The sequence below is a fragment of the Mirounga leonina genome, unplaced genomic scaffold, assembly GCF_011800145.1.
Source record: "Mirounga leonina isolate KUSES-001 unplaced genomic scaffold, KU_Mleo_1.0 Mir_173, whole genome shotgun sequence".
Lineage (NCBI taxonomy): Eukaryota > Metazoa > Chordata > Mammalia > Carnivora > Phocidae > Mirounga > Mirounga leonina.
Window position 1 is genome coordinate 156,709 of NW_023270447.1, and position 134,689 is coordinate 291,397.

At 41.4% G+C, this 134,689-nt stretch overlaps 1 protein-coding gene and 2 long non-coding RNA genes across 7 annotated transcripts; 2 read left to right on the forward strand and 1 right to left on the reverse strand.

The window, feature by feature from the left end:
- Positions 1-35,431: 35,431 nt before the first annotated feature.
- LOC118018986 lies at positions 35,432-53,294 on the reverse strand. 2 transcript variants are annotated; one of them, XR_004681531.1, is made up of 4 exons: positions 52,159-53,294; positions 37,789-37,894; positions 37,020-37,240; positions 35,432-36,040 (listed from the first exon to the last, which is right to left on the reverse strand). It is a non-coding gene; the product is annotated as an uncharacterized LOC118018986 (long non-coding RNA). The 2 variants fall into 2 exon arrangements; XR_004681530.1 differs by lacking the exon at positions 35,432-36,040 and having other exon boundaries at positions 36,050-37,240.
- On the forward strand, positions 35,908-54,380 carry LOC118018985. 4 transcript variants are annotated; one of them, XR_004681529.1, is made up of 6 exons: positions 35,908-35,995; positions 43,290-43,369; positions 45,377-45,442; positions 52,164-52,264; positions 53,292-53,386; positions 54,294-54,380. It is a non-coding gene; the product is annotated as an uncharacterized LOC118018985 (long non-coding RNA). The 4 variants fall into 4 exon arrangements; XR_004681526.1 differs by lacking the exon at positions 35,908-35,995 and adding an exon at positions 42,985-43,200; XR_004681528.1 differs by lacking the exons at positions 35,908-35,995; positions 45,377-45,442 and adding an exon at positions 42,985-43,200.
- Positions 54,381-63,698: 9,318 nt separating this feature from the next.
- Positions 63,699-112,744, forward strand: SLC16A1 (solute carrier family 16 member 1). The gene is made up of 5 exons (XM_035017740.1): positions 63,699-63,864; positions 93,406-93,666; positions 99,819-99,962; positions 105,833-106,699; positions 109,059-112,744. The coding sequence occupies exons 2-5, from the start codon at positions 93,450-93,452 to the stop codon at positions 109,328-109,330; spliced, it is 1,500 nt and encodes a 499-aa protein (XP_034873631.1). The 5' UTR covers positions 63,699-63,864; positions 93,406-93,449; the 3' UTR covers positions 109,331-112,744.
- Positions 112,745-134,689: the final 21,945 nt, after the last annotated feature.

Here is a 134,689-nt window from a genome sequence, read left to right on the forward strand (position 1 = left end):
AGGGTTCTGGGATCAAGCCCCACATCGGGCTCCTGGCTCGGCAGGGAGTCCGCTTCTCCCTCTCCCTCTGCTTCTCCCACTGCTCATGCTCTCTCTCTATATATATCTCTGTGTCTCAAACGAATAAATAAAATCTTTTAAAAAAAAAAGATACAGGGGCAAAAATGTTTGAGGACTCTAGCTACAGTCAGTGCCATTTCCGGAGGGGGACCTCACAGGGCTGTGACTCAGAATCACTTCGAGACTCCTTCAGGGCAGGGTCAGACCAGTCTTCCCCTTCAGCAACTTCCACCCCGGTTCCCAGCAACCAATACCAGTTAGTCACCTTCCAGTCACATTGCCTCTGGCAGTTGCAGACTTAGTCACGTACACCAATCCCTGCACAGCCGTGGGCAAGGTACTTAACCCCTCCGTGCCTCAGTTGTCTAAGTTACAGAATGGCAGTAATAATATTTACTGCTTCTTCTATTTCCACTTCTTTATCTACTGCTACCACTACCTTGAATTTACGTACATTACCTTGAGAACTGTTTGGCAATGGAAGGCATTGTTGTTTAGCTGAATACTCCACAGAAGAGGAAGAATGAGAAACTGAGAGGTCAGGCCAGATGTCAAAGGTCATTTGACAGGTCAGTTGCCAAGGACTAGAACCCTGGAATGCTAGCAGTTAGCCTCCAGACCTCTGCTTTCTGGCGGTGACTCAATGTTTGTCAAAGAATCTAGAGGCATGGTTCATAACGTCTTTTCCCACCACGGGCCTTGAGAACAGTCCATTCTTTGACGGGTTTGTGTTAACCACTGTCCAAGGAACATCTGTAGCCAGAATAGGGGGCCTAGGCTGTACACGAAAGTCTTTTATCTCCTTGTCCTCAGGCTGGATTCCCCCAATCACAGAAGTGTAGGTACCCGCCAAAATCTCCTATCACTTCTCATTTGTTCATTAAATCATAAAAGTTAAGAATCTGATAACTGGAAGGGACTGTAGAAATCGGATTGTCCCTGCTCTGAGGCCCAAACCTCTGCCATCGGTCACTCTGCAACAGGGTTTCAGGGAAGCATTTCCATCTGTCTCCCCCGCGCTGCCGACCTTGCCACCTTGAAGCAGAGCCAGGTGATTGGAGTTGGTGGGTCATGGGAGGCCCTGCTGACTACACTGAGCAGTGATTCTCCAATGTTTAAAGCTCAGGATCTCCTCTGACTAAAACTAATAATAATAAAGTCTTATGCCTTCTTTTAATGTAAATTGAAACAATGTTTGAGATTAAAATATATGTTTTTAATTTATACTGATCTGCCTCCTTGGGAAGATTTGGGCTCTTGCAGAGAAACATTCCACCCCTTTAGCCACACCCCCCAGACCCCACATTCCAACACACGCTTCTTGGCTCCAAGAGTGTGTAGGCAGACCACCAAAGAGGAAGAGAAAGAGGTGTGAACCAGACACCCAGCAGTGATTAGGCCCAGCACCTGTGCACAGAGGTGGGCGAACCGGGATGAGGTCGGGAGGAGGCGCACAGGGGAGTTATACATAACCGGGGGAGAAGGGTAGGGGTGGGGCTGGAGGGAACGGCTCCGGAAAATGCCAATGCTCTTCCCAACCAATAAAATAAAGGCAACAGACAGTTCGGAGACTTAAGGCCGGGAAGGAAGGCGGGGAAGAGCCAAGCTGCACAATTCTCTGAAGGATTTCTATTTGGTACCTTTCCGGAGCTCTGCGTCAGCTTCTCCTGACTGCAGCTGACCTCCTGTTTAGTGCTATCCCAATTGATCTCTCTTTAATTCTTGCCAGCCCCTCTTTTCCCTCTATTTTTGATGGGTCTGCTGCAGTCCTGCCAAATTCACACACACTAAGATTAGAAGGGCCTCATTTATCATCCAACCCAATTCTTTCCAAATGTTTGACCTTGACAACAGAGTAAGAAGTACATTTTATACCCTGACCTAGTACCCACAGGCACAAAGTATAACCAGACCAAGTTTCAGGAAACCATCCTTACCTTACCACAACCGGTCAACGGTTTCAATTAGAAAATGCCAGGTGCAACCCGATAAACTGATAACACGACCTACCAATGGCTCACAACTCATTTTTAAACACAGACTCATTTTACAGATGAACAAATTAAAATGAAAGACAAGGCCCCGGGTCACCACCAGCATCAAAACCAGGGCTAGAACTCTCAACTTCTCCTGCATGGAGCTAGATTCCACTCGGAACAAAATCTTTGTTTGGAACAGGATAATTTTTAAAATATACTATTTTGGCACATCAACATCTTGCCTGTTTTCGTGTGGGCTCTCTGCCAATCTCAGTTATTTGATGCCAGACCAATGACACCTAGCAAATGGAGAAACTTGGGTGAATTAGGAACCCAAAATGCATTTGCTTATTTTTTTTTTAATTTTTTATGCTCAAGGACCTCTACTGCTGCTTCCTGCTAGTAACTGAGGTAGACTGGTCCTCTCATCAGGCAGAGCTGGGTAGGTGGTGGTGGGGGGGAGAAGTGGAGTAGGGGGAGTGAGGAGGGGTATGGATGGGATTTCCTTGACCTTCCTTCCTCCCTTCCTCTCTCTATTCCTTCTTTCCTTCCTTCCTTCCATGAGCAAACTGATAGTATTAAATACTTATTATATACCAGATCTTGTGCTACTTTCTATAGATGGGGTAATAAAAAAAAAAAAATCTCCTAAGAAACATACTCTGGCAAAGCAATCAACTTGTAAGCAGTCCATTACAATGTTACACAGAAGTTAGGCTTTATGAGAAGGAAGTTTAAGCCTGTATTTAACCCAGACCAATGAAGAAAGAAGTGATAAGAAAGGCTTCCCTGAGGAGAGGATGGCTGAGCTGACTCCCACCAGTTGAAGAAGGGAAGGAGGTCTCAGGCAGAGAGACCCTGCCGGAAACGGGGTGGTCTTGCTGTTTCATAACATTCATGTGTGGGGCTCCTAATTTTAGGGAAATCTGCTAAACATACACTGATTTTCAACTCCTGTCTCTGAATACACCTGAACTGGAGAAAGATAGGACAACCCCTGTCTTCCCAAACCAGTTTCCGAAGGGACAGACCTCACGTGGAGTAGAGAAGAGAGATGGTACACACCTACCTTGCTCATTCTTTGCCTTTTGAAAATGGTTACAATGGTGGTACGTGGTTTTAAGTTACACTTTCTGAAATTATTTGAACCCAGAAATCCAACAAGAATATCCACTGACTCTGTGAATGTTGTCACTACTCAGGATGCTTAAAAAAAATTAAAAACCAGCCCCTTCCCAACCCCCCCACTCCATAGCCTGGCTTAAGAGGCACTTAGAGTAGTACTAGACAGACAACCTCCTCCCCTCGCCTTCCTCCCTACAGTCCCTGGAAAGATTGGAGAGATAAGGCCATTTGTCAGGGGACAAAACAAAACAGGAAAGTCAGGAAGAAGCTAAGGAGCTAAAACCAGACCCTCGAAATATCAAGCCTCCAACCCAGCAGATCTTGGAAGGAGGACTCTACATACAGGAATAAACAAAAATTATGTCTCAAGATCTAACTTGAAATAATGCCACTTAGTATGTCCTCGGTGATCTTCATGTGGAAAATAATTATTTCTCAGCCTACAACCAATCCAGACGGATTGCATGCTGTCCTTAGAAAAGCTGCATGAAAAATTCTGACAATTTGGCGGCTTCCTCAGCATTCTGTCTTCCTGAGGATCAGCAAATTAGTTAAGGTCTTGCTCTTCTGTTTGGCTGGACATTCGTCTACTAAAAATATCTGAGGTCTTTCTAGTTTATTTCAACTACTACTTCTTAGTGATAATAGACTTGAAATTTATAAGAAAGTCTGAATTATGCAAGTTGTCTGATTCTGAAACCTCTTAAATCAGTACAAAATGGTAGTTCTCAAGACTTTCTTTTGAAGATTTTATTTATTTAACAGAGAGAGACACAGAGAGAGAGGGAACACAAGCAGGGGGAGTGGGAGAGGGAGAAGCAGGCTTCCCATGGATCAGGGAGCCTGGTGCGGGGCTCGATCCCAGGACCCCTGGATCATGACCTGAGCCAAAGGCAGACGCTTAACGACTGAGCCACCCAGGTGCCCCTGGTAGTTCTCAAGATTTTTACTAACTGGCCTTTATTCAATGCCTATTAATACCAGGACTTTACTTACTTACTTACTTACTTACTTACTTATTTATTTAAAGATTTTATTTATTTGAGAGAGGGTGAGCGAGCGAGAGAGAGAGAGAGCATAAGCGGAGAAGGGCAGAGGGAGAAGCAGACTCCATGATGAGCAGGGAGCCTGACATGGGGCTCAATCCCGAGACTCCAGGATCATGACCTGAGCTGAAGGCAGCTGCTTACCGGCTGAGCCACCCACACGCCCCTAACAGGGTTTTTAAAAAATATTTTATTTATTTATTTGAGAGAGAGGGAGCATGCACATGCAGGGGGAGGGGCAGAGGGAGAGGGAGAAACAGATTCCCCACTGCGCAGGGAGTCCGAAGAGGGGCTTCATCCCAGGACCCCAGGATCATGACCTGAGCTGAAGGCAGACGATTAACCAACTAAGCCACCCAGGCACCCCAATACCAGGATTTTTTGAAAACATATCTTATCTCATATACAACAATCCTAAAAAGTAATTATTTTATTCCATGAGATTCAGAAGTTAGGCAAGGTGGTGAGAAAAAGTCCAAATGTGCCTCTCTTCAGAATCCATGATCTTTCCATGGATGCCTTCCCAAATGAACCAAGGCTGGCTCTAATTTAGTTAATTAGCTACAAGCTATGCATCCTTAAGGCAGGAGAATCACCAGAAAGGTGCTCTGATCCTCTCTCTCTCTCACCTTCCCTCTCTCACCATCCCTTCTTCTCTCCCTCATTCCTCAGGTGCTCTGCTCTCTTCCCTTACCATCAAACAGAGCTCTCTAAAATGCATTCTAGGGCACCTGGGTGGCTCAGTTGGTTAAGCGACTGCCTTTGGCTCAGGTCGTGATCCTGGGGTCCCGGGATCGAGTCCCACGTCGGGCTCCCTGCTCAGCGGGGAGTCTGCTTCTCCCTCTGACCCTCCCCCTCTCATGCTCTCTGTCTCTCATTCTCTCTCTCACAAATAAATAAAATCTTAAAAAAAAATAAAATAAAATGCATTCTACCATAGAAGGTCAGAGCAGGGTTTCCCAACAGGGGTCCAGGCCAAAATTTTACTCCCTAACCCCACCCCCATTACCCTGAAGGCTCCAAAGGGGTCTGAGAACTGTTCTCTCCATTTCAGAGGCTAATAGAAATTGTCAATTCTTTTTAGGCTACTCAGATTCCTTTGTTTTAATCTGGTGTCCCGTCAACTCAGTGTAATAGGCCTGATGGTCTTATGGGAAATGGAATTAATCAATAAAGGATATTTATCTGGCAGGTTAAAATCTTTCAAAGCACTGAAATCTACCCCCTGAGAGCTATGTAACAGTGAAAGGTTAAGTCTTTGCAATGTAATCTCCACTAACAAAGTCTTAATCCAAAGGGATCAACTCCTCAGTAAACATTCAAGTAACAGGGCCATTGTGTTGGAGGAGAAGGGTATAGATCGCAATGTTGAAGAAATGCTGACCTGGGTATCTAGGTCCATAATGCAGAAGGACCAATAGACCACAGTGGTTAAAGTAATGGAATTTTTTTTTTTTTAATTCTTATTTTCTCTTATTAAGTAGTCTCCACATCCCAGCCCCCAATGCAGGGCTGGAATTCATGACCCTGAGATCAAGACCTGAGCTGAGATCAAGAGTCAAATGCTTAACCAACTGAGCCCCCCAGGCGCCCCTAAGATTAATGGACAGCAGAGAGACACCGTTCAAATCCTGCCTCTGTCCCTTGTTAGGACTTAATGACCAAACTATTGAACTCTGTGCATCAGTTTTCTCATCTGTGAAATAATGGTAACCATCCCACAGGCTTGCCAACTGGATGTCATGGAGTGATGCGTTTGAAGTGCAGGATGCCTGACGCTGTAATTACTGCTCAACGAATGTGGTCTTTAGATTTTTTCAAAGGACCATAATCCAAATTGGTCTTTCGCCAGGACACAGGACATCCCCTCCTCCCCCATCTGCCTACCATTTCCTTTTTCACCCCTGAACTAGTTGGATGTTTTGGGGAAACAGAGGGAAAGTGCAGTCTGGGTTTGAAGGCCAAGCAGCAATCTTTTGGCCCTGAGTGAGGGCTCCCGTGGACAAGAGTGTAGAGGGCATCAGGTTGCTGGTGCAGAGAGGAGCATGAAGAACAGAACAAAGGCCCCGTTTGCAGGAAGCTCACGCTCTCATGGGGAGCCAAGAGTCAGCTTGGAAAAGAGAGAGACCCACCAAAACCAGATTTGGCTAAGTCTAACTGTTGAATGTGTAAGTGCTTAGGAGGAAAGTCCTTCCTGTAGCAGCATTTGACTCAGATTCAGGGCGGGTGACGGGTCCAGGAGCAAGGAGCTCCTGGCAGTGCTCCGCCCTCGCCCCACTGGAGCACGCCCTCCCCTTATCCCTCCAAGCTGCCCCATCCCCCCTACCAGCTGCCACGGTAATTGCCCTGAAGTGCTACTCCAATCTTGTCACTCCTCTACAAAAGTCTGTGACACCTATGGGATTAAGCACAGACTTTGTAGCCTCTCCAGTGTGAACCCAACTTATTGTCCGTGCTCCCTGTCATGTACCAGACTGCATACTCATTGTCCCCTGAGCTCATCCTGAGCTCTGGTTCCTCTGTGACTTCCTTTCTTCTTCTCCTTTTCCTTCTCCTTATTCTTATTCCTTTTTTTTTTTTTTTTTTAGGACTTTACGTAATCTCTACACCCAACGTGGGGCTCGAACTTACAACCCCTAAGATCAAGAGTAGAATGCTCCATCGACTCAGCCAGACAGGCGCGGCCCCTTCCTTTATTCTTTATTCTCTCTCAGGAATGTCCTCTTGTTCCCTCCCATCTCAAATGCCACCCCTCCCTTAGCAGCTTCCCCTAAACCCTCTCCCAATTCCCCCAGCATTCCCTCCTCTGAAACTGGGGCATGCAAGGTTCTTTGTAAATTTGGTTTTCTACCAGCTATCAGATTGTTAACTCCTTAAGGGTAGGTACAGTGTCTGACTGGGTGGTTCCCTGTGCCAGTACTTAGTAAGTACTCAAGAAGCAACTGCTGAATTGAATCAGAGCTGAATAACCCTTTTTTCCCACTTCAAGACCCTCTTCATATTTATTCCCCTAACGACCCTCCTCCAAGTGAAACAGAATTGAGTCTTCCTATTTTACTGAGCAGGAAACTGAGGCCTGGAGAGTAAACATAATTAGTACAGAGGGGGTTGGAGGTGAAAGTGCGACAGAGGCCAATATGGAAACTTCCACAGCAAAGCAAATCCAGTGGTGATTCTGCTTGTCATTCTGTTTAGTCTCTCTTGTCTCAAGGCTATGGTGACAGCCTGGAATGGATTAAACCCTGAGTAGCAACTGTTGGTCTCTAGGCCTGGGGTGAAGTAATAAGTCTCTTTAACTCTGTCCTCAGAATTTTAAAAAGTGAAAAGAGAGAGGGAAAGAAATTTTGCCCCGAGAGAAATGTACTGCAACATAAAATACACAGCTTTAAAAAATTCAATGTTTTTCTTCTCTGAAGATACCCCGGGACAGCCTGTCTCTGCTGTTTTTCATCATATAAATTGCTTTGCTTGAAAGGCAAGTGGGGGTAAATATAGCAGCAGTATCTCTGATGTAACATTCTCTGACCTGGCCTGGACATGTCCTTGACATTGTCCTTTAGAAAGGAAAGAGAGGAGAGAAAGCATGCCCTTGCTACTGTGTGTAAGAGAAACTCCGATTCCCAGCCATTATCAGGGGACAGGAGACTGATGAGTATAAAGGATAAAAATAAAGAAGCGAAGGATGCTAGTGATTTGTCAGGTTTCCTGTGTCTGGCTGTCTGGCAGGCACGCCAGGGCCAGAGCCAGTCAGAGTATTTACCAAGGTGGAGGTGGCCAGACGCCCTGCACTGGAAACCACACGCCGTTCGACTTCCAGGCCTGCCCGTTGCGTTTTGAAAAGGGTCCTGCCTAAAATATTTTGTAGGTTACCGAATCCCACTTTCTCCTCTTTCCAGGCTCTTTTTCCTTAAGGCAACAACTGAAGGATAGCAATAATGAAACTTTAATTTGAAAGTGGGCAGAATACACAGCAAAATGATCATTGGGGTTCCCTCTGGTGAGAGGTCAGGGCGGCTAGAGGCTGGGAGGAGGGCAGTGGGAATGACCGCAGGGCTCTTGACTCTGTATTGTGGGGCTCTTTCACAGTGAGAATGATTTAAGGAATTGCATGTGTAATTTTTTTTTTTTTAACTTAGGGAAGGAAGGAAATAATGGATTGAGAAACAGCTCACCTGTGATTTCTATGTGAAACTTGATTTAAGCATATTATGGGCTCTCAATTCCCTCCAAGTAAAGCATCTGTTGGGTAGGGTAATTGCGATTTTCCTACTTCCAGTGTCTGGGATAACGTCTCAACTCTTCCTTTTTTTAAATGTTGCATCCCTCATGTAAAATTCAAATTCTGTGCCACACATCAATATGTAATTTATGTATGTATAAACTATTTGTAGTGATTTTAAATGTATATACACTTCCATCTATCCATTTCTGTCTATAGACTACCTACTTCCTTGTTTTCTGAATAAGATAGAAATGAGAGAACCTTCTGATGATACCACCCCGCCTTCTGAAGACCACTAGTCAAATTAAGACAGCACCGCTGTCCCATGAGTTCATGTATATACATTAATGTATGCTAATGTATGCAAGATCCCTCCCACAGTGCCCGGCAAGTGCTAGCTACTCTATCAGACGGGGGAAGCCTTCTCTCCTCCCCGTTGTCCACTGAAGAGGACCCAGTGACACGGAAGAATCTCAATGTGTAAGCATCTGGTCTAGGAAAGTTAGAGCTATCAAGAGTTAGATATGATTTCACCAATTTTCCTCACCTCTAGACAGGGAAACTGAGGCCCAGGGAGAATTGCTTGTTTAATAAAGATTACAAATCCACTGCGTGGCAGGGCCAAGTGTCTTAATGACTTTTGTAGACTTCCACTTGTACCTCTGGCTCAGGTCCAAACTAGTTAAAATGACAAGATTGCCAACTTTTAGCTTAACTGTCTTCTCTCTTCCCTTCTCTTAGTGTGTCTGGTTTAGAACTTTAAAAATATATATATTTATTTATTTGAGAGAGAGAGAGTGAGCGAGAGCACAAGCGGGGGGAGGGGCGGAGGGAGAGGGAGGAGCAGACTCCCCACTGAGCAGGGAGCCCATAGGATGTTGGGGGGGCGGGGGACTTGATTTGGGACTCTATCCCAGCATGCTGGGATCATGACCTGAGCTAAAGGCAGACACTTACCTGACTGAGCCACGCAGACGCCCCTGGTTTAGAACTTTCATTTTACACCTACCTAGCTGTGCCTGTAGGAGTAAAACCTCAGAGGAGATAGAAATGCAATAAAATCTTTAATAATCAAGTACTGGGCTGAAGGCATTCTGACTTCTCCCAGAGCACAGTATACATAGTGAACAGCAGGTGTGGTTTATTATTACTATTATTAGCATCCTTAACATCATCACCCCTATCAGCCTGCCTTCTGTGTATGGATAGGTTTTTAATAGTGCACTTTAAGGGGCACCTGGCTGGCTCAGTCAGTAGAGCGTGTGACTCTTGGTCTCAGGGCCATGAGTTGGAGCCCCACGTCGGACGTAGAGATGACTTTTATTAAAAAACAACAACAACAAAAATCCCTTCCAAAGCCTGGGCAGTTTGTCATCCAGAGGCAATGCGCTAGCACCCAGATGGGTCCACGATGCTGAGCCTCCTTCTGCAGATGATGGAAAGGACTTCCTGAAGGTAGTCCCCAGCCCCCAGCCTGTTGCCTGGGGCGTGCTCCTGAAAAAGTTTACCTAACTTCCACCTAGAAAAACAGAGCTCTCCTCTGGAATTCAAGCATAGTTTAGAGAGGTCAGAGAAATTCACAGCCTGGGGCCCTGTGTCTGTCTGCCTGATGTAAAAACAACCACATACTCTGCTTTCTGCTTTGCAGTTTAAAAAGCCCTATGAGAGGCAAGAGATCTGAATAACACGCTGGGGATCTGAATTAAAACAAAAAAAATTTTTTTTTTTTTAAAGCAGAGAGGGGGCGCCTGGATGGCTCAGTTGGGTAAGTGTCTGCCTTCGGCTCAGGTCATGATCTCAGGGTCCTGGGATGGAGTCCTACATGGGGCTCCCTGCTCAGCGGGGAGTCTGCTTCTCCCTCTACCCCTCCACCTCCCCCCTGCTTGCATCCTGTCTCTCACTCTCTCAAATAAATCAAATCTTTAAAAATAATAATAATCACTTAAAAAACAGAGAGAAGGAAGTGAAGATGAAGAAAAAGATACTAATATGGTTCCAGAGACCCTGTGTCCTAGACGCCAGCCACCTCGCATCTCTTACCTCACTTTTACAACCTCCCTTACTCCCAAAAGTAAGATTTGTCCCCATTTCAGAGACACTAAAGCTCACAGGCCAGGCAGCGTGTCCAGGGGCACAAAGCAACAAAGTGGCAGAACCAGAAGTTGAACCCACCCGCTTTGACCCCTGATCTAGTGGGCGCACCGTCCACAGCCCCACATGAGGAAACCAAATCCCAGAACATTTTATGTACCCTGTAGAAGGTCACATAGCTAGTAAATAGCAGGGCTGGCATCTGACTGTAACTCTGATCTCAAACTTGAGCTAGATAGTCTGTGTTTAACACGACGTTTTGTTTGCTGATGGGAAACAAAAAGTGGGGTGGAAGAAAATGAGATGTCACATACGAATTGACCTGTTTAGATTAGATTAGATAACCCGGGCTGGGGGTGTGGTTCGCAGGGAGAGGTACTTAAACTAAAAGATCATACGATGAAGTCACAAATGAGAGGAACAAGTAGGTTGTGAAACGGAGCAAATCCAGGAGTCTATACTGACCAGAGGGAACAAAGCCTTCAATTTTCCTTCTCAGCCTTAATCAAGTCTTTAAAACAACTTAATATTTTTTTTAATAAAATGATACATGTTCACAATAAAAAATTCAAAAGATACTAAAGATATAATGTGAGAAGTCACTTACTCTCCCTCCTTTGCCCTCCCAGACAGCCTGACCAGCACAGGGTATCCAGAGACCTTGATTCAGCCTCATCACAGAGGGTTCTGGGTATTAGAAGAGAGTGCTGTTCACACGGTGTGATAACAAGTGTGGAAAGATCCGACGCCTTGTCCAAAATATATCTCCACTAGCCTGGTACCACCTTCCCCTTCAAACTAGCAGGAAATTCCCCCCAGTGAGTGTTAATCCTCCCACTAAAGCAAAGATGGGGCTATATTACTTCCAGAACTACACAGGGAAAAGGAAATGGTCAAACTCAGTGCTTTCGCCTAACGGTCTTTCTGTTCATCAGCCTAATAATTATTTTCTCTGGTTATTTTGTTCTCCCCACTCTCATCCTCAAAACACACACTCATCTGGGGAAGCCCTGAGGGGCCCTCACTAAGGCAAATCTAATTTTAGGATTTTAAATGTGATACATTTTCCTAACAGCCCCACATTTTCTAGAAGAGCCAGCTTGACACAAACTAGATTTTGCTTACGGGTGAAATGTGAGGAATATATAAATCAAATGGCTTCCTCCCCTTCCTAATGCCCTGCCACTGACCTCTCAAGAGCATAATTTATGAAGACCCTTACCCTCTGCTCCCTTTTTCTTCCTCTTGCTTTGTTTCAATTTTTATTTGAATTCTAGTTAGTTGACATATAGTGTAATAGTTCGAGGAATAGAATTTAGTGATTCATCAGTTATGTACAGCACTCAAGGCTCATCTCAAGTGCCCTCCTTAATACCCATCACCCACTTAGCCCAGCCCCACCCACCTCTCTCCGTCAACCCTCAGTTTGTTCTCTATTGTTAAGAGTCTTCCCCTTTTTCGGGCTCCTGGGTGGCTCAGTTGGTTAAGCGACTGCCTTCGGCTCAGGTCATGATCCTGGAGTCCCGGGATCGAGTCCCGCATCGGGCTCCCTGCTCGGCAGGGGGTCTGCTTCTCCCTCTGACCCTCCTCCCTCTCATGCTCTCTGTCTCTCATTCTCTCTCTCTCTCAAATAAATAAATAAATAAAATCTTTAAAAACAAAAGAGTCTTCCCCTTTTTCAGAGTAAAATAACAAGAAAGGTGAAGAAGCCCTCTATCGATTTTCCACTGTTAATCAGGTCTTCCTCAGGCTTGCAATTCAAACAGCTAAGGACACAGAGCTTACACCTGTTTTGCCTGTGTCTTTCCAACTCCGAACAAAGCCTTTGCCCAACTTTGCTGCTAAAGGTTCTGTCCTTCTTTGTCAAACTCCTTTAACGAATTATCTGCACTCACAGTTATCTTTGGCTCTTAACTTCCAATAATTTGGTTTTGGTTTCTCTTGAAAATGTAATTAGGGGGCATTATCTACTCCTGAATAGGGGGTTCCAAATGCCCCTTCTCAGTCTTTACTGACATCCAGAGTCTCCTATTTAATTTGTTACTGCAAATCACACCCTAAGGGATGGTTCTTTTTTTGTTTGTTTAATAAATGTTTATTTTTTATTTATTTTTTAAAAGATTTTATTCATTTATTTGACAGAGAGGGAGAGAGAAAGCACAAGCAAGGGGAGCAGGAGAGGGAGAAGCAGGATCCCCACTGAGCAAGGATCCTGGGATAATGACCTGAGCCAATGGCAGATGCTCAACTGACTAAGCCACCCAGGCATCCCATGTTTAATAAATTTTTTAAAATTTTAATTACATGACCAGTATAACAACATTAATACAGTTCTACATAATAGGCAAAAAAAGTCACCCACAATGCCACTACCCTAAAAAAGATAAACATTTTTTTAAAAGTTATGTTTATAGGGCACCTGGCTCAATACATTATAGTTCATCTTGTGGAATGTTCTGCAACATTTGAAAACGATGAGATAAATCTATACATATGAAAAAACTCCCACAGTATCTATAAAGTAAAAATAGCATGATGTGTAACAATATATATAATGCAATACTATTTGTGTATTTTTGTAGATATTTCATGCTGGGATATGTATGCAAATTTTCTGGAAGGACATACAAGACCCACTCAACAGTGGCTGCCTGTAGACTCTAGAAAAAGGGAAGGACTGATAAGAGGACTTCACTTTTCTATTTATACTTTTCTGGATTGGTTGACTTGTTTACCACATAATTTAAAAAATACTGCCATCTAAAACAAAAGTTATTTTTGTGCACCATCAGTTTTCTGGAAATAAATAAAACAATTAAATGTCTACATATGTAACATATGAAGCTCATTAATTATGTAATTAACATTGAAAAGAAGTTTATTACATTAGAAAAGTATCTGAGGGTTAAAGAGAGAGAAAGAGACAAAACAAGAAACACACTCTTGGGAGCCTGGCTGGCTCAGTCAGTGACTCTTGATCTTGGGGTTGTGGGTTTGAGCCTCACGCTGGGTGTGGAGGTTATTCAAATATAAAATCTTAAAAAAAAAAAAAAGGAAAGAAAGAAACAGACTCTTAACTATAGACAACGAACTGATGGTTACCAGAGGGGAGGAGAATAAGGGATGGGTGAAATAGGTTATGGGGATTAAGGAGGGCCCTCCTCAGGGTAAGCACTGGGTGATGTATGGAAGTGTTAAATCACGATATTGTACACCTGAAACTAAGATAACACTGTATATTAACAAAGAAAAAAAAAAAGAACAGTATTTGAAGGTTAAATTTTATTTTATTCTATACAAATTCACAAGATTGTATGATAATTTTTGAGAAGTGATAACCAAACACATATTAAACATTACTTGCTCATAGCTTAATAATTTCAAAAAAAAATTATACAAAATTCTATAAACATTCTTACAGTGAATTTTGATTTTTTTTTAAAGATTTTTATTTATTTATTTGAAAGAGTGAGCGAGAGAGTACATGAGAAGGGGCAGAGGGAGAGGAAGAGGGAGAAGCAGGCTCCCGTGGGGCTCGATCCCAGGACCCTGGGATCAAAACCTGAGCTGAAGGCAGACGCTTAACCAACTGAGCCACCCAGGCGCCCTGAATTTTGATATTTGATTTCGAATGCGAATGTATATTTTAATACATATTTAGAATACTACAAAGGATCTCCAAAGGTAGCAATGCCTAGAGCACAAGAGGCTCTTAAACTGGACCTGGGCAGCATAACACTCCAAACTATGTAAAGAATCAGTCCACATTGAATTCTACCTTCACTACTGCCTTCCCTCCTTACCTTAGCTTTGGAACCCACAGCCATCCTTTAAGGAGGGTAGGGGACATTGCTTCTAGAAAGCAATAGCATATCTGCTGGTAAACCAGGGAAGGCCTGCTTTTCTTTCCATCTTCTTTAAGAAAGATACCTTTCTTAAAAGGTGAATTTTATGGTATCTGAATTATATCCCATTGAAAAAAAGAAAAGAGAGGGACACCTGGGTGGCTCCACTGGTTAAGTGTCTGCCTTCAGCTCAGGGCATGGTCCGGGGTTGTGGGATAGAGCCCCGTGTTGGGCTCCCTGCTCAGCGGGGAGCCTGCTTCTCCCTCTGCCTGCTGCTCCCCCTGCTTGTGCTCTCTCTCTCTTTCTCTGTCAAATAAATAAATAAAATCTTAAAAAAAAAAAAAAAAGAGATAATTTTCATGCCGGAAGGGGAAGAACAAACAGGTAAGAAATTTGAAGTTCCACTGAGGTGAGATAATATGAGTTATTCTGCCACTTTTAACAGAGCAAGATTCCTAGTCCCAAATACTGAAAGATGGCGAAAGAAATTGTCAGTGTGATGACAAACCACAAATGAAAACTTAAAAATTATTTTGACAGTGGGAGAAGTGTCAGAAGGTGAGATGTACTGATTTTCAAGTGTGAATAAGGCCTTCTTTTTTTTTTTTTAAGATTTTATTTATTTATTTGACAGAGAGAGACATAGTGAGAGCAGGAACACAAGCAGGGGGAGTAGGAGAGGGAGAAGCAGGCCTCCCGCGGAGCAGGGAGCCCGATATGGGACTTGATCCCAGGACCCTGGGATCATGACCCGAGCCGAAGGCAGACGCTTAACGACTGAGCCACCCAGGCGCCCCAAGGCCTTCTTTTAAAGATAAAAGATTGGTGAAACCTGCTTAGTATAAAGTAGTTGCCTATCTAGAGAGTAAGACTGGGGAATAAAGCAGGGTTATTACTTTATTTTCATTATAACTATTTGGTACTATTTTAAAATTACCTCCGTATAATATAGTAACTAATCGTTACTCAAAAAAGTGTTTTTGGGGGGCGCCTGGGTGGCTCAGTCATTAAGGGTCTGCTTTGGCTCAGGTCATGATCCCAGCGTCCTGGGATAGAGCCCCGCATCGGGCTCCCTGCTCTGCAGGAAACCTGCTTCTCCCTCTCCCACTCCCCCTGCTTGTGTTCCCTCTCTTGCTGTGTCTCTGTCAAATAAATAATTAAAATCTTTAAAAAAAGGTGGTTTTTTTGCTGTGTGTAGAAAAAAATGAGATCCTAAAAACCATAGTCTGAAAATCTTCAGTGATCCTTGGGAGATTTGGTATGGATTACTAAAAGACGTTTTAAGAGCACTTAAAGGAATTGGGGCACCTGGGTGGTGCAGTTGGTCAAGCGTCCAACTCTTGGTTTTGGCTCAGATCATGATATCAGGGGCATAAGATCAAGCCCTCATTGGGCTCTGTGCTCAGCGCAGAGTCTGCTTGAGATTCTATCTCCCTCTCCCTTTGCCCCTCCACCCCGACCCCCCGCTCACGCTCTCTCTCTAAAATAAAGAAATCTTAAAAAAAAAACAAAAACACCAAGCACTTAAAGGAATTGACTCTAGGCACCAACATGGATCCACTAAGGGCAAGTTCATTCATTGAACAAATATTTATTGTGCACCTCCTTGGTCCTAGCTACCGTGCAAGGCACTCAGGATGAAGCAGAAAACAAAACAGGTATGTTCCTGCCCCTTGTGGAACTCTACTGAGGAAGACAAATAATGACAAAAATTACAGCATAATTACAACTTGTGATAAGTGCTAGAAAAGAAGACAAAGGGATTTGTGTGAGTGCCTAATCAGAGGAACTAGCCTCACGGCAGGAGGGGGCAATGCTAGAGAAATCCTCTGTGTGGAGGCGCATGTAGTCAGAGCCCTGAAGGATGACTAGGGTGTAGATGCGCAGAGTGGAGGGAGTGCTACAGAGACAATCCAAAAACCACATGTGAAAAATGCATGAGGCAGCAATAAACTTGGCACGCTAGAGGGACGGAGAAAAAGCTGACATGGTTGGAAAAGTAAACAGGTGAGTACAAGAGTGAGACTATCCAGGAAACTAGGGGCCATACCACACAGGCTAGTTCCTTTTTTTTTTTTTTTTTAAGATTTTATTTATTTATTTGATAGAGAGAGAGCACAAGCAGGGGGAGCGGCACAGGCAGAGGGAGAAGCAGACTCCCCACTGCGCAGGGTGCCCGAAGTGGAGCTCGATCCCAGGACCCTGGGATCATGACCTGAGCCGGAGGCAGACGCTTAACCGACTGAGCCACCCAGGCATCCGCCCTTTTTTTTTACGTTTTTATTCATTTAAGTAATCTCTACACCCAACGTGGGGCTCGAACTCACAACCCCGACATCAAGAGTCACACACTCTTCCAACTGAGCCAGCCAGGAGCCCTGTAGCTATTTCCTCACTCGAAATGATGGCTGGACAGGTAGGTTAAAGAAATACAAAGACACACTAAATTTATTTCTAGCAAGACATTTGATCAAAGCGCTTGGGAAGAACCACGGTTATCAGTTTTATAACCAGTTTTATATCAGTTTTATGTTCCGTCCCAAATCCACCCACTTCTCCCCTACCTTCTGCTCTCCCCTAGATGAGGTCACCGTCATCTCTTTTCCCGGGCCACTGTTTTCACTTTTACCTCCCATAATCCAATCTCTGTACAGCAGCTGGAGTGATCTAAGAACTAGATCAGGCCATTTGAAGTCTTTGCTTAAAATCCTTCAGTGGCTCCCCATTTGTAACAGGTTGGGTTCTCCACAGATGTGGAGACCAAGTTTGGGATCTGAGATGTTTATCAGGGTTGCACACCTTTGAAAGAAAAGGTGAGGAAGCAGGACTGGGCGGAGGAAGAAATCAGTGATACCGGCCCAATAAAGCTTGGGCCAACCCATCAGGGAGCTCTGAACTGAGTACTGTTGGTCAGAATTGTCCGGTGCCAGATCAAAAGGAGCGAGCATTTACATCCCCGCTCACTCGGTCACAGATGTGGTCTGCTCTAAGCGGCGCATGTCCTCAGACAGCAAGGCTCTCTACAGCTAAGGCCGTCCCTGAGACAGCTGTCGGCTTCAGGCTGTCTGCTGACTACACTCTTCATTTCTGGGGACATCGAGCACTTCCTTAAAGGGATATCCGGGGGTTGTATCTTATTATCTGTCTCCTCATTGCATTTAGACATGTAGGACTTCGAAACCCGTAATGATCTGGCTCCTGTCTACCTCTCCTCTGCTTGCTTCCATTCACAATTGGCTCTAGGTATACTGGCCTTCCTGTTTCTTGAAGCTTATCCCCTCTGCAGGGCCTTTGTACTTGCTTATGTCCTTGCCTGGCTGTTGTTACTCCCTGACTTCACGCAGCTAGCTCCTTCTCGAGTTGTCTGCCTCCCTTCAGCACTTCCTATCGTGTTGTCCTGTTTCACTTTCCTAATGCACTTAGCTAAAATTATCTAAATTATTTGCTTTTTGTTTACATTTGTCTCATCAGCTAAAATGTAAATTCCATGAAGGTGTGGATCTGATCTCTCTGGTTCACTGTTTCGTCCCCAGTTAGTACCTAGAACATAGTATACCTTCAGTAAATTTTGTTATTCACTAAATGACACTAATGATAGCTACCGTGTTAGCTAATTGAACAACTTGCCCAAATACTATTTATTAGTGTATTAAGGTTAACCTGAAGGGAGATCTCTAATTGTCTGACACAAATCTGCCTGGTCCTGTCAAATGGGTAAATGTCAATGATTTGTGTAGACAAAAATGGTGTGATCACTGGGGCGCCTGGGTGGCACCTGGGTTGGTTAAGCATCACCCTCAGCCCAGGTCATGATCTCAGGGTCCTGGGATCAAGTCCCGCATCTGGCTCCCTGCTCAGGAGGGAGCCTGCCTCTCCCTCTATCAGTCGTGCTCTCTCTCTCACTCGCTCTCTCTCTCACTCACTCTCTCTCTCAAATAAATAAATAAAATCTAAATAAATAAATAAATAAATAGTGTGATCATCCAACATCCAAATTTCTGGTGATACAAAGCTGGGAGTATTGGTGGCTAATATATTGGATGACAGGTTTCAGATTCAAAAGGACCTGGAAGTCCATCAAAAACAGAATGGGTAATTAATTGTAGTATATTATTCCTACAATGAACTATTGTGTAGCAATGAAAATGAGTGAACCACTGATACCTGCTACATGGAGAAAGCTCACTAAGGTAGTGCTGAGGGAAAGAAATCAGACACACACGAAAGTGTGTGTACTACATGATTCTCTTTCTACATATTTCAAAACCAGGCAAAACTATTCTGTGGTTCTCTTGAGGAAGCAGGAAGAGAGCAATCAGTGATTAGGAGGGGGCATGAGGAAGGCTTTTGAGGCGTTGCTAACGTCTATTTCATGACCCTAAATGGTGGTTATATGGATGTGTTTATTTTGCAATGATTCGTTGATCTGTGCACTTACGAGTTTGTCCACATTTTTATATGTACATTGTACATCAATTTTATTTTTTTTAATTTATTTTATTTGAGAGAGAGAGAGAAAGAAAGAGAGAGCACGAGCAGGGGGGAGGGGCAGAGGGAGAAGCAGACTCCCCGCTGAGCAGGGAGCCAGACAGACGACTCAATCCCAGGACCCTGGGATCATGACCTGAGCCGAAGGCAGACACTTAACCAACTGCCACCCAGGCGCCCTGTACATCAATTTTATTTTTTTTTATTATTTATTATTATTTTTAAAGATTTTATTTATTTGACAGAGAGAGACACAGCGAGAGAGGGAACACAAGCAGGGGGAGTGGGAGAGGGAGAAGCAAGCTCTCCGCTGAGCAGGGAGCCCGATGTGGGGCTCGATCCCAGGACCCTGGGATCATGACCTGAGCCGAAGGCAGACACTTAACGACTGAGCCACTCAGGCGCCCCTGTACATCAATTTTAAAGTTAAGAGTAAAAAAGACCTGGCAGGTATATTTAATTAAAAGCTCAGTGTGGGGGCGCCTGGGTGGCTCAGTTGTTAAGCGTCTGCCTTCGGCTCAGGTCATGATCCCAGGGTCCTGGGATCGAGCCCCACATCGGGCTCCCTGCTCAGCTGGGAGTCTGCTTCTCCCTCTCTCTCTCCCCCTGCTTGTGTTCCCTCTTTCGCTGTGTCTCTCTCTGTCAAATAAACTAAAAAAAAAAAAAAAAAAAAAAAAGCTCAGTGTGTACTTCCTGATTTTAAATGGAAGAGGTTTTTGGGTTTTTTTTAAAGATTGTATTGAGAGATTGTATTTACTTGAGAGCAAGAGCGGGGGAGGGGGCAAGGGAGAGGGAGAAGGGAGCAGGGAGCCTGACTCCGGGTTCGACCCCAGGACCCCGGGATCACGACCCGAGCCAAAGGCAGATGTTTAACAACTGAGCCACCCAGACGCCCCTGGAGACAAATGTTAACTAGGTTGATAAAATGGTTATGGGGCACCTGGGTGACTTAGTCGTTAAGCGTCTGCCTTCGGCTCAGGTCATGATTCCAGGGTCCTGGGATCGAGCCCTGCATTGGGCTCCCTGCTCGGTGGGAAGCCTGCTTCTCCCTCTCCCACTCCCCCTGCTTGTGTTCCCTCTCTTGCTGTGTCTCTGTCTGTCAAATAAATAAATAAAATCTTTTTTAAAAAATGGTTATGGAGGGGTAAGAGCTGTTGGGGTAACAAAGGAGGATGGGCAGAGAGGGAGTCAAGGTGGAAAAATAAAATAAGAGCCAAAGGATTTTTTAACACTCCTATAGGAGTCATATAACATGTAAAAAAATCAAATGAAGTCTTAGGAACATTAATAGATTGTACTGTGTCCAAATCAAAGGATGTAGTAATTACAGTGTTCAGATCAAACCTAGCATATTGTATCAATTTCTGGACACCACACTAAAAACAAATATCTCTCAAAAAAATTGTTTTTCTTGTTATAAGAGGAGTGGTCAAGAATTAGGCAAACCTGGGTTCCAATTTCTTTTCAGTCACTTACCTTCTGACCATGGCAAATTATTTAATCCCTCTATGCCTTAGTTTCTTCATCTGTACAATGGGGACAATTATAGTTCCTATCTCTCAGGGTTACTGCAGGATAATTACATATGCATTCCAGGACTGTCATAGAATAAGCCCAATAAAAATAATTAATGTTGTCAGTTATTAAAGTAAATATTTATTGTGAAAATTAGAATTTACATACAAGCAAGAAATTTTTAAAATAACCACAATCAGACCTTCCCGAGTTAACTACTATTAACTTTTGGATGTTTATCCATCACTCAGCGTGATCTGAAAAAATCATTATGAGTGATGATACTTAGGAAAAATTAGCAGCCACCCGATGTGTGAAGGGTTGGCATATGGAGGAAGGGTAGACATATTCTGTGGAAGTCGCAAAGAACCACAGCAAGCAGCAAGAATTATGATGAGAGCTGTCCAGCAATGAAATGGGCTGCCCAACACCATGGGGAGCTCCTCTTCATAATAAATAACCGAGTCGTGGCTGGTGACCATTTGCCAGAAAAATTATGGAAGAAATGCTGGCGTTGGAAGACAGGTCAAGCAAAATGACTTCTAAAACTCTTCCTAACTCTAATATATGATCAAGAAATGCTTGCTGGAGGAATACACATATTAGATTCACAGCCCTCATAAAACAATTTGTGTGGTTCTTACCATAATACTGGTGATAAGTACAGTTAAGTTAAAGTGAATAGGAAATTCCTAGCATAGGTCAGGCAGGGGAACTCTCATACAACACTGAGGACGTGCAATTCCACCAATTAATCACATTCAAATGGAGACAGAAATCAAAGGAGGGGCAGGCCTGGAGTCACATCTTATCTTCAGGTACTATTTGTCTGCTTTCTTAATATTCAGGGTCTCTTCCTGGGAACAGTTTCTGACCTGGCAAAATTTCATAGTAATTACTCAGGGAAAAGGAAACAACAAACAAAAAATACATTAATGTGGGTGGGTAAAAAAAAAAATATTTAAGAACGTGGTGTTGGTGGGAGAGAAGACTAAAGGTCTATGTAAGACCCACCCAAGTGCTTTTGATGTTTGAGCAATTATTATCTTATTATTTTTCCTGCTATAGATGCAGCTGCGATTTATGTAACAGGATGTTTAAAAAGATTAAAGAGAAGCTGTAGTAGGGTTCTGAGATGATAAGAGTCTCTGGAATATGTATTTGTGGACGTTTAGAATATAAGTTCCTGTACATTCTTAGAATAAACCATCTATTTGTTTTTCTTTTTTTTTTTAAAGAAACAAGTAAAATTTGTATTTCAAGATGGCTGCTTCCTGCCCATGAGTGATATAGAAATAATAGAGCAAAGAGAGCAAACAAATAATAAAGCAAAGAGAGGTTGGTGGTGGTTCAGTCTGTGCTGTTTCTTAATCAGCTTTGACTTTTAGGTCCAAAATATTTTATCCCGATATTAAGGTAAGTGTTTGGAATTTGTTTGGATTAAACCTGGTCATCAGTAAATAGATTATTCTACTGCTCAAGGAGGAGAGTTGCATGGAATTTGTGACTGCAATAACTCAATGTGAATATGAAAGTTAAAGAAAGAAATAATTTGGGCGCCTGGGTGGCTCAGTGGTTAAGCGTCTGCCTTCAGCTCAGGTCGTGATCCCAGGGTCCTGGGATCGAGCCCCACAACTGGCTTCCTCCTCAGTGGGGAGTCTGCTTCTCCCTCTACCCCTCCCCCCTGCTCGTGCTCTCTCTCTCTCTCTCTCTAATACATAAATAAAATCTTAAAAAAAAAAAGAAAGAATTTTTGGCAGAGGAGCTTGTTGTGTTGAAGTTGAGGTAAGTTAAATTGATTGGGTTGGAAGAGTGTTCTGTAGGTGTCTCAGACATAGAGAATGACTCACCGGTACTCAAGACTATCTGCCATTTGGGCTGATACCTTATCTTACATCGTAAATTGGCACCAGGCACCAAGTAAAAAGGGCTTTGAGGCATATTCTCAGAATTTCTGATTAGTCATGCAAATAATGCTTCTTAATTTCAATTCTTTCTCCTAGCAACCTAGGCCAAACATGTGCGCGCTTGTGTACTCTCTGCATTTATTTATAATTTTTTCTAAACCTTTTTCTGTTTAAGAATAAGTTGTAGGGGCGCCTGGGTGGCTCAGTCGGTTAAGCGGCTGCCTTCGGCTCAGGTCATGATCACAGGGTCCTGGGATCGAGCCCCGCATCGGGCTCCCTGCTCAGGGGAGTCTGCTTCTCCCTCTCTCTGCTGCTCCCCCTGCTTGTGCTCTCTTGCTCTGTCAAATAAATAAAATCTTAAAAAAAAAAAAAGAAAAATAGTCCCTAATATAGTACAGTGAGGAAGCTGACCGGAATACTGACATTCTTCAAATATTTTGTTAATTTTGATTTAGAAAAAAAAAATTTGATTTAGAAAATGATGCCTTCAGGGCACGTGGGTGGCTCAGATGGTTAACTGGCTGCCTTCGGCTCAGGTCATGATCCTGGGGTCCTGGGACCGAGTCCGGCATCGGGCTCCCTGCTCAGCAGGGAGCCTGCTTCTCCCTTTCCCTCTGCCTGCCGCTCTGCCTACTTGTGCGCTCTCTCTGTCAAATAAAGAAATAAAAAAAAAGAAGAAGAAGAAGAAGTTGTAGACATGATGCCCTTCCCCCCTAAGTACTTCCGTGTGTATTTCCAAACAATAAGGGCATTCTCTTGCACAATCCCTGTATAATTATGCAAATTAAGAAGTCAGTATTGATTCAATAAAACTATCTAATCTACAGGCCTCATTCAAACTTTGCTCAATTGTCTTAGCAATGCCCATTAGAGCAAAAGAAAATTCCAGATCATACATTGTTGTCAAGATCTACATTCAGCTGTCAAGTATCTTCAGTCTCCTTTAATCTAGACTAGATCTTCCATACTCTGTTTTTCATGACCTTGACATATTTGAAGAGTTATAGGCAAGCTGTTTGTAGAGTGTTTCTCAACTTGGGCTGTCTGATGTTTCCTCATGATTGGATTCAGGTTATGCATTCTTAGCAGAAATACCACAGAAGTGACGTTGTGATCTTCTTAGTACATAATAGTAGTTGATTTGTTCCATTACTATTGAAGTTACCTTTAATGACTTGGTTACGTTTTCTCCACTTTAAAATTACTGCTTTCCCCTTCATCATTAACAAGCGCCTTGTGGGGAGATACTTTGACACTATGTACATATCCTGTCCCTCATCAAACGTTACCCACTAGTTTTAGCATGCATTGATGATTCTTGCTTGACTCAATTATTACTACGATGATTGCCAAATGGTGACTTCATAATTCTTTCATTCCTTTTATATTTTTTAGTTGGTATTCTACTGTAAGGAAAAACACACCTTTCTCCATGATTTGCTTGTCTGTTCATTTATACCAGTAGGGACTCACAGAGTCCTATTTTATTCAATGGGTTCTAATCTGTTATTGACACTCTTTATTATGATACTCAAATTGTCCCGGATACAGCTAGTGGGAATCCCTTCAAACTGTCCTTTTGAAATGTCCCTAAAATTCCTTGAGCTTCCTAACTTTATCATACAGTAAGATGGTCCAGGTTTTCCTAGTATTCTCCTAGCACCAGTCTTGAAATCAGCCACTTTTCTAAGCTCTGATTCCACGAGTGGAGAAGAGTATTTAGAAAGACTTGGATTCTAGGTGTGCTAATGGGTACTAGTGTGTCATTGCTGGCGGGTCCTCTCGGAAGACAACCTCCCCAACCCCCAACACACACACACACACACACACACTTAGAAACAATGTGCTCAGTCCGGCACTGCAGGATTCATCCCAGCCTTCCCCCTTCCCATACATTTATAGCTCCCTTCTCCGACAGTGAGAAATCTGTGGAACCACAGTCTTAACTACTACGTTTAACCACTCCTACAGGTACTCTTTCCTTTCCACTTCACTTCAGTGCAATCTCCTGTCATCCTTTTTTTTTTTTTAAGATCTATTTATTTATTTATTTGACAGAGACAGACACAGCGAGAGCAGGAACGCGAGCAGGGGGAGGGGGAGAGGGAGAAGCAGGCTTCCCGCGGAGCAGGGAGCCCGATGCGGGGCTCGATCCCAGGACCCCGGGACCACGACCTGAGCCGAAGGCAGACGCTTAACGACTGAGCCACCCAGGCGCCCTCCTGTCATCCTTAAGCCACACTGTACACACCCTGATGCTAGAGCCAAAGCACCGAAGTATGGATGTCTTTACAACGTCACCAATGCTCCCCGAAGGGTGATGTTGCCCCTGCTTCTTTGGGGGCCCTAATGTTGACCATTTCAGCTTCTTAACGCTTCCAATAGAAATCCCACCCGGAAAAAGCACTCTTTACCCCATTTTTTCTCCACACAGTGACACGGTCAACCTGGAAGGGCTGTTTTAAGGTCCCGATGACTCAGAGATTTTATGGAAATGACTCTTTTGGGTTTTATAGGCCCTTTGTTTTAGTTTCCTTTTAAACATGAATCTGGTCTCTGCCCAGAATCACTCCTCTCTTGTGGTTTACCCTGTCCCGCGGTCTTCTCTTCCATTAGAATGAGCTCTTTAACTCTTCACATATATGGAACCTTGACAGCCAGGTCCTCCAGACATGCCTGAATACAAGAATGTGTCAGCTAAAGTTCTCAAAACACCCCCATCATATTTGTTATGCTCTTAAAATGACTGGCATAATAGTCTAATTCAGAAACTCTCTTGAAGACTGACCATACCACGGAAGCAGTGCAGAAATCAAAGGACTGCCATCCCATCTCGAGGATCTTATCCAAGGAAAAGAACTCCCTCATGATTCTCCTGGCTGGTGAAGACAGAAGGAAGCCTGGAGAGCTTTCAGCTTGAAGACTGCCCTGGGCCACGCTTGATCACAATGACACTATTGTCCAGAAGTCCTCTTAAAACACCATCATCAGGATGTGGACGTTAAACTGTTTTTCTAACAGTGCTAAAGACACCTAATCTATCATCCCCTGATTTCTCTTGTTTCCAACTACATGTCTCTGGAGGAGGACCGCCCAGGTTAGCGAAGTGTCTGTGGCAACGAGACTGAAAGATACTAACTAGTTCGAGCGTAGAGTAAGCCCAAGAGTTAATGACCTTGATGTCGTCATACCTTTCCCTATCTATTGAGCTAACTAGTCACAGACTGGTTCCATTTGACCATTTTATTACTAAGTCGGTATTTAACAACATGCAATTACTTTACTTGAGTTGAGATAAAAACTCCTGATTACATGAATGAGATAATTCCAAATTAAAGTCAGAGTCTATTAAATCTTCAGCATTACAGACATTAACAATAGGGATTCTATTGTGGTTACTGAAATTGTTTCTTTTATAGATCTGGCTTCCTCTCTACGATTAACTGTGAAAAGTCTGTTCTGCCAGTCTTCCGTTTGTTTTATGGGTTTCTGATGTGGCTGTTTTCTATGTGTGTCCATGGGACAGGTGGGTTTAGGATTCTCCTACTCTGCCATCTTTCCAGAAGTCTTGTTTCCTTTACTAGAATGTAAGCTTCATGAGGGCAGGGAGCTTTGTTTTCTTCATTGCTCTATTCCCAGCGCAATTGTGTCTGAATCATAGCAGGAGCTCAGTACATGTTTGTTCAACACATGAAAATGTATGGTGGCACAACAAGAGGAAATGAAAAAGTATTAAACTAAATCCTGAAGGAATTATTGCTGAGTTATCAGTATTCCAAACAATATCTGAGAATGCCAAGGAAGAACTTGGAAAATAGCTACTATTAATGTGGCCCAAAGAATCAAACCTTCCCTCTATCTCTAGTAGCTCAAAGGCTGGGGGGCGGGGGGGGAGGCGGCGGGAAGAGAAGTCTGCTCAGGACTTACCTAGATCCTTAAAGGAACATTCAAAAACTTCACATGGTTTGGGAATGGCTTAGGGAGTGGCCTATTATAACTTGAAGGTCCAAGGGGCAAGGTTTAAAAGCGGAAGCGGGAGAGAGGAGATATGTTTACATATTATAGGGTAATTAGGAAAATGTGTATCTCCTTGTGGGTTTAGATGCAGGGATCTCAAACTCAAACATTTTCGAAGGCCAGGCCAGTATATAAATGGGTGATGCAGTTGGATGTAAATAATAGTGAAGAGTAGAGATTGGGGGAAAATGGGAACTGCTTCCCCATTCTAAAGACATTAAAAGTCATTTAAAGACCATAAAAAAACCAACAATAGGCAGATCAGATATGTCTTCAGGAAGAATTTGCTTTGCAGGCAGTTTGAGAGCTTTAGGTTTTATATTGTCTCTGTGATTTAACATTTGCCCTTGAAAGGTGTGCATGCATTTGTGTTCCAACAGTTACTGGTTAGGCAATATTAAGAATAAAGAGGCGTATTTGCTACTCACAGCACAGAGGAGACAAACAGGGATTAAAGCGGGAGGTCTAATATGCCCATCTGGACTCTTCTGTAGGGCTGTGGCACCTAGGAACCACGACTGGTCAATCTGTGGGAATTGTCTAAAGTATCTGGGTTGTTTTGACTGGATAACAGACTTGAAGAATGAACTACTGGGACAGGTCCTGGGATGACACCAACACCATGGGTAATGACTAGAGCTTACCAAAGATATGCAGGCAGCCAAAGAGCAGAGGTTAGGAAATGGCAGGGCTCTCAGACTTGAAGGTAGGGTAGAAAGATTATAGATTGGGTTATCTACAAGGCAATCTCCTGGCAAAGGTGTAATATTTTTTTCACTTTCCCGGGATGATGGTAAAGGTTAGTTAGGGGCGCCTGGGTGGCTCAGTCGGTTAAGCATGCAATTCTTTTTTTTTTTTTTTTTTTTTAAAGATTTTATTTATTTGACAGAGAGAGACAGCGAGAGCAGGAACACAAGCAGGGGGAGTGGGAAAGGGAGAAGCAGGCCTCCCGCCGAGCAGGGAACCTGATGTGGGACTTGATCCCGGGACCCCAGGATCATGACCTGAGCCAAAGGCAGACGCTTAATGACTGAGCCACCCAGGCGCCCAAGCATGCAATTCTTGATTTTGGCTTGGGTCATAATCTTGGGGTTGTAGGATCAAGCCCCACATCAAGCCCTGAGTTGGGCTCTGCAGTCAGTGGGGAGTCTGCTTGAGATTCTCTCTCTCTGTTTCCTTCTGCCCCTCCCCCATTCTTTATCTCTCTCTCTCTCTCAAATAAAGAAATAAATCTTAAAAAAATAAAGGTTACTTAGCTGAACTACCCTTGATACTCTAAAACCAGGAATGTACAAAAAATATATAACTTGATCCATTAGTATCACTAATCTCATTTTGTTTTCCAGCCTCAGACTTTCTCTTACAGTGGGGGAGAGGTCAGGGCACTTAATTTTGCTGGCCTCCCTTCTGCACTCTTTTGTGGGTTCACTAGGCTAAAACCAGAGTGACATGAGAAATTCGAGAGTAGAATATGGACTTCGCTCTTAAAGCAGCAGGGCTGTTTGGCCCGGAGTCTAAGTTTCTAATTAATGATATTAAGTGGAAATCTTGATGGGATTATCAGGAAGGCAGTTTAAATAGAGCTCCTACCTATCAAATGCACTGTGAGTTGGGTGATTACAGCAGATTTCACATTCAGTTTAAATTTTTTTTTCTCTTTCCACACTGTGATTTCCTTAAGTTATTCCAACCATTTCCTAAGTCTAATAGGCCTACACTACCTTGTGTGATGGAGGTGTGGAGGATAAAGGGATGAAAGAGTAAACAGAAGCGTGCCCTGCCTCACATTTACTCGTATGCTGCACCCATCACAGGGAACAACATCCTATAAGAGAACTGTATCCAGGAGTTTGGGGCATTGATCTGCAGTTACGTGAGTGGTGGTCCATGATGGAGCAAATAGCTGGTGAGGAGCAAATGATGCTTTGGGTACCTGGGAAGAGCATGTAATTCCCAAATTAGGAGGAGGACACTCAGAAGGGACATGAACCAACACTCCTCTCCTTTCTCTACTTACACTAGAGTATGGAGGTCAGGATAATTCAAGCAGTAATTGTGTTATGCCCTGTTCTTTCAGTGTGCATTAAAATCATACAGGGGATATGACTTGTTATTACCTTGGTAAGATGTCATAGACGGTAGAAGATAAGAGATAACTATTTGTATTTCAACAGCTTTCCCTCAGTCTAAAACATGTGAAAATTAATAAAAAGAAACCTCACTAAAGTGGACTTGGGAGTCTAGAATGGGAGGCTGGAAGGGGGAGCCCTACATTACTTAGAGGAAGAATTGTCGATTACAGGCCCCAAAAGAAGAATCAACAGGAAAGAATCATCAATTACAGGTTCCAACAGGAAAGGACATGCATTGTATCTCATTCAAGAAATTGAGTACCCCAGCAACCCAGCCAATGAGAAAACATCATCACCCTGCACTCTTGCTTTCTTTCAGTGGGCTGTCATTCAAAACAACCCCTTCCAACCTCTTTTTTCTCCATAAAATAAGATTCCTCTCCTTTGTTTGTTGAACTTTCCTATGGTTTTGTCATAGCTTCCGTGCCTCGAATCGCAATTCTCCATTATTCCCAAATAAACCCATTTTGCTGGTAAAATAACTGACAATTTTAGTCTTAAGGTGAACGAACAGCTTTCCATATCATTATTTTTAACAGAGCTAAAACCAGGAATGTACAAAAAATAAATAACTTGATCAATTAGTATCACTAATCTCATTTTGTTTTCCAACCTCAGACTTTCTCTTACAGTGGGGGAGAGGTCAGGGCACTTAATTTTGCTGGCCTCCCTTCTGCAGTCTTTTGTGGGATTATTTAGCCACAGCTAAAATAATCATATTTTACAAACTGAAAATTTTCTTAACTTCATAATCTGAGGAGTAAAGGACTTCTGAGAGAAGATACATAAAATCTTGCCCTGAAAATTTAGGACATACACTTGCCACACCTGGAACAAACAGGCAAATGCCTGGACATGTAATTACCTTAATATTCTTGAAAGAGTAATTATTTTTGGCCTTTTCTCACTTAGAACTTCATTAATTAAGGATTAAGTTCATTTTTCTATCTCTTAAAGGTTAAAAGGGGGGAGGCGCGGAATGGGGAGGAAGGGAGTTAAAATAGCCATTCACTCAATAAATCCAGTTCCAGGAAAAAAAAAAAAAAGGTAAGCCTTAAATCAAGGGAAGGGCTAGGCTGGCTACTTTTTCATTTCTGGGTGGTTTTTAGAAGCAGTTTGAGAATCTACAGTGGGATCGACACAGAGCCGTGGGAGTGAGAGAGTTTCTGCTCTTTTTTTCCTCTTGCTTTTTTAATCATTAAAAATTCTCCAAGAGGTTATTTGCCAAGACCAACCCTGCTGAAAGTTGTTGCCAGATTTTCCTAGACCTAAATGCCCAACTGCTGAACATAGTATTTTCTGACTCTCCAAATATCAAAAATGAACATGCAAAATATTCTGAGAGGTGAAGCAAATCGCATCCACGCTCTCAAAAGAGGCCAGCAAAGGTGAACAAAGACCTCTGCTCTCAGGCTGACGGCAATATTCCACTCTCAAATGTTTCTATTGTTTCAACCTAGTGAACTTTTACCTACAAAAGTCTTTCTTTGAACAGTCTGATCAAAAACAAGGTCTTTAATTTTTTTTGTTGTTTGTTTACTTACAGCCAAACCTTTAGACAGAAGGCCAACTCCCAGTGGTCAGTTTCAAACAGGTTAACTTTGGCCTCCCGCAAGAGATTTTTTAAGATTCCACAATCTTCTGACAGATATGTGAATGATGCCAGTGTGCTTGACTTTATCTACTCTTCCGAAGCGTTTCCTCCCTCCTAGGGCACACCTGAAGGGGAGTGGTATGGATTTAAGAGAACAACTTTAATGGGTAATCTCAGTCCAGTCCTGTAAGGAGGAGTGCAGTTGATTAAGTGATGACCCACAGATCTGTGTTGGCATGGTTAAATCTGCAGGTAGAAGGAGGAGAGAGAGGATAGGGAATGTCAGTGCAGCCATATTAAGTGTGCCTCCATGTTCTTGTTTTCAACCCTTCTCCTTGTGAATCTCCCACGCATGTTTATCTACTGCTTTTTCATACGGGATCAAGGGTGGAGTTACCAGGGAAAAGCAATTACAGACTAAAAAGTCTCATTCTTGTGCTTTAGGAATGTTACCCTCTGGGACGCCTGGGTGGCTCATTTGGTTAAGCGTCTGCCTTCGGCCCAGGTCATGATCCCAGGGTCCTGGGATCGAGCCCCACATCAGGCTCCCTGCTCGGCGGGAAGCCTGCTTCTCCCTCTCCCGCTCCCCCTGCTTGTGTTCCCTCTCTCGCTGTGTCTCTCTCTGTCAAATAAATAAATAAAATCTTCAAAAAAAAAAAAAGAAAATCATTTAAACTTCAAACTGCTGGTTAAGTAAGCAGATTAACTGACTGATTTTTGCAATGCCACACTTACAGGTAGGTAACGTTTCCAAAACTCTCAAGTATTTGGAATACAGTCCAGGGACTAGATATCAGTGAGTAAATAGCCATCAAAGAGTACATGCATTTTGTTCCTTCAGAAGTATAAGTGCCCTCACACAGTCATTCAATTGTGTATAAAATAAAGAGATCAGGTACACAAACCAGAGATTCTGATAGCAGACAGCAGAGTCCATTCAGATAATCTAGAAGACAGAGCAACTTGCTACAGCTGTTTAGTCCAGAAAATAACTCTGGGGTTATTAACAACGATGATAAAATGGCTACCATTTACTGAGTGCTTACTATGGTCTACTGGGCACTATTCTAGGTAGTAGGTAACTATTATCCCCAATTTACAGGTGAGAAAACTGAGACATGGATTAAATAACTTGATGTGCTACAGTGGACAGAGGCAAGTTCAAAGCCACCTCTGTCAAACTTCAAAACTTAAGTCGGACCTATTTTGCTTTACTGCTCTATATTCCAATCCCAACTCTTCCCTAATATATTTTCAAACAAAGACATCTACATTCCATATTGTCTGATAAACAGCACAGGGAACTATGTAATATATTTTCAGACATTTAAAATCCAATACATACAAATTTCTTGGTATTTAAAGAGTAAACTTTAAATATCTGGAAAATTTGGGGCACCTGGATGGCTCAGTTGGTTAAGCATCTACCTTTGGCTCAGGTCATGACCCCAGGGTCAAGGGATTGAGCCCCAAGTCGGGCTCCCTGCTCCGCAGGGAGTCTGCTTCTCCCTCTGCCCCTCCCCCCACTCGTTCTCTCAATCTCTCTCTCTCTCAAATAAATAAATAAAATCTTTTTAAAAAATTGGGGCGCCTGGGTGGCTCAGTTGTTAAGCGTCTGCTTTCGGCTCAGGTCGTGGTCTCAGGGTCCTGGGATGGAAGCCCCGCATCGGGCTCCCTGCTCGGCAGGAAGCCTGCTTCTCCCTCTCCCACTCCCCCGGCCTGTGTTCCCTCTCTCATTGTGTCTCTCTTTGTCAAATAAATAAATAAAATTTTTTAAAAATCTTTAAAAAAAATAAATAAATACCTGGAAAATTTATTTATATGGAAAATAAATGACAATGCTTTCATTAATTCATGTGTTGATTCAATGAAGGCTTGATTGTGTATATTCTATGTGTGTTTCATCATGACTTAAAGGACATTCTTTAACTCAAACTTCTTCAGCTCTGCAGTGATGAATTTGCTGTGGTTTGCATGGGACTTTTTATAGTTTTAGCAATCTAACTCCCACACTCCAAGAAACCCCTCAGTCCTGGGAAAATCAGGACAGTTGGTGGCTCTAGCTTCACAAAACATAAGGGTGCTTTAAAGTTGCTTTTGGATGATGGTGCTGATTATAAATAGGATCTTTATCCTTTTAGAGAGGCTTAAGTCCTTTCTTAGGGAGAAAGAACTAGTTCACTTTCTGTTTCTACAGGAGCACCTCAAGCGATGGGGAAACTTTTTCCCGAAACCTCATTTCATTTTTAGTTTTTTGTCAAAATTTTATACACTTCTTTTGCATTTTGAACTAAAAATCTATCTCAGTGAAGCTTCCACCCACTTTTCTTATCCCATCAATTGCTGCCATATGAGATGAACTGAATCTTTTCCCCGTATGATTGCACTTTAAATATTTAAAGGACTCTTTCATGGCCCCAATATTTTCATCTTCAAACAACACATCTCCTAACCATTCAACATTTCTCAGATTCTTTTACCATGATTACTCTCTTCTGAATGCAGCTCAGTTTGGTCAGATTCAAACTGTAGCTTCTTAAGTTGGAGCTTTTAGAAATCCAATTAGCAGAGTAGAGTGGATATATCACTTCCTTTGTCTAGAATCTATGCTTCCTTTAATTCAGCTAAATATCTTAGTATTTTTCTTGGCAGTCACTAGCTTAGATTAAGTTCATATCTACTAAAACTTCCAAGCATTTTTTTTTAAGTTTTTATTTATTTATTTTAATGGTCTCTACACCCACCATGGGGCTTGAACTCACAATTCAAGAGTCGCATGCTGTTCTGACTGAGTCAGACAGGTGCTCCCCAAGCATTTTTCTGACATACTTCTTCTAGGCTATATTGTTTATATTCTGTACATGCAGTTATTTTTTTCTAGCTTGAAGTACAGGATCTTACATTTAACTCTGTTAAATTTTCAATCGCCCTCCTTTTAAAAAAATCACTCATTCTCAACTTTGTTTGATGAGCATATTTTCATGTCAATGATAGAACTGTTAAAAAGACAAGGCCGGGCGCCTGGGTGGCTCAGTTGGTTAAGCGACTGCCTTCGGCTCAGGTCATGATCCTGGAGTCCCGAGATCGAGTCCTGCATCGGGCTCCCTGCTCAGCAGGGAGTCTGCTTCTCCCTCTGACCTTCCTCCCTCTCATGCTCTCTGTCTCTCATTCTCTCTCTCTCAAATAAATAAATAAAATCTTAAAAAATAAATAAATAAATAATAAAAATAAAAAGACAAGGCCTTCGCTGGCAAACTTTCTTTATTTTGTATTAATCTGCTAACTAGTTACAATAATTTAGCCCATTTGTAGCTAACCTAATTTACAAATAACAATACATATTTTCTTACTTCATTCCATACAAAACCAATGTGATAGGAAAGTGAAGTCAGCCGTGATAGAAAATGCTTTGTGACAGAAAGGTATTTGCTACTTCTGTGGAATTGATTTCTTAGCCACATCTTTAGGCTAAAGATAGCATGTCCCACTGTAATTCTCCACTTTGCTTACTGGGCTTGGCACTGAGTAAGTTTTGGTTATTAAGGAAGATCAAATCTTCTCTTAAAGAACAAAGATTTGGGGCATCTGGGTGGCTCCATCAGTCAAGCATCTGACTCTTGATTTCGGCTCAGGTCATGATCTCACAATTGAGCCATGCACTGGGCTCTGTGCTGGGCATGGAGCCTGCTTAAGATTCTCTCTCTCCCTCTCCCTCAGTGCCCCTCGCCTCTAAAAAAAAAAAAAAAAAAAAAGAACAAAGATTTGTCCGGATGAGTTCAAGAGAGGAGTCCTGAATAGGCTTAGGAATAAATACACAGTCTTCCAAATTTATTCCTTTGAAGGAGACAATACTTTTTGGAAGCTCAAGTTTTGCTGTGTTTGTTAAACCATCAGAGTAGTCATATACATTAGGTTTGGCCTGGATCTACCACTTGCCAACTGTTTTATTTTGGGCAAATATATTAATGTTTAGCACAGTGCCTAGCATCTAGTGAGAGCTCTAGAGAGAAGAGTAACTACTATTTATTAAGCAACATTTTATGTTAGGTATTACATAAGGGCCTAGTATACATAAAGTGCTTAACATGCTGTCTCATTGTCTCCTAACAATTCCATCAAGTAGACACTTCTGTAATGCCCAAATCACAGATGAGAAAATTGAGGCACAGAAAGATTATGCAGTTTGCTTAAGTTAGAAGTGAAAGAAAGGATATACACCAAGTCTATTTGACTCCAGACCAGGATCCCAAACATAATTCTATCCTGCCAGTCCCTGAATATAGACAAAACCCTGATAACTTTGGCAGTTTGAGTAGTAAAGATATTGATCACTGGCTAGTCAAGGCGTTTCCAGGAACCACAAAAGGTCCTCCATGGTATGGTCTTATCTTTCATCAGAGTGAGGTTCTGGTCCTTAGCCCTAAAGGCTTAGAAATCCAATCTGTTAACACACAGATCGCAAATTCTTCTCCCAAAGCACTCACGCTCCCAGAGCCTGGTATTCAAATCCAGAACACCAGTGTATTCATAATGAAAATCATGAATATAAACAGAAAGAAATATAATAGCTAAGGGCTAAAACATTCATACCCTGGGGTGCCTGGCTGGCTCAGTCAATAGAGCATGCAACTCTTGATCTTAGGGTAGTGAGTTGAAGCCCCGCGTTAGGATTACTTAAAACATAAAAAATAAAATTAAATAAATAAATAAAAACATTCTTGTCCTGTGACCAACTCTTGGAAATCTGATTCTAAGAGCAGGTTGCTTACGGAACGTGGAACTAGAAATAAGGATGTCTATTTCATGCGTGAATGTTTGATAGAACAAAATCCATCCAACTCCAAAGCAGCAATTTACCTGCTTCCAAAACCGAACTGACCAGTGTAACCTCTCACCTAAAAACACTTGGATAAACACCATCAGGATTTGCCTCATAGATCCTCTTTCTTCCTAAGTTTTCAGGGTCGACCCGTGCTGACTCTATGTTCTTTCTTGAACTGAGGTTAATCTTTTTTTCAGGTTACAGAATACTTCTTTTTTACTAAGATTCTGAACAGCTATACTTAGATGCATTATGCATTGATTTGCAGGTTTAAATCTAACAGGGCAGCTGGACTTCCAGGTTCTTCGGGGGAAGTCTGCTCTCTGAGGCCACAAAGGACTCAGAGCAGCAATAAGAGACAAACCCCTCTGATGGAAGCTGCCTTCTCCTCTATGAACCTTTTGCTGGGGGCGCCTGGGTGGCTCAGTTGTTAAGCGTCTGCCCTCGGCTTGGGTCATGATCCCAGGGTCCTGGGATCGAGCCCCACATCAGACTCCCTGCTCAGCGGGAAGCCTGCTTCTCCCTCTCCCACTTCCTCTGCTTGTGTTCCCTCTCTCACTGTCTCTGTCAAATAAATAAATAAAATCTTAAAAAAAATAAAAAATATTAAGAAAAAAAAAAAGAAACTTTTGCTGGTTGGCTCTCCAGCTTCAGAAACAGACTGTTGCTAGCAATTTTCACCCACCTACTACAATCTGAAAGGTAACAAACACTGTTTCTGTAGCTACTGAAGGAGACAGGCTGGTTGAAGATTTACATGGCTCTGTTGACTGCCTGGCTATGCCAGCTCTGGGGGAAATCAGTGTACAGGGTGTGAAATGATTTTTTTCTTGGCTCTTTGCTGTAGGTCCAGGCAGCTACGGCAACAGCGGCAGTTGCTCCTCTCGTGCAGAGCCTTCCAGAATGCCTGGGAGTCTCCTGCTGATAACAATATGGAATGGCTGGAACCAAAGAGGTTGGAAGCCCTAGCAGCTACAGCAGCCGAGATTTAAAGCAGGGCAGTTACCCCAGAACCTTTGGGCTCAGGGTACCTTCAGAACCTGCAGGCAAGGAATGGATGCTTCATTGTGTACACTTGCCATGCGACAGCCATGCACAGCAGATCATAAGGAAAGAACAGTGTGGACAACCTCCTCTCGTCTCCTTCTGCAGGTGAGGCGTTTCCGTATTTTCAGACACAAAGCAAAGACAGAGCACCTGGGGGCGGGGGGGGGGGGGGGGAGGAAGGGATTTTCCCAGCATTACTAGGAAGGTACGAGAACTGAAGTCCTTGGCCTTCAGGGCCTACCATTGCCAGTTCCCTTCTACAGGATGGAAAGAATCTCAGGGAGCCCCAGAGTTCCTAGTGCCTGGACACATGACTCCACAGCCTCTCCCTGAAAAGATCTCTAGATGAGGCTGGGAGAGAGGGGGAGGGCTGATCAGGGAAGTCAAGATACAGTTACTAATTCTCTTCACTGAAGGCCAACCGGGAGGCTAGACAATCAAGTCCACTTACTCAAGATACCATGATTTCTTACCATATGCCACCTCTCCCCAACATTCATACATTAAAATGAAGTTCCCATCAGTGTTTAGGGGTTAACTGAGTAGCAAGACTTGGCCCCTTTATGACTCCAGATTCTTGCAACTTTGTTTTCTGAACACTCCTTTCTTGTCTTAATTGGCCCTACCCATTGAGGTAGATTCCACATCTTTCTCCTGTATCTTTGGATTGGCTAAAGCCTCTGACCCTTCCACTGCAGAGTCTAAAAGCAGGGAGATGGCCAAAATAGGCAGTCAGGGAAGAACGCAGGCATTCCTATTGCATCTGCTCAGTCTCTCAGCAATCCTCATGTCAGGGAATCTCTCAAGTTTACAGGCTGGGGCCACAGAGAGTCTCCCCTTCCTCACTCACTGTGTAACGCATGGAGCAAGGTCTCTCAGACGCTATCTGCCGAGTAGTGAAAGTCAGAGATGCTGTTGTTGAATGTGGGTGTTTTCCAGCAGCTCTGTTCTGCATGTAATTCCTCAGAGCTGCTCCCTGGCTCTGCGTTAGCTGGGTTCTCGATGACTCCCAGCATGACTCCCTACCCTTTCTCTTGTTGTCACTGGCTGTCGGGGGAATTGCTGTTCATGGCTTCCACAGGTAACTCCTATTATAATTGTTGTTGTTGTTGTGATTTTTAATACTTACAGAGCTGGCACACACAGCTGAACGACTTCCACAAAGCCAGGCAACAGGTTACCACTTTAGCAAGTCTTGCTCCACTGATCGATTCAAAGGCATCTGTTGAACATTGGCAAGTGCAATGTACCACCTGATGATGTGCAGGGGAGCAAAGATGAATGAGAGAAGGGATTCTCTCCTCAAAAAAGGCCACATTATAACGGAGACATAGGTGCACACAGAAATCACTGTAAAAAAAAGGTCACTGTTACACTCTCCACACCTGGAAAAGTTAAAGGTGAGAATTTTCACCTACCAGGCCACTAGCCATATGCCTATTGATCAGCTGGGGTAGTCTGAGTCTGTTTTGGCCTCAGAAGCCAATGCCAAGATGAACTTTACAGTTGGGCACCATAAAGCAAATATTTTGTAACGCTCTATGGGTATGTAACAGGAGCTCAGTGTGTTAACACTTTCCTTTAAAGGGATCTCTTTTAATTTAATGAAGTGGGTTGACCGTCATTCATTTCCCTTTAATAGCAAGAGAAATAGAAGTTGAACTTCTCTTTCCTGTTCCTCAGGGCAACTAACAAGAGAACAAACAGGGTTCAGTACCAGGAATAAAGTTGACTCATACTCTTAGGCTTTCTCTCCTTTTAGAACACATTGATTGAAGACTTGGAATGGGATAACATTCATTCGCATAGAGAAACAGATGAGGTCGCCAAAGAAGAGAGGGTAGAGAGGGAACAGGGAAAATGAGGTGAAGGAATAGGGACAGTGGCTGTTGCACTACCTTTGACAAAGTCTCTTCATCTCAGAAGAAAAGACTGTTGCAGGAAGATTATATTCTAGGCAGCATGATGAGGATGAGTAGAAATCATATATCGTGGCCCACCATCCTAAGAGAAGAGAGTAAGTCTGTGGCAACATGAATAAATACATTTTTGTGGCCTAGTACCAGCCCAAGGTCCCCAGGTCTACAAAACTTAAAAACAAACCAACAAGAGTAGGGGAACTCGGCTGGTTCAGTCAGTACAGCATGTGACCTGATCTGAGGGTCATGAGTTTGAGTCCCATGTTGGGCACAGAGTTTATGTAGGAAAAAAAAAAACAAAAAGAGTCTAGGCTCTAACATACAGAATTAGTAGCAGAGAGGAGGTGAAGCTTTCCCAAGGCAGGAATCTCAAGGGTGCCACTGAGCAACCTCAGGTCAAGAGGTAAGAACCTAAAACCCAGGAGGTGGCCCACAGTATACAAAAGATTTGTAGGGGACAGAGCTGCCTGGGTGGCTCAGTTGGTTAAGTGTCTCTTTATTTTGGCTCAGGTCATGATCTCAAGGTTGTGAGATGGAGCTATGCATCAGGCTCCATGAGCCTGCTTAAGATTCTCTCTCCCTCTGCCTCTCCCACCCCCCACCCCCATGCTCTCTTTCTCTCTCTCTCAAAAAAAAAAAAAAAAGATTTGTAGGGGATAAGGACACCATATCTTTTCCATAAATTGAACTTCAAAACAGTGACACAAAAGGAAACAGGACATGAGGACTTCCTACACTGGGTTCTTGGCTTTCTAGATAGAAGGGGTAGAAATCATACCTCATCTTGCAGTGAATTCTTAGCTATTTTTTTTTCCTGCATCATTGCCTTTGCTATCCCTCCCACTGCTTATTACTGTCACATAGCCTTTACCTGGTATTTAAATGTTCATGTTTGTTTTTATATAGACTATAAACTACTTGAGGGCACTGATCATATCTTTATACCTTCGATGACAACTAGCTCAGTATCTGTTCTCAGTAGGTCATTAAGAAATGTTGTTTGATTTGATGTTATAGGAGAATTAGGGTCAACAGCTGCAAGGGCTGGCAATCCATAGGTTTCTGGCCAAGAATTTCCATGAGGCAAGGCAACATTTGGCAATTACAAGGGCATTCCAGTGAAGTGGAGTGTCAGATTTTGCAATACTTCTGCAAATAAGATAGATTTTCTGGAGTGGCTGGGTTCGTGGAAAAACATGGGCTGAATGGCAAAAAATAATCTGGGTTCTCACCTTTATAGCAATCATTATAGCAAGATATAATCTCCATTAGATTCAAATAGGAAGGGATGACATTAATAAGTTTTCTTAGCACTACATAGCATTATGCTAGGTATTGTACATGAAGAATATTTTTTTAATGCTATTACTGATCTCACACTTAAAATCCTCAGGGGAATTCATGTACATACCCAAACTAGTCAGAGAACAATATGAGTGTTACAGATTAAACATTATAGCATTGCTGTTGGAGAAGGTGTCCTAAAAAAGGTAGTCTTGAGATGGGTCTTGGAAGTCCCCTAATTTTTGTTGGTTTTTGCTCCTTTGTGGCTTCACAAAGCTCTCTATCCTGTGGACATCTGAAACATAAAAAAGTTTATTGCTTAACCACCCTCCTCCATCCCCCGCTACCAACTCTACCTTATCCCCACCTATTAGTATTCCAAGATAGCATTTCATATAGCTGGTGTAATAATGTGTTTCGTTCATATCCTCTATCTAGCCTTTGAGCTTGATAATCTATAACCCTAACCTCTAGATTAAGCTTTGCTCCAATTCAAGCATCCCAATTCTTCTTGCTAGAAGAACATGAAGAGAATGGGTCATTAGTTCAAAGAGTCAGTCTCAAAGGTAATTGGGCTTTGGGGCGGTTTCTGCCTTTTATCTCTATTCCTCAGTACTAGAATTCTTGCTGGTAACTTTCCCTCCCCAAAATAGAGTTACAGCCCCCCAAACTATCTCCTTGTCACTGGGGCATCTGTTTTCTACGACCATGTTTTTTGGATGCACTGTCACCTGAATCTGTATAAATTGCCTAGTGCCTGTTTAAATCCACATCCTGGATCTCAGATTCATTTTGGACTTTTTACCATTGATTAAAAACTTTCTGCATGGTCCTCGGGGGCTAGTTTTGACACCAGAGTCACAGAGAAGATAGTACACTGGTAGCCCAGGGGTCTCTTATTTCAAATATTCCTGGGCTACAAGGCAAGAATAAGTGAGAGGCTACAGCTCTGTAATGGGCTCTTGGTCACCAACTTAGTTTATGATCCAAACAATAGCCTGAGAAGATTTCTGCTTTAAAGTATGAGGCAATGAAAAGGGTATTTTATTAATACAGCATAAAATGGATTAGATAGCAAGGTGACCATCAAGACACCATATGCCTTAACATCTACATCAGATGGAATGAGATAATGTATGCAAAGCACCCAGCACAGTCCCTGGCACTCCCTCCCTTGCATGTGGATTTCTGTTTACAATGTGCTTTTGTTTATATTAAATCTCCCCTAAAACCTTGTGAATTAGTTACTGCCCCCAGAGCAGTACCTTGACCGTAAAAGTGGCACATCTGAAAAATTGCACGGCTGAGAGTCAGACTCAGGTCTTCAGACCCCAAAGCTAGTTCTGTTTGCCCTGCACCCCAGACTCTTCTTACTGCGTTGTGCTAGACTGAAGATTGTGAAGGCCTGGATCAGAGTGCTAACAATGAGATGGAGATCAAAGAATGACCTGTGAGCTCCTGCATAGCTGATATCAGACATATAGATATGATATAAAGATATATCTTTATTTGTAAAAAGAAATAAAAACAAGTCCAATACTTTTTTTTTCCCCCAAGATTTTATTTATTTATTTGACAGAGAGAGACACAGTGAGAGAGGGAACACAAGCACGGGGGGGTGGGAGAGGGAGAAGCAGGCTTCCCGCGGAGCAGGGAGCCCGATGCGGGGCTCGATCCCAGGACCCTGGGATCATGACCTGAGCCGAAGGCAGACGCTTAACGACTGAGCCACCCAGGCGTCCCTCCAATACTTTATTTTACCTATTCCAAGATACATATATTTTCACTTCTTAACATCTCTGAAATTGAAGCAATTGACATTTTTCAGCTGTTTCCACTGCTTAATACTTGTGATGTCATTGCTGTTCTCTGCTTACCTACAAACTTGGTTGCTACTCCTGGTTGAATGACTGGACAACTGAAATGCAAGGACATTTCAGTCAGCCAATCACTTAAGCAACATTTGCACAAGACATATGAATCCTAAGTGTTGTCTGAAAACCTTCCATTGACACCTTTCCATGAGAACAAGAAAGTGTCGACATAAAAATTTGTAGAATCGATGTCAGAAGGTTGGAAGAAAATCTTAGGAAAAAAATGAAGCCCTGCCTCGGCACTGCTGCATGGCCACTGATTTTATGTTAATTTTATTTTATTTATGTATTTATGTATGTATTTATTTAGAGCATGAGCGGGGGCAGGGCAGAGGGAGAGAATCTCAAGCAGACTCTGCGCTGAGCGCAGAGCCCCCCCCCCCCCGGGGCCAAATCTCACCACCCTGAGATCATGACCTGAGCCGGAACCAAGAGTCAGACACTTAACTGACTGAGCCACTCAAATGCCCCTGCCACTGCTTTTGATGGCACAGAGGGTAATACTGTATCGAGAAACACAGTTCATCAGTTTTTCAGAGTTGAAAAGTGATTCAGAAGACAGACTGAATATGAAGACATTTTGGACTACCTTAACTGAATCGTTTCCCTTTCATGCAAAGCTTTTATATATGATAAAAAAGAAAAGCAATGTTTAAATAAACCAAAATTGGGGCACCCGGGTGGCTCAGTTGTTAAGCGTCTGCCTTCGGCTCAGGTCATGATCCCAGGGTCCTGGGATCGAGCCCCGCATCGGGCTCCCTGCTCAGTGGGAAGCCTGCTTCTCCCTCTCCCACTCCCCCTGCTTGTGTTCTCTCTTTCATTGTGTCTCTGTCAAATAAATAAATAAAATCTAAAAAAAAAAAAATCAGTGTGGATTATTGCTTCTTGAAAATTCAAATAGTTATCCCCTTTAATCTATGCTTTTCAAATAGTATTTGTACTGTTAGAGATAAGCTGCAGTGTGCCAAGAGATAAATCTGTGGTCACATAACATGGCACTCACTTAAGGAGTGGTTATCAATTTCACTTGAAAACTTGGATAAAAAAATACTGTTTTTATATTAGAGCACCAAACGATGACATGGAGAATGTAATCACACTAATTTCTAAGATAAAATTCAAAGACTTCAAAGAAATTTCATACTTAAGGGCTCCTGGGGACATGTTCAGTTTTTTCTGCCCTTATAGAGAAAAATTTAAGAAGCATTGCCGGGGCGCCTGGGTGGCTCAGTCGTTGGGCGTCTGCCTTCGGCTCAGGTCATGATCCCAGGGTCCTGGGATCGAGCCCCGCATCGGGCTCCCTGCTCCGCGGGAAGCCTGCTTCTCCCTCTCCCACTCCCCCTGCTTGTGTTCCTGCTCTCGCTGTCTCTCTGTCAAATAAATAAACAAAATCTTAAAAAAATAAATAAATAAATAAATAAAGCAAAATAAGCCCTTTAATGAGGGCTGAGTGATAGGAAAGTATTATGCCATAGATTAACTTGTACCCTTATTTTCTTTCTCAGTGGAATATAAAATAATGGTGTACCCTACAATCTGTGGTGTCTTAGATTCAATGAGAATGGTCATATTATATTTGTATAAGCGCTTCATGGTTTATATATTAACTCATTTTCATCATCATAATAACCTTATAATATCAGGAGCAGAATATTAGCCCCAGTTTTATCTATGGGAAAAATAAGGCAGATGAAATAAGCTACTCAAACAGCTATAGAATCAGGATAAGGATTCATCCTAATTCAGTCCTCTAGAATAAGCCTAAACTCCATTTTTCCCCTCTAAAATTACAAGGCTGATCTCCATCTTAGTGCTACCGTTATAAAAAAAAAAAAAAAAAAAAAGCAGCTTTGATGAGAATGGACACAGTAGTTCAGGATAAACACTGAATATGTCTCCCTTTTGGCAAGGAAAGTGAATTGTCAGGGTTTTAACAATAATAAATCACTATTACAAACAGCCTACAAATATAAAAGATGTTAAACAAATAATACATGTTGTATTACTCAGGATGCGTTAATGCTGGCTGTCCCAGAGGTCAAACCCTGAATCCTTAGTAGCTTAACTAACAAAAGTTTCTATCTCACGCATGTCACATATCTAGCACAGGGTGACAGGTGGTGAAGGTCGTGTGTCGTTCCACCCCTTCACTCAGTAGCCAACAGGACTCAGGTTCTCCCATCTTATAGCTGTACCATGTGCAATATGTAACCTGCAAGCTTGCTGTGACAGGGTAAAAAGGGTTAGGGGAGGCTTACCAGCTTATAACTTGTTCAGTCTGAAAGTGGTGCCTGCAAATGATACAAGTCACTTCTTTTACAGGCCATTAGCCAGAAGTAATCACAGGACCCCAACCTACCTGAAGGGAGGCTGGGAAATGCAGAGCAGCAATGGAATATTTGGTGAGTACTGTCCATACCACAGTAGTCCTATAATTATTTCCTTGAGGGCAAGAATCTGTTTTATGTACTGATACCCCCTAATATCTAGAATCGTGTCTGGCTTACAGTGTTCACTAACAATTACTGAACAAATAAATCAGTGAATTAATAAATGGCATCTGAAGCTGTTTTTCCTCATTTCCACTATGAATCTGAAAGGTTTTCAAAAAGAATTAAAGTATTCAAGTTCAGGTTAACATTTCAGAAACACCTAGTGTTGACAAGACAACGTTTTGATAAGAATTTATTTGAAGTTGGCAAACTCATTCTCAAATGTAATTACAAATTACATGAAACCTTTTCTATGGGAGCTTAGTGATTCTTTAAATTGACTAAAATATAAGGAAATACAACACTCGACTCTAAAAGCCAGTTTGGATGGTTGGTTTCATTTTAAAAAATGAACACAGACTGCAATCTTCCTAGAAATGATCGCTTAGGGAGTTGGGAACAATTTGCCATGATGATAAGAACTTAGATTGTGGTGATATGAGAAGGCAAGCAGCAGTCAGGCATGGGGAAAGCATAATAAGTAGTCGTCCTTTTGGCTCTAATTCAACACCTGTTCTTAACATTACCTGCATGATAGGAGGGCACAGAAAGTTCAATATTTGGTTTTCACAAAGGAATTTCAAAGTGATTATAAGATGTAATTCATCATTTATTCAACAAATGTTTATTAAGCACCAAATATGTGCACACACAATGCTTGGTGCTGGAGATTCAGGTGCAAAAGACAGAGTCCTACCCCAGTGGAACTTAGAGTCTAATAGGGAAGCTAGACACTGAACTATATAATAAGCATGACATAGGTTGTGAAAGGGGAAGTAACAGGTACTATGGACTGAACGGGGAAACTTCTTGGTTTTCAGCAGTAAGAAAGTAGGGTCAGGGAAGATCTCAAGAAACTGATGTTTGGGGGCGCCTGAGTGGCTCAGTCGGTTGAACGTCTGCCTTCGGCTCGGGTCATGATCCCGGGGTCCTGGGATCGAACCCCACATCGGGCTCCCTGCTCCGCGGGGAGCCTGCTTCTCCCTCTCCCTCTGCCTGCCACTCCCCCTGCTTGTGCTCTCTATCAAATAAATAAAATCTTTAAAAATAAATAATTTAAAAAAGAAACTGATGTTTGAATTTAAATGCTGGGGATAAGGAGGATTTGGCATGGAAAAGCAAGGGAAAGAATTCCAGATGGAGGGAATAGCTTGTCTTCACAACCCCACTAGGAAATCTCAATAGGATTACATGCTTAATCATATAGGTGGAGAAGTGGTAGAAGAAAGTGACTTGTTCAAAGGATGATGTTTAACAAATAGCTTAATTTGGACCCTAAGCCATATTCTTTTCTTTACAGAGCATGGCACACAATTGTCTAAGGCAGATTCTTTCCTGACCCAAACATAGCTGAGCCCACTCCCATAGCCCATCAGGTACATCAATCAGCCATGAACCAGACTGATGTAACAGATATAAATTTTCAGCCTGTTTCACAGCACGCAGGATAAGAACTAGAGTGCCCTAAATGGCTTTCACGCAGGAAGAGGGTGGGGTGTAGTGGCAGAGGGGGAAGCTTCCTCAGTGAGAGCCAAGCGCTAAAAGCAGCTGCGTGTGACATTTCCATCAACAGCCCTCCCTCCCTCGTTGTGTATGAGACACAAATCAGATGTTCTGGTTTATGATTTCAGCTTCAGAGTACATACCCTTCGAGGTCCAAGCTCATGTATCTCTTCCTGGCATGATGCCTGCTCATTAACTGGACTCGAAAGTTCATCTGAGATGGATAACCAAAGGCTGAGAATATTGAGATCCCTTTCTCCTACTCTTAAGGAGGCCTGGAATCTCATGGTGCCCAGCCTCTCTACTTGCTAGAGAGTGACAAAGCACAGGCTACCAAAAAGATTCTGTCCAGATGCCAGGACCATATCAGAACACAAGGTCACTTATAGCTGCCTCTTCTCCCGCTTATATCAGCCCAGAGGACAATCCATTCTCCTTCCTTTGGAGGACACAGTAAAGGCTAACTCCTGGAAGTACCAGGTAAGTGCCACTTTATCCATTAGGTAGATCAGAACTTAGGAGAGCTAATCAGTCTCTGTCTTTCATTTTGTGTTTACCTCCCCAGGTAAAATGAGGTAGAAAAATCTGTTATTTACAGGAAAGCTCTTATAGGTCTTTGATTCTTTGATTCAAGAGCACAGATCCTGAAGTGACTGAGATGTCAGCAAATGGTATGTTTGCATACCAATTAATCTCCAAAAATTTAAAAGTTCCTGATATTCTGATCATTTAAAAATGTATTACTTTAGGGCGCCTGGGTGGCTCAGTCGTTAAGCGTCTGCCTTCGGCTCAGGTCATGATCCCAGGGTGCTGGGATCGAGTCCCACATCGGGCTCCCTGCTCGGCAGGAAGCCTGCTTCTCCCTCTCCCACTCCCCCTGCTTGTGTTCCTGCTCTCGCTATCTCTCTCTCTGTCAAATAAATAAATAAAAATCTAAAAAAAAAAAAAAGTTTACTTTAGAGATTTCTGTTAAGTGTTGGTGTTGAAATCTGTTACTTATTCTAAAAATGCTGGGTCATATAATCTCTCAGATTACTTTCCCAAATATCTCATGCAACTAGGAAAACCACTGTAAAATAAATGTCAGAGGGTTTTCTTTTTAAAGAACAAAATTACAATAATGCAATATATGTTAAGAAAAAAAAAAAGAAGAAGGTAGCGGGAGGGGAAGAATGAAGCGGGGGAAATCGGAGGGGTGGACGAACCATGAGAGACGATGGACTCTGAAAAACAAACTGAGGGTTCTAGAGGGGAGGGGGGTGGGAGGATGGGTTAGCCTGGTGGTGGGTATTGAGGAGGGCACATTCTGCATGGAGCACTGGGTGTTATGCACAAACAATGAATCATGGAACACTTCATCTAGAACTAATGATGTAATGTATGGGGATTAACATAAGAATTAAAAAAATTCAAAAAAAAAATAAATAAAATAAAGAACAAAATTACAATAATAACAATAATTTGTTCTAATCTAAATGACAGCAGTCTCTGAGCACTGCGGCTGCTTGTTTTATCACTGGGTGGCCACATTTACATGACTTTTTGTCAGAAATCTTTTCATAACCAGACATTAGGCCCAATTTGGGGTGATTTGAAAGACAGGTTGGCTTGGGAAGAAGCATGCTAAAGTTAGTAGTGAGGTTTTATCAGGGTTCCTTAGTCCACATTATTCCTCAACTGCCAAGTACAAATCTGAAGTAATAATAAACAATTTCTTACTTTAGGGCAAAGTAACTCCTGGGAAATTCATTCATTTAGTCTATATTCAAAGAAAATCTATATTCATTGTACTGAATCAGACTTGATTGCTGCCTTATAATATGTAATTTAGTGGGAGACTATTATACACTAGACTGTATGCTCCAAGGTCAGGTTTGGGGTCTGTTTCAAGTACCACTTTATACCCAAGTATAGCAGTGTCTGTCTCATGATAGGTACTCAATAAATATTGGTTGGATGTATAAATGTATGAACAGATATGTACATGATGTTCCTTTTCGAATATGTGTGTACTACATTCTTTGACAAACACATTGTTTGTTGATTACAGTTGCATAAACATTTCAGTATCAGCCATTGATAACTCAGATTTTAGTAGGTCCTGTGGAAACAGTTGATTTTTACTTTTTTTTTTTTAAAGATTTTATTTATTTATTTGAGAGAGAGAGAATGAGAGAGAGCATGAGAGGGAAGAGGGTCAGAGGGAGAAGCAGACTCCCCGCCGAGCAGGGAGCCCGACGTGGGACTCGATCCCGGGACTCCAGGACCATGACCTGAGCCGAAGGCAGTCGCTTAACCAACTGAGCCACTCAGGCGCCCTTTAATTTTTACTTCTTGTAATCAGTCTGTGGCCTTGAGGTTAATAACACTGGCTGGGAGAAAGGAAGAATGTAAGAAAGAGGGATATTTAAGTCACCATCCTGAAGTTGTATTTAGAGGTTTTACTTCAAATGGGCTATTCTGAAGACAAGTACAAAGTATGTGTGTATTCTTTTTTTCTTGGCAAATGCTAATTCAAAAATAGGAAGCAAAGCTATGTTACCACGTTATTTGAGATATCCTTTATCCTAAATTTTTTTCTCCTTATCCTAAAGTTTTTCCGTTTCTTTTTTCAAACTTTTAGTTGCCAATTATGGCATTATAATACATAAATAGAAAGGAAGAAAGATATGATAAGGATCTTAGGAATAAGAAAATCCAAGTATTATTTGGATTCTAAACACTGTCTTTGTGGCCTTGGTTACGTTTGGACTTAACTTTTTCATCTGTAAAATAGAGGGAGTTGAGTTAAATTATTTCTAAAACATCCTCCAGTTTGAATTTTCTGTGATTTCATCTGACAAGCAAACTCTCCCCTTTGCCATCCTTGTTGTATACGGAATGCTCAATTTTTTCCAGTTTTTTTTTTAAATCACTTACCACAGATGCTTAAAATAAAAAGCTCTCTATATAGAATGCCTGCCCTTTTTTTCCTCCAAGTAGTCATGGCACCACTTAAAAATTATAAAATATATCTAAATAAAGCTATAAAGAAAATAAATACCACTCTACAACCCCACTATTGAGTTATAATCTTCTATTACTTCAGTGCCCATATTTTTATGCATATTTATTTAAAAAATAAAATTGTGATCACATTGTACTTAGTGTTTTGAAACCTGAATTCTTTACCTAATAATACACCATAAAGATTTCCTCACATTCTTTTTTTTTTTTTTTTAAAGATTTTATTTATTTATTCATGAGAGACAGAGAGAGAGAGAAGCAGAGGGAGAAGCAGGCTCCCAAGGAGCAGGGAGCCCGATGTGGGACTCGATCCCAGGACTCCGGGATCATGACCTGAGCCGAAGGCAGACGCCCGTCTGAGCCACCCAGGCGCCCCTCCTCACATTCTTCTAAAGCATAATACTTTTTCATGCTGCATTTGCAATCCACTATTAAATACTACAATTTAACTCATCTATTGTTAGACATCTAGGTTATTTATAATCTGTGTGATAAATAATATTGTAGTGAACAAATTTTTACAAGGGTAAGTGGTTATTTCCTAAGAACAATTTTTTATAACTAGAGATATTCCTCCTAGTAATTTATGCGTGCTCCAGATACCCTGGAGGTTATAAAACAGGTTTTATAATTTACAGAAAAACCCTTGAGGTCGTAGGCTTTACAATTCAATATCCATATCTGATTGTCAATATCCATATTTGATTATTACTGAATATTTTTGTTTTGGTCATTTGCATTTCTTTTTTTTTTTTTGGTTGTCTACTCCATTTCTTTGTTCATTTTTCTACTTGTTCACTTTTTTTTTTTGAAGACACCTCAAATTCCTCATTATTTTTTATGTTGCCCTGCAGATTCAGGGAGATTCAAAGTTGTTTTTGTTTCTGTTTTTTTTTAAGATTTTATTCATTTATTTGACAGAAAGAGACACAGCGAGAGAGGGAACACAAGCAGGGGGAGTGGGAGAGGGAGAAGCAGGCTCCCAGCAGAGCAGGGAGCCCGATGTGAGAGGCTCGATCCCAGGACCCTGGGATCATGACCTGAGCCGAAGCCAGATGCCCAACGACCGAGCCACCCAGGCGCCCCTCAAAGTTGTTTTTGGAGATAATAATCGCCCTAATTATGGTCCCAGACCAAAACTTCAATTCATATCTTTTTTTTTTTTTTTTTACCGTTTTCCTCTGGCCTATGCACAAATCACTTTATGATTTCATTTTGCTTTTTAAATCTCAAGCCTATCAGTCATTTTAGGGCTCTATTCTGGAGCACCTTTTCCAACAACATTTTAATAATGAAGTATTTTGAATAAAATACTAAGACTTCATTAATTTTATGCATTGAACATTAATAAATCTTAAACACTGGTAGGCCAATATTGGATAAACTGGCAGAAAGTTAGTGCATTGCAGGTATTTTATTTTATTTTATTTATTTTAAAGATTTTATTTATTTATTTGACAGAGAGAGACACAGCGAGAGAGGGAACACAAGCAGGGGGAGTGGGAGAGGGAGAAGCAGGCTCCCGGCCGTGCAGGGAGCCCAATGCGGGGCTCGATCCCAGGACCCTGGGATCATGACCTGAGCCAAAGGCAGATGCTTACTGACTGAGCCACCCAGGCGACCCTGCAGGTATTTGATTTTAAATGTACAACATATTACAAAATATGTATCAAAATTATGGCAGCAAAAGATTTAAATTCAGGTATGTACTTATAATTCATCACATTCTGTGGGGGGACTAGCTAGGTAAATAAACAGGCAAACACCTTGGAAGTGGCTACCTTCACCAGAACTTTAAAAAAAAAACACAAAACAGTAGCCTTCAGTGACCTTAACAAATGTGGTGCTCTTTAAAGCCTTTAGAAGAAATACTAAGCTAGAGACACTGGAAAGACACAGAAACCCCTTGCTGGGCTCTGACTTACTGGCTGAGCAGGTTATTGTTGATAGCTGATCATTCAAAAGAACAAATTATAACTCACTGCCCATGTACAGAATAACAAAGCACATCTTCACATAACTTACTGTCCCTTTACCTTTTTCTGAGCCTGTTATCTATTCTTTTCTCAATATATATCATTCTTTTTAAATTTCTGTTTTGGGTTGTTTCATGTGTATAACTGTTTTTAGAATTTGTTTTTTTAGAAAAGACAAAGCTTTGTGATAACTTTTTGATTTGTTATAAACACTGTCCTTATTGACTTTAAGGATATCACTTTAAGGTCTTTTCTGGGGCACCCTGTTTTTTAACAATTTAATATTGAAATGTCTTGGTTATGATACTGAAATTTTTTTTTTTTTTTTTAAGATTTTATTTATTTATTCATGAGCGAGAGAGAGGCAGAGGGAGAAGCAGGCTCCCAAGAAGCAGAGAGCCTGATGCGGGACTCGATCCCAAGACCCTGGGATCATGACCTGAGCTGAAGGCAGACGCTTAACCATCTGAGCCACACAGGCGCCCTATGATACTGAAATTAATCTAATGTACCAAAAGAACAATAACGCTTAGAACCTGTTAAGTGAAAAAAGAGGGACAGGAAAAAAAAAAAAAAAGAAAAAAGAGGGACAGAATAGTATATGCCGTATACCATTACATATTTAAAAAGTGTGTATTTTTATATATGTAGAATATATGCAGGATACAAAATAACAAAATGTTACTATTAATATTGGCTTACTCTGAGGAGGTGTGATGAATGACTGGGTAACAGGGGTGCAAGATTTCCTTTTCACTGTATATTCCTTGAACCTTAAAAATTTTGTTCCATGTACAGGAATTAACAATTTAAAAATAGAATTTAGTTATCAAAATCTTATTACATATAGTAGGCAGTCATAAACATGGAATGAAAGAATAAATGAATTAAGTAAAATGAATCAATGTCTTAAACTTACACTAAAGCCTTGTGGTGTTATGTGCCCAGACTGCAGCAAACTTTAAGGCTGTAAATGGTCAATATCTGTAAATCTTCAGAAATGGCAGAATTGTGACATTGCCAAGAAAAGAGCTTTGGTTGATAGAACAGCATTTTTATAAGTGGTTCTAGGCTAGTCCTTTAAAAATTCCTAAGTAATAAAGCCAGATTATCCTCCATCCCCCAAATCTGTGAAAGAATTACCACTCATTGGCAAAAACACCTCTTATGGTCTAGAAGAAAATGCAGTAACTCTATTTTTAATAAGTCAGGTCCCAAGCTTGTCTAGTGGCAGTTTTATCAACCTTTCACTCACTGCTTAACAGTGAAATTTCATAATTGCATGAGACTAAATGGCTATTTATTTATTTTGGAGGGGGGAGAAGGGGAAGATAGAGAGGGAGAATCTTAAGCAGGCTCCACGCCCAGTACAGAGCCTGACACAGGGGCCGATCGCATGACCCCCAAGACCATGACCTGAGCCAAAAATCAAGAGTTGGAGGCTTAACAGACTGAGCCACCCAGGTACCCTTACTAAATGGCTTTTTATTTTTATTTATTTATTTATTTATTTATTTATTTATTTATTTATTTATTAGAGAGAGAGGGGGAGAGAGAAAGAGCAGGGGGAGGGAGAAGCAGACTCCCCACTTAGCAGGGAGCCCAAAGTGGGCCTAGATCCCAGGACACTGGGATCATGATCTGAGCCAAAGGCAGATGGTCAGCCAACTGAGCCACCCAGGTGCCCCTAAATGGCTTTTAAAAACAGAAATTTTGGGGGGGAAAAAACTATTGTTACTTTGTTATATTTCTAAATGGAACAATCCATTACTCTTTATTACAAGGAAGTTTCATATACAGATGGTCCCCAACTTAGGATGGTTCGACTTACACTTTTTTGACTTTACATGGTGTAAAAGCGATACATTCAGTAGAAACAATACTTTGAATTTTGATCTTTTCCACGACTAGTGATATGTATGCAGTATGATCCTCTCTCATGATGCTGTGCAGGGACAGTGAGCTGCAGCTTCATCAGCCATGTGATCACGAGGGTAAACAACCCCTACACTTAAAATCATTCTGTACCTGCAGTCATTCTATTTCTCACTTTCAGTATTCAATTAACTGCATGAGATATGCAACATTTTATTATAAAATAGACTTGTGCTAGATGATTTTGTCCAACTGTAGGCTAAGATAAGCGTTCTGAGCCCGTTTAAGGTAGGTTAGAGGTATTAAATGCATTTTTTATTTACAATATTTTCAACTTACAATAGGTTTATTGGCATGTAACCTCATCATAAGTCCAGGAAGATCTGTATCTCCCTACATTTGCTGAGGAAGCTGGTCCTGATATTTTTCTGAAAAATAATAAAAGGTAGGAAAGACTTCAAATGAATTATGTTTATTGTATCTCTTAACTTCAGTGAAGGTAATCAAGAGTTTACACTAAGTACAAAGTTACTTTGGCTTTGTTTATTGCCTTATGTGCTAAGATAAGCAGACCAGCAACCTACTGTGTATTTAGGTCAAACCTTACGGACAAGCATGGATCTAAAAAGTGACAGTTTCTTGGAATCAAAATGAAAACGGGATGACAGTGGAATTCTAGCTATTCTTGTTGGGGAGATGAAGGCTGAATTGTGGAATTCACTATAGCACACAGATTCTTAAAGAGTTTTGCCAAAAAAATAAAGACAACTGGATAAAAGTGGTTTTACATTGAGCAACTCTATGTAAAATGCTTACAACAGTGTCTGGCACCACAGATTGGCTTTGTAAATGTTAACTGCTATTTATCATCATCATTATTATAATGACACTTACCACTTCAAAATAGTCAAAAGGTTTTATTAGCCATGCTGCACCTTTATATAAAGCAATCTGTAGGATACCAAGAGAAGAAACAGTCCCTGTTTGTAAGAAGTTTATAGTGATACATTTTGAAGGAATAGGAAGTTAAATTGTTAAAGAAAAAAATGTTTAGTTTCTTTGAGACAGCATCTTTTGCTAGTTTAGCTGGAGTCCTGCATCAAAGGCTGAGAAAAGTTCATAGCTCCTTCTTTCCCAAACAAGTTAAAAACAGAGATCACTAATATTTGAAATAAACAGAAACAAATTACAGTAGTAATTTATTGCTTTTCAACAATTCCAGTGTCATAAAATCTATCTAAACCAAACTCCATATAGGTCTTGAATACAAGAATCAAAATTCTCAGGGAAGTAAGGCACTTAAAGTGGGAGTCTATAATCTTTTTTTTTTTTTCCCCCTGACAAGGGTAGAATGCCGAGAGGAAAAGGCCAGGAGGAAAACTGCCTAGAGACCTGGGTACATGGAACTGTCCTTAGTCTTCACGTATGTATACTTCCATTTTTGAACACCTTTATTTTTGAATACCTTCCAGTCTATGAAAAGAAAGGGGAAGAAAAAAACAAAAAAGAAAAGAAAAGGAAGAAGAATAAAAGGAACTGTACTACAGCTGTACTGGATAATCGAAAGGTAGGAAATGTTCTTCAGTGAGTTAAAACTGTCTTGCAATCTCTCTGAAAAGGAGCAGGCAAAAATCTTTTTGAAAAGAAAGCCTTAATTTCTAGTAGAGACTGTCCTGGAAAGGTTAACTTCCCAAATTGACAGGAAGGCGCACCAAACCCTAACACATAATTTAAACTTCCCTCCGACATATAGTAGAAAATCTATCCTTGAGGCATTAGGCCTTTCTTATTTACCTTAAAATATACCCTGTCCCTCACACACCCCAGCTTTCTCTTCTCAGGTGGAAATTAAGGAGAAATTTAATTTGCTTTGCTAACCTGAGGAGAAGTTTTCTACATGGAGAATGTATAAATTAGATCACAACATGTTTATACAGCTATCCGATACTGTTAAGATAATTCCTGAATTCTGCAGCTTTTGTGTTAATAGTGGACAATACATGAGGGCTTTGGAATACTTGAATTTTAAAATATAAAGACTGCATACATGTTTGCCTGAGGTCCTTAATACTTGAGAGGATCCACTAAGAGCCCTTCCCACAGATTGGTAAGACTTATGAATATGTTTAAAAAAATTAAAAGAGATCTAGGTCTTCCAGAGGAGATAGAGCAAGACATGGAGTTCAATTCTCAAACCAATGCTTTTCCCAAAATAATCATGTACCCTCATAAAGGAAATAGGAAATGAAACATTACATTCAATTTGGATGAGGAGGTGGCCTTCCTAAGCAATTTATTCAAGTATAAACAATAATTATGTAGAAAGAATCTGGTTATAAATATAATTATGAAACCTTATTAATTCACATTAATCAGTGGGGAATATAAATTGCATTATGAAGAGGTTTGAATTATATAATAGAATTACTAAAACTACTCCCTTGTTAGTCTATCTGCCTCTCTTTCATCTCCAGGTTGTCCTGTACACAGCTTACTAGGTAGAAAGAAGAAGTGTTTTCTATGAAGAAGAAACAGTATGTACAAAGGCTGAATGGTCAGGGTTAGGAATTTGAAACAACCCCGCATATTCTGCCTCTTTATTATCCTCCTCATCACTATCCTTCCCTATGACCTGAGGATTTTGAACAAAATAAAATGAAAATAGCCTAGCCTTTAGCACAGGCTGAGTTAAGCAGGCCTAGGTTTAAATCTCAGCTTTAAAGGACTTATAAGCTAAAAATAGCTTAGCGACATATCTGTAAGTTTGGGGAGATGGGATGGGGTTTCCCTAGGTTCTTGGTAGAAAAACCTTTGTTTAGGTGCATGGTTGCAGCGATGAAGAGTTCTCCCCAATAACTCTTGGAATCCATCTCTCTCTCATTCCACTGGATTCTGTAAGTGGGCTTGGTTGCCAACACAGCCTGAATCATGTACTCCCATGTTATGGTTGAAGCACAGAGTTGGTCAAAGGAATGACTAGTGGACCACAGGGGTTATACAAGATGGAGTTAGAAAGCTTCCAGATTGGGGCGCCTGGGTGGCTCAGTTGGTTAAGTGACTGCCTTCAGCTCAGGTCATGATCCCGGAGTCCTGGGATCGAGCCCTGCATTGGGCTCCTTGCTCAGGGGAAAGCCTGCTTCTCCCTCTCCCTGCTACTCCGCCTGCTTGTGCTCTCTCTGTCAAATAAATAAATAAAAAATCTTAAAAAAAAAAAAGTCTTCCAGATTAACTTTTCATTGGAAACAGGAGCAAAACCCCCTGTTTTTCTAGCCTGTCTGGGCCTGATAGAACATGAGATGAAGGCAGTGTATGTAGTTCTCTACTTGGATGGCTACCCTGATGAGTGTTACCTGTTTGCAATTTATGTCTTTGTGCCTCTCACTAACTTCCTGTGGCATTTAACTTTTCGATTCTGGTTCCCACTGATGTGGCTAAGGCGAGTATACATAAGACGACATAATGAGGTGTGTGTGCATGGTGGGGATGAGGGAGTGGTAAAAACGATGACTGCCTCAGAATAGTGTATTCTGAGCTTGGTGAGATTTACTCTACTTCTGGCCCTGAGGTACTAAGTAGACTAGCAGTCCTGGAGGTTGGTAGCATAGTACAAAGGGTATTCCCCTACTACAAGATTTTCCAGTTTCTTTCCTGCTACCAGATTGGAGGTGGTAAACAGGGGAGGGTATATTTGTAAACCTAGAAGATTTAAAGAGGGCCCTGCCAAAGCAGGATAGAGTTAAAGCCCTCAGTCTGAGACCATGAGTTTGAAGACACGAGAGAGAAAAGAACTTGTCTATAAGCAGTTAGCTTGGAATCTGAAGCTGAAGGCTGTCCATTTCAAAGGATGTAGTGGGCCGTTTCAGTCACTGTGGCCATGATGACCAAAATGGAACCATGGGCCTGAGATGAGAAAATTGTGGAAATTGTCAGGAAGTCCACTGGGTCTCTTAAATGTGAATCCTGATCTGCCAAAGGTGACATTAAAAGGAGAATCTCCATAGAGGGAGGAGACTGCCAAATGTTGCTACTAAGACTCCTGTTCTGACATTAAACTTCCCTTGGGCATGTTACATAAATTATCACCAACACCATGAAGAAGACTGGGGGTGGGTAGCACTTGCCTTTCGGCCTGCCCTTTTTTTTTTTTTTTTTTTAAAGATTTTATTATTTTAAGAGAGAGAGAATGGGTGCCCGAGATGGGGGGGAGGGACAAAGGGAGAGAATCTTCAAGCAGACTCCACGCTCAGTGCTGAGGCCCACGTAGGGCTGGATCTCAAACCCTGAGATCATGACCTGAGATGAAATCAAGAGTCAGATGCCTAACCAACTGAGCCACCCAGGTACCCTCCCTTTTTGCCTGCTTCTTGAATAGCGCAGCAGAGCCCAAGCTGGAACAAACTAGGTGCTGCAATATATATTTTCTCCCCCTCCCTAACTGCCTGTCTCTTCCTCATTCTCTAACCCCCCCACAATTTTCTGTCACTGTTGTTTTCCCCTTTATGCTGATTAAAAATAAAGTATTAGGAGTTTAAAGAATTCTATTTTCTTTTGCATTACTGAATAATGTATGATGTAGAAATGTCAAGCAAACATGTACTGTAGTTAGTGCTATAAAGGGAAGGGCTTCATGAAGCACGTTTGAAACATCTGAACTCTGAGGCCTAGAAGGGTATTTTCACATACTGCTCCACTCCCTATTATCTTATACCGGGCTGATTAACTTTTCCTAGTCCTTGAAGACTTCCCAGTTTGAACCTGTGATTCAGATTAAACTTGACTAAAATTCAGGGATAAGCGAATAATGCACCAAAAAACAGACTTACAAAACATGAGTATTTACCTTCCCTCTTGGGTCTCTAGGAAAGCCTCTTGGCCTGCCTCCTACTAGGCAACTCTGTGGCAAACGCCATTTCCCTCATATCAGTAAGGAGGGCCCTCAACATTTTTTAACTCCTCTGAGTTCACACCCTGAAAAGGTAAATCCACAAGTGCCCCTTCTACCTGTTCTATGTTCCAAGTTTTTTTTTGTGTGTGTGAGGACCTTCTTCCTCTATGATTGGTTGATAATGAGAATGTCTTATTTAAGGAAACCATTCCACCCTACTCAAAGGGGGTATAACCTTATTCTATGGCCGTAAAAGTAATCCTATCAGAGTACAACAGGCATAACATCTGAACTAATGGTTTGTATAAAAGGTAAGCTGGGGGGAGGGAGGAGGCTTCACTCTTACTAATACACAGCTCAAAAGTGGGGTTGGTAGCCCCTGGACCTCACTTGGGTACAGGCGTCATAGATATTGTACGGCATGGGGCACTGTGGCAGATTCATGGTTCTCACAAGTTACCACAGATTGAGTTCAAGCTTTATTTCAGCCTCTCTTGTTCACCAGTGCGGCAGCCTCAAGGTCCAGTTAGAACACCCAGGTCTGGCTACCCAGGCAGGGGGATACATAAAGCTAGTCACTATGACCTAAGAGGCCTCCTTCATTGCATGCACCACTCTTCTGAGTCACATCAGGCTTGAGGTACAGCTGTTCTGGAGTTCCAACTGCCTGTTGCTGCTGCTGAGTAGGGACTATAGGGTCCACGTTCTCACAATGAAAGATCTCCCAGCATGGAATACAGGCGCCAGGACACCCAGAACTTCCTGGAATACACGTGATCTTAAAATGAAGCTTAAAAAACATGTCTCAATACCTCCACCCCCAACTTGGTGCCTAGAAGTGCCTTATGAACACAAGAAGTGAGCACAACTATCCCAAATTCAGATAAGCAGGGAGTAGTTCCCTGCAGTGCATTTTCTGGTTGCGAAGGCAGATTTCGTGGCCAACAGCTTTTGTCAGGATTGTTTAGCCCTACGAGGGATATAAGGAAACTAGAACAGGATTTTCCTAAGTCAAGTCGGCCTTCAAACTCTAGGGATTAATCTCCTATGGTATTAATAGTTATAAATGACAATTTCTGCTCATGTATTTTTTGTGAGAACGAAATGATAAATACTTCCTGATGATTCCAGAAAATATTGATTATGTGACTTTAAGCAAGTTACTTAACCTTTTGTATCTGTGTCTGTCTGTAAACTGGGGATTATAACAGTACTTAGTTCATAGCATTTTTATGAGTAGTACATGAGTTAATATGTGTAAAGTGCTTAGATCAATGCCTGACATATAGTAAGCACTCCCTAAATCCTAGCTATCATCAATTTATCACTATTATTTCCAATCTCCACCCCATCTGCCTAGAATACTAAAGATGGGAAAGAAGGGAGGGAAGGAAGGAGGGAGAAAAAGTAAAAGGAAGGAAGGAGCTTAGGGTTAGCCAGGGTGAAGGAGGTTAGACAGGTCTGGCAAATATGTAGAACCATGCCTAGAAGGAATGCTTGCCAGGAAAGAACCTAATTAATGATATGGGTTAAAAAGAGCAGACGCCAAAACTGTCTCTGTGCTGGCAGAAATAAGAAGCAGGACACAAGCTTTATCAGACCAGGAAGGGAGTGAGCGTATGGGAACTGTACTGCCATATACAAACAGAGCCTCAGGCAGTTTGGTTGAAACAAACTGAATGAGAGGATAAACAGGTCAAAAGGAATACTCTTGGTACTTGTTACCCATATGTATTGTTTTGTGACCTTTAAAGTCTTTAAGTCTTTTAAGACCTTAAAGTCTTTAAGCATTAGCGTGAGTTTATCATAATTTTTCAGGTCCCCCCCAAATTTTGGGGTTTAATCTCAATTTCAGACAATTATTAAAAAACAATATAAATGTCCCTTACTATCAAAGCCATTGCAAATATTAAAAAACACAGTAAACAATTAGTACACATGTAATTACAATTAGTACATGTGTGCTAGTAAATGTAGGACAGTATGATTCCTTGAAAAACACATATTTATTCACAAAAAAATTCTCAAAGACTCAAAGAAGTAGAAAAGCAAATCTTTGGCCACCAAAACTACCAAACACACAGAAAGTCAGTAGTTGGATATAATCATTCTATCATTCTTGACTAATCTGTCACGTTGAGGAAATTTTTATTGAGAGCAATTTTGTTTTCTACCAAATTGCTGAGGCGCTCTTCATATGTGGTAGTTTGTTTTGACTGCTTTAACCAAATCATCTCTTGCCAGCAGAGAGCCAAAGAAGCCAACTGATTAGGATGCCAAACTGCAGGCTGGTGAGATAAGTGAAGGGTCAAAACAGAGCGAGAAGAGTCAAGGAAAAATGGGGAGAGCTCAGGGCAAGGCTTAAAACACATACATCTCACCAACACTGAGTCAGTCTTCCTTCAAAGGGTAGCAAATTCATCTTAGATCCAGACTTGGCCCTTAGGATGCAGCAGGACTACACTGACATATAACATAAAATTAGAGAAGATGTTCTGAACGGAAGAGTTCTCTATTATTATTTTTAAAGATATTATTTTTTTTTTTAAGATTATTTCTTTGAGAGAGAGAGCGCATGCACGCACACAAGCAGGAGAGCGAGGGAGAATCTCAAGCAGATTCCATGCTGAGCGCAGAGCTGACGCAGGGCTCGATCTCATGACCCGAGCCAAAACCAAGAGTCGGACACTTAACTGACTGCACCACCCAGGCACCCCAGGATTTTATTTTTAAGTAATCTCTACGCCCAACATGAGGCCCAAACTCACAACCCAGAGATCAAGAGTCACATGCTCCACCAACTGAGCCAGCCAGGTGCCCCAAGAGTTTTCTACTTTAAAGAATGTTTTTTAGCATTGACATTATCTTCTTTATGCTAGGTATTTGCTTAGACTTTTTTTCATACATGGTACAAAAGCAAATTTCAAATTTCATTTTCCATATTCTCCTTTGACTTCTTATAAATTTTAAGTGGGGAAGTATTCTTAATCAATAATCAATAAAGTATTACTGTGTTTTTAAAAAACCCCTTCCTGCTTTGTTTGGTGTTAGTGAAATGAGGATAATAGCATCTTCCACCACAGAAATGATGGAATAATTAAGGGAATGTAAGTGAAGTATTTGAATTCCAGAGAAAATACACTCTAATTTTATTATTTTCCTTTTCTAGATAAATGGGTAACTTACTCAGCTTAAATAGTAACTAATTGTTATGAATTTTCAAACTTGTTGCATTTGTATTTCTCATCCCATTACTAATTTCTGAGGTTAAAACTCTTACCTTAAAACCTTCAGAAGTTTTGCTCACTTAACAAGCTTGCCAACAGCAGATTACCCATGCATCATCCAGTCTATCAGCCTTTAAAACAGGAAAGTGAATTTGGGGAATTCCATGCTAAAGCCGAAAGCCACTAAAGAACATTATGCCTTTTCTGGTTTTGATGTAATGATTTTGAAAGACTCCATGATGAAATGCTTTTATGTATTTGTTTTTTTTAAAAGATTTTATTTATTTATTTGACAGAGACAGAGACAGCGAGAGAGGGAACACAAGCAGGGGGAGTGGGAGAGGGAGAGGGAGAGGCAGGCTTCCTGCTGAGCAGGGAGCCCGATGTGGGGCTCGATCCCAGGATCCTGGGATGACCTGAGCCGAAGGCAGACGTTCAACCGAGCCAACCGAGCCACCTAGGCACCCCTAAAATGCTTTTATCTTAAAAACTGCACACGGGGGGGGCGCCTGGGTGGCTCAGTCGTTAAGCGTCTGCCTTCGGCTCAGGTCATGGTCCCAGGGTCCTGGGATCGAGCCCCACATCAGGCTCCCTGCTCGGCAGGAAGCCTGCTTCTCCCTCTCCCACTCCCCCTGCTTGTGTTCCCTCTCTCGCTGTCTCTCTGTCAAATAAATAAATAAAATCTTTAAAAAAAAAAAAACTGTACTTAGGGAGTGCCTGGGTGGCTCAGTCTGCTGAGCGACCAACTCTTGATTTCGCCTCAGGTCATGATCTCAGTGTCCTGGGATCCAGCCCGTGTCCCTCATCGCAGAGCCAGCTTGTCCCTCTCCCTCTGTTCCTCCCCTCCTCACCCTTGCTGGCACCTGCGCTCTTTCTCTTTCCCAATCAATCAATCAATCAATCAATAAAATAAAATCTTAAGAAAAAAAAGACAGCCTTTCAAAAACATACAAACAAACCCCCAAAAAACAAACAAAAAAAACACAACTTGGTACCACAGAAGAACCTAGAGGCTGGAGATCTGGTTCTTCTGGTCATGCCATTTATTAGATGACTAGCCTTAGAAAAGTTAGCTTCTCTGGGCCTTAATTTCTCTTCTGCAAAACCTCCTCTCAGCTCTAAATTTCTGATCCTGTGCTTACTCGTTTATTTCTTCAGTGTCTCATGGATTAATCAGGAAGAAATCTAGAGAAAAGCAAGAATTTTACCTGTATCATTTCATCAGTTTTGCCAGCTCACCCATCCTATTTCTACTTTTAAGCTGAGAACCTTTCCCTTGCTTGTGATCTTTCCCTCTTATGCACTTTATGAACAAATTATAATATTAATCACAAACACCTGTAGAGTGCTTTCCAAGTTTTATCAACCCCTTCTGCAAATACTCTGATTATTATCACAACACCTCAGGCTGGTATGTATTATCTTCAGTTTACCTGGCTGGCCCAGAAGAGTTCAATGAATTAACTGTCCAAAGTAACACAGATAATAAGTTATGGGAACAAGCCTTCTGATTCCAAAGTCTATACTCTTTTCACAACACTACAGTTCCTGCTAGGAGCAGATCCAGATTTTGTGGAGCCTGAGGTGTATACAATTTTGGTGGACATTTTCAAGAAAAGGAATACAAAATTACAATAAAGCACTAACATGATCCTGTGAACACATTGTTAGGGCCCCTCTCAGGGCCCTGGAAGGGGTCTATTCAAGTGCTTTTAGAATTATCTTTAGGATTCAGTCTCATGGTTTTCCATGGTTATACAATTATTTAATGCTCACTATATGCCAGACACTTAAGTAAAATACTATTTTTATTACCATTAAAACCCTATGAGGTAGGTACTATCCCCATTTTACAGAGCAGGGAATGAGGCTTGGAGAGTAAAATAATTTGCCTAGGGATACAGAGCTTTTAAGTGCAGAGTATCAAAATTGGAACTGAGACCTGGCTCCTGGGTTGGTATTATAAACCTACCCCACACTGTTCCTACATAAGCCTTCTTTTCAGGTTTCCTGGGAATCAACTTATTCTACCACTTCCCACTACATTCTATAGTTCTGGACCTGATAAGCTCATGTCTGAACCAGTCCCATTTTTCTCCCTAACTCAGTTTTCCTACCATCTACCATGAAAGCTGCTACCACCCTAACAATCCTAAAGCCCTGCGGTTCTAAATCCTGGCCACTGGGGTGGCCTCAATTGCCTTAATTCTCTGCATTTATCAGAAGTGAAAAGCAGTTACTGCTCATATGCGGTGCCTGGCCATAGATTCTGTACTGTCTTCTGAGGTGTTGAACTATCACTGAAAACTTTGTGTGAAACAGAGGCAGAGTGGGTGAAGGGAAAGCAACATTTACATCTCAGAACCTGATTTCTCAGTCCCCACTCCCCAATCTTAGTTCTTCATTTGCAAGACAAAATCTTAAGGCCAACCTCACAAGGCTGTGAGAATTAAGGGCAGAGAGGGCAGGGTTGGGGCCAACAGCAAGTGGTCATCAAATATTGGTTGATTTCTTCTGCCTGACTCAACCCTCCAAAGAACTTGTAAACTCATTGAAGGTAGGGGCCTTCATACATTTTTCGTATTTCCCAAAAGCTAACATAAGAGACACCTCATGATTATTCAAGCTGATCACTTAAAATGATACACTTCCAGTGTCTGGACTTGCTCAAGAATTTAATTTACAATGGCTCTTAGAACAAAATCAGACTCTGAAGTCTGACTTTGGATGTTGGTCACTTACTCTGTGACCTCTGGAAAGTTACCTAACCTCTCTGAGCCTCAAGCCCCTTATTTGTAAAATGTTAATAATAGTTACCGACCTCATAAGGTTATGAGGATAATTCAGGTGAACTGCTAAGTATATAATCAGTCCCTCAGAACTGCTAGCTCTAATTATATCCTGTCCCGAACATTCAGTGTCCAGAAAAACTTGGCCTCTGCATTCTCGTTTCTCCATGTTTCCAACATACACACCTCCCTAGGGACCAGTCTCACCACCCTCTGACCTGCTCTTCTTTCCCGACTTCTGTGTTTAACACTCAGCATTCATCAAACGCCACAGGAGAGGCTCTGTATTAAGAAAGTTCCACCACGTCTCTCATCAAAAGCACCAAAAGTGCCCAGGAGGCTGGTTCTACTACCGTTGCCATTTTAGAGAACAGGAAACAGGCCCTGAGGGTTTGAGTGACTTCCCCGAGTTCACCGAACTCTGCGGAGGCCACAGCCCGCGCTCTCACCGCCCGCCCCTTCGGCCTCTTCCCGGGCCCGCGGTGGCCCCACGTCCATTCACACCCTGCCCAGTCCCTCCTCTTCCAGTCGCTTCCCTGCTCCTCCGCGCGCCCGTCGCCCCCCACACCTGAGTCAGGCCCCCGGGGGTACGCCCCATCCGTCCTTGGCGGCTTTTCCCTTTTCTCTGCCAGAGACTGAGGGGGAGGCCGGCGCCGATGTCCCGCACGCGTGTAGGTCACCGCGAACTCCTTGGACTAGGGACCGGAGGGGCGAGCTCCGCAGAGGAGCACAGCAGCGGTGTGGCCGCCGCATAGCGGGGGCGCGGAGCGCGGGTCGTGCCGGGCCGCCGGTCACGTGGCGGGGAGGGGGCGCCGGCGCGCGCCAGGGCGCGGGCGGGCGCGCGCGCCTGAGAGCGTGTGGAGGCGCGAGTCGCGGTTCGGGCGTATGTATGGGGGGGGAGGGGGCGGCGGCCGGGAGGGCCGACTCCGCCCCATGTGCGCATGCTCCGGCCCCGGAGGATTATAAGGCAGCCCCGCGGGGCCGGCCCGACAAAGTGCTGGCGAGCTGCGACGTGACCTGCCGGCCGCGTGTGTGCCCGAGAGAGCGAACGAGGTAGCTGGCGAAGGACGCGACCGGGACCCTGGGCCCTGCGGGACTCCAGCTGTGTCACGTACACGCTTGGCGGCGCGAACCGCGCATAACGGTTAGTTGGGTAACGGCCGGCGGCGGCGCTGGGCGCGGACCCCGCGGTTCCCCTGCCTCCCTGGTGGGTGGGAGGGAGCCTCGGGGGGGCGCAGACCTGGGTCTCGCGGGAGGGAGGCGGCCGCTTAGCCCCGGAGCGTGGCGTTGGGCAAGGAGACCTTGAGGCGATGGGGACAGCGCCTCGCCCCGCCGAGCTGCGGCCCCGTGGTCAGGTGCGGGCCACCGGCCTGGCCGGGGAGTTGGGTTTGCGCGCCGGTGACCTTGCGCAAGTAGCTTTTCCCCTAGCGTTCAGGAGTCTCCCCAAGAGATGCTTTTGATTTGGAAAAGGGACGACGTGGGGCCGGTTCACGTGGTGCCTCCCCGCTCTCCTGGCCGCGTTCTGCTCCGAGGGAAGGGACTCGGGGCGGGAGTTATTTTGGACTCGTGGCATGCCCGCCCCAACCTCGGCCAGCCAATCCTTGCCCCACCTGGTGACTTGCGAGAGTGGTTTGGGGAGCCGCAGCCCCCGCAGCCAAGACGTGACTGCAGGGTTCGCGCGGACTTTGCGGAGGGAACAGTGCAGCTGGCCGACTCCGGGACTGGTGCTGACGGGGACTCTTTGTCATTCAACCTGTGGCTGCCGAACATCGACTGCAGCGCCCTCGCGCTCCTGGTCTTGAAGGCGGCCCTGTGGGGAGGAATCTGAAGGATAGCGTTACACTTGGTCGGATGCACTCGTTTTGTTCCAAGTGCATCCTTTTTTTCCACGTGCATTTTAAGCATTTCGTGTCTTTGTCACGACTTATTTGGTGTGGCAAGCAGTGGCCCAAACTACTTTGTAATTATTTTCGACCAAGAAACAAACGGATTTCTACTTGAGCCGGGTTTCCAGCGTTTGCTTAAGAACTAGGCTCCTAGAAAGCAGTAGAATGTTTACAGAGCTACTCTTTACCATAACTAGTTTTGAAATGCTTTTTTTTTCCAAAAGTTATTCCGGTTTCGAAATAAAATGCGTACACGTCAGTGCCCTGATAAAACAAATGTGGGCTTAGTAACTAGTGGAATGTCGTGATAGGGTGAACTCTGAATTGTGTGAGAGTTTGGAAGAGTATGACTAAGAATTAGGCATTAATAAACAATGTCAGTGTCGTTTACCAGAACTGTGAGTGAAATAGAGACTATGTATCTTCAGCTTTTTAGTTTGGCATTAAGTAGTACCCATTAGTCCAAGTCTTATGCCCTGGAGTACAACTTGGCCTTCAAATTGCCATAGAAAATATCAGGAATTCATGACATCTAGCCTTTAATATAGGTAATGGGTAAGTATTATTTAAAAGTTTAACATACTTGAGTAATTTAGGGTTTAGATAAATGCTGTTCTTTAATCATATTGCAGTGACTCTTGTTAAATATGCAAGTTAATGGTCTGGAAAGCATTTTGTGAGATTTTTATAGCTGAATAGGTTTAAAGGTTTGGTTGTAAGCTTAACATAATAGGCTATAACATCCCTAAACAGATAAAAAAAGGATAATAAGGTCATAGGATGAAACCATTTGATAGTGTCTCAATAGTTTACATGTCTTTTTATCTTCTAAATATTAATGCATATAATATTAGCCCTGGAAAAGATCTTAATGACCAGCTAGTCAGATTCCCTTATTTTACAGATTAGGAAATTGAAGTTGGAGAAGTTAAGTGACTTAACATCTTAGGTGTGAAAACTTGTTGATGTTTTTGTGGGAATTAATGTGTCTTTTGACTCCCATTTAATCAGATTGGCACTCTTGAGCTTTCTGTAAAATTGTTAATATGGATATAAATTTATACTAAAATAGATATTTTGAATAACTTTCCCAATTTATGTCCTTCATTCCCATTGTGTTTTCAATCCACTTTATAATGCATCCCTGTATATAGGATTTAGGTCCCTGTAAATACCTATATGGCCAGTCTGTTTTTGTTGCAGATGAAGACTAGGAAGATGGAACTTGGATGTGAGAATAACAGACCAGAGAGTTGTGAATATTTTTGTATTCAGCAATTTGTTATTAGCTATTAGGCACTATGAGAGACTTAGGATTTGGCAATGAACAAGTTCTGGCCCTATCCCTCCTGGAGTTTGTAGTTTAACTGGAGAGCAGATAGGTAACAGTGATTACCACAAGTACTCTTTATAAACATATATCGAGTGTTATGATAGAGGGAGTACAGGTTCCTGTGGAACGAAATAGTGTATTCTGTACTATGAGAAGATACCCAACCCAGTATAGAAGCAGTCTGGGTACACCTCTCTGAGGAATGCTATTTAACTTTTTAGACTTGAAGGTTAGGAGCTAACTAGGCCGGGAAGTGATGGTGGAGAGCATTCCAGCCATGAATGCTGAAGCTACAGTCAGAATACAGGGTACATTGGAAAAACTGCAAGAATTTACCAAAGCTAAAGCATAAGAGGGAGCAGGGAAATTAGGGAGAGATGGAAGTTGGAGAGGTAGATAATATCAGATAATGGAAGGCCTTATAAGTCATTTTAAAGAATTAGGGAAGGGACTAGGTTAAAAATTTAAGGAAGCACTCTTGCATTGAAGCTAATCAAAGGCGGTTTAGGGTGATTTTTTTTTGTTTTTTTTTTTAAGATTTTATTTATTTGACAGAGAGAGACAGTGAGAGAGGGAACACAAGCAGGGGGAGTGGGAGAGGGAGAAGCAGGCTCTCCGCCAAGCAGGGAGCCCGATGTGGGGGCTCGATGCGGGGCTCGATCCCAGGACCCTGGGATCATGACCTGAGCCGAAGGCAGACGCTTAATGACTGAACCACCCAGGCGCCCCAGTTTAAGGGTTTTAAGTGGAGTTGAGGATCATATTTTGCATTTTAGGAACCTCACTCTGCATACAATGTGGGAAACAGGCTGAAGGAAGTCTGTTGGGAGTGTGTGAGACCACAGTGATGGACAGTAGTGGTAGGAGGGAAGAGGCGGGGAGCACACAGGATTCAGTGGCAGACCAGATGTGGGAAACTGGGGCAGCCAGAGTTAACAGTATCTCCGAGGTCTCTAGCTTGACCAAATATGATTTTGTGGGTTTATCAGATGGTATTTGTCTCCATTTAACCAGTGGGGGCAATTAAGACATTGTGTGACTAGCCCAGGGCTGCTCAGGTTGTAAGTCTGGGAAATAAAACAAATCCATTCCTGTCCTCTTTGTAGTTCTATTGGTGTGATTGATAGTGATTTTTTAAATTTATTCTCCTCTAAACAAACTACTATCGAAAAATTTCAAACATAATTGAGAGCCAGTGTTTCATCTATACCCTTTTCTACTCCCCCACAACTGCTAGTGGATTATTCTGAAGCAAGTCGTATGTACATAATTACTCCGTCTACGAATATTTCAGTATATCTCTAAAAGATATGATTCAAAAAATCATAACCACATACTATTATCTCACCTGTAAAAATGAACATAACCAAATAACCAGGCAGTATTCAAATTTTCCTCAGTTGGCGTTCTTTTGTTTTTTAAGTGAGCTCTACATCCAGTGTGGGGCTTGAGCTCAGGACCCCGAGATCAAGAGTCACATGCTCTATTGACTGAGCCAGCCAGGCGTTGTATCCCTAAGCTTTTTCTTTTTAATTTTTTAAGATCTATATATTTATTTGAGAGAGAGAAAGCACGGTTTGGAGGAACAGAGGGAGAAGTCAGGCAGACTCCATGCTGAGTGCGGACGGAGCCTGAAGTGGGACTCCATCTTATTACCCTGATATGGCGACCTGAGCCAAAACCAAGAGTTGGATGCTCAACCGACTGTGCCACCCAGGCACTACCACCCACCCCCCCAAGTTGCTTTTAAATAATTGGTTTGTTTGATTTGGGATCCAAACACAGTCACATATTACATTTGGTTGATAGATCTTTTAATCTACAGTTTCCCCCTTTCTCATTCCTCATAATTTATTTGCTGAAGCAACCAGGTTATTTTTCCTGAAGTTTCCCTCATTCTGGATTTTGTTGAATATATCCCTCTGGAATAGTTTTAACATGTTTTAGTTCAACATGTCCCTTGATCCTGTAAGTTGGTAGCTAGGTTGAAGACTTCAAGCATGCTTAGATCAGTTCAGGTTTGATTTCTGAGAGTAGGGACAGTGTGGGGGAGAGGACAAAATATAATTCCTAGGTGATGACGTATATTTCCATCAGGAGGCCTATGTTTGGTTATCACTGACTCTGCTATATTAATGGCATGGTTCCATTTTCTCATTAGTGGTTTGCAAATGGCCTTTAATTCTCTAACATTCCTTTTGGTTTTTTTTTTTTTTTTTTTTTAAGATTTATTTAGAGCACCTGCGTGGCTCAGTCTTTTAAGCGTCTGCCTTCGGCTCAGGTCATGATCCCAAGGTCCTGGCATCGAGTCCCGCATCAGGCTCCCTGCTCAGCGGGGAGCCTGCTTCTCCCTCTGCCTGCCACTCCCCCTGCTTGTGTTCTCTCTCTCTCTAATAAAATCTTTAAGAAAGAAAGATTTTATTTATTTATTTGAGAGAGAGTGAGGGGGAGGAGCAGAGGGAGAGGGAGACGCAAGCTCCACACTGAGCAGGGTGCCTGATGCGGGACTTGATCCCAGGACTCTGGAATCACGACCTGAGCCGAAGGCAGGCGCTTAACAGATTGAGCCACCCAGGCGTCCCTCTCTTAACATTCCTTCTTAACTGATTAACTAGAATACCTCTATAGAGAGAAGTAGGGTTTTTTTTCCCAGTTTATTTTGAGATATAATTGACATCACCATATAAGTTTAAGTTATACAGCATAATGGCTTGACTAGCATATATTGTGAAATGATTGCCACAATAAGTAAGTTTAGTTAGCATCCATCCTCAACTCATTAGATAAAGAGCAAAAAAATTTTTTTTCCTTCTGAAGAGGACTCAGAATTTACTCTCTTAACCTTCATATATATCATATATCAGTGTTAACTATAGTCATCATGTTGTACTTCACATCGCTGGTACTTATCTTATAATTGGAAGTTTGTACCTTTTGACCACCTTCTTCTAAGTGGTTTTTGAATAGAAAGAGCAAGTTAAAGTTTGTGTGTTTTAATACAGTGTCATATATGATTGAGACACTATCTTTTTGAGAAATGTATTTAAATGTATCAAGGTACATCCTCTTTAAAAGCCAGTATTTTGTTAAAATGTTTTTAGCACTTGATATTAACATTTCAAATGGTTTTTTAGTATTTGGAATATTTAGAATTTCTATTCTTACATTGATAGGGTTTCTTTTGGTCTTCTCTGCTCTTTTTTGAAGAGCTTATTTGTTCCCATAGCTTTTGGGGAATTTCTGGTAGAATCACTACCAAATCTAAATCTCAAGCTGTAACCAGAATACAGATTTTAAATTCCTTAAGTACAGATATTGATTACTGTTATCAGTGATCTGCTTTTCTAATTATCTCCTGGGCATTTCAAACTTAAAATGTTGCCTAAGGTTCATTATTTCTGCCTGTTTTCAACTTCCCTTCATTCCCAAATCTTGTCTTTCCTTCTGACTACATTCTTTCAAGTAGTTAGGCTTAAAACCTCTGAGTCAGTCATCTAAATACTTCCCTGATGGGGGCCCCTGCCCTTCCAAATGCAATTATGTGCCAAACGCTTCTCTTCTTTTTTATCTCTTGTGTCCATTCTCTCCCCCCAACCCCACCCCACTTTTCATTTTATCATTACTCCCTAGTATCGGCTGTTGCCATGATTGTTGCAGTGGTGGCCTTGTACCATCATTGCCATTCCCCTTTTCCAGTCTGTTCTGTAATGTGCCACCAGTTCTGATCATGTCATTTCTCTAGTCAAAATCTTCTCATGGCTTTCCTAGTGCCTACCAAATTTAGTATTCGTCTGGATAGATTTTAGTCTTCAATATATGACTCCAGGTTACCCTTCTGAGTTGTATGTTATTCTTCCTTTAACTTGCACTGACAAACTGAAATTTTTCTCCATGCTTTTTTCCCTGTAATTTTTTTTTCTCTTTTCCTGGTCCTAGGATCCATTTTTTTTTTTTTTAAGGATTTTATTTATTTATTTGACAGAGAGAGAGAGACAGAGCAGGAACACAAGCAGGGGGAGTGGGAGAGGGAGAAGCAGGCTTCCCGCCGAGCAGGGAGCCCGATGTGGGACTCGATCCCAGGGTGACCTGAGCCGAAGGCAGACGCTTAACGACTGAGCCACCCAGGCGCCCCCTAGGATCCATTTTATAATGGATCTGTATGCCAAGATTAGTATAGTTGAGATGTTTGAGCCCTCATATCCTATAAAGAAGTGATAAAACAATAATAATGATCTTAAGGAAATGGTGATTTCTCTTCTGGGGTCACAGTACACACAACGACAGCACGAGCTCACATCTACCAACAGGGAGACTTGGCTGCAAGGGCTAAGCTTATTGAGGAGTACAACTGACCATTTATGCAGAAGAAGCAGGATCCAGCTCTGTTGGTTGTCCATACAATTCCGTTACTACTCACAGCTCATAATACTGTTGAATCTAATCTGATTTGATTACAATGACTTAGCCTTCATATAAAAGAGAAATTCCTCAAAATGTACAAGCATTGTAAGCTGCATATTTGATCATTTGTTGAAAAATATTTCTTCCATTTGATTTTGCTCTTACTGTGTAAATCACTGAAGATTATTGAGTGAATGAAAGCTTGATAATGCGCTCTGGTGTGTTAAACTGTTTTGGATAGTAAAGGGGCTTTTTTTTTTTAATTAAGTTTTTACTTTAAATCTAATACATTTAACATACAGCGTTATATTGGTTTCAGAAATACAATATAGTGATTGAACAATTCTGTACATTACTCAGTGTTCATCAGTTTGTCTTTTTTTTAAATTTTTTATTGTTATGTTAATCCCCATACATTACATCATTAGTTTTAGATGTAGTGTTCCGTGAATCATTGTTTGTGCATAACACCCAGTGCTCCATGCAGAACGTGCCCTCCTCAATACCCATCACCCCCCCTCCCCTCTAGAACCCTCAGTTTGTTTTTCAGAGTCCATTATCTCTCATGGTTCGTCTACCCCTCCGATTTGCCCCCCTAAAAAAAATTTTTTTAAGTAAGCTCTACACCCAACATGGGGCTTGAACTCACAACTCCAAGACCAAGAGTTGCGCGGTCCACTGGCTGAGCTAGCCATGTGCCCCCCAAATTCTCTTAAATGCCATAAGTTAAATGGAATGGGGGTGTCTTTATTGACTTGGGGGACTTTCTTGCCCTCTTTTGGATACATCAGCAACAGTGCTTCAAATCTTATCTTCACAAGTTTACTCTATTAGATGCAGGCTTTTATTTTGCTCCGCTAAGTGAATCCCTAATGGGGTCAGTGGAATTCAGGTTTGAAATACCTCCTCTGGAGATTAGAAATACACATCCTTGGGGTGCCTGGCTGGCTTTTTCAGAAGAGTGTGCGAGTCTTGATCATGCGTGAATTTGAGCCCCATGTTGGGTGTAGAGATTACTTAAATAAAAATGAAAGAGGGGCGCCTGGGTGGCTCAGTTGTTAAGTGTCTGCCTTCGGCTCAGGTCATGATCCCAGGGTCCTGGGATCGAGCCCCACATCGGGCTCCCTGCTCAGCGGGAAGCCTGCTTCTCCCTCTTCCTCTCCCTCTCCCTCTCCCCCCTGCTTGTGTTCCCTCTCTCGCTGTGTCTCTCTCTGTCAAATAAATAAATAAAATCTTAAAAAAAAAAAAGACATTTTTTTTTAAAAGATTTTATTTATTTACTTTGAGAGAGAGGGAGTATGAGAGAGAGAGAGCATGAGGGGAGGGGCAGAGGGAGAGGGAGAAGCAGGCTCCCCGCTGAGCAGGGAGCCTGACAAGGGACTCGATCCCAAGACCCTGGGATCATAACCTGAGCCAAAGGCAGACACTTAACCGACTGAGCCCTCCAGGTACACAAGACACATCCTTTCTATTGTGATTGTGTAATGATGTTGTTTGTATTTACTCTGTCACCTAGAATACTACTTGATGGAGTTAGTAGAGGGAAAACGAATGGTTTAACAATTACTGTAGTTTCCAGGAAAATAAAACACTAATTTGAAATTATATATTTCTAATAAAGGAACTGATAATTATCTTAAAAGACAATACAGTATTGTCAGCAATTAAGAAGGCTATTTAAGTTTTTTTTTTTTTTTTTTAAGATTTTATTTATTTGTCAGACAGAGAGAGAGACAAGCAGGGGAAGTGGCAGGCAGAGGGAGAAGCAGGCTCCCCGCTGAGCAGGGAGCTCAGTGTGGGACTCGATCCCAGGACCCTGGCATCATGACCTGAGCTGAAGGCAGATACTTAACCAACTGAGCCACCCAGGCATCCCATATTTAAGTTTAACTGTAGTATATTTTGAGGTAATAATGCTGACTTCTTTTTGCCACATCTTTAGTGTCTATGAACATCTTCTAAAAAAGTTTTGCATGTTCATAATAGACAAACTATGGAAAGAGCCCAGATGTCCCATCGACAGATAAATGGATAAAGAAGTTGTGGTATATATATATATATATATATATATATATATATATATATATATACACACACACAATGGAATATTATTCAGCCATCAAAAAATAAAACAAGATGAAATCAGAGAGGGAGATAAACCATAAGAGACTCTTAACCATAGGAAACAAACTCAGGGTTGTTGGAGGGGAAGGGGGAATGGGTTAACAGGGTGATGGGCATTAAGGAGGGTATGTGATGTAATGAGCACTAGATGTTATATAAGACTGATGAATCACTGAACTCTACCTATGAAACGGATAATGCACTGTATGTTAATTGAATTTAAATAAAATAAAATTTTAAAAACTTTGCAAGTATACATTTGAGAATGGTAGGTAATGATTTAATGCCAGACAAACAGTACTCAATTTTAATACTCTTCTGTGGTTTGTTTGTTAACTGATAAAACAAACAAGAAAACAAAACAACTTATTTTTTTGAGATAATGAGGGTCAAAGGTAGCATAATAATGAAGTTCAGACTCATTCAAGGGATGTTTATTAAAGAATTACCATGTGTACAAGAAGTTACTAGAAAGGGATGAAGGAATATATATTTTAAAATATGGTTTGAGAACATTCAGAATGAGAATAAAGCTTTGAAATGAAATGTTAGTATATTACTACATTGTCTCTAGTCCTGAAAACTTAAGATATGTTTACGTGACAGTAAGTATAGTGTTAATTATTTCTGTTAGTGAATAGTTAAACTCAGTCTTTTGCAAGAAAAAGAAAAGGTTTCTTTGTTATCTTTCAATGAATTGTAATCCACTTATGCTCCCCATTAGGGTTCAGAATACTGGAAGTGAAGTAGATTCTAGCAGAAATACCACCTACTATATTCAAATACTCATGTCTATTCAAAGTAATGGAAATGACACAACCCTAACAACATATCTGTTTGTAATTTTAATCTAACCAGTACATTTTTTTAGATTCTGGAACAAGACAGGTCTTACATTAATAAATTAAAATGGCCCACTTAGATCTTGATTTGGTGAATGTATTTTCAGATTGCTGAAGAAAAACAGAACATATACAGGTATTCCAGAATATAACCTGGAATTCTGCCAAGCAGAAGCTGCCATTGAAGGATAAAGCCTCCCAACTTCCCCTTCTTTGCTACTACTCACATTCTTTATTTTATAAGATGTGAAATGGGTTTATATTTGGAGACTCTTGCCCAAGCAAGAAATAAATTAGCATGTGAAAGGGAACAGGACTTGGCCTAAACATGGACAATAGCCAATTTTTCAGTCTGTGAGAAGCAGGCAAAAATGAAGCATTACAGAAGGCACGATCTGCTGGTGTAGTAATAACTCAGAAAGTGAGACTGATTAGATTAAGTTCAATGTGCCAAAAGTTGTCTTCAGTGATTTTTTTTCTTTATTTAAAAACAAACAAGGGGTGCCTGGGTGGCTCAGGCAGTTAAGTGTCCAACTCCTGATTTTGGCTTAGGTCATGATTTCAGGGTTGTGAGATCAAGCCCCAAGTCAGGCTCAGTACTGGGGTGGAGCCTGTTTAAGATTTCTGTCTCCCTCTCCCTCCTGCTCTCATGCCCACTCTTTCTAAAAAAAAAATAAATAAATACAAAATAGCAAATAAAAACAAACTTTTCTGTTTCTTTGAGTATATAGGGCACTAGATCCAGAAAGCATAACATCGTATCACTGGAGGGCTTTTCCTGGTTGCATATTTTTCTCTGCTTCTCAAAAACTGGGGAAATCAGATTCCTTGAAGTTCATCTAATGCTAACTCTTGGAGGTGGGAGGAGGTTAAATTTTTTTTTTAAAGATTTTATTTATTCATGAGAGACAGAGGCAGAGGCAGAGGGAGAAGCAGGCTCCCCAAGGAGAAGGGAGCCTGATGCGGGACTCGATCCCAGGACCCCGGGATCATGACCTGAGCCGAAGGCAGATGCCTAACCATCTGAGCCACCCAGGTGCCCAGGAGGTTAAATTTTTCAAAAGTAGTAAGAATAGTCTCTGTCCTTAATTCATGATCTAAAAGTACACAACTAAACTAATTAGGGAAATAGTTACTTTTTTTTTTTTAAAGATTTTTATTTATTTATTTGACAGAGAGAGACCCAGTGAGAGAGGGAACACAAGCAGGGGGAGTGGGAGAGAGAGAAGCAGGCTCCTTGGGAGCCCGATGCGGGGCTCGATCCCAGGACCCTGGGATCATGACCTGAGCCGAAGGCAGACTCTTAACGACTGAGCCACCCAGGGGCCCCAGGAAATAGTTACTTATAAAAGAAAGAAGTAGACATACAGTTTAGTATCTTAGAGTTTTCAGAACACTACCTAAGAAGCACTAAGATGTCATGGAGGAAATTAACTCCATGTGGCATGATGTATTCAGAAAAACAAAGATTTTGGTGGGCTAGAGTAGATTTTTAGTATTAGATAAAATTAGAATTATGGAAATTATCAGTAAATGAAAATTTCATTTTTATAAATTACTAAATGCTTTTATCACATCAGTATGTGGATTTGGAATAAAACTATACTTTTTGCCTTTGTTTCTGATACGGTCTTTAAGACTAAGGTCTCCTAAAGCAGTGGTGCCTCTTGAATTATCCTTTTCTTCCTAGGGAATCATGCAGTTGACTTTCTCTTCCCTTTGCTCACTCACAACTGAGATTTTTTTTTTTTTTTAAAGATTTTATTTATTTATTTGAGAGACAGAGCGAGAGAGCACAAGCAAAGGGGAGCGGCAGAGGGAAGGGGGAGAAGCAGGCCCCCCCGCCAGGCAGGGAGCCCAATGTGGGGCTCCATCACAGGACCTTGGGATCATGACCTGGGCCGAACGAAGGCAGACGCTTAACAGGCTGAGCCACCAAGGTGCCCCTCACAACTGAGATTAACTGAAGTGTGATTCCATCATGAATTCTAAATACATACTTCAAAAGTCCCTTACTTTTCCCTCCTCTACTTCCAACTCTTCCATAGTAGCATTACCAGAATATCTCTTCTTTTTCCCTTTTCTTCTTTCCTCTCTGGTTTATGAGATAAAAAAGCTTCAATCTTTGCTAATGAGTGTGATAAGTGCGAATGATACAACAGTATGAAGGAAAAGGAAACTTGTAAGTATACATTTTAATTGTGACTGATACAATAAAGAATTGGTTCTATGAACTATGCTTAAAGCTTTGAAATATCCATAGAAGTTTTTTTCTAATTTCTGGACATCCTCATCTGCCTCCTTATCCCTGCAAATAAGCCCCACTATTAAAGAGAACTAAACTAACTTGATTTCATGGGTTTTGTCTTAGTTTATTATACTGTTATTTTCTAATGTATATTAAAACATACATTCATTTCTTTGTGGCGTGACTTTGAGGGGTAGCCTGGGTAGCTAACCATAGTGAAGTGGGAAAGTGCTCTGAAGTTAAGGGCTTGCAGTAAAAAGTAAAAATGAATTTACCACTTCATTTGAGTAGGTGTCCAACTTTGGCCCAGGAATCTTAATTCTGAGCCCTGAGAAACCCACAGACCTGTAATATTGAAGAGTTACCTGTTTTTTAACTCATCTAATGTTAAATAATCCATGAACTTTAAATGTAGAAAAAAATGAAGATGTCAGGTATTGTCTGTCTTAAACCTTACCATAAAGTAGAAAGCCACTATTCAGAAATAATACTATAGATCTGGACACATCCTGAAAAATATTTCTGATACTAAATGGAAAAAGCAGGCTATAAAGCAGCATGAAATATAACTCAATGTTTATATTACATATATGCTTATGTATCACTATCCTAGAAGTTTAAGAGAATCTTCATCAAAATGTGAATAAATGATAGGAGGATGGTAAATGACAGGCAAGAATCATCTTTTAAAGATTTATTTATTTGAGAGAGAGAGAGCATGCAATTGGGTGGGTGGGGGAGTAGGAGGGAGGGGGGGAGAGAGAAAATCCTCAGGCAGACTCCCTACTGAGTGCAAAGCCCGATGTGGGGCTTGATCCCTGAGATCATGACCTGAGCTGAAACCAAGAGTCAGGTGCTTAACAGACTGAGCCACCCAGGTGCCCCTGGGCAGACTTTATTTTCTATTTATATAGGTATATCCTCTAATTTCTCTGTAATGAGTATGTATAACTTGTCATCTTTTATTACTTTGCTACTTTGTGTTTTTTTATTATAAGGTAATATATTTATTATATATATATTATATATATGTAATTATAAAGTAATGTTGGTTGGAACAAATCAAACAACACAGTATATGGAAAGAGAATTATTATCTACCCCTCACAACCTCCAACCAGTATAAAGTTTCAGATACATTACCTTTTTTTTTTTCTTTCTTCCCTAGAATCTAAACTCCATGAGGGCAGGGACCATGTCTGTTTAGTTTACTACTTTCACTCCAAGCACTCAAATTTTATTAAATGAATGGCAAAAAAGTTTGGTGTATAACCTGATATAATTTTTTTAAATGATTATATAGTCCTATTATGTTTAAGTTTAAAAATCTGAATTGCAAAAACATTCATGAAATTTAGGATATTGATAATTGATCCTCTTTAGAATCATAACACTAAAATCCTGCTTTTGTATGAATCTTTATTAACAAGGTATGCCCCTTCATTTGCACGAATAGAAACTAACCCTTGTTCTTTGGGATTGTAGTGTTTATAAAGAAAGTTACACCACAGTTTGTGCTTGGGTAGTAGAAAGGAAGGGTGAAATACCCAAGGAATGCAGTATGGCTCTTAGGAAGTTGTTAAATACAAGAATAAAGAATTAATCTGCTACTATAAGACTATTACTGGGGGCACCTGGGTGGCTCAGTCTTTTAAGCAGCTGACTGTTGGTTTTGGCTCAGGTCATGGTCTCAGGATCCTGAGATCGAGCCCTGCATCAGGCTCTGCAGGGGTCTGCTTGAGATTCTCTGCCTCTCCCTCTCCCTTTACCCCCTCCCTTGGCTCACACGCCCTCTTTCTCTCTAAAATAAGTATTTTTTTAAAAAAGACTTCAGGGGCGCCTGGGTGGCTCAGACGGTTAAGCATCTGCCTTCGGCTCAGGTCATGATCCCAGGGTCCTGGGATCGAGTCCCGCATCGGGCTCCCTGCTCCTTGGGAGCCTGCTTCTCCCTCTGCTTCTCTCTCTCTCTTTCTCTGTCTGCCATGAATAAATAAATATATAAAATCTTTTAAAAAAATAAATAAATAAAAAATAAATAAATAAAAAAGACTTCAAGTTTTTATTATAGTTCTAGTAGTTAACATACAGTGTTTTATTAGTTTACCTCTTTATCCGTTCATCAGTCGATGGACAGTTGGGTTGCTTCCATATCTTGGCTATTATAAATAATGCTGCAATAAACATAGGGGTGCATGTATCCCTTTGAATTAGTGTTCTTGTATTTTTTGGGTAAATACCCAGAAGTACGATTGCTGGATTGTGAGTTAGTTCTATTTTTAACTTTTTGAGGAACCTCCATACTATTTTCCACAGTGGCTGCACCAGTTTGCATTCCCACCAACAGTACATGAGGGCCCCTTTTTCTCCACATCCTCACCAACACCTTTTGTTTCTTAAGTTACTGATTTTAGCCATTCTGAGAAGTGTGAGGTGATACCTCGTTGTAGTTTTAATTTACATTTCCCTGATTATGAGTGATGTTGAGCATCATTTCATGTGTCTGTTGGCCATCTATAGGTCTTCCTTGAGGAAATGTCTGTTCATGCCTTCTGCCTATTTTTAATTGGATTCTTATTATTTTTTGGGTGTTGAGTTTTATAAGTTCTTTATAGATTTTGAATACTAACCCTTTATTGGATATGTCATTTGCAAATATCTTCTCCCATTCTTTAGGTTGTCTTCCCGTTTTGTTGATTGTTTCTTTTCACTGCACAGAAGCTTTTTATTTTGATGTAGTCCCGATAGTTTATTTTTGCTTTTGTTTCCCTTATGTCAGGAGACATACCTGGAAAGAAGTTTTTATGGCCAATGTGAAAGAAGTTACTGCCGTTTTTGTCTCCTAGGATTTTTATGGTTTCAGGTCTCACATTTAGATCTTTAATCCATTTTGAATTTACTTTTGTGTATATTGTAAAAAGTGTCCAGTTTCATTCGTTTGCATGTAGCTATCCAGTTTTCCCAACACCATTTGTTGAAGAGACTATATTTTTGCCATTGGATATTCTTTGTTGAAGATTAATTGACCATATAATTGTGGGTTTATTTCTGGATTTTCTATTCTGTTCCATTGATCTGTGTTTCTATTTTTGTGCCAATACCATTAATGTTTTGATTACTACAGCTTTGTGATTTAACTTGAAATCTGGAGTTTTGATCCCTTTAGTTTTTCTTTTCTTTTTCACGATTGCTTTGGCTATTTCTGGTTCCATACAAACTGTAGGATTGCTTGTTCTACTTCTGTGAAAAATGCTGTTGGTATTTTGATAGGGATTGCATTAAATGTGTGGATTGCTTTGGGTAGCATAGACATTTTAACAGTATTTGTTCTTCCAATCCATGAGCATGGAATGTCTTTTCATTTCTTTGTGTTATAAGACTATTACTTTTCATCCTGGATGGTATTTAATAGTTAATGAGCGTCACTTTTTTCTTCTTGAAGTAGTAATTCACTAGGAGCAATGTTAAACTGAAGATTTATTGTTCTTCATACTATGTCCCCTTAGAAGTCTACTTACTCGGGGCGCCTGGGTGGCTCAGTTGGTTGGGCGACTGCCTTCGGCTCAGGTCATGATCCTGGAGTCCCGGGATCGGGTCCTGCATCAGGCTCCCTGCTCGGCGGGGAGTCTGCTTCTCCCTCTGACCCTCCCCCCTCTTGTGCTCTCTCTATCTCATTCTCTCTCTCAAATAAATAAATAAAATATTAAAAAAAAAAAAAGAAGTCTACTTACTCTTAGAAAATTGGGAGCCAGAACCCTAGTAGTAAAAGATGCTAAGTTGGGTCTCATGTTTTGCTATTTGTTAGCTGTAGTAGAAATAGTTGCTAGTATCTTGAAACCTTTTTATAATGAACATTTTAACAAGTTCATAATTTTTCATGCACTCTTGAGGTTTATATTAAATTATTAAAGAGAGATTTTTTTAAGATTGTTTATTTATTTATTCGAAAGAAAACGGGAGAGTGCACGTGCAGAGCTGAGTGAGAACCTGAGTCGGGGGGAGGGGCAGAGGGAGAGGGAGAAGCAGGCTCCCTGCTGAGCAGGGAGCCCAATATGGGGCTCTATCCCAGGACCCTGCGATCATGACCTGAGCTGAAAGCAGATGCTTAACTGATTGAGCCACTCATGCGCCCCAAAGGGAGAGATATTTTTATTGGAATTAGTTTGATTATGCTTATAGTTTGCAAATCAGACTTTAAAAGTAAGTAGAAGTTTCTCTTTCCCTAATTTTGAAAACTCTGATTCTCAATTTAAAATGCATATTAATATATATCAATATTATCTATTCTGTAAGTCTACAAGTAGATTACTTACCTTTGAAAGAAATTGCACTGTTACGGCGAGAAGAGAAATAAAGTACTAAGATTAACCCTCAATAGGGAAACCAGAACCTGAATCGAGAGTTTCTACACATATCAGGGACCATACTTCTTTACCCCACCCACTTGCCTAAAATTATGCTTATTTGGTTGAATGGATGCCAGAAATCATTGTCTTACAAGGAGAATTAAAGAGTGTTACAGAGGGACGCCTGGGTGGCTCAGTTGGTTAAGCGGCTGCCTTCGGCCTGGGTCGTGATCCCAAGGGTCCTGGGATCGGGTCCCACATCAGGCTCCTTGCTCAGCAGGGAGCCTGCTTCTCCCTCTCTCTCCCTCTGCTTGTGCTTTCTCTGTCAAATAAATAAAATCTTTAAAGAAAAAAAAAAGTGTTACAGATTCAGATTATTGAGTATGATATTGGCTGAGATTGACAAAAGAGAATTAAATAAGTAAATATGTGTACACACATATGTATACACACACGTACATATATGTGTATTCACTACCTTTAAGCTTGCACATTACTTTGTTCATTTGCAGATACGATCAACTTCATCAGTTCTCTGTAGTACTTAAAAAACTTTAAATCCTCGGGGCGCCTGGGTGGCTCAGTTGGTTAAGCGACTGCCTTCGGCTCAGGTCATGATCCTGGAGTCCCGGGATTGAGTCCCGCATCGGGCTCCCTGCTCGGTGGGGAGTCTGCTTCTCCCTCTGATCCTCCCCCATCTCATGCTCTCTCTCTCTGTCTCATTCTCTCTCTCAAATAAATAAATAAAATCTTTAAAAAAAAAAACAAAAACTTTTAAATCCTCTATTTTTCAATTTAAGATTTTATTTTTATTAATTAAAAATTTTTAAAATAAGATTTTATTTAATTTAATAAGATTTTATTTAATTTTATTAATAAATAAATATTTATTTTTATTTTGAGAGCAAGCAGGAGGAGGGGCAGAGGAAGAGAGAGAGAATCTCCTGCAGACTGCACACTGAGGCAGAGCCTGATGCAGAGCTTGATCTCATGATTCTGATATGACCTGAGCCAAAATCAAGAATCCAACACCCAGCTGACTGGGCCACCCAGGCGCTCCTAATCCTCTTTTTTAAAACAACTACAAGAGATTAGGTTTGACATTTAAAAATTTGGGTTGTTATAGCAACATCATAGGGCTGTTATTAGAGCATTAAACAAAGTCAAGATAAATTAATTGGAAGTCTGCATCAGTGTAGTCCCAGTCAAGCAGAAATAAACAAAAATTGATTTTTCACTTACTATTATTAAGTCTTGGGCATTCTGTAGTTTCTTATGGAATTTATTTTTTTACTTTTCATTTTTTTAAGTAGACTCCATGCCCGGTGTGGAGCCCAACGTGGGGCTTGAACTCACAACCCTGAGGTCAAGACCTGAGGGGAGAATGAAGAGTCACATATTTAGGGGCCCCTAGGTGGCTCAGTTGTTAAGTGTTGACTCTTGATTTCAGCTTAGATCATGATCTCAGGATTGTTAGATTAAGCCCCATGTAGGGCTCAGCGGAGAATCTGCTTGAGATTCTCTCTCCCTCTGCCCCTTCTCCTGGCCACGCACCTCTCCCTCTCCCTCCCTCTCTAAAATAAATAAATCTTAAAAAAAAAAAAAAAAAAAGAGTCCTATGTTTAACTGACTGAGCCACCCAGGTGCCCCTCTTAGGGAATTTGTAGTTGAAGTTGCAAATAGCCAAAATTTCCCCATGTTTGTCATTCATTGAATAGCTTGCCTGGCTTTGTTGATGGTACAGCAAAAGTAGCTCTAATACTATAATAGTGATATATTGATCTAAAAGGTGATATATATTAATTGCCAGGAAGCCTTGTAGGAAAACTTAAACCCATTTCATGAAATAAGCCAGGAATATTTATAATGCATGTCATTTGGTGGTGGCACTAAATTCTGTTCTCTGGAAGCCTTTCTCAATACTGGGCTTTTGTTCACATGTCTCTGTGTTATTGATAAATTTGTATTTCTTCCTTTTCAAAAAATTTTAGCCTTGAGGTTTTGCTCCGCTGAGCAAAAGGTAGTTGACTAGTATTTAAGGAAGATCCATAGAAAGTTGTCATTCATCACATAGAAAAGTGTTAAGCTTGAACAATCTGTACATAAGACCGCAGTGGACAGAGAGGTGGCAGGAGGGCTGGAAATTAAGGGTATTGACTGTTTATGTTTGAGAAACCCTTGTCCCTTAATTTCTGACACACCCCTCAGTCTTATTTTAGGTGGTGAAAGGCCCTTAGTTCAAACAAACACCCTTCATTTCATCACTTACCCTTTGGCACCTGTACATTTACTTGAAACAGCAGTTCTTTCCTAGATCACAGTAGAAATGAGGACAGTTACAAATGTTAGGTTTCATCTGTGTCATGGTGCTCTGGGTCCTGGCAGGTACATATTGTGAGCTTTCTGTTGGGAAAACTTTGAACAAATTCCTGGTTTGGGTAGAAAATACTCTCCAAAGATACATATGGTATTTGGGACAACAAAAAGAAATGTGAGGAGGGGGCGCCTGGGTGGCACATTCGGTTGAGTGTCTGACTCTTGGTTTCTGCCCAGGTGATGAACTCAGGGTCATGAGATCAAGCCCACCTCGACCATCAGCTCTGCACTCAGCACCAAGTGTGCTTAAGACTCTCTCTTTCCCTGTCCATCTCCCCTTCCTCCCACCCACGCACATGTGCACACGTGCTCGCTCTCTCCCTCTCTCAAATAAATCCTTAAAAAAAAATGTGACGAGGATGACAGGGAATGCCTAATAAGCCAAAGAACTCTTAAAGGAAAGGAAATTATTATTTTGTTTTATAATAGAATTACCATATTTTTTTCCTTTTCAACTGACTGAATAAAAAGAGCAAAGATTTGACATCCTTATTCAAAGTTATTGTAATATGTGAGAGGTTATATATTTACAATTTTATCAAAGTATAAAATACATATATATAGTTCAAATAGACGTGACTTAACAATGAAAAATAGTCCATTCTGCATCATCTCCTACCACTCTTTCCTGTATACATGTACATCAGCTTTTTTCTGTAATTAATACATTCAAGTTATACATCATTATTTACTAAAGCACTTATAAAATACTGCCTAGCCCACAGAGATTCTGAATGCACCAAGATGATATACCATCTGAATAAGCCAAAAACCAATAGATATCAATTTAGTTACTTTTGCAATCAAGTAGAGTTAATGATTTGAAACAACAGCCATTCTCAAAGTGTGGTTTATGAGCCCTTCAAGGACCTCAAGATTCAGGGTTGGAATCCTTAGATTGCACATTGTAACTAATCATTAAGAGATGATAGGGGCACCTGGGTGGCTCAGTTGGTTAAGCGCCTGCCTTTGGCTCAGGTCATGATCCCGGGGTCCTGGGGTCAAACCCCACATCGGGCTCCTGGCTCAGTGGGGAGCCTCCTTCTCCCTCTCCCTCTGCTGCTCCTCCTGCCTGTGCTCTCTCACTCTTTCTGTTAAATAAATAAATATCTTTAAAAAAAGATGATAGGTAACAGTTTATCAAATTTTGGTGTAGTATCAAGGTAAAATATCCATAATTATCTGAAAAGACTATTAAAATACTCCCTTGTACAACTATGTATCTGTTTAAGGTTGCTTTAGACCAAAAACTTTGAGATCTGTTATATTAAAAAAAGAAATCTATTTTATATCTATGGGTAGGATAGTCTGACCATGTAAATAGTAAAAAATCTAGAAATTATTAGTAATTAAAATATTGATATTTTTAGAGATTATAAATATGAGCTAAATATAAGTAAGATCTACAGTTAGTTTTCATATATTATGAAGGACAAACCCAAAATCTTTCTTTAAGATTAACAATTAGCAAATTGTTAATTTCTCTTTAAGAATAGTGTATTTAACTCTTTATAACGCTGGTCAGATTTGCCCTCAATGGTAAGGGAGATACAAACATTTGGAAGTTTGCAGAGCCAGGTTTATATTTTTCTAGGTTCTTTATATTGAGTTTGATCAAAACCATGCATTTCATAACTGCTGAGTATTTGGCTAGTTAACAGTAGTATAGTTATATTTCTCCTTTCACTAGTGATTTATGTTTTTTTAATGTTTTGTTCAGTCTTTTGTTTCTTTCTGTTCTGTTTCAAGTGGAAAAGAACGTAAAAGAAGGTGAGGTTTCCTAGACCTTGAATCTTGGGATTTACCTTGACGCAGGTAGTTCTGTAAACCATGAAACTTGACTAGGCCGGTAGTAAAGAGTAGTAGCTTAGCCACATTAACAGCAGTAGCTTCAGTAAATCAGCCTTCTGGGTTTTCCACGTGAATGTTTCCATGTGAATTTGAAACCTAAAACTAGTCTGCACTTAGTAACAAATTCTTTTAAGGTTATTGATTTTAGATACTTTCTGCCTCTTTTAAGTTCACAAACTGGCCATTGTCATTTTAGGAAATGACAGTGGCTTTGTTTTAAATGTTGATGGAGAAAGTGTAGGGAACATGATGAGTAGGAGTGGGGGCAGAGCATGGGGGGTATGTAGCACAACTTCATCTTTCCAGATTAGTTTACTTGCACAATTCCTGAGAGTCACGAGAAAAGGAAAAAAGGTCAGAAGGTGATTAGAGGAGAAATTAGGTGATTCTTGCACCATGGTCATTGTCAAGAAGTTAAAGTTGTTTCCCATTGTCCTTTACAAGGCAAACTGATGATGAACTTTCTCATCCCTATATCACTTTTTTTTAATCTCCCCATCACTTTCAGGGAACTGCAAGAGAGTCATCAAATAATAACTAAGCTAATAGAAAAGCTACTGTGCACACTGTAAGGATTAAAATCTTAAACTTTAATCCCTTTTAGCCTCTGGACTTGAGTACTCCTTCTCAACGGGGCTCTGAATACTGTGTGAGGGAGCCTGTTCTCATAATTTACTTGTTGTATGAACCCTTTTGTTAATAGCTGAGATGTGGTCAGTTTAAAAGGAAATAATATATTTAGATAATGATAATACACATTTTTTTTTACTGTGTACCATCAGAATTTTTTAAGTTAATAAGGAGAACCACTTGTCAGATGGTGGTAGAATTGTGTTGAATCCATATGTTTTTTTGAAGTGTTGCTTTCTTTCTTTTTTTTTTTTTTTTTAAAGATTTTATTTATTTATTTGAGAGAGAGAATGAGAGACAGCACGAGAGGGAAGAGGGTCAGAGGGAGAAGCAGACCCCCTGCTGAGCAGGGAGCCCGATGTGGGACTCGATCCCGGGACTGCAGGATCATGACCTGAGCCGAAGGCAGTCGCTTAACCAACTGAGCCACCCAGGCGCCCCGAAGTGTTGCTTTCAAAATTTGTATTCTCTTATACTTCTTGCTTCCTTCTGAATCTTTTTAAAGCTTCTTGAAGTTTTAAATCTGATTTTGACACTGTGGAATAAGGTATTACTAACTTGATGAGGCAAGTCTTAGTGACTAAAGATTGTAACTGCTTTAACTAACAGAGACAAATCATAGCTGGCAGCTAAGCTCAAAGTTTAATCACGTCCAGCACGTATTATCTGTTTGAGTCAGAGCTTGATGCATTAAATAGCTCTGCCGTCTGTGTGGATATCTCTCTATGTGTGTAAACAATCTGGGGCGAATTAATCTTTTTACTGTTCTTTGAAAAATTTCAAGTGCTTTTCTCTTTTTTCATACTTAGATGAAGGAAAAACTCGTAAAAGTAATGCCTGGAGCAGTTCTGTTTAACATAATTTTAGAATTGAGACTGTTTCTTTTAGCAGAACAAAGCAGTTACATAGCTTTTTATATTTATTCCGGTAGAAATTTTAGGAAGCTTCAACTTGTAAATGTCTTTATCCCTCCTGAATCATAGGTAGGTAAAATACCCTAGGACAAAGAACTTTAATCTTTAAACTGGGTTATATTTTTAAGGGAATTATTCTTCAGATTTTCAGATTCAAACGTACTCTGAACTAAAAATCATCTCTCCTGAAAATGGATGCCTGGGGTCTTCTTTCTTTTCCAATTTGTTCCTTCCTTTTTCAGTTTGTTTTCTCCAAGAGCCCTTAACCCCTTTATGAAAGAAAGGTATATCTCTCGCTTATCCTAATTCTGACTATGGTTCATTGCCCCCATACTCAAAATCTCTGAGGCCCCCCAAACAAGAGAAAATTGCAGAATGCGTTGTCCCACAGTGTCCCATGACAGAAATCCAAAGAGGGGTTAGGTGAGAAATATTGGGGGAGGCAGGACTTTATTCCTTCTGGACAACAAACTCCTTCTTTCTCTGTTTTCTAAGTTAGAATTAGATTTAAAAAGTGGGATAGTTACCACAAGGATGGTGTCAATACATTTATTTCAATTAAAATGAGGTATGACTTTGTTTGACAGAAATCCGGCCAATTAGACTGTATGGTATTTTCTATAAATTGGGCTAAATTGTTAGCACCAAAGTTTTGACAAATATATTTAAAGCACGTAGAATACAACATATAATATGCCAGAAATTCTATTCTATGTAACTATTAAGCTTAATAACATTTTAAATGTAAAATTAATGTACAAGACAGTAAATATATTTTTTTTGTCTATACAAAACCCTGCACATGGAAGTTATAGCAGCTTTATTCATAATTGCCAAAACTTGGAAACAACCAAGATTCTTTCAGTAGGTGAACAGATAAATAAACTGTAGTACATGTAGACAGTGGAATGTTATTATATAGCACTAAAAAGAAATATGCTATGAAGCCATGAAAAGACCTAGAGGAAACTTAAATGCATATTACTAAGTGAAAGAAGCCAATTTGAAAAGGCTGTATACTGTATGATTCCAACCCTCTGGCATTCTGGAAAAGGCAAAACTATGAAGACAGTAAAAAGATCAGTGGTTGCTAGGGGTTAAAGAGGAGGAAGGGATGAATATTGGGAGCACAAAGGATTTTTAGAGCCATGAAACTACTTATTATGATACTATAATGGTGGATGCACATCATTATAAATTTGTCTACACATAGAATGTGTAACACCAAGAGTAAACCTTAAGGCAAACTATGGAGTCGGGTAATGATGTGTCACATAATAATGTACATACTGACTAAAACAAGACTAGAGTTCCAAGGAAAAGAATATCATTTTAGGATGTTGACACTATTTTCACATAGAGAACAAGCTAGGGATCCTCAGATAGGCCAAGTGCCTGAAGTCCGGATAAGCCAGCAATTCTGGCTGTGCAAAAAGTATTCTTTGACAATGGAGAATTATGCTTCAGGAGATTAGGACCTATCTGCAACTCTAGTGAGGTTGTGACTCTCAGAAATGTCTCCTCATACTGTCTAAACTTCTTCTGTAAAGGAAATGGATGGTATGTTCTCTGTTTCCCTGGGCACTTCACCTTTTCATCAGCCATGTTTGTCTGTTCCACCAATGAACAAGAATAGGTTGAGAATTATATTGTGACACAATTTCACCCATCCTAACAAGTTAATGAAAGGAAACTCCTGATAGGAACAAATTCATAATTGTTGTGGTGGCCTCCAATCTATATCAGATTACATCAATTTTGGCTAGTACTTCCTTTTGGGAAGTTCCAGTACCAGGAGGATTTGGAGGAGATGCCCTTGCCTAACATTCTTGAACCACTTCTCCCAGACACTTCTGAAGGAGCACTACCAAGTATGCCCACGGGATCAGTGCTGCTCTATTGTGTATTGCCAGTCCATGATGAGATAAGTACAAACATTAATGGTAAGCATTTAGAAACTTTTATAGCAATTTTTTTTCATTTTTGTGTATACCCATTTTGTATATGTTTGTATATAATAGTATCAATATATACTCTTTATAAAGACCCTGGTATACACATACATAGTTTTACATGATTTAAAATTTTACATAAAACATACTGTGTATGTCTAAGGTGTATTTTGGAAATGAGGTTTAGCATCCATTACACATCCTCTTTTCTAGTGTACATTAATATGTTGCAGAGACTTTAAAGCTAAACTTCCATTTCTCAGGCTTCCTTGCAACTATATTCCTGAATTTGATTTAAATTCTGCCAGTCACATGTTTTCATATGACATTTTTTTAAGATTTTATTTAGTCATTTGACAGAGAGACACAGTGAGAGAGGGAACACAAGCAGGGAGAGTGGGAGAGGGCGAAGCAGGCTTCCCACAGAGCAGGGAGCCCTATATAGGGCTTGATCCCAGGACCCTGGGATCATGACCTGAGCTGAAGGCAGACGCTTAACGACTGAGCCACCCAGGCGCCCCTTCATATGACATTTGTAAGGCAGAATTAGAACAGAGTTCTTGATGTCTACTCACTAGCTTTGAGATTTTAAGAAGCAGGGCATGTGGGATCCATCTTGATGATGTTATCATGGGAGGCACATACGGTTCTGGAGCTAACTGCAGAAATTAACAACCTTTAATTGCAACTTCCTGATTTTGATGATTACTTGATTTTGGCAGCTTTTTATATTGCTGGCTTCCTAATTGTGCCAGTAGTGATACGATTATGGAGTCAGTGGCTTTCTGGTTATAGAAGGAGGAGCAACTCTTGGTGGCCCGAGTAGTGCTTTGGAAAGCTTCATGGATCCAAGGGAACAAATGTTGGGAGTCTAGGGCCCATCAAGAGTAAGAGTTCTGTTCTTAATGGTTGGGATCCTAAAGGGCTGTGCCATAGGAATAAGGGTGCATTGGAGGTAAACCAGTCCTCAAATGAACTGCAACCTGATTTCAAGTCATCTGTATGACCAAAACATCTTGGTCCTTGAAATATTCTTGAAGAGATTCTAGGTTTATATAGCCCTAGGTAAATGAAAATCACTCAGGAGGAGGATACTATCCTAAGCCTCAAATTCTCAGTATAGATGGAACTGTACTAAGGATGGAAAACACAGAAGAGAAAGAAAGTAGATACCATGGGAAGGTTCAACCCACATCCAATTGGAGTCTCAGGGGAGTGGAGGAAGGGAAAGGGGAAGAAGGAATATTTGAAGACATAGTGGCTGAGAGTTTTTCTTTCTTTCTTTTTTTTTTCTAAAGATTTTATTTATTTATTTAAGAGAGTGAGAGAGAGCATGAGAGGGGAGAGGGTCAGAGGGAGAAGCAGACTCCCCACCAAGTGGGGAGCCCGATGTGGGACTCGATCCTGGGACTCCAGGATCACGACCTGAGCTGAAGGCAGTCGCTTAACTGAGCCACCCAGGCGGCCTCCCTCTTTTTTTTTTTTTTTTTTTTAAGATTTTATTTATTTATTTGACAGAGGCAGAGATAGCGAGAGCAGGAACACAAGCAGCGGGAGTGGGAGAGGGAGAGCAGGCTTCCCGCCGAGGAAGGAGCCCGATGTGGGACTCGACCCCAGGACCCTGGGATCATGACCTGAGCCAAAGGCAGACGCTTAACGACTGAGCCACCCAGGCGCCCGAGAGTTTTTCAAAATTGATGAGAATTCTGTTTTGTCAGTTTGACTATCTCTTGGTTATGTAATCTGTATTTTCTCAATGGTTTTGTTTTTTTTTTTTAAGTTTTTCTTTTTATCTTGTTGGGTTTCCTCAAACTGTAGGTTCATATTATTCATCAAATCTGGAATAGCCATAGCCATTAACCCCTGAAAATACCTCTTTCCCATTCTCTCCATTCTCTTCTTCCCAAGTCCCATTAGATGTATGCCAGATGCTCCCATTCTCAACTCCATGTTTCTAAATCTTCCTCTCTCAGCTCCAGAATAAAGCTCTCCCCTGAATTCTATTTTCTTCAAACCTAGCCTTTAGATTCATTGTTTCTCCAGCTATGTTCAGTCTGCTGGTTAACCTGTTATTTCATTGAGCATGCTTTTTATTTCTGGAAGTTCTGTTTCAAGTCAACTGGCCTTTTAATAGTATTTAATATGTTTGTTTTTATTTAGTGGTCTTAATTTCTTATCTCATGCTTTTAGTCATTTTAAATATTCACATCCAATGTCTGTAGTTCTTGTGTCTAATCCAGCTATATTGAATTGACTTTACTTCACTCATGGTTAATTGATTCTTGATGTGTTTTAAAATTTTAGATTGTCAGGGCACCTGAGTGGCTCAGTCGGTTGAGCATCTGATTCTTGATCTGAGCTCAGGTCTTGATCTCTGGGTTGTGAATTCAAGCCCTGTGCTGGGCTCCACGCTAGGCATGGAGCCTACTTTAGATAGATAGATGATAGGTAGATAGATAGATAGATAGATAGATAGATAGATAGATAGATAGATAGATAGATAGATAGATAGGAAGTTTTAGATTGTCAGCTTATGTTTGGCAGGGCTTTGTCTGTGGGAAGTCTTTGCTAGTAAAGTCAAACATATATCTCTAAAAGAACAACAGAGGTTTCCCACAGACATTGACCTGCCAAGCACAAGCTCACCCAGTCCTGTAGTTGTGAATTCTCAGAAGAGAGCATCGTCTCCTCTTCCTTGTCTTCTTCCTTTTTCTCTTCTTTCTTTAACCACCAGATAGCCAAGAAAGAGAATTTGCCTGCCATTACCTTTTGCTTCTGTATTGTCTCCACATGCCACTGAACAGATTTTATCCTCCTTGTCACTGTCTTTGAACTATTTTTTTTGACCAATTCTATTGAGGCATTTTTTTAAGATTTTTATTTGAGAGAGCAAGAGTAAGAGAGCACAAGCAGGGGAGTGGCAGAGGGACAGGGAGAAGCAGGCCCTTGCTGAGCAGGAAGCCCAACAAATGGGGCTTGATCCCAGGACCCTGGGATCATAACCTGAGCTGAAGGCAGACACTTAACCAACTGAGCCACCCAGGTGCCCCTGAGGTATTATTTACATATAGTAAATGCAATTTGATGGGTGACTACTGCTACAATCATAACAGAGCATTTCCATGACCCAGAGACGTTCTCTCAGGCCACTTTGCAGTCAACCTCTTCTCTCCAACCCCCTGATCTGTTTTCTATTACTAGAATTTGGTCTTTTCTAAAACTTGATATAAATGTGACCATACAGAATATTTTTATGTCCTGTCTTTTTTCACTTAACATAAAGCTTTTATGATTCATCCATGTTCTTGCATGCATCGTTAGTTTGTTCATGTTTATCATTCCAATATATGGCTATACCATGATTTTTCCATTCACTTGTTGATGGACATTTGGGTTGTTTTCAGTTTGGGGCTATTATGAATAAAGCTATTAGAGAATTCTCATATAAGTCTTTGTGAAGATGTATGTTTTCATTTCTCTTGGATAATACCTAGGGATGTAATGGCTAGGTCATATGTTTGTATGTTTAACTTCTTAAGAAACTGCCAAAATGTTTTCCGACCTGGCTGTACCATTTTGCTTTACCATCAGCAACAGCATTCTGTTGGCTTCATGAAATCCTCACCAACTCTTGGTATTATCAGTCTTAATTTTAGCCATTCTAGTAGATATGTATTAGTATCTCTTGATTACAATTTGCGTTTCACAAATGGCTAACAATTTTTAGCATTTTTTCATGTACTTCTTTGTCATCCATGTATCTTCTTTGATAAATTATCTGTCCATTTCTTTTGTCCGTTTTTAATTGAGTTGTCTTTACTAATGATTCATAGAAGATCTTTTTATGTTTTGGACATGTCTTCTGTTGGATATGTTTTGTATTTATTTTCTCCCAATCTGTAGCTTGAAATCCAATTTATACACTTTTTAATAAATGTGCTGTTATGTGACATTAGAAGTATTTACCTAATTTAAATATTGAGTCTTTCAAACCATGAGAATGGATTATCTTTTGTTTTTTAATTTCTTAGTAGTATCTTGTAGTTTTCAGTGTATACATCTTATACATTATTTGCCAGATGTATTCCTATTCAATAGTTTTTTGATGCTGTTGTAAATGGTATTATTTAAAATTGCAAATTCTAATTGCTGGTTTATGTATAAAGACAGATGATTTCTGGGGCGCCTGGGTGGCTCAGTTGGTTAAGCGACTGCCTTCGGCTCAGGTCATGATCCTGGAGTCCCGGGATCAAGTTCCGCCTCAGGCTGCCTATTCAGCAGGGTGTCTGCTTCTCCCTCTGACCCTCCCCCGTCTCATGTGCTCTCTCTCTCAAATAAATACATAAAATCTTCAAAAAAAAAAAAAAAAAAAGATGATTTCTGTTTATTACTGTTACATCCTGAAACCTAGTTAAATTTCACTTTTAGTTCATGTACCTTTTTTTAAATATTCTTTAGCATTGCCTACATAGACAGTTATGTCATCTGTGAATAAAGACAACTTCTTCCTTTCTAGTCTTTATACCTTTTATTTCTTTTTTCTTGCTGCACACAGTAGAGGCTAGAACCTCTAGTACATACACGTTTGAGTAGAAGTGATGAAACCTATACTGTTGCTTTTAGGGGAAACTTCCCCTATAGGCTATTTTTTTCCTATCCCTGCAAGATTCATTGTCTTAAATCATATTTGAAGTGGGTTGAAATTCCAAATGGGTTGGAAGAAACAGTATTTACCAGTTGACTACTATACTACTACTATACTATAAGCTAGGATTTGTATTTTAGACTAAAGAATTTAGCAAAGAGTGAACTTGTCCTCTGTGACCAGTATTTATTGCTGTAATAAATCTGAGTGGAGATAATTTGAAATGGACATACTAACATAGTGTTGCAGGATGAGTTATAATATAAGGTAGAAGTTAGCTTCAAATAAATAAAAGGAGACCTTCATGAGAAAACAGGCAAGCCTACCATCACACACTCACTCTATCATCTATTCATAATTTAACAGGAAGTTGCATTTTCTCGTCATGCTGTTCATTAGTACTAGATGACTTCAAGAAAAAGGGGCAGTTTTTTATTTGAAGTACCATCTTTTGACATCATAGTTGAATTTGTGAGTTTAACTATATTGACTAGTTGTTGTTTAGGGCCTTCTTTTGTATAATGGAAAAAAATACCTTGAATCAAAGCAATTAGATCGATAAAAGGAAACTTTTCTGAGAGAATTTTCCAGCCCACTAAACGAAATTCTTGTATGTTCAGAATTATCTATTTTGTAAATTGCTATGTATCTAGTGACTCGGGTGCCCACTTCCTAATATTTTGTCAACATATAAATAAGAGAAAGTAAAAAGAAAGTAGTATGGAAGAATAAATTTTGGGAAAGGGGGAAAACTTATAAAGCCTGTGTTTAAGCCTGAAACTTGCATATGGCATGTGTTACGTGAATTTTGCAAGCAGATAAGTCAAATGAGGCAGTTAGTTACTCATAGTAATTTGAGGAATTATACTAACTGCTGAAACAAGTAGGCTTATTTGAAATACAAAGGCTATATGTATTAAACAGGATTTATGTCAGTTATGGTTCCTTAAATGGTATGGAGCTGTTTTCCTTTAAGCTACTATGGGCAATACCATGGCTTTAAGACTTTTTCTGATAATGTCCTTAGAAGATCATCTCTATTGGAAAAGTAATACTGGGAAACAATTCAGTTACTTGAGAGCTGGCTATAAAGGCCAGTGCTTTATTACTGACATGGTATTTTAATTTTATATCCTTCAGATACTTGGATTTGAACTGCATTTTGGAAATCATCTACACTTAAAATGCCACCAGTAGTTGGAGGTCCAGTTGGATACACTCCCCCGGATGGAGGCTGGGGGTGGGCAGTAGTAGTTGGAGCTTTCATTTCCATCGGCTTCTCTTACGCATTTCCCAAATCCATTACTGTGTTCTTCAAAGAAATTGAAGGCATATTCAATGCCACCACCAGTGAAGTGTCATGGATATCCTCAATCATGTTGGCTGTCATGTATGGTGGAGGTAAGTACCCCCAAGGCCTGCTGTTTTAGTCACGTTTTTTCATTCCCATTAACCATGACCACTCTTTTTTTTTTTTTTAAAGATTTTATTTATTTATTTGACAGAGACAGTGAGAGAGGGAACCCAAGCAGGGGGAGTGGGAGAGGGAGAAGCAGGCTTCCTGCTGAGCAGAGAGCCCGATGTGGGGCTCGATCCCAGGACCCTAGGAGCCGAAGGCAGACGCTTAACGACTGAGCCACCCAGGCGCCCCAACCATGACCACTCTTGATCTGTTTGTTCCACTGTAATATTCTGAACAGAAATGAGAAACTGTGAGGGCCTATGATTTGGTCCAACTCCGTATCATTAAAAAGCTCTCAGAAAAATGGTATGTGCACAGCTGATTTTTCTTACTGCTCTCTGCTAGACTCTTAAGATGTAAACACAAAGATTCTTCTTCTTTTTTTTAAATTTTATTTATTTATTTGTCAGAGAGAGAGAGAGAGAGAGCGTGTGCACAAGCAGAGGGAGCAGCAGGCTCCCCCCTGAGCAAGGAGCCTGATGCGGGACTCGATCCCAGGACTCTGGGATCATGATCTGGGCCGAAGGCAGATGCTTAACCAACTGAGCCACTCAGGCATCCCGCAAATAAAGACTTTTCTTAAATTGATATTGGGAGAATTAGAGTAAATCAGGCTCACCTGAATAACATAGTTCAAAGTCTCAGGTAAAATCTTTGCATGGTGTTAGAATTAAAGAACTGAAAAAAATCTTCCTCTTCTTCCTTGTGATGTTATTCCCCCTAAAAGCATTTCAGCTGAACCTTAAACTTAAGTTTCATCATTTTTTTCCCTGCTGTTTTCCTTGCCATGTTTAAAGGAAATATGGAGAGTAAGTTGCTTACTTAACATCATTTAAAATATTGCTCATTGGTGCAGCCACTTTGGAAAACAGTATGGAGTTTCCTCAAAAAGTTAAAAACACAGCTACCCTATGACCCAGCAATTACACTACTGGGTATTTACCCCAAAGATACAGATGTAGTGAAAAAGAAGGGGCACATGCACCCCAATGTTCATAGCAGCAATGTCCACTATAGCCAAATTGGGGAAGGAGCCGAGATGCCCTTCAATGGATGAATGGATAAAGAAGATGTGGTTCATATATACAATGGAATATTACTCAGCCATCAGAAAGGATCAATACCCAACTTTTACATCAACATGGATGGAACTGGAGGAGATTATGCTAAGTGAAATAAGTCAAGCTGAGAAAGACAATTATCATATGGTTTCACTCATATGTAGAACATAAGGAATAGCATGGAGGACATTAGGGGAAGGAAGGAAAAACTGAAGCGGGGCGGGGGGTGGGGGAATCAGAGCGAGAGATGAACCATGAGAGACTGTGGACTCCGGGAAACCATCTGAGGGTTTCAGAAGGGAGGGGGGTGGGAGGATGGGTTATCCTGGTGATGGGTATTAAGGAGGGCACGTGTTGTAATGCACACTGGGTGTTATACGCAAATAATGAATCATGGAACACCACATCAAAAACTAATGATGTACTGTATGGTGACTAACATAATAAAAATAAATAAAATAAAATAAAAATTTGTAAAATAAATAATAAAATAAAATACTATTCATTGCACCTTGGAACATCAAATCACAATGTAACATGTAAAAGTCAAAACCTTCCATAATACTTAAAATATATAGTTGCTTAGTGAGAGATTCTAAATCCAAGTGTGCTTATTTACTGAGATTGACAGTGCTTAGTTAGCCAAACTTTCACCTCTGTTAATACTACTTTTTGGTGGCAGTTTAGTATCTCATTATTTTCACATGTAGCTCCTTAATAGCCAATATAAAGATTCTATATTTCAACTGTAAAACCTTAGAATTTGAATTCTTGGAATTCCAGTAACCTGGTGGCAGAGTCAACTAATATTAAGCCCTGTGCACATATTTCACACTAGATTAGATATTGTGAGTGATAGAGAACACTTGATCCTGATACCTGCCTTTGGGGAGCTTATAATCCTATTGAGACAATAACATAAACTCATGAAACAAGAATAAATAGTTGAAGTCATAATTTAACTAAATATATAATTTCATTGCACAGAAAAAACAGGTAACCTGGTTGCCTTAGGGAGAGGTGAATTAGGTGACTGGGAGGACTTATATTTTTCCGCTCTATATCTTTTTATTTTATGCCTTTTGAATTTTGACGGTATGCCTGTTTTGTCTATTAAGTACTTTTAGAGAACATAAGTGCTAAATTGTAGTACTTATTTTCTTTTTATAAGTTCAGAGAAATCAAAAGGGACTTTGGATTATTATCTAGTTTCTGAGAGCCAATAGTTTTGGAAGCTTTGAACTCTGTCTGCCAGGATTTTCTGATCAGGTTTTGACTATGATGGCTTGAAGAAATTGGTACAAATATTATCCAGACGTACTCCAGGTGCTCAGGGTATCTTTAAGCTGACTATAAACCAGGGGTTCCCATGTTGCAATTTGGAGCTGCGCAAGAGCTTGAGAGCCACTCGCATTTTGCATCAGAAGTAAGTGATGTCAGCTGTACTAATGGCACATGACAGTTTCTTCTGGGAAAACAGTTCCTTCTTTGTCCTCACCCAGACATAACTAGCACATTTCTCTGAATCTGTGTTATAATAGGCCTATGAACTGTACCCCTCTCTATTTTTAATGATAGCTAATTGGGGCCATCCTTCCTGAAATAACTCTGAAAGACAAATTGCCTATCGAGAGCCTTGTGGCAGAATTTTTACTAAATGGGTTATTTTGTTTTGATTGGCTCCAAAGTGGTATATCCCCTAGGAATTATCAGTTTTTCAACTGCCACAATTCTTTAACTTAGTGTATTTGGGCCACACCCTCAACACTAATATGTTTTGAACTACCAGTGGTTTAGTATTTTTTTTTTTTTTTTAGTACTTTGGTTCAGAGATACGTACTGATGCTTGTTGGAGTGTGAGTATATTTTTAGGGGAGGAGATTTTAGTTGCCTACTCTTTTTTTTTATTTGAGTTTTCCTAGTTTTTTTTTTTTTAAACAGGAAAGTGTAAATTTGCATATTTTCAGTTTCACACTGATGTCTTTAACATTCCTGGTTTAATATTACAGATGTTCCAGTGTTCTTCACGAGTCAATAGTGTGGCAATATTTTGATCTTTGTAATTCTGACTATACAAAATCTATTTCATGACCAATTTATATGAAAATATTTCATGAATATTCTTTCAGTATTTAATTCTTTCATCTTACACAAGCTGTAAATTCAAATTATTTCCAAACCAGCCGTGGTCTAATATTTTCCTGAAGTGACTTAGAAAGTCAATGAAAACTTCTTTATACATATCCTTGGTTGGGCCTGAAATCTCTCCTGGCAACCAGTTCTTGATCCAGCCTTAAAGAGACTTAGTCCTCCGAAATACTAGGATATCAAAAGGTTTGATTCTGGGGCACCTGGGTGGCTCAGTCTGTTAGGCGTCTGCCTTCAGCTCAGGTCGTGATCCTGGGGTCCTGGGATCAAGCCCCGAGTCTGGCTCCCTGCTCAATAGGGAGCCTGCTTTTTCCTCTCCTTCTCCTGCTGCCACTCCCCCTGCTTGTGCTCTCTCTCTCTCTCTCTCTCAAATAAATCTTTAAAAAGAAGAAAAAAGGTTTGATTCCTTCTTGCATGCTTACGTACACCATAATTTAAATTTGGGTTCCCTGGGGTCAGAGCTGACCTTTTAATTGAATCATACTGCAGCTTTGAGTATAGTACTAGAATATATGTAACTGCAGAATTTTCCATAGTGTTTATGGAAATAGAATATGTCAACATATAACCAATAATATATTCTGAATACGTACATTCCATATTTTTAAAAAATAGACTTACTGTCTTCTAAGGAACTAATTATAGAATGAACATAATGTCAGAATTTACTGTGCTAATAGAAGAAAATATAATTTCTATGTCTTCTGCTTAATAGCTTAGTTCCAAAAATATGGAGTACAATGTAATAGGGAGAAAATGGGCTGGATTTGAAACTTGGTTCTTGGTAGCTTAGTGACTTTGCAAAGTTCAAACCTCAGTTCATTTCCTTGTGTGCCCTTCCCTACTGATGCATTGCAGTGATCCTCTCTGTTTGCAGTCCTCTACCTTAACCAGGCAGATAAGGTATGGTGTCATGTAAACAAAGTTGTCATTCCCCCAAGTCCATATCCATGAAGTACAGACAGAGGTATATTCTTTTATAAAGAAATAAAATGCAATGAATATCATTCAGTATAATCAGAAAATAATGTTAGTCTACTTAAGAGTTGTGTTGCGGCTTTTATTTATTTATTTTTAAGATTTTATTTATTTATTTGATAGAGAGAGACACAGCGAGAGAGGGAACACAAGCAGTGGGAGTGGGAGAGGGAGAAGCAGGCTTCCCGCTGAGCAGGGAGCCTGATGTGGGGCTTGATCCCAGGACCCTAGGATCATGACCTGAGCCGAAGGCAGACGCTTAACGACTGAGCCACTCAGGCGCCCCACAGCTTTTATTTTTTTTTAAAGATATTTGAGAGAGAGAGAGAGAGCGTGCATGCAAGCAGGGGGGGAGGGGCAGGGGGAGAGAATCTGCAAGCTGACTCCCTGGTGAGTGTGGAGCCCCATTCAGGGCTTAATTTCACCACCCCAGATCATGACCCCAGCCGATACCAAGAGCTGGAGGCTCAACTGACTGAGCCATCCGGGCACCCTATGTTACAGCTTTTGAAACATTGTTTGGTTTGACTAAGAGTTTATTATAATTAACACTTAAAAATATGGAAAGGGGAGTGCCTGGGTGGCTCAGTCGTTAAGCGTTTGCCTTCGGCTCCTGGGATGGAGCCCTACATCGGGCTCCCTGCTCTGCGGGAAGCCTGCTTCTCCCTCTCCCACTCCCCCTGCTTGTGTTCCCTCTCTCACTGTGTCTCTCTCTGCCACACAAATAAATAAAATCTTAAAAAACTTGGAAAGGGGAATTACAGATTATACCTATTTGTAGCAAGTAAGGAGAGCCCATTTGATACTCATATTTGAAAACTGATACATTAAATTCATCAAATCTTTTTTTTCTTGATCCTTATAATACTTCACATTTTATTTGGTTCCTTCTTTCACATTGAAGAAAAACTGATAATTTTGGTATGCATCTCTTTATAAGAGGAAATTTTATCAGATTATCTTAGATAACACTATTTCCTATCTTCTTGAATTGTTAGATCCAAGATATTTTAACCATCATTTGACTTAATCTCCTGAAAGCTTTGTTTCACAGTACTGCTACCATGAAACAGTAATTTAGGCATGGAATCAGGTTAATTCTAAAGAAATACTCAATTCAGTACCTGAGACGTCTAGGTATAACTGGGAACAGTTTTTTGTTTTCAATTTAGATTTCTTTTTTTTTTTTTAAAGATTTTATTTGTTTATTTGACAGAGACACAGCAAGAGAGGGAACACATACAGGGGGAGTGGGAGAGGGAAAAGCAGGCTTCCCGCGGAGCAGGGAACCCCATGCGGGGCTCCATCCCAGGACCCTGGGATCTTGACCTGAGCCAAAGGCAGACGCTTAACGACTGAGCCACCCAGGTGCCCTCAATTTAGATTTCCTAATTGCAAAGCTACTTAAACTTGAAAAAAATAATTTTGTATTTTTCAGGGTTTTTTTCTTTTTAAAAAATATGACACAAACTACATTTATGATAATGTGTAAATAATGCTCTAATATCATCATATCAGAGTGCCTGTCCAAAAATTAAAACAGAGCAAACTTACTAAATATATTTATCATATCCTAGATCATCAACAAGCCTATCAACATCCATTACCAAGGTGTTCTCAGCCAGTTCTGCCTTATAAGAGGAAGATCAAGGAGAGAACCAGAGTCTTATATTTTAGTAAAATTCCATCCAATATTTATAGATGAGATACACAATGATGTTTTTTAGCATCTTTATTTTCCAATACACCTTTGAGTATGAAATAAATGTAGAAAACAATATTCTTACCATTGTCTTTGTTTTTATCTATTTTAAAGGACTTGTCATTTAGCATCAATGCCTTGTGTAGATATGAGGGAGTTAGTTCCTTTCCTCTGTGTTACTAAATTTCTGGTTCTCTCCTAGGTCCTATCAGCAGTATCCTGGTGAATAAATATGGCAGTCGTCCAATCATGATTGCTGGTGGCTGCTTGTCAGGCTGTGGCTTGATTGCGGCTTCTTTCTGTAATACTGTTCAGGAACTTTACTTGTGTGTTGGAGTCATTGGAGGTAAGTTACTGTTGATTCATTTTCAAGCATTAATTTATTGCTGGCTATTTGGTATTCATTTAACATTCATCTTTCAGATCTTTTGAGTGAAATTCCTACCTTATAGAAATTACTTGATTATCATTTTGAAGAGCTATAGATACATTAAAGGGTACTAGAAAAGCAAACTTCTAAAGAAATTCCTGTTATACAGAGGGTGTTCATTGTTGAATGAATGATTAATGAAAGAGATGATTGCATCCCTTGTCCTAAGAATAGTCAGTGGTGGTAGATAAAATGTGTTAGGCAACTTCTTGCAAAGGTGATCATTGGTTATTACTCTTTCTCATTACCTCTTTGCACAGGGAATAGGCTTCTACTGGAGCAGGAGAGAGTATAGAATATAAAGCAGGAATTATCTGGCAGAATGTCCAAATACATTTCTGAGGGATAGAAGACCCACTTAATAATTCCTCCCTCCTTTTTTGGTAGCCAAATTAAAATAATGAACTGCTGATGAGTATAATAGAGATTATTCATAATTTCACAATCCAGAGAATATGACTATTAACATTTTGATGTATATCTTTCCATACTTCTTCCTGTGCACAAAGATAAAACCTTTTTTAATACAAAAAATGATCAGATAATGTTTTGTAACCAGTTTTTCACTTAACAGGATACCATGAACATCTTTCCATGTCATTAAATACTACAAGATTTTTAATCTGTTATTCCATTGAATAGATATGTACAATAATTTTTTTAGTAAGCTGTATGACACATATGGGGCTTGAACTCACAACCCCGAGATCAGGAGTCTTATGCTCTACTGACTGAGCCAGCTATGCACCCCGATACATACCATAATTTTATTTGACCAGTCTCTTAGTTAATTGTTCAATATTTAGGGTTTTGGTTTTTATTTTTTACATTTTCTTACTATTAATAAACAGTACTGTGTTGATAATCCTTCGTGAACATGAATATTTTCTTAGGATAATTTTGTAAAAGTGGAACTGCTGTGTGTTTTAAAGATACATATGAGCTAAATTGCCAAAAAGATCATGCTCACCATAATGTGAGAGGGCATACAGCCTTGACAACAATGGGATATTATCCTTTTTAATTATTGCCAGGTGAATCATTTAACAGGTGAACAGTATTTCCTGATTTTAATTTAAATCTCTATTAGGAAAGTAAATGTTTTTAATATGTTTGTGGCTATATATTTGGGGTTTTTTGTTTATTGTCTTTGTACAAAATGCTTATTGACTGCTTTTGTGTACCTATTTAAAAATAATGTGTAATAACTTTATAGGTTAAATTATTATCCCTTTGCATAAGACAGTTATTTTGGGGTGCCTGGGTGGCTCAGGTTAAGTGTCTGTCTTCAGCTCGGGTCATGATCTGAGGGTCCTGGGATTGAGCCCCATGTCAGGCTCTCTGCTCAGCAGGGAGTCTGCTTCTCCCTCTTCCCCTGCCCCTCCCCCCTCCCCCCTGCTCATGCTCTCTCTCTCTCTCTCTCTCTCACTCCCTCTCTCTCAAAATAAATAAAATCTTAAAAAAAAAGACAGTTATTTTTCCAAAAATTTTTTTACATTTAATTATGGTAAAATACATATAAAATTTACATTCCTAACCATCTTTTTAAGTATTCAGTTCAGTGGTATTAAGTATATTCACATTCTTATGCAACCATTTCCACCATCCATTTTCAGAACTGTTTCATCTTACAGAACTGAAACCCTGTCCCCATTAAACAGTAACTTCCTATTCCCCCTCCCCCCAAATATCTGTTCCCAATTAATTTTTTTCTGTTGAATTTTGTTTGGAAGAAAGTTTTTTAATTTAGTCTTATTCCACTTTTTTCCCTCTTCATCTACAATTTCAGGTATTCAAAACTCTCAATACTTCATGATTTTTGTCTTGTATATCATTATTACAAAGTTCTACACTCTAAGATTATGAATATATTTGCCTACTTTTTTTAAATTGTGTTTTAATTCCAGTGTAGTTAGCATAGTGTTACATTAGTTTCAGGTGTGCAGTCTAGTGCTCCAACAATTCCATATATTACTCAGTGCTCATCAAGATAAATGTATTCTTTTTTTTTTTTAAAGATTTTATTTATTCATTTGACAGAGATAGATACAGCGAGAGAGGAAACACAAGCAGGGGGAGTGGGAGAGGGGGAAGCAGGCTTCCCGCTGAGCAGGAAGCCCGATGCGGGGCTCAATCCCAGGACCCTGGGATCATGACCTGAGCCGAAGGCAGACATTTAATCACTGAGCCACCCAGGCGCCCCAAGATAAATGTATTCTTAATCTCCTTCACCTATTTCACCCATCGCCCCACCCCCCTCTCCCCTTGTTCTCTATAGTTAAGAGTCTGGGGTTGTGTTGTTGTGTTTGTTTGTTTGTTTTTGGTTTGTCTCCCCCCTGCCCCTTGGTTCATTTGTTTTGTTTCTTAAATTACACACATGAGTGAAATCATATGCTATTTGTATTCTTTGGCTTATTTAACATAACATTATACTCTCTAGATCCATCCATGTTGTTGCCCATGGCAGGATTTCATTCTTTTTATGGCTAAATAATATTTCATTGTATAGGGGCGCCTGGGTGGCCTCAGTCCGTTGAGCGGTTGAGCATCTGACTCTTGGTTTCAGCCTGGGCCATGATCTCAGGGTCCTGGGATTGAGCCCTGTCTCGGGCTCTGTTTTCAGTTAGCAGTGTTTTTGAGATTCTCTTCCTCTCCCTTTGCACCCTCCCCCCCACCCACCCCCCACTCCCCCCCGCCGCTCGCTCCCATGCACGCATGTGTGCACACTCTCTCTCTCTCAAATAAATAAATAAATAAATCCTTAACAAAAATAATATTCCTGTGTGTGTATATATATATATCTTTATCCATCACATCTTTATCCATTCACCAGTCAATGGATACTTGGGTTGCTTCCATAATTTGGCTATTGTAAATAATGCTGCAGTAAACATCAGGGTGCATATGTCCCTTCGAATTGGTGTTTTCATCTTCTTTGGGCAAATATCCAGTAGTGGAATTACTGGATCGTATGGTAATCCTATTTTTAGTTTTTTGAGGAACCTTCTTACTGTCTTCCACAGTAGCTACACCAGCTTGCTTTCCCACCAACAGTGCACGAGGGTTCCTTTTTCTCCACATCCTCCCCAACATTTGTTGTTTCTTGAGCTTTTGATTTTAGCCATTCTGACAAGTGTGAGGTGATACCTCATTGTAGTTTTAATGGTGATGAGTGGTGTTGAGCATCTTTTCATGTGTCTGTTGGCCATCTGTATGTTTCTTTGGGGAAATATCTATAATGTCTTCTGCCCATTTTTGAATTGGATTATTTGTTTTGTGTGTGTGTGTATATGTTATAAGTTCTTTATTATTTTGGCTACTAGCCCTTTATCAGATATGTCATTTTCAAATATCTGTTCCCATTCAGTACGTTGTCTTTTTGTTTCGTTGATTGTTTCCTTTGCTGTGCTGGAGGTTTTTGTTTTGATGTAGTCCCAAGAGTTTATATTTACTTTTGATTCCCATCTAGAAAGATGTTACAGCTGATGTCTGAGAAATTACTGCCTCTGCTCTCTTCTAGAATTTTTATGGTTTCAGGTCTCACATTTAGGTCCTTAATCCATTTTGAGTTTATGATTGTATATGGTGTAAGAAAGTGGTTCAGTGTCATTCTTTTGCATGTAGTGTCCAGTTTTCCCATCACCATTTGTTAAGGATACTGTCTTCTTCCCACTGCATATTCTTGCCTCCTTTGTCAAAGATTAATTGACCATATAATCGTGGGTTTATTTCTGGGCTTTCCATTCTGTTCCATTGATCTATGTGCCTATTTTTGTGCTTGTACCATACTGTTTTGATTACTACAGTTTTGTAATATACTTGAAATCTGGAATTTTGATACCTTCAGCTTTGTTCTTTTTTTTTTTTTCAAGATTGCTTTGGCTATTTGGGCATCTTTTGTAGTTTCATATAAATTTTAGGGTTATTTGTTCTAGTTCTGTGAAAAATGCTGTTGGTAATTTGATAAGGATTGCATTTAATCTGCTTTGATCCATCTTTGGTTGGATCAAGATTGGATCCAATCTTTGATCCAAAGATTGCTTTGAGTAGTATGGATATTTTAACAATATTTGTTCTTCCATTCCATGAGCATGGAATGTCTTTCCATTTATTATATTTTCCTACTTTTAAACATATGTTCTCCCCCCAGTTCTTACACTTAAAATTTCTGAATGGAAGAAAACATTACATAAAATGAGAAGAAAGAAGTATGAAACTCTCTTTGTTCCCACATGGTTAGTCAGTTTGTTCATTTGCTCTTTTAGTTCCTCAAATATTTATTAACAACCATGTGTATGTCAAGCAATGTTCTAGATTTTGTTGGGAACAGGGCAACAACTAGAGCTAAATCATACTCTTTAATGGGAGGAAACAGACAATACTACTCACAAATGTATGAAGAAATAGGAAAAATATCAGGTAGTGATAATGCTATACAAAGCCTCAAAATAAAATGTTCTGACAGGGAAGGACTGGGTAGTCTACAAAGGTAGGTCACTCTGAAGAGATGACCTTAACCAAGAGATTTGAGTAGCAACAGGGAACAAGCTTTGTGAAAATTTAGGGGAGTGTGCTTATTGGCACAGGTGAGAATGGTCTGGTATGAGATGAGGAAGAGAGGTAAGGGCCAACGTAAAGGTTATGGATGGGAAGCCATAGCAGGCCTGAAATAGGGGAGTGATCTGCCCTGGTGTATTGGTTTAAGCCTCTGTGAATAGCTTAAACATAAATAGCAGGGAGTTGGAGCAAGTGGGGGCCAGGGAGAGCATCTAGAAGTTATTTGAATATTTACTTTTACTAGCACTGTTTATTGAACAAATTCTACAGTAATTTAAAATTTCACTTTTACATTAAATCACATATCTATGTTAAATCATTTTATATTAAATCATATATATATATATATAAATCAGGTATGTTCGTGGACTTTCTGTCCACTTTCACTGATAAGTGTTTACCTATACCTGAGTCAGAGCCACACTGTTGTAATGACTGTAGCTTTTGGAAGTCCATTTAAATATCTGTTAATGTTTGTCCCACTCCTCCAGTACCACCAAAAATTTTCTGGTTGACTCCCATGCATTCTATGTTTTAGAGTCATTTTACCTATTCCAAAATGAAATGCACTGACATTTCATTGGAATCACATTAAATTAATGCATTCATTTAGGGAGTACTGACATCTTGATAATGCTGTGTTTTATTATCCAAAAATTCTGTGTGTGTGTGTGTGTGGTTTTTTAATTCTCTAACCCTTTAGGAAAGTTACATAATTGTAGTGATTCTAAATTGCACATTTTTTTACTTTTTGGAGCTATTGTAAAAGGAATAATTTTGTATTGCATTTTCTGTTGTAAAATTTGTCTCTAATTGTAACTATCTACTTAATGATCTTCTGTTGTTACAGTGACTCCTCGGGTGATTCTGTAAGACTAGACAAATAATATAAGCAACAATCATAAAAATAACATTTATTGAGTGCTTACTACATGCCAGGCACTCTTCTGAGTGTTTTACTCACAGTAGTGCTTTGTCCCCTTTTACATATGAGGAAACACGCACGTGTCTGATACTACCAGCCAGTAAATAGTGATGCTGAGGCTTGAAACCACGTAGTCTGGTTCTAGATCCCATACTTTAAACCACTATACAGTATGTCCTGTAGTGGTGAGGATTTTTATCTCCTTTGTATTATTTATACTTCTCATTTTAATTTCTTTGTTTGGTTATGTAATTCCAGATTTGTTTCTGACATTTATGTGATTTTTTTTCTCCCTCCTCCCCAGGTCTTGGGCTTGCCTTCAACTTGAATCCTGCTCTGACCATGATTGGCAAGTATTTCTACAAGAGGCGACCGTTGGCGAATGGACTGGCCATGGCAGGCAGCCCTGTGTTCCTCTCCACTCTGGCCCCTCTCAATCAGGCTTTCTTTGGTATCTTTGGCTGGAGAGGGAGCTTCTTAATTCTTGGGGGTCTCCTACTAAACTGCTGTGTAGCTGGAGCCCTGATGCGACCAATAGGGCCCCCACCAACAAGTGCAGGGAAAGATAGGTCTAAAGAATCCCTTCAGGAAGCTGGAAAATCTGATGAGAAAAAGGGAGCAGGTGATGCAAGTACAGATCTTATTGGAGGAAACCGCAAAGAAGAGAAACAATCAGTCTTCCAAACAATTAATAAATTCCTGGACTTATCTCTGTTCACACACAGAGGCTTTTTGCTATACCTGTCCGGAAACGTGCTCATGTTTTTTGGACTGTTTACCCCTTTGGTCTTTCTTAGTAATTATGGCAAGAGTCAACATTACTCTAGTGAGAAGTCTGCCTTCCTTCTTTCCATTCTGGCTTTTGTTGACATGGTAGCCAGACCATCTATGGGACTTGTAGCCAACACCAAGTGGATAAGACCTCGAGTTCAGTATTTTTTTGCGGCTTCTGTTGTTGCAAATGGAGTGTGTCATCTGCTAGCACCTTTATCTTCCAGCTATATTGGGTTCTGTGTCTATGCGGGATTCTTTGGATTTGCATTTGGGTGGCTCAGCTCAGTGTTGTTTGAAACACTGATGGACCTCGTTGGACCCCAGAGGTTCTCCAGCGCCGTGGGATTGGTGACCATTGTGGAATGCTGTCCTGTCCTCCTGGGGCCACCACTTTTAGGTATAGTATGCCTTACTACCTCTTTGGTTCTGTTAACATGAAATAGGCATAGAAGATGGAAAAGGGTGATAGAAAGCCAAGATTAGTAAGCTGCTTGGTGGCAGAAAGTATTTCTCATTTCTGTAGCTTCAGTGTTGGCACAGTGCTGGGCACAGCATAATTGCTCAGATTCTTACAGAATTGATTACACTGAACCAACAACCTGAAAGGTGAATCAAATATTTTTACAAATGGCATTCTTTTTTGAATTATGTTTTCTCTTCAAAAAACTTATGTGCTTCTGGGTGTTATACGCAAACAATGAATCATGGAACACTACATCAAAAACTAATGATGTAATGTATGGTGACTAACATAACATAATAATAAAAAAAAATTAAAAAGCAAACAACAGCAACAACAACAACAAAAACTTACGTGCTTGTTGTAGAAAAACATGTAAAATACAACTCCACTGCTGATAATAGCTACCATGTAAGCTCATGGTTTACCAGGGACTGTTTCTAACCATTTTCTATATCCTCGTATATCTCACAAGCCTATGAAATAGGACTGTCATAGTTCCTACTTCATAAGAAATAGAAACTTTGAAAGGTTAAATAATTTGCCTTATATCATACGGCTAGTAAGTGAGTATATAATTTGGGAACTGTTTCCTAAGGTTATTAAATACTTCATTTTTTAAATTAATAGCTCATTAGATAACATTAGTGAAAATATAATTTGGCCCTCCTTTTAGATGTATACTTCTTAAAAGTATGATTTGGCTAGTGAGTGAGGATACATAAAAGAAGTCCTACAGCTATCTTTTGATATTGTTCTCTTCCTCCCCATATCCAGTGATTGCCAAGTCTTGTCAGTTTTCATCTCCTAAATCTCTTTCTAATGGGCCCACTTTTCCATCACACCACCACCCTGTCCACAGCTCCTGTCTCCCATCTGGGCTGCTCCATCCACGAGCCTCCTGGCTGGTCTACCCATATCCATTCTATCCGGCCTTCAATCTTTTCTACTCTGCAGGCAAAATTTATCTGTGCAAATGCAAACCTGATAGCCCAGCTGATTAGATCTTTCCAGTTGCTTCCCATTGTTGTCAGGGTGGAGATCAGATTCCCTAATGTGGCCTTCAAGGCGCCTCCCAGCCTGGCCACCAATGTCTCCAGCCTCATTTCCTGTCACTCACCTTTTGTTCTCTCTGCTCCAGCAGCCCCGCCCTTCCTCCTTCCCTCTCACACCCCGCTTCCTCCCACCTGCCTTTGCCCTTGCTGTTCCCTGGCCACAGCCTTCTGCCATCCCTTCCTCCTGGATAACTCCCATCCCCCTCTAGGTCTCTGCTTCATTTACACTTTGAGAGAAGCCTTCCTGACCCTGCTTGCTGCTGCCAACTCCCGATTTTCTGCTTGCAAACCCTCCTTGTCACGGTTTGTGTAATTATTTGATTAACATTTCTCTTGTCCACTGAACTGTGGAGGTTTTCTCCTCTGCTCTCCCTTATCCTCACGGCCAGCAGCCCAGTGCCTGGTGCAAGCGTAGGCTCAGTGAGTTTGGCTGGATGGCCAGTGCCCTGAGTTAGAAAAGCACATGGAATCCTGTTTGAATTGGTTATATTCAGTCCTTCTCTGAGGTATAGAGTAGGGTTTTCCAGAGTTTATTCCTTAACATGCCAATTTGTGAAGTGCTAATAAATTCTACTATCGTGAGGATTTCATGGCCAAAAACATTTGGGGAACACCAAGTTTGATAGATTGCTCTACTAGAGGACCTTGCAGAACCTTTAATATGCTAATGCACGTGGTGACTCTTCACTGGAGGAGCCTAGGATGTGCCTTTTCTTAAGTCTGACTTTGTAGACAGTGAGCGTGATGACAGATGCTGCCTGTCGTGAGGGCTAAGCACTTAAGATGGTGGAAAGGTGTTGCTGTTAGTTAATTCTGTAGCTTCGACAAGGGGGCCGCTTTTTGGGAATGCTGATGTCAGCAAAAGAGCACTGGCAGGGGACTGCAATTAGCTCTGGGGCCTGGGGCAAGACTCCTACACCTCTTTTGAGCAACAAATTTTTCCACTGTGAAGGGAGAGACTTGATTCTAGGTGATCTCTGGGTCTTTCCCCATTCCAATTGGCCAAGACTTCATTACTTTCAAGGTGCAAAAGTAATGGGATATGCAAGGCCATCTAAAATCAAATGTGACATCATAAAAGATGAGATCATTGTTAACAGTTCCTTTTTAGATGAATCTGTCATTTGTGGGCTCTTTGAGGATTGGTTGTCATCTTCTTTCTGAGTGGATCCTTCAGCTCTCTTTGGGGAAGGTATACTTGGTTACTTTTGTCCACCTAACTTTGTTTTGGATATCTTTAGGTCGTCTGAATGACATCTATGGAGACTACAAATACACCTACTGGGCATGTGGTGTGATCCTCATTATAGCAGGCATCTATCTCTTTATTGGCATGGGCATCAATTATCAACTCGTGGCAAAAGAGCAGAAAGCAGAGAAGCAGCAGAAAAAGGAAAGCAAAGAGGAGGAGACCAGTGTGGATGCTGCTGAGAAGCCAAAAGAATATGCAGCAGAATCTGCAGAGCAGAAAGACACAGAAGGAAGTCCCAAAGAGGAGGAGAGTCCAGTCTAAACCTTTGGGGCGCAAGGGTCAATGAAGCAGCTGTGACCCAAGATCCCTGAAAATATCTACTGGCCTGTAATCCAGCAGTGGTGCTCAATGCCAATAGTGGACATGTGTGTGGGAATTGTACCAGGTGTTCAGTGATGGGAAGTTTTGTTTTCACTCCTTACCAGCAGCCTGAATTAAAAATGCCATACCTTTGGGGAGGGAGTGGTTGGCAAAGAATGAGAGAAGGACGTAGTGTGGGGGTTTTTTTTGTTTGTTTGTTTGTTTAAATCCTAGCTTTTAACAGTGTCCAGAAGATTTTAATATGTGCCTTAAGTTTTAGTCTTTAGAACTCTTTAGGGAGCCTTAACTTTTTAAACCATTCTGCTGAATTCATCTATTTTAAGTGTTATGTTATAAGGAAAAATAACAACTAACTTGTTTCAGACAAATCTAAAATTTAAAATTAATCTTGCTTCATTGTTATTTGTAATATACTGTCAGACATCACCACTGGAAGATTTATGAATAGAAATACTGGTTAGAAGTTGGGATTTTATAAAATCCTGACTAAAATATTTTCCTTGCATCAGTAGTTGCCTGGCATAGTGCCTGATAAGCTATATATTTAGGAAATTTAAGGCATAAAACTTTGGAAACATCTTGGCCGTTCTAGACACATTGTACTCATCAGCACCCCTCTGGAATCTTTTCTTGGGATGCTAATATTATTAGTGTTTGAGAATTTATTTCATTAAATTACTATTTTCCTTATTCAAAGACAAATTTTGAGTGGTTATAGACCATTGCCCCCTTTGAAATTACTTAGTATTTTTCACTATAAAAGTTAATTTTAAAATATGCAAAAGTATATATTTGTACCTCCTTAGTAAATACAACACATCTAATTAAATGTAGACAGATATTTCAAACAGCAGCTGAATTCAGCTTCAGTTTTACCAAAACCTCAGTTAAACTGTGAGATTTAGAATTTTTTTGTTGTTGATTTTCCTGGAATTTTCCCCCATTGATTCATAGTGGTTCCATTTATATCTGTGTCTAGCTTAGAGCTGTGTGTGAGATATTCAATCTTTGTGTGCTTGTTTGTTTTTTTTTTAATGTTTGCTAATAAAAGAAAGCCAGAGTGATTTGGCCTCAGGCAAACCAGTAGGAATAAGATTGGGAGGGAAGTTGCTCCTTTTCTTTTTCTGAGGCCTGGAAAAAATTATGTTTTGCTTATAATTATTGGACACATTCTTACTACTCCACACAAAACTAAAGTATTGTGACCCTTTTTACTTACTTGAAAAGTAGAGAAATGAGTTTAGTATAAGGTAGGGAGGATGGACCAGAATGAAATCTGTAAATATTTTTTAACCTAATATCTTCTAAAATGCACAAGAAGATAATGATAGACACTCAATAAATTATATTCAGTGCATTTAAAAATATCATTGTAATTGACACAGTGAAGTATAGGTACAAAACCTTTTGTGTAAGAGGCTGGCTTTTCCAAATAAACTTTTTTTTTTCTTTTTTTTAAGAAATGCTTCTCCCTCCAAATGTTTATTTTCTTGAGAAAATACTACTGTCTTCATTTTCATTATCAAGATCCAATTTGGCCCTTGCTAATATTAAATCATTTAGCTTGTGTGCTGTGGGAGCTGTGTATATGGCTTATTTTTACTTTTCTTCTTTCCTCCTTTTCTTTAAGGTAAGGAAGAGGGGAATTTTGAAATTACCTCTCTGAAAGCATCCAAAGCAGCTAACCCTAAGAACACAATGAAACTTCCCTTTCAATGCCTGAGTGTCATGGCAGATGGAGAAGGAATTTGAGGGGAGAAGCCTGCTGTGATTGTTGGCAGGCTTGGCTCCAGTTGGGACTCTGCTGTTTTCCATCGACCCGAGTCCATAATCTCTTTGTGCCTCCTTTCCCCTTCCATAAAAATGAGGATCACTGTCCATGAGGTAATATAAGTAAAGGAAATGGGAAAGGGGTAGGGTGGAGGAGGAGTAGTACAGGATTATTTTCTCCTGTAAGGGAGGAAAACCTTACCCTTCTTTCTAGGTTCTTTGGATGGCCTAATAATTAAATTGACATAAGACAGATAAGATACGAGAACAATTTAATTTCATACATAACGGGAACTTCACATAGACACGAGAGGGTCAAAAACAATCAGGCAACTGAGACTTACAAGCCATCCAAAGCTGAGGGGTGGGTAGGGTCTGCGGCCTCAAAAGGAATAAAGACAATTTACAAGAAGATGGGAAGAGCAAATGTTTGGTAAACCATGCCATGCAGAGAAGTCTTGTGTTTAAAAAAAAAAAAGGTAATACTGCTCTTCCTGCTACAGGCTCCCTATCTAAATTCTTTTAGGCAATTACAGGTGAGGTAAAAAGCTCTTCAGTCTGTTAGGCATCGGCTGCCTTCAGCTCAAATATTCCACATGCCAAAGTGGCACATTTTGGAACAGCCTTGTTCTGAACCCCATCACTCCATCCCAATTGTTGAGCTACGTCCATACCTAAGACCCTGCTTAGTCTTTGTTCAATAGTTGAATCTTGTTAGTGAAGGGTTAAAAACTGTTTCAAAGCTGGAATTAAACCTTTTATTGCCCAGTGCAACCCTGACTTTTTCCCTCTGAAGAGGCAGGATTAAAGTATTTATTCAAGATTAGTTTTGGTAACAGCCAACACTAAAACCCAGTATAGGCCTACTCTGTGCCATCTATCCTTTATCAGTCAGTGAATTCTCTTTGTGTTGTAGGTTGTGTTCAACACCAGGAAGCAGCTGGGCTTTCTGATCCAGTGTATTGTCCTTTACTCCATGTGAGGACTGTTTTCTTCCAATTCACAGGCTGCTTTGGAAACATAAATGTATGCAAAGAGCACCTATCTTTGTTTTCTGTCCCGCACCTTCCATAAGTCACAGAGAGAACATATACAGCTCTTAAGTAGTTGTAGGGCCTAAAAAGGCTTGGCAGTGTTTAGGAGCATACTCTGAAACAGGCTCCCCAGCCAAAGCTGGAAAATTAAGAAACTGATGGGTTGGTCAATGGCAGAAGATCATGGTGACAAGACTGTATTAATTAGTGTGCTATACTCCAGTCTGTGGAGAATTTAAATTATCTTAACTAGTCATGATAAATGAATAATTTCTACAAAATATTCAGGAAAGCATGATGGTAAAAACAAATTATGGAAAATTCAGAGGTGTTTTATCCCTGATTTAATCACGCAGATGACTAATCCTCTGAATTCTTGGGTTGTCTGAATTTAGTTTATGTTTGTATCATAGATACATATGTCAATATTAATCCTGTATTTTAAAAAGGAAAAAAAATTGTTAAAAGCCATTCAATATTTTTGTACGAGTCAGTGTTTGACTGTATTGAATTTCAGAATGGTAAATTGGGTATCGGTTTGTATGAAAAACCTACATGACTGGGTTTTACCTAGCAAATGGTTCATAGTATAACAAACCTAATAATCAGGTATGCACCCCTTCTCCCTGTTTTGCTTGGAAAGATGAGGAAAGGTGAACAGTAAATTTCCACCTTTGCAACACGGGTTGTCTTAATAATCAGGTCAGGCATTTGCCTAGAAGACACGAAGAAAGAGGTTAATGACAGACTTGTGTCAATATGAAAATTCTTTCAGTTCTTGACAGGAAGCGACAGCCCAAACTTGCTTGGCTTGCCCAGATCTGAGCAATTAAGCCAAGTTACTTCAGAGGGTAGAAGCATTTAGAGGGTTTCAAGTACATCACTTCTGAAGTGTGTTCTAGCTTTAGCATTTTAGATTCAGTCTCCCCTTTTCCCCCCCATCCAGTCTGGGCCATAGTGACAAAATCATTCAAATAACAGTGATTGGGAAGAGTACCCATGTGTATGTGTAGATTATCTTAAGCTGAACAGCATTGGATTTACTTCGTTTTGCTAACTTTTACCCTAAGCTGAACAGCATTGGATTTACTTCGTTTTGCTAACTTTTACCCTGACTTGCCTAGAGGAGACTGGGATAGCTAGCCGTGGAATTGCAGCCTGCTGCTTGCTTAACCATATAAGCTACCTGAGTTCAAATTGAGGCTGTGTGACCTCAGCCAAGTTACCGAGCCTCCATAAGCATCAGGTTTTTTTCTTCTGTAAGGTGTTAATAATAATTAGTACCACCTCCCCCCCAGGGTTATCAGGAAGGTTAGTTGATATGTGAGAGCTTATGTTAAATAAGGGCTTCACGAATGTAAATACCTGACTATAAAAAAAAAAAAATCAAAGAAAATTAATACTTGGGGAAAAAATTGCTCTTCTAATTCCCAAGATGGATCATTACTTAGGATAGTTTGGAAGTGACTTTTAAAGATAATATTAGCTAAATTTGGGGCGCCTGGCTGGTTCAGTCAAAAGAGCGTGCAACTCTCCATCTCAGGGTTTGAGTTCAAGCCCCACGTTGGGTGTAGAGCCTACTTGAAAAATAAAAAATAAAGAATATTAGCTAAATTATCAAATTCTCCTTTTGATCAGATCCTCCTTTTATTCTTATAAATGTAATGGTCTTTCTTTGGTAAATGAATGGATGAAATGAACAATTTATGAGGTTGGGGCATACATGCCCAGCTCTTGCTCACAAGAGGGATGTGAGTCCCAAAACCCTTGCTCCTGATGCTCTAACAGTACACCATCTCCAAGGAAGAGAGGCCCAACTAAAAGCAGATAAACATTTCCTCTCAATATTTGTGATGATTCTAAAAGAAGAAATATAACTAGTAACCAGTCATGATTAAAGTTGTCTGTCTCAGCAGTGATCTTAAATGCAAATTGAAGACTTGAGGTCTTAATTTTTTTGTACTACGTTGATAATGTAGTGATAACATGATTTAAATTATAAATTATCACTTAGTGGCCAAATAAATTGGTATTTAACTAACATTGACAGCAATTTCATGATGTGTGTCAAGGGCCATGAGTTCACATCTTTCTAAGAATTCCAGATTTGGAATTTATATAAGAAAAATGTCTGTCTTTAATCCTAAAGTGTATATCAGTAATTATTTAAATGAATGGTTATTATGGCCTTGTGGTATAAACATGGCACGATGTTAAACAGAAAGGCAAAACACAGGGGGCACCTGGGTGGCTCAGTTGGTTAAGTGCCTGCATTTGGCTGAGGTCATGATCCCAGGGTCCTGGGATGGAGCCCCACATCGGGCTCCCTGCTCAGCGGGGAGCCTGCTTCCTCTGCCTGCCACTCCCCTTGCTTGTGCTCTCGCTGTCTCTCTCTGACAAATAAATAAAATCTTTATATAAAAAAAAGAACACAAACTACCATGATGCAAGTTCCTATGTATATGTACACATACACACACATGCATATATACACATGCATGGCAGGGGAAAGAACATATACAGATAGACTTATCACTTTGTGACTGGTAAAATTAGACGTGATTTTTTCTATATTTTTCTACATTCCAAATTTTCTTAATGTGATGGTAACTTTTACACTAAAAAAATATTGAATGTAGCATGTAATACTGGTTTACACAGGGGAAAAATAGTACAGTTGATCTAGAAGGGTTCTGGCAAGAAACATGACTCCTAAGAAAATGAAGCTGATGATTATTACAAGCAGGTTATTTTTTCCTGCTTCTTCAAGAGTTGCATGTGGTGTAAGGGTGGAGGATGAGACATGGAACTCAAGAGCACAGTGGTCTCAAGTCATGATTTTGCTGGTCTGGACCAGAGCTGTGGGGTATGAGTCCATGGGCCACCTGTGTCAGCCTGCGGTGCCCCCTTCCTGGAGACCGTGCTCTTGGGGACAGCATCCCTGTGGTTCCCCCTCAGATCATCATTTTGCTGCAAGTGAATGTTTAACTCAGCCAGAGCATTCAGCACTTACCCACATCACAGTGTTGTAGACTTAAACATTATCTTACTGGAATCAGCATCAGAAAAAAATGCACTGATGTCACAAAAAGGAGAATTTGCTTGTCTGCACAGCTCTCATTTATTTACCAGCAAGTATTTACTGGATTCTTAACTATGTCCCAAGCATTGTTCTAGGCTTTGAGAATCCAACCATGAGCAAAGCACAGTAGGTCTTCCCATGTATCTTACATTCTAGGAGCAGAAGACGGACAGTGAACACTAGGTTATAAGGAAAATAGTATTTTGGTGTGTTTTTTTTAACATCTATGTGCTTATTTGCTGAATAGAACAGTGAACAAAATTTTTTCCTGGCACCCACAGCTTCTAGTCTAATGGGAAGGACTGTGTAGTAAGTGTTGTGGGGGGGCGGGGCAGCAAGCACATGGAGAATTCTTTAACCCTAAAAAGGACAAAAAGTATATTCTTGAGCAAGTTAATTTCTCTGAGCCTCTGGTAAAATAAACATTATGATATTGTGAGGATTAAGTGTAAAAGTACCCAGCATTCTATTGAGTGTATAGTAGCATTACATTGAGCTCATAGTGTTAAAAATTAAATAGCAGGGTGCCTGGGTGGCTCAGTCAGTTGAGTGTCGGACTCTCGATTTTGTCTCAGGTCGTGATCTCGGGGTCATGAGATGGGCTCTGCGAGGAGTCTGCTAAGGATTCTGTCTCTCCCTCTGCCCCTCCCCCGCGTGCTCTCTCTCTCAAATAAATCTTTTTATATATATATATTTTTTTAAGATTTATTTGACAGAGAGACAGCGAGAGAGGGAACACAAGCAGGGGGAGTGGGAGAGGGAGAAGCAGGCTTCCAGCTGAGCAGGGAGCCTGATGCAGGGCTCAATCCCAGGACCCTGGGGTCATGACCTGAGCAGACGCTTAATGACTGAGCCACCCAGGCGCCCCAATAAATCTTTCTAAAAAATAGCAAGTGTCAATTAAGTCATCAGCCAGAACAACAAGGAATAAAGAACAGCAGGTAACATCTGTATGGCTAATCAGAGTTTTCAAAGGCTTTTTGAGTATATTCTGTTACCTGATTCATGCAAAATCCTGGGGAGATAGGTGTAATGAAGAATATTGACCCTTTAGTTGGGTCTTCATCCGAGCAGGGCATCTCCCCTGCTGCAGAAGAGTGCAAAGCAAGACTGCAGACAGCTCAGCGGCTAGAGCTGAAGGTACTAGATGGAAGTTTGGAGAACTCCAAGAATGGAAGAGGCCAAATCCTGGGTAATCTTGGAACAGTGACCAGACCAATCACTCGGGCCCTGCACCAAAATGAGTAAAATGGTCCTGCTCCCAATGAATTCACAATCTAATTTAACAATCCTTTCCCTTGGCTTTGGAATTCATAATGTGATTTCTTCACTTGTGGATTTCCTTTCCTAATATGCTTTACTAATTCCAGAATTAAAAGTTTGCATTTCCTGAGCTTACTCTGGCCAGGTCCCAAGAGGAAGTGGCCAGCAGCCATTAAGAAGCCAGGAGGGGAATTGGGCTAGGATTAGAAATCACCTGGTGTGCTAACAATCTGTACATCAATAATTATCAAGAGAAGGTTTCTAATGCTTCTTGTCATTGTGATTTGTCTCTCTTTTCCTTTCTCATTGCTTCTTTCCCCCCTTTGAGACCAAAAGAGAAGGGCCTGGGTGCCTATCTGTCAGGCCCTATTTATTTATATATGCTTCTCAAAAGGAGAGCTTTACTTTTGATTAACAACCCTTCTCCTTTTAAATTCCAAGTACTATCTTCAACGATTAGAATGAGCAAGAACCAGCCGGCAGCAGGTCCGGCAAGCACTTGGGAGGGTTCCTAAACTTCCACTCTTGCCCCAGGCCCTCCCTCCGTCTCCCGGTCCTACCCCCACGTGCCTCATCAGCTGCCCAAATGTGTAGACTGAGCTGCTTTCCTGTTTCTCCCTTCATCCCCTCCTTTTGTTCCCTACCAAGGCTTGGCTTTTAATAGCCTCCCTACCTCTGTTCTCCCCACCTCCAATCCAACCTCAACACTGCTGTCAAAATGATTTCTCTAAAAAGACCAAGTCTCTCAGCTGCTTTTATAATTTCAAATACAAGCAATAAAGATAAAAATAATAAAACTCATCTAACCGTGTCACTCCTCTGCTTAAAATTCTATAGCTTGAGGATAAAGTCCGATCTCAGCTTGACCCCCAGGAGCCCTTCTCAATCAGCGATCAGCACCCGTGTACTGCTCTGGTCTTATCTCCTGACAGTCCTCAGCCGCACCCTGCTCTCCCGCCCAACTGAATGTCCTAGTAATGCTGGCCCTAGTTTCAGACCTCCCGGCCTTCCTATGTGCTCACTTGTGCCTGGTAACCCCTCTCCCCTCTCTCTGCACCGGCTCCTATTCATCCTTTGAAACTCAGTTCATGTTTCCTCTTACAGGAGGCCTTACTGATTCCCCAGTTCTTCTTCTGTTTTTAAGATTTTATTTGAGAGAGAGAGATAGCGAGAGAGCGCAGGAACAGGGAGGAGAGGGAGAAGCAGGCTCCCTGGCGAGCAGAGAGCCTGGTGCAGTACTCAATCCCAGAACTCTGGGATCATGACCTGAGCCGATGGCAGATGCCCAACCGACTGAGCCACCCAGGCGCCCCACCCCCAATTCATTTGTAATTGTCCTTATGTGTACAGCACAGAGTATGGATCTGTGTCAAATCCCAGGTCTTGGGTACAAATTCCAAGTAGGCCACTTACTAATTCTGAGTCCTTAAGCAAGTTATTTAACCTCTAGGCCACAGTTTGTACATCCATAAAATGGAGAACTTACCTTATAGGGTTGCCATGAAGATTAAATATGGCAATGTCTATAAGACCCTTAGCATAGTACCTGAATAAATGCTCAGTAGGAATTATCACTACCTCTATCCTAGGTAGTTCTTCCCACTGCCAAAGAATAATTTTCAAAATGGTAAAATCATAGGGGCACCTGGGTGGCTCAGTTGTAAGTGTCTGACTCTTGATTTTGGCTCAGGTCATGATCTCAGGGTCGTGATATTGAGCCCCAGGTCAGGTTCTGCACTCAGCAGGGAATCTGCTTGAGATTCTCTCCCTCTCTCTCTGCCCTTCCCCCTGCTCACATTTTTTTTCCCTCTCTCTCAAATAAATAAATCTTTTTAAAAAAAGGTAAAATCAGGGACACCAGGGCACCTGGGTGGCTCAGTCGGTTAAGCGTTTGTCTTCGGCTCAGGTCATGATCCCAGGGTCCTGGGATCGAGCCCTGCATTGGGCTCCCTGCTCAGTGGGGAATTTGCTTCTCCCTCTCCCTCTGCCTGCCACTCCCCCCTTCTTGTGTTCTCTCTCTCTCTCTCTGTCAAATAAATAAACTATTTTTAAAAATAAAAAAAATAAAATAAATTCAGGGATGCCTAGGTGGCTCAGTCAGTTAAAGTTCTGACTCTTGGTTTCGGCTCAGGTCATGATCTCAGGGTCATGGGATCGAGCCCCACGTAGGGCTCTGTGCTGAGCGTGGAGCCTGCTCCTCCTTCTCCCTCTGTTCCTCTCCCAGCTTGCACGCTCGCTCTCTCCTCTCAAATAAATAAAATCTAAAAAAAAAAAGGTAAAATCTTAACTCTCATACAGATATAAAAATACATATTTATATAACTCATTAAGGAGGGAAGCAGTAAGATTTTACAACTGTTTCAATTGAGAAGTAGATTTATGGAGATTTCTCTACTGGACAGAATGCATTTGCACTGCCATCAACAGGAGCAATTTGCACTGTACATCAGACAGGGAACATCTGTACCACTGTCAGCCCTCTACAGGTTAGCTTCCATCTCCACAGAGCTGTAATATAGCCCAGCAGAAGACAGACAGATGCGGAGACCCATAATTATAGAGCCAGATAGCCCGGAACCCTAGAAAACTCACAGCCTTCCATTGACAGAACACCCAGGAATCCTTTGCCCATTTATAAAGCCTCACAATTTTTCCTCACATAATAGTGCACAGCACTCATCAGTTTGCCTTTCTAGACCCTACCAGCTGTGAGCTGCTTGAGATGAGAGGGAACAACACGCAAACTCATCGATCCCTTTTGATTTTAGGGGCTGGAAAAGTGTCTGCAGGAGGTGACATTTGAGCTGGGTAGAGAAAGGGAAGGCTACATTTCTCCTTGGAGAAGAGCATCCAGAGAGCTGTGTTGAGGCCAGGGAAGAAGCAACTGGCAAGCAGGTGTTAAACACAGACTGTGCCAGGCCCTGGGCTAGGCTAGGAAGATAGAGGAATGAGGCCTGGTCTCTGCTTTCAAGAAGCACTCAGTCTATTGTGGGAAATAAAAGAAAATCAAGGCTTACGACATAGTGTGATGAGGGCCCTGAAAGTCCAGAAGCCAAACTTCAGAAACTCAGAGGAACTGCTCACAATGTTGCCCAAGCCCAGGTTTGATGAAAGGCAAAACACAGGAGATCCTCGTGAGGCTCTGCGCGGCCTCAGAGAAATCAATGAAAAAGTATCTGTTCTACGCCCATAGTCAGAACCCTTCCTCTTCCTACCTGTGGCTGGACATTTGTTGCCAGATGGGTGGCCATGGAGAATCTGAGTTCCCTCAGATCTCTGGGAATGGAAGTCCCTATTATGGGCAGGGGCAACCCTAAAGCATTCCCCAAGTCTTACTTAGGGAACTAGCTCATTTAAAGTCATTGCAGGGCCGACTGGGTGGTTCAGTAGGTTAAGTTTCTGACTTGGTTTCAGCTCTGGTCATGATCTAAGGGTCATGGCATTGAGCCCCGCATTGGGCTCCATACTCAGCGGAGAGTCTGCTTGAGATTCTTTCCCTCTGTGCCCTTCTACCACTCACACATGCGCGTGCTCTCTCTTTCACTCTCAAATAAATCAATAAAATCTTCAAAAAAAAAAAAAAAAGCCATTGCAAAGAAAACGGTACTCACCAGCTGAAAGGCAGTATGTTGAAAGGGGGATAATCAACAAGGAAACTCAGGAAAATGTGTTGTCCCCTAGAATTTAAGCTCTGTGAGGCAGGGAGTATCTGAATATGCTTATTATCTGATAGGACTCATTTGTTGAATATATAAAAAGAAAGGATGAATGAATGGGGGCTCCAGAGAAGGACCTGTCCAGGGAGATGAAACTGGCAGGTTGGCTGTCCTGCTCGATGCCCTCAGATGTAGTCAGTCAAAGACTGGCCTCATTTAAATACCTGAAGCACCAGCCAGCTCCTTGGATTTACTTTTCTCCTCACTAGACAACGCTCTGGCCGCCTCTATAGTTTTAGCTGCCTAATAGGAAATGAGATACATAGCATGTTGGCAGGAACAGTCAGTCTGAGTGCCTGCCATACTCTCCCTCTGAATTCTGGTATAAACCTGAGCCTCTGATGTCCGTCAGGCTCCCAGGCTCCATTCAACCCTAGGACACCAACAAGACCAAACCATTCTTTTTTTTTTTTTTTTTTTTTTTTAAGATTTTATTTATTTATTTGAGAGAGAGAGAGAATGAGAGAGAGCATGAGGGGAGGAGGGCCAGAGGGAGAAGCAGACTCCCCGCGGAGCAGGGAGCCCGATGTGGGACTCGATCCCAGGACTCCAGGATCATGACCTGAGCCAAAGGCAGTCGCTTAACCAACTGAGCCACCCAGGCGCCCAAGACCAAACCATTCTAAGCTCACCAAGGCGGTGCCGCCCAAGTGAGCCTCCTGCCCCACGGGCCTGGCGACACCTCCACCATACCATCCACCTCTTTTGATTTTGACCCAATCACTGAAGTGTTTCTCCCAACACCGCGGAGCTGCTCCAACCACGGGAGGTGACCAACGGGGTCTCTCTTAGCAGCCTGGCTCTCTTAGCAGCCTCCCTGCCCCCCACATCCCATCTGGGTCAGCCCCGGCCTCTGGGACAGTCCCTAGGACCCTGCCTCCCTTGTGCTGCCTTCTCAGGAGGGGCAGACACATGGAGCACCTGCTCGGGACCCGCCACGGCAGTTAGGCCTGCGAGCCCACCCAGCCACCTCCTGCACCTGCTACACCTCACCCCATTTCCACCGAGGCCAGGTGGTGTGGTGACTCTGGCCTCAGAGCCCGGCTCCAGCACTCCCTGGCCATGTGGCCCTGGGAAGGTCACTTCACTCCTCTGTGCCCCGGTCCCCTCATCTGCAAAAGAAGGATAACAAGGGTTGTATCAGCCAGAGTTCCATGCAGAATTCCGAACACTGGGGTATTTGGGGCAGAAAGTGATTCACAGGGGCTTAGGTGCTTGGGGGATGGTCGGGGTGGCTGGATGGGGGAGGGGAGGAGGGAAGGCTGAGGCTTGAGAGGCTCTGCCCCCTGGAGCCTCCAGAGCTGGGCGGCATCTGGAGCCACGGGGCTGTGAGCAGGGGTGGGACTGCGCCCAGGACACCAGTGCAGGAAAAGACGCAGGTCTGCATGACCCTGCGTGTCAGGAGGGAGCAGCCAAAGCCCAGGAAGGCGGCCTCTGGCTCCCTTCCACCTTCCGAGTCCCAGGTGAGGCCCGAGAGCTGACTCACAGCAGGCACCCACACTCTGGAAGGAGGCAGCCTGGGAAATGCAGCTGTAGCTTTCTGCCTGCAAAGGACAGGAAATAGGGGGGAAGGGGCCCTGGGTGCTCCTCAGCCACAGAAGGTTAACCACAACTCCGTTTGTGCCTGGAGAGCGCTCACCCCCCCCCCCCCCACAGGCACGCAGCAGGTGCTGAAGGAAGGCGGTTCTGGGGAGGGTTCTGGGGAGGCTCCGGTGGTGGTGACCGCCAGCTCCAGGCCAGGCCCCAGGAGATACAACAGCGAACAAGACAGAGCCCGACCCTGAAGAAGGGCTGACCCTCCAGGGCCAGCAGAGACTGGAATCACCAAGGAATGTGGTTGGTGTAACAGTGTGTCTGTCCTAAAAGCCTGGGGAGCACAGGGAGCTGAGAGCAGAGGGGGCGCACCTGCACCAGTGTGGGGGTGGGTTGCAGAATGGTAAGAGCCAGCTTTCCAGTAGTATAGAGTCTAATACAAGGCTGGAAGGGAAAACTACAAATTAACCAAATTAAGCAGGAAGAAACAAAGGGTGTGTGTGGGGGTGTGTGTGTGGGTGTGTGTGTGTGTGTGTGTTTACAAACCCCTGCAAGATGCTTGGCGTTTTCCACAAGTAGACAATTCAGTCCGAGAGCGATGAGTGAGGGTGGTGGGGAAGAAATGAAGCTGGAGAGGAATGCAGGGGCGTGGAGATCTCCAGGGGCTTCCACAGCATTTGGAAGAATTTAAGCTTTATCCTGTGGGCAATGGGAAGCCATGGTAGGTATTTAAGCAGGGACAAGAATCACCATTCTGGTTGCCCAAATATCACTTTGCTGCCGTCTGTGGAATCGGTTGGAGAGGGCAGGACTGCAGGTGAGGATGTCAACAATGACATTGCAGCAGCCTGGGCTGGAGCTAATGCATGCCTAGAAGAGGACAGGGAAAAGACAGAGCAGACTGCTGGGAGTTTAGCAGGAGGCAGAGTGCAGAGGAGCGGGTGGGGGTGGGAGCAGGGAGAAACCTGGGGTGGCTGCCAGGTCTCAGCACCAGATATACCTGAAGGGTGGGGCCCCCACCAGCTCCTGGCACTGGATCCCGGGGTGGTGCTCACCCACAGTCTCCCTGCCTCTGGACTGAGCTCACAAAAAACCTCTTCCCTCCCGTGAACATTATGGCCTACGTGCAATTCAATTCCACCAATGTTTGTTAAGCAGTTCTTATGTGCCAGGAACCAGGGAAGCTTCTCCCCTTCTCACCTAAAGGAATTTGAACTGGATGACTGAGAGGCTCTGGAGCAGGGATGGGGGACTAAGGGTGGCCAGGGAGAGGCTGTGGACACAGAGCCTACATTCAGGCCTTCTCTCCTCTCCCTGTGTAGGAGGGTCCTGACCTATGACCTCTCACCCCCATGACTGAAAGGTACAAAGGGCATCAGCAGAGCCTTAGACAAAGCCCCTGGGCTCCAACCTCTGCTGGAACAGGCAGCCACCCTAGTCTCTTTCTGCTTTGAGAGTTCTGCATTCCTTCTGCTGTGAGATCCCAAATGAAAGGAGAGGCCCACCTGCACGTTCACCCCAAAGACTTGCGGTCTGCCATCCAATAGATGCACTCCTTGGAACCAAGGCATTTCCCCCCAGGCTCTCAACAGGAAGACAGTAGCCGATTACTTACTGCCTGGCTGACATCCTAACTGCTTACCAATTCACTATCACAGTAGTGCAGGCCAATTATAGGAGCCTAGAAGGGAGGCCTGCTTTTTTAGAAAGGTGAGCGGCCTGGAGTCATCCCCTGGGGTGCTGGGCCCTGGAAAAGAATGCCAGTAAATAGCACTTTCTGTTCCGGAAACACTCTACATTCCTAATTTCTGAATCTCCATAACTCTGTAAGATCTTTTTTTTTTTTTTTAAGATTTTATTTATTTATTTGAGAGAGAGAGACACAGCGAGAGAGGGAACACAAGCAGGGGGAGTGGGAGAGGGAGAAGCAGACTCCCCGCGGAGCAGGGAGCCCGATATGGGGCTCGATCCCAGGACCCCGGGATCATGACCTGAGCTGAAGGCAGTCGCTTAACCGACCGAGCCACCCAGTCGCCCCTGTAAGATCATTATTGTTGCCACTTTGCAGATGACGAAACTAAGGTTCAGTTAGGCTGAGAAATGTGCTCATTTAGGGTCACATGGCTACTAAGTGGCTGAACTAGACTTTTAAGCCACCCAGACCTGATACTAAGGCCTTCTTCCAAATGACTACAGAGTAACAAAGCCTTGCTCCCCAGAACCCCTGCTCCGTGCCAGGTCCTGGTACTCCCTCAAGTAGTCACATCCCAGGAAGATGTTCTCTCACATCTTTCTCATAGTTGTTTGCCTGGTCCCGGGAATCGACGCTCCTAGAAAAGATGAAGTGTACAGAACAAGGACAGCAGGGATTGACGGATGGGAGTTCTTCTTCACTCCCCTCCCCAGCAGGGGGTCTCCCAGGCACTGCAAAGTCCTGCTTTTGTCGCCAGCCTGTTTCAGGACCCTAAGGACTCCTGAGGCTTGCTATTCTCCTACCCTGGCTCTGAGAAGCCTCAGGACTTCCTCATCCTCCTGCTCTGGGACACTGTCCAGGGCCTCAGCCTACTGGCCTGAGCCTCCCACCCTGGGTTTAATTTGCACTAACCCTAATGCTTTCCAAATCCCCAGCTGAGACGCCAGGCCAGGGTACAGCCTGCAGAGCTTATTCATGTGCAGTAGCTGCCCGGGGGGGGGGGGGGGGGGGGGGGGGGGAAGCCTCTAGGCTCCTGGTAGCTGTGTCCCGTGTAGGAGAAGAAAAATAATTTTTCCTATACCCTTCCGAGTTCTTGACTGAAACCCCTGTAATAAAAGACAGATTAACATGAGAAACACAAACAGAAGTTTATTCATATGTGTACCTCCTGTATATATTTGAGATAAGAGAAAAACAAAGTCAATCCTCCCAGGGGGCCTAAACCAGCAGCCTCAACAACATCTTCAGCTAAAGAACAAAAGGTGAGGGTGGTGGGGAAGGTCTGAACCGGAGGTTACCTGGAAAAGCAGGGTAAACAAGCGTAAAGCTTCTTAGGCAGATTTAAATCACTGCTGTCTCCATTGGGTAAGTCTCCTGTGACTGAGAGTCACCTCTTCCTACTACAGAGAGGGAGACACCCTTACAAATGATTATTTCCTTTACAAATGGAAGTTTCCCTTTCAAAAGAGTAATTCCTACTATTTTCAAGAGCTTCTCCGGTATCTGTATTTTGTCAAAATAATCAGCTCAAAATAAGCCTTAAGACCAAGGGCGTATTTGGGGGTGGCATATTCCACCACGCTTCACTCCCCCTTCCAAACCTGGGCTCCCTGCCATGGCCCGAGGTAGCTTTCAGGAGAAAAAAATGTTCTGGTCAAAGTGAGACCAGTGGTGTTTCTTAGGTCACAAGACCTCTGCTGGACTATGCCCCTGGGCACATCTTGGTGGCACCGGGTCCCTGAGCCGCAGCCCAGGACCCGGCTGCCGCGGTGCATCCCAGCCTTTGCTGGGCGATGAGAAGCCTGGGGCGGGGGCGGGGGCGGGGGCGGGGGTGGGGGGCGGCAGACCCCTAGGCAAACTCTCCCTATCCATCCCGCTGCGCCAGGCTGAGGGAGGCGCCGGCCACCTGCGGCCAGTCACCTCTCGCCGCGGTCAGACCCTCCGCGGACTCCGACGGCGAGAAGGCGCCGAGGCCACTCGGGCCGCTCCTTGCTTCAGGGGCCGCTCCTCGTTACAGCCCTCGGCGGGCAGGAACTGCCCCTCCGCACGCCCCCTCCCACCCTCCACGGCGTCCCCGGGGAAACCTCCACACCCACACCCCGACCTACAGCACCCACCCCGAGCAACAAGCATTCCCCTCCCCCACGCAGGCAGCCCCGACACATGCGCACCGACGCCCCAGGCCTGGAAGCCGGCACCGCGCGTCCAGTTGCCCGGGGGACCCCACACGGCCCTTCTTCAAGGGTGACCACCCGAGGAACCTGGAGAGGGGGCCGGCCTGGGGGCAGACAGGACTCCCTCCGTCCCCTACGCAGAAGGCGCCCTCCCCGGCCCCCCTCGGGTCCAGCGCCCCAGGCTGGATGCGGCAGCGCGGGGCGCCCTCGTGTGGCCGGAAGCGGCGCTGCAGCTCCCCGCCGCCGTCGTCGTCCTCCCGCGCCCGCGCGCTGCTGGCTGAGGAGCTCCTGGCCGAGCCCCCAGGGGCCCCCCTGCGCCCCCCAGGGCCCCCCCCTGCGCCCCCGTCCGCGCTCACTGCTCCCCCCGCCCAAGCTGCACGCCCTCCTTCTTTCACCCCTGGAGATTTTCTCCCTGTATCTGCCAAGTCAATATTCGTGCATATCAAAAGACAATTTAACAAAATGTTAGCTATAAAACCTAATATAGTTGTTATCCGTGAGCCTGCCAGCTGACAAGAGAGCTGAATCATCATTTAGTAAGTTGCACCTTCCTTTGTGTTCCTCTTCACTGACCCTAATTTCATGTTTTCTCTTGCTTTTTGTTTCTTTCTTTTTTTTTTAGTGTGGCAAAATACATATAAAATATGTACAGTTCTGAAGTACTAAATACATTCAGAAGGGTGTGCAAGCATCACCACCGTCCGTCTCCAGAACTTCTTTTCCTCCTGGCACACTGAAACTCTGTACCCATTACATAACAACTCCCCATTCTCCCCTCCCGCAGCCATGGGCACCCACCATTCTGTTTTCTGTCTCTATGCACCTGACTAGGTCTCTTATGTCAGTGGAATCACGCAGTTTTTGTCTTTTTGTGACTGTCATATATCACTTAGCATAATGTCCTTAAGGTTCATCCATGTTGTAGCATGTGTCAGAACGTCCTTCCTTTTTAAGGCTGAATAATATTCCATCGTGTGTTTACCCCATCAAACATTTTGCTTATCCATTCATCCATCCATGGACGCTTGGTTTGCTTCTACATTTTAGCTATTATGAATAATGTTTCTATGAATATGTGTATATAAATATTTCTTTTGAGACCATGCTTTCAATTCTTCTGGGTGTGTATCCAGAAGCAGAATAGCTGGGTCATACGGTAATTTTATTTTTTATTTTTTTGAGGAACCACCATATTGTTTTCCACAGTGGCTGCACCATTTTACATTCCCACCAACAGTGCACAAAGGTTCTCATTTTAAAAAATATTTTATTTGTTTGTTTATTTATTTATTTGAGATAGAGCACAAGCAGGGGGAGGGGCAGAGGCAGAGGGAGAAGCAGACTCCCTTCCAAGCAGGGAGTGGGATGCGGGCTCTATCCCAGGACCCCAGGATCATGATCTGAGCCAAAGGCAGACACTTAACCAACTGAGCCACCCAGGCGCCCCTAATTTTTTTTTAAGTAAGCTCTATGCCCAATGTGGGACTTGAACTTACAACCCCAAGATCAAGAGTGCAAGCCAGGTGTGCCAAGAGTTCTAACTTTCCCACATCCTTTCCAACACTGGTTGTTTTTTGGTTTTCTTTTTTTTGTTTGTTTTTATAATAATCATCCTAATGGGTGTGAGTGGTATCTCATTGCCGTTTTGATTTACATTTCCCTCACGATGAGTGATGTTGAGCATCTCTTCATGCGCTTATTGACCATCTGTATGTCTTCTTTAAAGAAACACCTATTCAAGTCCTTTACCCACTTTTGAATCAGCTTATTTGTTCATCGTGGAGTTTTAGGGGTTCTCTGTATATTCTGAATAGCCCTCCTTTTTCTTTTTTTTTTTTTAAAAAGATTTTATTTATTTATTCATGAGAGACAGAGAGAGAGACAGAGAGAGAGAGAGAGTCAGAGGGAGGAGCAGGCTCCCAAGGAGCTCGGGAGCCCGATGTGGGACTCGATCCCAGGACCCTGAGATCATGACCTGAGCCGAAAGCAGACGCTTAACCATCTGAGCCACCCAGGCGCCCAGCCCTCCTTTTTCTGTTATATAATTTGTAAATATTTTCTCCCATCCTGTGGATTGCATTTTTACTCTGTTGAGAGTATCTTTTTTTTTTTCAAAGTTTTTACCTATTTGAGAGAGAGTGAAAGTGAGAGAGATCACAAAGGGAGAGGGAGAAGCAGACTCTCCGCTGAGCAGAGAGCCCGATGTGGGGCTCGATCCCAGGACCCTGAGATCATGACCTGAGCTAAAGGCAGATACTTAACCGACTGAGCCATCCCGGAGCCCCGAAAGTATCTTTTGATGCACAAAATTTGAAAATTTCCACGAAGTCAAATTTGTCTTTTTTTTCTTACTTGTGCCTTCCAAGAAACATTGCAAATTCAGTGTCGTGAAGTTTTGTCCTGTGTCTTCTTCTAAGAGTTTTATTGTTTCAGTTCTTACATTTAGGTCTTTATCCATTTTGAGTTAATTTTTTTTTAAAGATTTTATTTATTTATTTGAGAGAGAGAATGAGAGAGAGAGAGCAGGAGAGGGGGGAGGGTCAGAGGGAGAAGCAGACTCCCTGCAGAGCAGGGAGCCCGATGCGGGACTCGATCCTGGGACTCCAGGATCATGACCTGAGCCAAAGGCAGTCGCTTAACCGACTGAGCCACCCAGGCGCCCCATTTTGAGTTAATTTTTGTATGTGGTGTTAGGTAAAGGCCCGACTACATTACATTTTTTCGAATGTGGACATCCAGTCTTCCCCAGCACCATTCCCTGAAAAGACGGTCCTTTCCCCTACTGAATGGTCCTGGCAGCCTTTTTAAAAATTGTTTCACCATATTTGTGAGTGTTTTTATCTGGGCTGTCTATTCTACTCCATTGGTCTATATGTCTGTCTTTATGCCAATACTACTGTTTTGACTATTGTAGCTTTGTAGTAAGTTTTAAAACCAGGAAGTATAAATCCTCTAGTTTTGTTCTTTTTCAAGATTGTTTGGGCTGTTGAGGGTCCCTTGAGATTCCACATGAATTTGGAGATGGGTTTTTCTGTTCCTGTAAAAAAAAAAATCATTGGGGGCACCTGGGTGGCTCAGTCGTTAAGTCTCTGCCTTCGGCTCAGGTCATGGTCCCGGGGTCCTGGGATCGAGTCCCACGTCGGGCTCCCTGCTCGGCGGGAAGCCTGCTTCTCCCTCTCCCACTCCCCCTGCTTGTGTTCCCTCTCTCGCTGTGTCTCTCTCTGTCAAATAAATAAATAAAATCTTGAAAAAAAAAAAAAATCTTTGGGATTTTGCCAGGGATGGCATCGCATCTATTTATTGCTTTGAGTAGTATTGACATTGTATTTTATTTATTTAATTATTTTTAACGATTTATTTATGTATTTTAGAGGGAGAGAGAGTCTCAAGCAGACTCTGCTCTGAGTACAGAGCCCATTGCAGGGCTTTATCTCACGACCCTGAGATCACAACCTGAGCGGAAACCAAGAGTCAGACGTTTAACGGACTGGCCATGCAGGTGCCCCAGTATTGATATTTTAACAGTATTAAGTCTTCCAATCCGTAAACATGGTATATGTTTCTATTTATTTATGTCTTTAATTTCTTTTAGCATGCGTTATAGTTTTCATTGTATAAATCTTTCATCTCCTTGGTTAGTTCTTAAGTATTTTATTCTTTTTGATGCAATTGTAAATGAAATTGTTTTTGTAATTTCCTCTTCAGATTGTTCATTGTTAGTTTATAGAAATACAGCTAATTTTTGTGTGTTGACTTTGTATTCTGCTACTTTGCTGAATTCATTTATTAGTTCTAATCAGTGTGTGTGTGTGTGTGTGTAAAATCTCTCTATATAAAGATCATATCATCTGCAAACAGAAATAATTTTACTTCTTCCTTTCCCACTTGGACAACTTTTATTTATTTATTTTTCTTACCTAATTGCTCTGGTTGGAACCTCCAGTACTATGTTGAATAGATGTGATGAAAGCAGACATCCTTGCGTTGTTCCTGATCTTAAAGGAAAAGCATTCAGTCTTCTATCATTGAGTATGATGTTCACTGTGGATTTTTCATTTGTGGCTTTTTTAATGTTGAGGTGGTTTCTTTCTATTCCTAGCTTTTTTAGTGTGTGTGTGTGTGTGTGTGCATGTGCATGTATATGTACATAAATATAAATCTTAATGTTGGTAGAATTCGCCAGTGAAACCATCTTGTCCAGGGCTTTTCTTTGTCAGATTTTTGATTACTGATTCAGTCTTCTTAGTAGTTCTAAGTCTATTCAGATTACCTATTTCTTCATGATCTAGTCTTGGTTGTTTTTGTTTTTTGTTTTGTTTTGTCCATTTCATCTAAATTATTCAATTTGTTGGCATACAATTATTTATAGTACTCTTATAATTATTTTTTATTACTGTAGAATTGGAAGTAATGTCCCTACTTTCATTTCCTTTTTTTTTTCCATTTCTTATTTTGGTAATTTAGGCTTCTTTTTTTCTTAGTCCATCCAGCTAATAGTTTGTCCATTTTGTTGATCTTTTCTAAGAACCAATTTTCGGTTTCACTGATTTTTCTGTATTATTATTATTATTTTTTTTTTTTTTAAAGATTTTATTTATTTATTTGACAGAGACAGAGAGAGCAGGAACACAAGCAGCGGGAGGGGGAGAGGGAGAAGCAGGCCTCCCTACAAGGAGGGAGCCCGATGTGGGACTCGATCCCAGGACCCTGGGATCATGACCTGAGCTGAAGGCAGACGCTTAACGACTGAGCCACCCAGGCACCCTCTGTATTATTTTTTTACTCTCTATTTCATCTGTCTCTGTTCTACTCTTTATTATAGTTTCCTGCTTCTGCTAGCTTTGGGTTTATTTTGTTCTCCTTCTACTTCCTTAAGGTGTAAAGTTAAGTTGCTGATGTAAGATTGTTCTTGTTTTTTAATGTGGGTGTTTAAAGCTATAAATTCGCCCCTTAGCACTGTTTTTACTGAATCCCGTAAATTTTGCTATGTTGTGTTTTCATTTTCATTCATCTCTAAGTATTTTCTAATTGCCCTTGTGATTTCCTCTTTGAGCCATTGGTTGTTTAAAAGTGTGTTCTTTAGGGCGCCTGGGTGGCTCAGTGGGGTAAACCTCTGTCTTCGACTCAGGTCATATCCCAGAGTCCTGGGATGGAGCCCCGCCACATTGGGCTCCCTGCTTAGCAGGGAGCCTGCTTCTCTCTCTCTCTCCCTCTCCCTCTGCTCTTCCCCCTGCTTGTGCTCTCTTGTGCTCTCTGTCAAGTAAATAAAATAAAATGTGTTCTTTAATTTCCACAATTTTGTGAATTATCCAGTTTTCCTTATGTTACTGATTTCTAACTTCATCCCACTATGGTTGGAGAAGATAGTTTCATTTATCTATCTTTTTTTTCATATATCTATCTTTTAAAATCTATGGAGACTTAATTTGTGGCCTAACGTATGGTCCGTCCTAGAAAATGTCCCATGTGCATGTGAGAAGGATGTATGTGCTGTTGTTGTTTGATAGAGTGTTCTATACATGTCTGTTGGATCTAGTTGTTCTCTTGTCTTATTCAACTCCTCCGTTCCCTTACTTGTTTTCTCTCTGGTTGTTGGATCCATTATTGAGAATGGGGTATTGAAGTCTCCAACTAGCATTATAGAACCTTCTAGTTCTCCCTTCAACCCATCAGTTTTTGCTTCATATATTTTCCTGGTCTGTTATTAGTTATGTGAAAGTTTATAATTGTTTTATCTTCTGCTATATTGAAACTTTTATAAACATATAATGTCTTCTTTGTATTTTATAAACTTTTTTGATTTAAAGTCTATTTTGTGGGGCGCCTGGGTGGCTCAGTTGTTAAGCATCTGCCTTTGGCTCAGGTCATGATCCCAGGGTCCTGGGATCGAGCCCCGCATTGGGGTCCCTGCACCGCGGGAAGCCTGCTTCTCCCTCTCCCACTCCCCTTGCTTGTGTTCCCTCTCTCACAATCTCTCTCTCTGTCAAATAAATAAATAAAATCTTTAAAAATAATAATAATAAAGTCTATTTTGTATGATATTCTATGGCCATTCCTGATCTCTTTGGATACTATTTTCATGGACTATCTCTTTCCATTCTTTCAATTTCCATCTACTTGTGTCTTTGGCTCTTGATTCTCTTGGTAGGTAGCATATAGACATGTGTTTTTCTCCATTCTGCCAGTCTAGGTCTTTGATTGGAAAATTTAATATATTTATATTTAAAGTAATCACTGATAAGGAGGGACTTTTATCATTGTGCTCTTTGTTTTCTATATGCCTTATATCTTTGTTTGTCTCTCATTTCCTGCGTTACTGTCTTCTGTGTTTAATTGATTTTTTAAAAATATTTATTTGTTTGTTTATTTATTTTGAGAGAGAGAGGGAGTGCATGCATGAGCTGGGGGAGGGGTTGAGGGAGAGAATCCACTGAGTGTGGAGCCTGCCTCAGGGGTCAATCTCATGACTCTGAGATCATGACCTGAGCCAAAATCAAGAGTTAGACATTCAACCAACTGAGCCACCAACGTGCCCCAAGTTAATTTTTTTCTAGTGAATGTTTAAATTTCTTTCTCATTTCCTTTCATATATATTCTATAGCTTTTTTTTTTTGTGGCTGCCATGGGGATTACATGGAACACCCTAAAGTTAATGACACTCTAATTTGAATTATTGCCAGATTAATTTCAATAACATAAAAAGTCTGCCTCTTTATAATAGCTAAATCCCTACTCCTTTTAGTTGTTGGTGTCCCCAAATTATATCTTTATACAAGGACCTAAACTAATACTAAAGACCAAAACCTAAACTAATACTGTTTAATGCATTAGTCTGTCAAATTATATAGAAAACAAGATTTGGAGTTACAAACCAAAGTTACAACAATACCAACTTTTACACTAATAATTGTTTGGTTTTTTTTGTAGTCTCTTAAATCATGTAGAAACAAAAAGTGTAGTTATAAACCAGTGTTACAATAAAACTAGCTTTTGTAATTGCTTATGGGCAATATACCTTTATTGAAATCTTTATTTCTCCATATAGCTTCAAGTTACTGTCTAGTGTCCTTTCATTTTACCTTACAGCATTTCTTTAGCATTTCTTGAAGGCAGCTTTAGTGGTAATGAACTTCTTCAGCTTTTCTTTATCTGGGAATGTCTTTTTTAAAAAATATTTTATTTATTTAGAGAGCGGGGGAGGGGCAACTGACTGAGCCACCCAGGCACCCCTATTTGGGAATGTCTTAATTTCTCCCTCACTTTTGAAGGACAGTTTTGCCAGATATAGGATTCCTGGTTGACAGTTTTTGATTAGAAAGCTGCTCTATTAAGGATCTCTTGTACAGGGAAGACTGGGTGGCTCAATCACTTAAGCAGCTGCCTTTGGCTCAGGTTGTGATCTCAGGGTCCTGGGATTGAGGCCCGCATTGGGCTGTCTGCTCAACAGGAAGTCTGCTTCTCCCTCTCACTCTCCCTCTGTGATCTCCCTCTGTCAAATAAATAAATAAAATCTTTTTAAAAAAGTTAAAAAAAAAAGATCTCTTGTACAAGATAATTTGTTCCTCGCTGCTTTCAAGATTCCTTCTTTGTCTTTGTCTTTGAAAGTTTGATTATGTCTCAGTGTGGGTCTCCAAGTTCACTGAACTTGGAGTTGGTTGGAGTTCACTGAACCTTTTGGACGTATTCATGTCTTTAATTAAATTTGGAAAGTCTTCTGCCATTATTTCTTCATATAGTCTCTCAGCCACTTTCTATTCTCCTTCTGGGACTCCCACAATACAAATGTGATCCACTTGGTGTGTCCCACAAGTCTCTTAAGCTCTGTTCACTTTTCTTCCATCTTTTTTCTTTCTGCTCTTCCGACTCCATGCTTTCCATTATCCTATCTTCAAGTTCACAGTCCTTTCTTCTGCCTGCTAAAATCTGCCTTTGAATCTCTCTAGTGAATGTTTCATTTCAGTTATGCTTTTTTTTTTTAAGACTTTATTTTTAAGTAATCTCCACATCCAATGTGGGGCTCAAATTCACAACCCCAAGATCAAGAGTTGCACACTCCCCCAACTGAGCCAGCCAGGTGCTCCCTTTCAGTTATACTTTTAAGCTCCAGGATTTCTTTTTGGTTTCTTCTTAGGGTGTCTATCTCTTTATTGCTATTCCATTTTGCTCAGACATCATTGTCTTGACTTTCTCCACATCTTTATTTAGTTCTCTGAGACAATTGTTTTATTTTTTTTTTAAGATTTATTTTTTTATTTGAGAGAGAGAGAGCATGAGCTGAGGGAGGGGTGAGGGAGAGGGAGAAGAGAAGCTCAAGCAGACTCCCTGCTGAGCGTGGAACCCAGCATAGGGCTTAATCTCACAACCCTGAGATCATGACCTGAGCTGAAATCAAGAGTCAGATGTTTAACTGACTGAGCCATCCAGGCACCCCAAGATAGTTGTTTTGCCTAGCATACATATCTGCCATCAGTTCTTTCTCAGGGACAGTTTCTATCATTTTTTCCTTTGAGTGGGTCATACTTTCCTGTTTCTTTTTATGACTTTTGATTTTTTTGTTGAAAACTGGACATTTTAATAATGTGATAACTCTGGAAATCAGATTCTTCCCTTTCATCAGGGTTGTTATTTATTATTATCATTATTATTTGGCTTGGTGTAGGATGTTTTGTGCCAAGGATTAACATGAGGTGTAAATTCAAAGTCTTCTCAGAGGTCTTTCCTGAGACTTTCCCTGGGCATGCATGGTCACTTTCTAATTTCCCCCTATATATGCAGTTGTTTCTGCATGTCCTAGTTTTAATTTTTTAAGGTTTATTTATTTATTTGAGAAGAGGGAGAGTGCATGGGGTTGGGGAGGGGCAGAGAGAGAGGGAGAGAGGAATTTAAGCAGACTTCTGTGCTGAGTACAGAGCCCGACAGGGAACTCCGTCTCATGACCCTGAAATCATGACCTGAGCAGAAACCAAGAGTCAGACACTGAGGCAATTGTACTGCCCAGGAACCCTGAATGTCCTAGTCTGTCAACGTCTAGTGC

What these genes read in the sequence shown, in the direction of transcription:
- SLC16A1 (XM_035017740.1), top strand. Translation starts at nt 93,450, where the DNA reads ATGCCACCAGTAGTTGGAGGTCCAGTTGGATACACTCCCCCGGATGGA. An exon ending in GGCTGTCATGTATGGTGGAG is followed by an intron (nt 93,667 to 99,818) that starts GTAAGTACCCCC and finishes GTTCTCTCCTAG; the next exon opens with GTCCTATCAGCAGTATCCTG. An exon ending in CCTGGGGCCACCACTTTTAG is followed by an intron (nt 106,700 to 109,058) that starts GTATAGTATGCC and finishes GGATATCTTTAG; the next exon opens with GTCGTCTGAATGACATCTAT.